Source organism: Saccostrea cucullata, unplaced genomic scaffold (assembly GCF_032062105.1).
Source record: "Saccostrea cucullata isolate Sc308-1 unplaced genomic scaffold, CSIRO_AGI_Scuc_v1 ctg125, whole genome shotgun sequence".
In the NCBI taxonomy this organism is placed as follows: Eukaryota; Metazoa; Mollusca; class Bivalvia; order Ostreida; family Ostreidae; genus Saccostrea; species Saccostrea cuccullata.
The window spans coordinates 265,153-372,500 of record NW_026936290.1 but is presented as its reverse complement, the minus strand read 5'-3'; the positions used below and the strand labels follow the sequence as shown (position 1 = coordinate 372,500).

Genomic DNA, 107,348 nt, shown 5'->3' with positions numbered 1-107,348 from the left:
CATGAATTCGAAAAATCTGACAGTTATTCCTTATATTTACATGCTTTGATTCCGCCAATCCACGGGCTCCAAGCCTGCTTCTCTCTAGGTGTTGTCCCGCCCTGCACGTGGTTTTTTTTTTTTTTGGAACCGCGCCAAGACATTCATGAGGAAATAAATTACATTTACAATTGGTAATTTTATCTCGGACAAAGACATTGGAAATGTAAATATTGATGAATAAAATGAAAAATTAATGTCATCTTTTAAAAATCGTCTTCTCCAGAACCACTGGGCCAGGAAAGATGAAACTCAAAGCATCCTCAGGTAGTGTAGATTCATTAGTTTGTTCCAATCATGACTCCCAGGGGTAGGGCGGGGCCACAATCACCCCTACTAATGTGTTCGGAACCTTTTATTTTTCGGTGTTCTGCACATTATAAAACCCGATGAGTTCAGAGTAGCTCTGACAGTGCTCTGGCGAGAGCTAGCGAGACTTCAGCGAGATAGGGTAAATTATTCACGGAAATGTGGCTAGGAAGTGACTAGCACGTGGAGACATGGTAAACAGAAAAGTTAAGTTGCGTTTTAGTTTTCACGACCCTATAATGTAATTCTAAATGTACTTCAATTGATCTTTCTTGAATCTATTCAAGTTTAAATTATTTTTAAGTATTCTCTATGATACAGTTTTCTGCTGTCATGAATTAAAATTTCTTTTTGGACAAATATTTTGCATGGGAATCGGGACTATATTTTTTGGCGTCAGATTAGCAAATGAGGCACCAATGTGACTTTAACTGAAAAATCAGATGAATGAGAATTGCATGATGGGTTACTACACGAATACTATAGGAATTTTACGCTTGATAATTTCCTTTACTGTACTATCGGTGAATACAATTGCCAGGTGGATTCTCTGGCCAACACACGTGATCACGAGTATAGTCATGTTAAAAATGTTTTGTTCGTTTAAATGCATACGAAAAGCTGCTCATTTCCTTACCCTTGATTGAAGTGCTGGTGTTCTGAACTTGACACGAACTACGTATACATTTTATTGAACATATTTTTCTCTAGTTAACAACAAATTTAAAAAGCCCGTAATATTTTTCATAGTTTCTAATGTTTGCATTTTGTTCATAAGAACATTTTTTTTTATTTTGCACTCCATTGACATGATCATAGATTGACCTGAACCACGTGTTCGAAGTAACACGTAATAATGTATTTGGCGTAAACGTATTCAAACAACAATTAATTGGTCAGTTGATCGTGGTAATATCCTCTGTGCGCATTAATAGCAATAGCCATATAAGGCAAACGAAGGTTTGTCAGTGTAGATGATATTTATGTTCCCCAAACGGAGTTTGGGAACATATTGTTTTTACTCTGTTTCTTATTATTATGTTCCCCAAACGAAGTTGGGGAACATATTGTTTTTACTCTGTTTCTTATTATTATTATGTTCCCCAAACGAAGTTGGGGAACATATTGTTTTTACTCTGTTTCTTATTATTATTATTTTTCTTCTTCTTCTTCCTGGGTACTTTTTTGTCCGGGAATGATCTCGTAAACTATACATCCGACTAAGGTGAAATGTTTTTAGGGTCAGTAGACATGTTATGTAGATTTGCGGAACGAAGGTCATTTTGCGCGCACGTGCTTGCAAGAGCGTGCACGTGCAACATATGTGAAATGACCGATTTAATTGATATAGGCGTAACTTTTTAAATTTTTGATGAAATGCTTTGAAACTTAAAACATAAGGATATATTAGTAGCAAAGACAATATGACATGGTCAAAATAGCAAGATCTCACGCGCATGTACGTGCGCTTTGCTCTCATTGGCTGAAACTAAAGTCTCAATATCTTTCTTGTTTTTTGACGAAATCCTTTGAAATTTTGAAAATAGCCATGCATTAGAATATCCTACAACATGATATATAGCAATTATCATGAAAACACGTGCATGCACGTGCGCTGCAATCTGATTGGCTTAAACTTTAAATAGCTATAACTCCTTTGATTTTCAACCAAACAGGATAGGATTTGGAACATAGATAGATATACTGGTCTACTACAAGAAAATATGGTCACCATGCACGTGCATACACGTGCATGTACGTGCGCTGCAATCTGATTGGCTGAAACTTTAAACAGCTAAAACTCCCTTGCTTTTCAACCAAACGGGATGGGATTTAGAACATTGATAGATGTAACGAACATTTACAAGAAGGTATTTTCACCATGCTCATGTATGCACGTGCGTGCACGTGAAATGAGCAAAATCAAAAAAATACTTCAATGAGCGAATCTTTTTAATACTTTTGGATTAAATACTTTAATATTTAGTATATTAAAATATATAGATTGTGTAGACAAGATGATATGGTCATTACGCATATGCATTCACATGCGCACGCGTGCAATGCTAAAACTTGAATGAACTTTGTACACTTCTGGATAAACGTTGTTAAAGTCTCAAATTTATCGAGTTTGTCTTTAGTTATTTAATGAAGCTTCCAGGGAATATGGCACCGAAAGGGAGTCGGGGAGCGTTTGGGGAACATCTGTAACGGTCCCCGTTACAATTAGCACTAGTTATTATGTTCCCCAAACGAAGTTGGGGAACATATTGTTTTTACTCTGTTTCTTATTATTATTATTCTTATTATTATTATTATTTTTCTTCCTGGGAAAATTTTGTCCGCGAGTGATCTTGTAAACTACACATCCGACTTAGGTGAAACCTTTTTAGGGTAAGTAGGAATGTTATGTAGATTTGCGGAATCAAGGTCATTTTGCGCGCACGTGCTTGCAAGAGCGCGCACGTGCAAAACTTAAAATGACCAATATAAAATGGATATAACCGTAACTTTTCTATTTTGTGACGAAATGTTTTGAAACTTATAATGTAAGGATATATTAGTAGTAAGCACAAGATGACATGGTCAAAATAGCAAGATCGCACGCGCATGCACGTGCGCTTCGCTCTGATTGGCTGAAACTAAAGTCTCAATATCTTTTTTTGTTTTTTGATAAAATCATTTGAAATTTTGAACATAGTCATATATTAGGGAGATCTACAGCCTGTATTATAAGATTTATCATGAAAGCATGTGCATGCACATGTGCTTGCAAGAGCTCGCACGTGCAACACGAGAAATGTCAAATATCATTGATACATACGTAACTATTTAAATTACTGATGAAATGCTTTGAAACTCATATTAAAAGTATATATTAGAAGCATAGACAAAATGACATGGTCAAAAAAGTAAGATCTCACGCGCATGCACGTGCGCTTCGCTCTGATTGGCTGAAACTAAAGTCTCAATTTCTTTCTTGTTTCTTGTCATAATCCTTTGAAATTTTGAACATAGACCTACATTATGAAGATCTACAGCACGATGTATAAGAATTTTCATGAAAGCATGCGCATGCCCGTGTGCTGCAATCTGATTGGCTAAAACTTTAAATGGCTATATCTCCTTTGTTTTTTGACGAAATGCTTTGAAATTTAAAATATAGTCATGCATTAGGATATCCTACAATATGATATAGAAAAAAATCATGAAATCACGCGCATGCAGATGCGCTGCAATCTGGTTGGCTTAAACTTGAAATGGCTAAAACTCTCTTGTTTTTCAACCAAACAGGATGGGATTTAGAACATAAATAGATATAAGGGACTCCTACAAGAAGGTATGGTCATCATGCACGTGCATGCAGCTGCGTGCATTTGGAACGAGTGAAATAAAAATACATTTGAAAGAGTGATTTTTCATACTTTTGGATCGAATGCTTTAATATATTGTATATTTAAATATGTAGATAGTGTAGACAAGATGATATGATTATAACGCACATGCATTAACATGCTCACGGGTGCAATGCTAAAATTTGAATATAATTGGTATCCTTCTGAGAAAACGTTGTTAAAGTAAAAAATGCACAGAGTTTGTCTTATTTAATTAAGCTTACAGGGAATATGGCACAAAAAAGGAGTTGGGGAGCGTTTGGGGAACATCTGTAACGGTTCCCGTTACAATTAGCACTAGTTATGTTCCCCAAACGAAGTTGGGGAACATATTGTTTTTACTCTGTTTCTTATTATTATTATTTTTCTTCTCGGGAAAATTTTGTCCGCGAATGATCTTGTAAACTACACATCCGACTAAGGTGAAATGTTTTTAGGGTCAGTAGACATGTGATATAGATTTGCGGAACGAAGGTCATTTTGCGCGCACGTGCTTGCAAGAGCGCGCACGTGCAACACCAGAAATGATGAATATAATTGATATCAACTTAACTTTTTCAATTTTTAATGAAATGCTTTGAAACTCATAATATAAGGATATATTAGTAGCATAGACAATATGACATGGTCAAATTAGCAAGATCTCACGCGCATGCACGTGCGCTTTGCTCTGATTGGCTGAAACTAAAGTCTCAATATCTTTCTTGTTTTTTGATGAAATCCTTTGAAATTTTGAAGATAGCCAGGCATTAGGATATCTTACAACTTGATGTATAACAATTTTCATGAAAACACGTGCATGCACGTACGCTGCAATCTGATTGGCTGAAACTTTAAACAGCTATAACTCACTTGGTTTTCAACCAAACAGGATGGGATTTGGAATATAGATAGATATAATAAACTTCTACAAGAAGGTATGGTCATCATGCACATCCATACATGTGCGTGTACGTGCGGTGCAATCTGATTGGCTGAAACTTTAAATAGCTATATCTCCCTTAGTTTTCAACCGAATAGGATGGGATTTGGAACATAGATAGATGTAATGGACTTTTAGGAGAAGGTATGGTCGCCATGCACATCCATACACGTGCGTGTACGTGGGCTGCAATCTGATTGGCTGAAACAGCATTACCTCCCTTGGTTTTCAACCAAACGGAGTGGGATTTAGAACATAGATAGATGTAATGGACTTCTACAAGAAGGTATGGTCACCATGCTCATGTATGCACGTGCGTGCGCGTGAAATGAGTGCAATCAAAAATACAATTGAATGAGCGTATTTTTTAATACTTTTGGATTAAATACTTTAATATTTAGTATATTAAAATATATAGATTGTGTAGACATGATGATATGGTCATTACGCACATGCATTCACATGCACACGCGTGCAATGCTAAAATTTGAATGAACTTGGTACCCTTCTGGGTAAACGTTGTTAAAGTCTCAAATGCATAAAGTTTGTCTTATTTAATGAAGCTTACAGGGAATATGGCACCAAAAGGGAGTTGGGGAGCGTTTGGGGAACATCTGTAACGGTCCCCGTTACAATTAGCACTAGTTATTATTATTATTATTATTCTTTCTTCTTATTTCTTCTCCGGTACTTTTTTGTCCAGAAGTGTTCTCAGAAACTGTTCACCAAACTAAGTTAAAACCTTTTTAGGGTTAGTAGGCATGTTGTGTAGATGTGCCGAACGAAGGTCATTTTGCGCGCATACGCATGCACGTGCGGGCGCGTGAAATGAGTAAAATGACTCATATATTTAATATGGTTGTAACTTTTATATTTTTTGATAAAATGTTTTGAAACTCATTATATAAAGATATATAAGTTGTGTAGATAAGATGACATGGTCAAATTTGCATGAACTCACGCGCATGCACGTGCGCTTTTCTCTGATTGGCTGAAACAGAAATCTCAATATCGTTTTTGTTTTATGATGAAATGCTTTGACATTTATAACATGGACATGCATTAGGATGTACTACAATGTGATATATAAAAATTTTCATGAAATCACGCGCTTGCGCGTGCGCTGCAATCTGATTGGCTGAAACTTTAAATGAGTATAACTCCCTTGGTTTTCAACCAAACAGCATGGGATTTACAACATAGATAGACATAAAGGACTCCTACAGGATGGTATGGTCACTATTCACATGCATGCACGTGCGTGCACGTGCGCTTTGCTCTGATTGGCTGAAACAAAAATCTCAATATCTTTTCCGTTTTTTTTACAAAATGCTTTGAAATTTAAAATATAAGGATACTGTAAGATGTCCTACAATATGATATATAATAATTGTCATAAAAAAACGCGCATGCACGTGCGCTGCAATCTGATTGGCTTAAACTTAAAATGGCTATAACTCCCTTGTTTTTCAACCAAACAGGATGGGATTAAGTACATAGACAGACATGATGGACTCCTACAAGAAGGTATGGTCATCATGCACGTGCGTGCACGTGCAAATGAGTAAAATAGTGTAGACAAGATATCGTCATTACGCTTATGCAATCACATGCGCACGCCTGCATTGCTTAAATTTGAAATACTTGGTATACTTTTGCATAGATTTTGCCTTCTTTAATGAAACTTACAGGGAATATGGCACGAGAAGGGAGTTGGGGAGTGTTTGGGGAACATCTGTAACGGTTCCCGTTACAATTAGCACTAGTTATGTTCCCCAAACGAAGTTGGGGAACATATTGTTTTTACTCTGTTTCTTATTATTATTATTATTATTTTTCTTCTTCCTGGGAAAATTTTGTCCACGAGTGATCTTGTAAACTACACATCCGACTAAGGTAAAATGTTTTTAGGGTCAGTAGACATGTTATGTAGACTTGCCAAACGAAGGTCATTTTGCGCGCACGTGCTTGCAAGAGCGCGCACGTGCAACACGAAAAATGACCAATATAATGGATATTGCTGTAACTTTTCTTTTTCTTGATGAATTTTTTTGAAACTCATAATGTAAGGATACATTAGTAGTATAGACAAGATGGCATGGTCAAAATAGCAAGATCTCACGCGCATGCACGTGTGCTTCGCTCTGATTGGCTGAAACTAAAGTCTCAATATCTTTCTTGTTTCTTGTCATAATCTTTTGAAATTTTCAACATAGTCCTACATTATGAAGATCTACAGCATGATATATACAAATTTTCATGAAAGCATGCGCATGCGCGCGTGCTGCAATCTGATTGGCTGAAACTTTATATGGCTATATCTCCTTTGTTTTTTGACGAAATGTTTCAAATTTTAAAATATAGTCATTCATGCAGATATCCTTCAATACGATTAAGATAAAAATTTATAAAATCACACGCATGCATGTGTGCTGTAATCTGATTGGCTGAAACTTCAAATGGCTATAACTCCCTTGTTTTTCAACCAAACAGGATTGGATTTAGAACATAGATAAATATAAGGGACTCCTTCAAGAAGGTGTAGTCATTATGCATGTGCTTGCGCGTGCGTGCACGTGAAATGAGTAAAATTAAAAATACACTCGAATGAGTGTATTTTTTAATACTTTTGGATTAAATGCTTTGATATTAAGGTAAGTCACTCCTCAAATTTCTTATATCAAGGATTTTTTGAGAAGTATATTTTTGATAAGTACACATAAAGTGTGACTCAAAATGGCAGAGAAAATAGGTGGTCAGTGTGCATCGCACTGATGTATGGTACATTTAAGTTGACCTATTTGCACTTAAATTTTAACCCCTTAGTTTATTACTTTTATACAATTATCTCTTATTATATTTTTTCAGCTGTAACCATGGCAACAAATTTATTCTTAATTTACGTAAAATAGTTTGAATAATATTTATCATTGATCAAATCTTTCAAATTAATGCGCGTAAATAATTATGTGACCTTTTTGCACTAAAATATAACATATTTTGGGTATTAGAAAAATAAATAGGCAATACAATATTTTCTTATATCAAGCTTTGTATGACTTAAGTGCTGATCAGTCATAAGTATCGAGAAGTTTGAAATAATGAAAGAAAAAGTTGGGGTCAGTGATGTTAATTTTGAAATATTGGACAAAATATGTGATTTTCAGGCAAAAAATAGTGTAAAATTTATCTTGACTTCTTTGATATATCTCCAGTTTTTGGCAAAGTTTGTTGAAGGAAGATCTAAAACTTATTCTAAAAATTTAAATTAAGACCTATATTAAATATTCCTATCAATAGCATAACCGAAAATATTCTCCGAGTAAAAGTATGTGAGGCTAAAGTTTCAAGACGTTAAATTTAATAAATGTGCAGATTTGCAGAAATTTCTGCTAAATATCCTTCCACCACGAAAAATAGTCCCTAATAAATCTTGCTTCTTTGAAGATTTTTGAGCAGTTTTTTCTTTGATTGTTAAAAAATATACATTGTTGAATATAACTATTTTATAAAAATTGAATTTTAATAAATATTTTTGAAGTTAGAGGTTCTGCGTGAACTTTTCTAAAAAGCTGACGAGTGACTTACCTTAAGTATATTAAAATTTTAGATAGTGTAGACAAGATAATATGGTCGTTATGCACATGAACATGCGTGCAATGCCTATTTTAAAATATATTTTGTATTTTTCTGGGAAGACATTGATTAAGTCTAAATTCCATAAAGTATTTCTTATCTAATAGAGATTACAGGGAATATGGCATCAAAAGGGAGTTGGGGAGCGTTTGGGGAACATCTGTAACGGTCCCCGTTACAATTAGCACTAGTTATTATGTTCCCCAAACGGAGTTTGGGAACATATTGTTTTTACTCGGTTTCTTATTAAGGTCTTCCGTCTTCACGGAAGACCTTATAGTGATTCTATTGTTTCTTATTATTATTATTATTATTATTATTATTCTTTTTTTTTTAGACAAAATTTTGTGCAGGCGATTTCTCGTAAACTGTTCGGTGGAATTCAATGAAAATTTCAGGAATAATAGGTCACTATATGAATTTTATATAAAATCCCGTTTGTTGGAAAATTGGCTACCAGTGCCAAGTTATGGGCAATTTCCTGATTTTAAAATGCAATTTTGTCTTCGAATGTTCTCGAAAACGGCTCAAGATATTAACTGGAGACTTATTAGAGATGATAGACCATGACTTATAGATGTGCAATTTTGCCTTCGTTTGCGTCGTTAGTACTTCCGGTCGCTACAGGAAGTGAATTCAAAATGTGCACTTTTTCAACTATTTTTGTTTTTCAATATTTTTCTTTGATATAATTAACGGTAATTAAGACCCTACTAGAAAGGACTAATATATAATTTATTTTAGAATTGATCAATCCACACACTAGATATTCGCATTTAAAAATCTGAAGCGTGTCCAAGATGGCGGGGCGTCTCCGTGAACTCCGCCATTAAGCAAGTCGGGTTCTAGAAGGTCAGCTGAGCGTTTAGATGAACGAAACTTCTACCAAAAAGATTTATGAAATATAAAGGATTCTTTAAATTGCTACATCGCAATTACGTTGCATTGAGTATTGTTTTAATATGAGTTTTCTTCAAACGTCTATTGAAATTGCTTTTGTCTGCATCTCAAAGTAGAATACAACATGACTTCAAGTGGAAATACGATGGCAACAATCTTTTGTTTTGCACCAGGGAAAACTTATCTTAAACCATGGTTATAAGTAATAGCTTTTCAAGAAACTTGCCTGACTTAATATTCACTATGTTTCTGAAGTATTACTTGACTTCTGTTTATTTTTCCACGCAGGCTTGTGACATATTAAATGAACAGAAAAGACAAAAATAAGAAAAACATTTTTTTTAAAAATTGTTTATTAAAAGTTATATAAATATTCTTGTAATAAATGCAAGTTATTGAACATAAATAGTATCACATTCCTTGACCGTCGGATCGAGGGCGAGTGATTTTTTTTTTTTTCATAGAAACATTCCAGTCTTTTCATGAACGTTTAAATCATCTCCACTTTGGGGGAAAACAGGATACAAATTTCGTGGAAAACACTTAAGTGTTACCTGGCCGTTACTATATTATATTTGTATAATGTGATAAATATACTTTCTAACGCTCGAAATTCCGGTTACAAGAACATACATTTCTAATTTTCATTGAAGCTATCAAATCCATCAAATAGATCAAATATTTCGAAGGAATAGCGTTAAGAACTACTTGTGACGTTTGGCACGAAATAATGTATCGTGACCCGACTTAAGTAGTAGACAAATGGTGACAAAAGTGCAGAAATATATAACATTGGCAAGCCTGTTTATGGAGTTGCATGGAATAAAAAGTTGAATACATATCGAAAAAAGGAAAGAAAAACAGTATCATCTTTTCATCACTAATAGAATACCTATCCTAAAAATTACTGTTAAAACTCAAGTAACAATTTCCTATGTGTTCATCTTGAGCAAACTTTAGCAAGCTGGCTGTCATTTTACAATTCCAAACTGAATTTTAAAAAAAATGTAATGTATGTTGGAATCAAAATAAGCAATCTCGCGATATTCGAATGTTAAGTTTGAAGCGGGTTCCCAAAATGTAATGGGTACAGCAATGGATTTTCACGTTGGCGACCCGGGTTCGATCCCCCGTGTGTCCGATTTTCAAATCACTTTTTCAGTTTGATTTTACGTTTTTTTTTCTGAATCGGACGGAAGACCTCTCGTTGCTCGCAACGAGTTTCGTTTCTAGTTAGGGTCTTCCGCTTCCTTCGGAAGACCCTACTGTTATTCTACTGTTTCTTATTATTATTTTATTTTTTTTTTCCCGCTCGATTTTTGACAGGCGATTTCTCAAAGACCTTTGGACTGATTTTTATGAAACTTTCAGGTTAGATACCTTGTAATTAAACCTATTTACACCTGTTTTCAATTTTTTGATGCATGCCTTTAATTGTGAGTTATTGCCCTTTAATTGATAATTTTGATGTCTCGTTTCCACTAAAAATCTCAAGAACCACGTAAGATATTTACACGAAAGTTGGAGAACTTGTAGCCAATACATTGTAGATGTGCAGAACGATAAAATTATAAGCTGATTTCCTAAAGTTTGGAAGCTATAAAACGGCAAATTTTAGTAATTTTTTTTCTTGAATTTTTGCTACTTTTTGTGTAATAACTTTTGAACCGAGAATAATTTGGTAAGAAATATATAACAAAAGTTGTGTGTAATTACGAGAGCTTTCATATTAGATTAATGAAAAGGGGCTGGCCCCTATAATTAGGGGTTAATAGGTCATACACGTTTTTTCTGATAGCTAAAAATATTGGTATATTATGAAAAAGTTTGACTGAAATAATTTCGAACTTATAAAATCTTGTCATTTGATATAAAAAGAAATAAACTTCCAGCTATATTTAATTGTTTTTTATATAAAACAAGTACATGTATGTGAGAAACCTTTCAGGAACAAGTTGTCTACTATAGCCAGCCAAGCCTTTACTGCATACATGTGCACATTTTTAGTTGATGCATCTAAAAGATATAGTTTTGATTCGGTGTTTCTTTGTTTTCTTTTTATTCAAATAATTTTAAAATGTGATGATGTACACAACAATAAATAGTACCTAGTTTAGAGGATTTTTTCGCGCTTGTTTGTAAACAACGCGCGGCATTGTGGGAAATAGGAAGGTACTAAAGACGCGATGTGCTAAACACTTATTTGACCTGATTCAAATTTGTCTGTAAATGTTCCAAACAATTGAATTTTTGTATAGCATATGCCTCGAAGTCATAAAGTCTGTACATAAGTAATTTAAAATACTCAATATTACCATTTAATTAAAAATTAAAACGTCAGGTAAATATCAGGTCTCTAGTATATCCCGTTTTTAGTGTGCCCCTTCGAGTCGACGTCGGACACATGTTTGTCATGGTTTACAAACTGAAAATAGAATGATTTGTGAAGTTGAACATTTTCTCACAAAGAATCCGTTTGTAGACATGCACACTCATTTAATCTGGAGCTACGAAGTACTTTGTCACTTCTCTGGAACATTATTCTAAGCAGAATTATCCCGATTCATATATTCTAAGAATCTTGTGTGAATTGTTTACGAGGAAATTCTGACTGTCACATTAACAAGGATGAACACTCTTGACTCTGCTCCGGATTCCCCAGTGATAATTTCTACACACAAATACACAAAATTCCAAGTAACACGTGCTCAAAACACGTGTGGACCTTTCGGAAAAATGTGAAAGTGTTGTGAAAAAATAAATAAAACAATGTAATGATGTTTCATTTATTTATTTATCAAAAACCTTTACACAGTATCGAGTGATGAAAGAGCTGACGGCGACATTTTAATGTATGATTGGCTTGGACCATTGGAATGAAGGTTAGAATATTTTTATTACTTAAAATTTACACTACTGATTACATGACAGTGACGTACATTGATGTTATTAGAAATACACAGACACACCGATATATTATCTGTTTTACAGTTCAGACGCTCTCTGTTTGCCTTGTAAATCCCCACAGCTTTATATTTTATTTTTTTTTAATTTGAGGATGTAATTTCAACAGTCCTACTATCTATCATAGTGATCATACTCTATAATTCAAACTGCACTTAATGTTACAGAATATATTCAACTAATTATATATTGACAGTGTGACTGTAAGGGTGAGGGCAGATACTTATTTAGTTTTAATTTAGATTGTGCTTGTCAAGCCGCATTTGACATTTGGTGCATCCATGCTCAATGTTCACACTGAGAGTTTATTCAAATGTTTAATTCGAATGAATTCACTGCTCGTTAAATTACTTCCCATTAGCTCCATGTGAACATGAGTAAGGATAGCTAATTCAAATTGAATAGAAATGAATTTTGAATGTAGCTTAAACATGTTAAAGAAGCTAAGCACTGTGTGTCCAAAGTATACTGCGGAAAAATTGTGTGGAGCAATGTGCAAGTCACAATCTTCTTTTGCCAAGGTGTTATCATAAGAGCTCGCATTATGGGCAGGGATTTGTGCTGCTGTCTGGACTCGCTATAAATAGATGTTCTCAAAAAGTCTTAATTATTTAATATCATACTTTACTGATAAAAAAGGACAAATGTTGCTCAGTTAAATTGCAAAAGAAATTTGTTTAAAAAAATTGAAATAATAGAAAGTTTGCATTTTTGTTTGATAAGACTGCTGTAATGGTTTAATGTTTGTTTATTTGCCTTAATCATACATTTTTCAGTCATTTCATGGTGCCACCACTTGGGATGGTATTAGCTGCAAATATAGACTTGTACTCAGCACTTATTGCCTTTAAGAAGTATGAGATCCATTTTGTGCTAACACCTACCGTGACACAGAATCTTGGTTTATGCAGTCTCATAGGAGTAACCTGTCTAAAGCATTTAGCAATGGGATTGGAACCTGCGACGTATGGTTCAGCTTCTTATTGATACTTTGATTTATAATATTTATTTGAGAATTTCACTCATTCACATACTTAGAGATATTGATATATATTGTTGAATAGCATCAATTTAGACCTTTAATTAGCTAAGTAAACATGTACTGTGAGGTTTTTAAGGTCTCATTCATTTTATATGCCAGATGCATGTTAAGGAACATTACTGCATAAATGTTTTTGTCTTAAATTTGAAGCTTTTTACTAATATAGAGATATGTTAGTTTTAAACCTCTTCAAATTAGGGTAGACCTTTACTTTAAACTCAGCAATGTGAGTGTGTTGTGTGAACTTGTGTTAGCGAGACAGTGTGTTGTATGAATTTGTGTTAGCAAGGCAGTGTGTTTTGTGAACTTAATTGTGTTAGCCTGACAGTGGGTTGTGTGAATTCTTGTTAGCTTGACAATGTGTTGCGTAAACTCATGTTAGCAGGACAGCGTGTTGTGTAAAATCGTGTATAAAGTGTAAGCGTGACAGTGTGTTGTGTAAACTCTTGTTAGCTAGACAGAGTGTTGATTGAAATCGTATTAGCGAGACTTCGTGTTGTGTAAACTGGTGTTAGTGAGACTGCGTGTTGTGTAAACTCGTGTTAGCGAGACTGCGTGTTGTGTAAACTCATGTTAGCGAGACAGCGTGTTGTGTGTATTCTTATTAACGAGACAGCATGTTGTGTGAATTCGTGTTAGCGTGACAGTGTGTTGTGTGAACTTGTTATCCTGAAAATTTGTCGTGTGAACTGGTGTTAGAGAGATAGTGTGTTGTGTGAACTCGTGTTAGCAAGATTGCATATTGTGTGAACTCGTGTTAGCCAGACTGCGTGTTATGTGAACTCATGTTAGCGATATTGCATGTTTTTTGAATTTGTGTTAGCGTGACAGTGTGTTGTGTGAACTCGTGTTAGCCTGACAGTGTTTTGTGTGAAATGGTATTAGGATGACAGTGTGTTGTGTGAAATGGTATTAGGATGACAGTGTGTTATCGCAACAGCGTTTGGTGCGAACTTGTGTTAGTGAATAGTGAGACAGCCTGTTTTGAGAATTCGTGTTAGCGTGACAGTGTGTTGTGTGAACTCGTGTTAGCCTGACAGTGTGTTGTGTGAAATGGTATTAGAATGACAGTGTGTTGTGTGAAATGGTATTAGGATGACAGTGTGTTATCGCAACAGCATTTGGTGCGAACTTGTGTTAGTGAATAGTGAGACAGCCTGTTTTGTGACTTTGTGTTAGCGTGACAGTGTATTGTGTAAACTCGTGTTAGCGTGACAGTGTATTGTGTAAACGCGTGTTAGTGAGACTGCGTGTTGTGTAAACTCATGTTAGCGTGACAGTGTGTTGTGTGAATTCATCTAAGCGTGACAGTGTGTTGCGTGTACTTGTGTTAGCTAGACAGTGTGTTGTATGAACTCGTATTAGCGAGACTGCGTGTTGTGTAAAACTTGTGTTAGCGAGACAGCGTGTTGTGTGAACTTGTGTTAGCGAGACAGCGTGTTTGTGAATTCGTGTTAGCATGATAGTGTGTTGTGTGAACTTGTGTTAGCCTGATATTTTGTTGTGTGAAATTGTATTAGCGTGACAGTGTGTTGTGTGTTAGTGTGACAGCGTGTGATGCGAACTTGTGTTAGTGGGAAAGTGTTTTTCAGTGTTGTGATGGCGAGCTGTGTGATAGCCTAATGGCGTCTTTTGTGTCGGTAAGATGGCACGCTTTTATGAAAGTGCTATTGAGCTTTAGCAAGTGGCCCTATCTGGACACGCCTTATTATAATTGATCAGTTCTCAGATATACAGTGAATTACCGGTATTATTGTCACCATGAAATCAGCATTTACAGTTGCAATTACCTAGTTAGTAATCATAAGATATTGGTTTGTCAGTTTTAAAATTATGGTGTTCCAATGATGTGAAGTTGCAGTGTGTTAGCATGTTAATTTCAACAGACTGCCACTCCAATGCAGCTTTAAACAACACGCTGCTGTGTTAACACAAAACAAAATATCATGCAAACACAACTTTAAACAATCTGTTGAGTGTTAGCTTCACTGCATGTTGGATTCAGTGTGCTGGCATATTATCACTGACGTACATGCTAGCACATTGTCACCTCGTGCTAGTATGTTGTCATAAATACTCTAGCACATTATCCTAAACCCACTAGTGCATGATTACTTTGCACTTGTATGTTGTCTTATTAGGGAATAGCATAAATGACTGCCTTAATTGGTGTAAACTTCTTTTAATTGATGAAAGAGTACATTAAAATTTACAAATTATACACAGAAAATGTGACAATATCTTATCTCTCAATTTGATAATCTAATTTATAATCTCATGAATTGCACTTTTTATTAGTAAAAGAATTATAGATTAAAAAATTTCAATTTCTTTTGGATAGGTGTGACTCATCTGAAGACTGAATTTTGATACCAAGCATGACCATGATTTGCCAGAAGATCATCTGTTTGGATGTGACATGGAATAAACAGCATAGTGAAAATAAGTCAAGTTTTGGTTTGTGAAGACAATTTTTAAACACACTGTGTATCATTTTTAAATTTTGATTTGACAACATAAATCCACAAATATGAACATATCAATTGCTCTCAGTTTTTCAAGTGAAATAGTTTTTGTAACAGAAATACATGTACCAGTAATTACATTGGAATAAATGTTATTTTTAAATATAATAATATTTTGTTTGTGTAGCATGTTGACCTCTTTATTAAGGTCTTCCCTTTCAAAGTTTAGACTTACTTATTCTAATGATTAAGATAGATCCTCTGTCTTCAGCAGGAATAGAAGATCTTGTAATACATGTATGTGTATTTTTTACAGTATAATGTAAAAAAAATTGTTATTTTGGCACATACAACTAATTAAAGGCATAAACATGTGTATGATTCCAAGGAATTCAGTACATAGGGCATGTACATGTAGTTTTCTAAAACAAGATTGAAGAGATGTCCAGTCGCATTTCAATGTCAACTGCAAAACTGTGCCTGTTGCATATTTATTAGCCCATCTGAGCTAAAGGAACCAGTAAATTTTTTAAAAACATAATTTTATCCATTATCATCATTGTCTAAAATTTCACAATATCATTTTCCAGAACCAAAGTGAAACTTGGCACAGAGCATCCTTAGTGTAGGGGATTCAAATTGTTCTTATGCAGGGCAATACCTTCAAAGAGATTTGTTTCTTTAATGCTGTAAATGTATTATATTTAGCTTGTACAATATTTGGTGGAAATTGACTTTTGAATAAGTTAGCGTAGATATTCTTATTTATGTTTATGTACAAGACTTTTAGCTTTGTACTTGATTTAGTGATTGCTGCATTCCGCCAAAGCCGCTAAAAAATAATACACAGCCATATGTAATATGTTTACAATATACCTTTCAGAGAATTTTACACTCCTATTGAGGTACCACCAGTTGCTAGTGGAAAGCTGCAAATTCGAAACATACACAACACATTTCTGTGCGTTTATTATAAAAGTATTGTTCTACTTACTGATTGCAACTAATGAAGATTGTTCATCATTATTGTAAATACATTTGGATTTTTTGAATTATTATATAATTTGTTTATTTTATTTACCTAGTTATATTGTATATTAAATGATTTTAAAGCCATTTTTAAGATGGTAATGTAGCAAAACAATTATGTTTCTGTAGTATGACACGTTTCACAAACATGATATATCCGATATCAAAAGTCATAATATTGGAAGTTAAACTGTTGTGGATACGATTTCAAGAATGCTGTTAGAGAGAGTACCCTTTAGACCTCATGCTCACACCAAATTAAAGAATTCAAGTAAGGGTTTCTGAGACAAATCGAAAAAGAGAATGTTAGCAAAGTTGACAATCTAGACAGAAACATTTAATCTTTTGCTTATCGCTAGGAAGGAAGACCCACTCGTTGCTTTGCAACGAGCTTTGCTCTAGTTATTATTATTTTTCTTCTCGGGAAAATTTTGTCCGCGAATGATCTTGTAAAGTACACATCCGATTAAGGGGAAACCTTTTTAGGGTAAGTAGGCATGTTACGTAGATTTGCGGAACGAAGGTCATTTTGCGCGCACGTGCTTGCAAGAGCGCGCACGTGCAACACGTGAAATGACCAATATACTTGAAATTGCCGTAACTTTTACATTTTTCGATGTAATGCTTTGTTATTTAGAATATGTAGACATATTATAAATGTAGATAAGATGACATTGTCAACATGCCATTTTGTGTGCACGTGCTTGCAAGAGCGCGCACGAGAAACACGTGAAATGACCGATTTAATTGATATAGACGTAAATCTTCACTGTTTTGATGAAATGCTTTGAAACTCATAATATAAGGATATAGTAGTAGCATAGACAATATGACATGGGCAAAATAGCAAGATCTCACGCGCATGCACGTGCGCTTCGCTCTGATTGGCTGAAACTAAAGTCTCAATATCTTTCTTGGTTTTTGATGAAATCCTTTGAAATTTTGAACATAGCCATGCATTAGGATATCCTACAACATGATATATAGCAATTATCAAGAAAACACGTGCATGCACGTGTGCTGCAATCTGATTGGCTGAAACTTTAAATAGCTGTAACTCCCTTGGTTTTCAACCAAACAGGATGGGATTTGGAACATAGATAGATATAATAGACTTCTACAAGAAGGTATGGTCAACATGCACATCCATACACGTGCGTGTACGTGCGCTGCAATCTGATTGGCTGAAACTTTAAATAGCTATAACTCCTTTAATTTTCAAACAAACAGGATGAGATTTGGAACATTGATAGATATAATGGACTTCTACAAGAAGGTATGATCACCATGCACATCAAAACACGTGCGTGAACGTACGCTGCAATCTGATTGGCTGAAACTTTAATCAACTAGAACTCCCTTGGTTTTCAACAAAACGGGGTGGGATTTAGAACATAGATAGATGTAATTGACTTCTACAAGAGTATATTACCATGCTCATGTATGCACGTGCGTGCACGTGAAATGAGTAAAACCAAAAATACACTTGAATGAGCCTATTTTTTAATACTTTTGAATTAAATACTTTAATATTTAGTATATTAAAGTATATAGATAGTGTAGACAAGATGATATGGTCATTACGCACGTACATTCATATGCGCACGCGTGCAATGCTAAAATTTGAATGAACTTGGTACCCTTCTGGGTAAACCTTGTTAAAGTCTCAAATGCATAAAGTTTGTCTTATTAAATGAAGCTAACAGGGAATATGGCACCAAAAGGGAGATGGGGAGCGTTTGGGGAACATCTGTAACGGTCCCCGTTACAATTAGCACTAGTTATGTTCCCCAAACGAAGTTGGGGAACATATTGTTTTTACTCTGTTTCTTATTATTATTATTTTTCTTCTTCCTGGGCACTTTTTTGTCCGCGAATGATCTCGTAAACTACACATCCAACTAAGGTGAAATGTTTTTAGGGTCAGTAGACATGTTATGTAGATTTGCGGAACAAAGGTCATTTTGCGCGCACGTGCTTGCAAGAGCGCGCACGTGCAACACGTGAATAACCAATATAATGTATAGTGCCGTAACTTTTCTATTTTTTGACGAAATGTTTTGAAATTCATAATGTAAGGATGTATTAGTAGTATAAACAAGATGACGTGGTCAATATGGGAAGATCTCACGCGCATGCACGTGCGCTACGCTCTGATTGGCTGAAACTTAAGTCTCAATATCTTTCTTGTTTTTTGACGAAATCCTTTGAAATTTTGAACATAGCCATGCATTAGGATATCCTACAAAACGATATATAGGAATTATCATGAAATCACGTGCATGCACGTGCGCTGCAATCTGATTGGCTGAAATTTTAAATAGCTATAACTCCCTTGGTTTTCAACCAAACAGGATGGGATTTGGAACATAGATATATATAATGGACTTCTACAAGAAGATATGGTCACCATGCACATGCATACACGTGCGTGTACAAATGCTGCAATCTGATTGGCTGAAATTTTAAATAGCTATAACTCCCTTGGTTTTCAACCAAACAGGAAGGGATTTGGAACATAGATATATATAATGGACTTCTACAAGAAGATATGGTCACCATGCACATGCATACACGTGCGTGTACAAACGCTGCAATATGATTGGCTGAAACTTTAAACAGCTATAACTCCCTTGGTTTTCAACCAAACAGGTTGTAATTTGAATAAGATATATATATGTAATGGACTTCTATAAGAAGGTATGGTCACCATGCACATACATACACGTGCGTGTAGGTGCGCTGCAATCTGATTGGCTGAAACTTTAAACAGCTATAACTCCCTTGGTTTTCAACCAAACAGGGTGGATTTAGAACATAGATAGATGTAATGGACTTCTACAAGAAGGTATGGTCACCATGCTCATGTATGCACGTGCGTGCACGTGAAATGGGTAAAATCAAAAATACACTTGAATGAGCGTTTTTTTTTTATACTTTTGGATTTAGTACTTTAATATTTAGCATATTAAAATATATAGATTGTGTAGAGAATATGATATGGTCATTACGCACATGCATTAACATGCGCAAGTGTGTAATGATGAAATTTGAATGAACATGGTACACTTCTGGGTAAACGTTGTTAAAGTCTCAAATGCATAAAGTTTGTCTTACTTAATTACGCTTACAGGGAATATGACTATAAAAGGGAGTTGGGGAGCGTTTGGGGAACATCTGTAACGGTCCCCGTTACAATTAGCACTAGTTAAGGTCTTCCGTCTTCACGGAAGACCTTATAGTGATTGTATTGTTTCTTATTATTATTATTATTATTATTCTTTTTTTGACAAAATTTTGTGCACGCGATTTCTCGAAAACTATTCAGCGGTTTTCAACGAAACTTTCACAAAAAATGCGTCATTACATGAACTTGTGCAGTCTATAATTTTTTTTGGAAAATTCGCTTCCGGTGCCAAGTTATGGACAATTTTCTGATTTTAAAATGCGATTTTGTCGCGCACTTTTATCAAAAATGGCTAAAAATATGAACTGGAGACTTATTGGAGACAATAGCTCGTGACTTTTTGGTTTGCAGAATCACCTTTTTGTGCGTCGTTAATACTTCCGGTCGTTACGAGATGCAAACTTAAAAAATCGTATTTTTCTAACTTTTTTGTTTTTCAATATTTTTCATTGATATTTAGTATGTTAATAGATATCTTTCTTATAATGCTCACTATATAATTTGTTTGAATATTGATAAATCGAAACTCTAGATATTAGCATTTGAAAATCTGAAGCGGGTCCAAGATGGCGGCTGTCTCTGTCAACTCCGACATTTCGCAATAGGGGTTTACGGAGTCAGCCGAGCGTTTGCTTGAATGAAGGTAAGACAAGGAAAAATAAAATGTAAAGGAATACTTGGATTCACGTCGTAGTTACGTTGCAATTCTGTGTCGAACTATGTTCTTCGTAAATGTCATCTATAATTGGTTTTGGCTGGTTCTCAAAGTAGAAAAAGAAAAGACTAAATGTGAAAATGAAATTCGATACCTAATACCGGTACCTTCTGATTTGCAACACGTGAAAACAGATCTTAAATCATAGTTACAAGTAATAGTTTTTCTAGAAACAATATCAATGAATATAGTATGTATAAAAATTACAATCTGTTTTTCCCATGCACACTTGTGTCATATGAAAATTATAGAAAAGACAAAATAAGATTACAGTTTTTTAAAAGATCGCTAAATGAAGTTTATATGAACATTCTTGTCTCAAAGATCTTATTCAAGTTATTTAGCATGAATGGTATGCGATTCATTGACTGTCTTCGGGCGATACATGTTTTTCGGCAAAACATAACAACCTTTTCATGAAAGCTTAGCTAGTCGGGATAGTTCACTTAGGTGAAAAACAGGAAATTTTAAAAAGTTAAAAATGCATAACTGTTTCACTGCTTTAGTGTTACTTGCTTATATATGAAATTTGTAAAATGTGTTAATTATACTGTCTTCACCTTGATATTTTAGCTATAAGAACGTTCTTTTTTTCTTTCCATTGAAGCTATCACACCTATTAAATGGAACATTCCAAAGCAAAGGTGCAAAGATTTACTCGTTACGTTTGACGCAAAATTAAGAATAGTGATTCGCCTTTCATTATTCTAAGACAGATGTACTGTTGCAGAAGTATACGTATACAAATACATTTAGAGCTGTAGTCCCAATAGCGTAATAGTAAGCGCATTGCATTTTCACACTGGCAATTCGGGTTTAATCCCATTTGTCTCCATAAGAAGTTTGATCACTTTTTTTTCAGCTCGATTTTGCGGAGGTTTTTTTTCAGAATCAGACGGAAGACCTCTCGTTGCTCGCAACGAGTTTCTTTTCTAGTTATTATTATTATTATTTTTTTTTCTTATTTCTTCTCCTGTACTTTTTTTGTCCGCGAGTGTTCTCAGAAACTGTTCACCCAACTGAGCTAAAACCTTTTTAGGGTTAATAGGTGTGTAGTGTAGGTGTGCGGAACGAAGGTCATTTTGCGCGCATACGCATGCACGTGCGTGCGCGTGAAATGAGTGAATTGACTGATATATTTAATATGGATGTAACTTCTATATTTTTTGATGAAATGTTTTGAAACTCATTATATAAGGATATATAAGATGTATAGATATGATTACGTGGTCAAATTTGCATGAACTCACGCGCATGCACGTGCGCTTTGCTCTGATTGGCTGAAACAAAATCCTCAATATCTTTTTTGTTTTTCGATGAAATGCTTTGAAATTTATAACATAGTCATACATTAGGATTCCCTACAATATGATATATAAAAATTTTCGTGAAATCACGTGCATGCACGTGTGCTGCAATCTGATTGGCTGAAACTTTAAATGACTATAACTCCCTTGGTTTCCAACCAAACATGATGGGATTTAGAACATAGATAGACATAAAGGACTCCTACAATATGGTATGGTCAGCATTTACATGCATGCACGTGCGTGCACGTGCACTTTGCTCTGATTGGCTGAAACAAAAATCTCAATATCTTTTCTGTTTTCTGACAAAATGCTTTGAAATTTAAAACATAGGCATACTTTAAGATGTCCTACAATATGATATATAATAATTGTCATGAAAACACGCGCATGTACGTGCGCTGCAATCTGATTGGCTTAAACTTTAAAATGGCTATAAATCCCTTGTTTTTCAACCAAACAAGATGGGATTAAGAACATAGACAGGCATAATGGACTCCTACAAGAAGGTATGGTCATCATGCACGTGCGTGCACGTGCAATGAGTAAAATAGTGTAGACAAGATGATATAGTCATTACGCTCATGCAATGTTGTTTAAGTCTTAAATGCATAGATTCTGCCTATTTTAATGAAACTTACAGGAATATGGCACTAAAAGGGAGTTGGGGAGCGTTTGGGGAACATCTGTAACGGTTCCCGTTACAATTAGCACTAGTACACATTTTTTTTACCAGCGTATCGGTCGCTAGTGAGCTGTAATTTTTTGCAGTTAACTATAAGATGTATTAATTGTTATTTACCCCCCTTAAGCCACCCATTTCTGTTGAAAATCATGAAAGTCTTTCAGAAAGGTGTGGAAACACACATTTTTCACAGGACATGTTTTCAGAAGAAACAGACTATAGCAATTTCCTGTTTACTGCTAATTTTATTTAATAAACCGGATCTACCCTATAACCTTTGAATAGGTAAACCTAAACCACGTGTCTTGAATTTAAATCACAATAACATTAGTAGGGGTGACAATGGCCAACCAAAGTTTTACATAGAAATTTCTAGGAAAATTCTTTTAAAATCTTCTTCTCAAGAATAACAAAGCCATGGTTGGTCATATTTATATGGAAGCATCCTCAGGTAGTGTAGATTCAAGTTTGTTCAAATCATGATGTTGGGCGGGGCCACAATGGCCGACCAAAGTTTTACATAGAAATATATAGGAAAATTCTTTAAAAATCTTCTCAAGAATATCAAAGCCATGATTGGTCATATTTATATGGAAGCATCCTCAGGTAGTGTAGATTCAAGTTTGTTCAAATCATGGTGTTGGGCGGGGCCACAATGGCCGACCAAAGTTTTACATAGAAATATATCGGAAAATTCTTTAAAAATCTTCTCAAGAATAACAAAGCCATGATTGGTCATATTTATATGGAAGCATCCTCAGGTAGTGTAGATTCAAGTTTGTTCAAATCATGGTGTTGGGCGGGGCCACAATGGCCGACCAAAGTTTTACATAGAAATATATAGGAAAATTCTTTAAAAATCTTCTTCTCAAGAATAGCAAAGTCATGACTGGTCATACTCATACATGTATTTATATGGAAGTACATGTATTCTCAGATAGCGTAGATTCAAGTTTGTGCAAATCATACCCTGTCCCCTTTAAGGAATGGTTGGGACTACTGGGTATTGGGTAATTATAGACCGGTTAGTATTCTTAGTGTTGTTTCAAAAATTTTAGAGAGATCTGTTCATATGCAACTTTCAAAATTCTTAGATCGTAATAATATCTTATATGAGTTTCAATCTGGTTTTAGAAGTAAGTACTCCACTGAATCTTGTTTGATACATTTATTTGATTTTATAAGAGATAATACTGCAAAGGGATTATATACTGGAATGGTTATGCTTGATCTGCAAAAGGCATTTGACACTGTTGACCATGACATACTTTGTAAAAAACTAAAAGCAATTGGTGTTCAATCTGTTGATTGGTTTTTATCTTATTTGTCTGAAAGAAAACAGTTTGTTCACAGTAATGGAATTTCTTCAGATGCTGGTATTATCACTTGTGGTGTACCACAGGGCAGTATTCTAGGCCCTTTATTATTTTTAATTTACGTTAATGATATGGTTACTAGTGTTGACGCAGATTGTAAACTTATTTTATACGCTGATGACAGTGCCATTATATTTGCACATAAAGATCCTGATTTTATATCAGAAAAGCTTGGTAAAGTTTTAGAACAGACTTCGCACTGGCTTGTTGATAATAAATTATCGTTACATTTAGGTAAAACTGAATGCATTTTATTTGGTTCCAAAAGAAAGCTTCAAAATGTTGAAAAGTTCCAGGTTGTATGTAATGACCATAACATTGATTGTAAAGAAAAAGTTAAATATCTTGGAGTTTTGATCGACAGATGTTTAAGTGGTGAATACATTGTTGAATCGATTGTCCAGAAAGTAAATAATAGATTGCGATTTCTGTACCGACAAGCCCGGTTTTTAGATACTTTTTGTAAAATGACTCTGTGTTCAGCATTAATACAATGCCATATTGATTACGCCTGTAGTGCTTGGTATGCAGGACTATCCAAAACTTTAAAGAAAAGGTTACAAATTTGTCAAAACAAGATGGTTCGTTTTATTTTGAATTTAGGTCCTCAGGCAACTGTTAATTACGAAATACTTAGTCAATTAAATTTATTAAATATTCAAGATAGAGTTTCTCAGCTTAGACTCAACCATGTTTTTAATATTTTTCAAGGAAAAGCCCCTTCTTATCTTAATGAACATTTTATACTTCGGTCAAATTTTAGTAGCTATCATACTAGATCAGTCTCAAATGCAGATTTTGTCGTTCCAATAACTAAGCAAAAACAATCTGAATCATTTTATTTTAATGGAATCAAAGACTGGAACATGTTACCAGCACAAATTAAACCTGTTTTAAACACTGGAAATAATTTTGCTTTTAAAAGAAATGTCAAGAAATTTTTATTAGAAAGGGGAATTGCCCAGTGTAAAAGTCAAGTTGTGTTTTATTAGTTTTCATTATTAGTATAAGTTGTTCCAATTACAATCATGTGAATATTTGGTATACATTCACAATACACTTCATTTTTAAGGATCTTTGTGTTGTCAACTTGATCCCATATCTTAGCTATAGTATTTTAATTTTATATTTATCTGCTTATATTATTTAACATCCAATTAATATACATGTTTGAGTATAAGGACCCCATTGGAAATAAGCCATTGGCTTTCATGGGTTATCCTTGGTATACAAATATAATCTTATGTGAATCATATTTATAAATTCATGTCTTTTAAAAATGATAGATTCCGATATTTTATATCAATTATATTGTTTAATGCCATCTTTTATATATATATATCTTAAATTATATTGTGAATATTGCAACGTATGTGTAGTATACCAAATAAATATCTATCTATCTACTTTTGGGTTTAAACTTTTCAATAATAAACTAATTTTTGCTTTTATGCTAGCCACAATGCTCAGGTGACAGGGAATATACACGAGTGATATATGAAAAGCTCTAACGAATCAAATCTAATCAGACTAATGTATGGAACGCCGGGACTGTCTTATATGAGGATTAAATATTATATGCAGTGCTTCCTTCATTATATGCGGTACTATTTTTATTATATGAAGTAGTTTTTACATTATATCGTGTACAACCTCCATTATATGCAGTACTTCTCTCATTATATGATGTAGATATGTCATTATATTATGTACATCTATCATTATATGAAGTGCTTTTAACATTATATGCGGTAGTTCTATCATTATATGCGGTAGTTCTAACATTATATGCGGTAGTTCTAACATTATATGCAGTAAACACAACAATATATTATGTACTTCTCACATTATATACAGTACATTCATCATTATGCATAGTATTTCTGTTATTATGATGATGCTGATCATTAAATATTATGTCCGGTCCAGTTAGCATTCCGTGCGGTAGATTTTGCATTTCGTTATGATGTAGACACAGTATTATATGCGGTGCTTTCTTCTTTATGATGATGATCTTTCGGAAGCTACCCTTCGGAACCCTCTCTGTTATATTTAGAAAGTTTAACTTTTTGCGTTCTTAGATATGGACATTCTTCATGGTTTTAGGTTATATTTTTTAAATTTATTTAGTTTGACAAAAACCACATGTGGCGCAAGTAAACAAAAATAATAATTAATATAGTCACATGGATTTTCTTATATTAATTAAATGCAACACGCATGAAGTTACAAATATTTCTTGTATATTTAACATCTGCTGAATTAAGAATTTCATAAGTTATACATGTATTTTTGAAAAGTGTACAAAATTCACTTTTGAGTTCAGGCGCGGATCCAGAATTTTTTTTTTTTGGGGGGGGGGGGGGGGGTCACCCCAGTCCAAAAAAATAAAATCCACCCCCCCCCCCCGAAAAAAACGTACAATCGCCTAAATTTCAAATACCTATTACATGGGGGGGGGTCAATGACCTCTAGTTTTTCAAACCTCTGACTTTTCATACCAATTTAACACAAATTCGCGGTTACCAGGGGGCGGGGGTCTGCGATTTCCGAGGGTGGTCCAAGGTTACCTTTTTCTTGCCCCCACCCCCTTTAGATCCGCGCGTGATTAGTTGTTTATAAGGAGGGCACAAACAAATAAAAAATTATGTTCATCTTCAACAACAGTTGATACAATATCTTTCATCTCTTGGGTAACATAATCTGCCAACCTCTATCTTTATTTTGTGGACACTTATTTTCAATCCAGTTAAAAAAGAACTAAGATTTTTGGAAATTAAGTATGGTTGAATTTCAAGCTTGTTAAGATTTCGTTGACTTATTAACTAGATTTATCCCTACATTAATTAAAGGAATTTCGAAGTCATGTCAATACTTCAGTAGTTTAATTACAATGAGAGAGAGAGAGAGAGATGCGCTTATCATTGAAATATTTTTACCATTCCATTGTATTAATTGTTAAACTATGGCATATAAAAAATGTATGATATTCACTGTCTTTAACTGTACTATATAAATGATATATATCAGGAAAAGACATGCGATTTTCAGAGCAGACATTACACGCGCGTAGTAACACCCTCCCCCTTTTCCTAAACATAACTTTTACTATTGAAAATTCTCAATGTTTTTTGACTTGTCCACTTTCTTCAGGTAACTTGGGTTATTTTTTTTCTCCGGCTGAACCCCCCCTCCCCCTTCCCCCACTTTCAAAAACAACGTCTACGTCACTGTATTGAGTCGTCGTGGATTGTACTTCAAGAATTTACTTTTGTAAAGGGTAATTTTACATTATGAAAAATTAGCACACCCCACCCCTAAATACAAGTACAATAAATAATGTAATGTTTTCTATAACGCGCTGTTAAAGACCTGCGTACTCGAAGACATCAGTTAATTTTTTTTCATTACCCATTTTAAAATTGATTGTCCTACATATGAAATGAAGCTTTTTGAATGCCATATTGTTCACAAGAAAGAAAAAAAATCTCTCATTTTTTTTCCACTCCCCTTCTCTCTCTCTCTCTGTTTACTTCATACTATAAAATAGATGGCATTTTTTTACTCAATTACCCTACTTCTTATCCTTTAAAAACAATTTAATTAGTTCATGTAGCATTTATTATTCACCGCTTTAATCAGAGACATAAATAATACGCGCATGTATTTTTATTGTACTGAATTCAACAGTTGATAGAAAGAAGAACCTTGAACAGAGAGTTCCGAAGGGTAGCTTCCGAAAGATCATCATCATAAAGAAGAAAGCACCGCATATAATACTGTGTCTACATCATAAAGGAATGCAAAATCTACCGCACGGAATGCTAACTGGACCGGACATAATATTTAATGATCAGCATCATCATAATAACAGAAATACTACACGTAATGATGAATGTACTGTATATAATGTGAGAAGTACATAATATATTGTTGTGTTTACTGCATATAATGTTAGAACTACCGCATATAATGTTAGAACTACCGCATATAATGTTAAAAGCACTTCATATAATGATAGATGTACATAATATAATGACATATCTACATCATATAATGATATAAGTACTGCATATAATGGAGGTTGTACACGATATAATGTAAAAACTACTTCATATAATAAAAATAGTACCGCATATAATAAAGGAAGCACTGCATATAATATTTAATCCTCATATAAGACAGTCCCGGCGTTCCATACTAATGGGCAAGTTTAAAGTTTTGATAAATATTCACAAACACTCAATGGATCATTGGATGAACAGGACAAAAAATATATTCCCGAACGGGGGACAAACAAAAATGGATAGCAACTTTTGGGAAACTCTGTACCTTTTTTGTTGTTCAAATTTTCGCGGTATTTATGTTTTTACTCTTCAATAAAGAAGGTAAGAAGTGTATCACAGTCAAAACATGCAACTTTTAGCTTGGAGGTAAAACAAAACGTGGGTAGTCCCTTCATATACTGCCTGTTTAATTGTTTTGAGAATAACGACATTATGACAGAAAAATATGCAATGATTACAGAATTTTAGATTGTCTAAAAATGGATTTAGGTCATGTGAATGTACGAGGACAGAATGTTGATCTTCTTCATCAAGGTAAGTTGACACTATATCCACAATATAGCTCATGTACAGGTAATGTTATACAGTGAAGTGGCAGAGTGTCAGTTTGTATTTTATTGTTTATATTGATTTTTACTGGGGGTTTTTTTCTTCCACGTGATAACAGATAGTGAACGAAATATAAATCTATACCCCGTAAATAAATAATCAGTGGTATGTTGTATAAAAACTAAGATAACATTGGTTAATACTTGTTCTTTATGGGCCCCCTCTCAGATCTTACCAATGCTTAATTTCCATCTGTATATATATATATATATATATATATATATATATATATATATATATATATATATATATATATATATATTTTTTTTTTTTTTTTGCTTCACCATGCAGGGCCCTATATAATGTTGGTATATAATAAATTATACTGTTAGTATATAGGTAATTGGCTTTACAAGGATTTTTTAATGCCACCTTTTAAATAAATATATTGAGATTTGCTTCCTATATGCTTGATACATTATATATGTACATGTATATAAAACATATTATTAATTCATTCTTAATTTAGAGTAGCAAGCTGTGTAATCTCATCCTATAAGTATGCTATCCATTATTTTTACACACAATCACCTGATTGACTACATGTGTAACCGTTAGTTGATTATGGAAATTACTGAAGAACTAAAACTGTCAACATCTGACTTTGCTACTGTGGAATCTCAGGCATGCCAATTAAGTGAGCTTAGATTGACAATCAGGGCTGGAACCTTGTAGTCAGATAATAATCGGTCACTTCCAAGTCTCTCTGATCCCTTCTATTCTATGCTCTTTTTTTTTACCTGTGTGTGTCCAGGTATTACATAGAGAAGAGATTGAAAGTAAATTTCTATAAAAAAAAATCCCATTCTAATGTCATATTTAATTGACCAGGTTCAGTTAAGTATCTTTTACATCTGTGACACATACGACTGAAGTCCCAAAATTGATATTGTAACCCGGTGAACATTAAAATTATACCAGCAATGAATATTTATAAATCATTACATTTTATCAAATGAATCAGGCAAATACATAGATAAAGCTAAATTATAAACAAGCTATTATGAGGTTGATTTAATGGTAAATTAGCATAAATTTTGCTTTTCACTCTGTGATTCACAGAAGAAGTATTTTATCTTTGTACATCAAGTTCATACCTCAGAATCAACTTTAATATACATATAAAAAATGAAATGATAAATTACTTTTTTTAGAAATATGTAATTTTAAAGCAGAATTTTTTTGTGTGGATGTTTATAGTTTTATTTTTCAGCAATTCATCCTGACCATGGAGTTGTGTGGACTGATGGTAAAACAATCTACCTGGCCCCTGTCCAGCTGTCCCACGGTCAAGTAGTCAATCAAAGGGCCGTAAAACTGGGCAAGTTTGAGTGAGTAAAACAAAAGATGAATGGCATACTGAGATTTAAGAGAATTACAGCTTCTTCCAAGTACATATACTGTCATACATGTACCAGTGCAACCTCAATATTCAAGAGGGGTAACATTTATGCGAGAACTCAACAAAGTATTTTACCCTAGATTTGATTGTTTAATTTTTTTCTGCAAGATTTATTGCAGAAATAAATCTGTATTGATACTTTACAATTTTGAATAACAAGATGGACAACTTTATTTGTACATAGAGGGATATGTTATTCCAGGGGCTGCATTGTCTTGTTAGTTGTACTGAAAACAAATGACACAAAGAATATGATAAAAAGGTAGAAATGAACCCATTCGCAACAGATGTCCCACCTCAGACAAAACCGTCCTATAAAACTGATATTGAACTGTGGATATTTAGCTATAAACTGTAACTTTAGCTAAAGTTAACACGAAACTTGGCATTGTTTGAGTAGCGTTCTGACACGGTAGCTGTTACAAACAAAAATCAATGAAATAGGTTTAGAACAGGGTAGAATGAAGACAGAAATGTTCCACTGATCAAGTACCTGGCATGATTTATATAGAGGACTTTAAATAATTTAGTGATATTGTACATGGAACTTATGGAAATACCAAACAGTATTCAAGATCAAAAGTCCATAAAACAATTAATACAAAATAGGAGCAAAGCAAACACAGACCTCAAAAACATCAGAGGTGGGATCAGGTGCCATGAAGGAGTGAGCATCCCCTGCTGACCTACTGAAAAAATGACATTAAACGAGACTGCTGATATTCTTGTTTCATCAACTTGTTTGTCAATAATATACCTCTTTTTAGATATTGTTCATACGTAGTACGTATGCATGTGGTAAGCATGGATGTATATAACATAAAAACCTCGCGTCTTGAAAATAGATCTGCAGAATGAAATGAACTGTTTTCAATTTTTTAAAGGAAAAAGGTATAATATGCATAATAAAAAATGATCTATCCATGGAGGCAACATTGATACAGTGTGATGCACAATCAATTTGCTTTATTTTGCAGCCACGAGGTTCCTAGTTATTTCTCCTTCAGGCAACCCTGTATACACACAGAGTAAGGCCTATCTTCTCTTAGCACTATGGGGTACACACAAAGCTTCTTACAGAGACATAAGCACATTATAGAACGTTATAGTTTTGTAGATTTTTAAGCTTTTTTTTTAGTCATTAGGTACAGGGAAATAAGGATTTAGTTGGACACCAGGTGGTTTTTAATAGGTTCTCATTTTAATTTCTGTATTAATTTTTTTTTCTTATTTTAAAGTACTTGTTTTATTTTGTTAATACTGTCTATATAACTTTAAGAAATATGCTTTCATATGTTACTTTTTTAGAATTACAGGAATTTGAGGTCAGGAAATTATTTAAATACATGCACAAAATTGTATTAAAATTTAATTTTTAAAAATTATAATTCTAGAAAAATGAGAGAAAGAGAAACATGAATCAATGAATTATGATTTTTTTTTTTTTTTTTTTTTTTTTGAAAGTACCAATTCTAAAATTCAATAATTTCAAATAAAATTTTGAGGACTTTTATCATTGCTAAAAAAAATCTATGGACTTTGGAATTACAGGAAGTTTAAAGAATGGCAAAAATTAAAATGGAAAAAATTATGAATATATAGCCAAAAATTATATTTCTAACTTCACACATTTTTCCATAATAGACTTTTTTATTTGGACATAATGGACTTATTCTGTATGCAGTTTTCACAAGAAATAGGTTGCATTGTCTTTATTTGAAGATGTACATCTTTGACTGACTAATTAGTTTTCTTTTGATATATTCAAATAATAAAATGGATTTGTACGGCCATGAGGTACCATTTTCAGTCACACATCCTTTTAACTCGCAAGGGTACAGTGTAGAAGATAGGACTTTCACTTTTAGGGGAACAATGTTATTGTAGGAATGAAGAGCCGTTATATCACAATTAATCTCTTGTTTTTCAAACTGGACCGGTCCTGGGAAGATTAATTTACAAGTCAGATTAGGGTCGTTAATCATTCCCTGGACAACAAGATCACCCCTAATCACCCCTGTACAAGGCCACAAGTAGCTATGATCTCTCTGTTGTCATTGTCTTGTCTCCAGCCAGAGCTCCAACAATGGAATCTGAGCAATCCTCCCTAATTCTATTTTTACCTTGATTTTTACCTGTTGGCCAGGTGTGACAAATATTTTAGGTATTTCATAAATACCTGTGCAGTGTAATGTTCAGAATAGATTAGCATCTTTCATTTTACTCTGAGTGTAATGTTCTGGTATGTTAATGACATTCAGATCTGTCCTACAGCCCAGTTGGATTGTCTAGTAACCTTGTGTCACTCTTACACCTGTAGTCAGAACTTCCGTGTGAATTTTATTTCCCTGTGTATAATTATACCTGCTTCTTTAAAAGATGAAGTGTGAAATTGAAGTTAAAGTACAAATTTTATGATGAAGAAAGTTCCATTGATTTAATACATGCACTTCAAGCCATTGCCTAGATACGGAGCTGAAACTGTCTGAGAAATGAATTTCAAATAGACATGTGCATACGTAAGAGAGCTATATATCTATCCACTTAAAAAAAATCTTTGATTTACAATGAAACTTATGTCACAAGCTTCTGAATCAATATTATATCTTTCAAAATACTTGTAATAATTTCCCACCTAAAGCATGGTAGCAATTAATTTAAACATATGCGTTACGTCTATTTTTGGTACTTCATTTTCGATCTTTTAAGTGGATCCTATTAGCTGCAATAATGTTGCCCTCTCCCCCCCCCAAAAAAAAAAATCGGAGAGGGCTACATTATTGCAGCTAATCCTATTGACCTTCTGTAGTCTGTAGATTTTACGATTTCTACTACTGCATTTACAAAAAAGGGGCATAAATCAAACTCTTGTCATTTCCCATGTTTAATTTTGCAACAATCACCACTTCATTAAAATATTTGAAAATGTTGCTGAAATATCACCAGTACAACATAAAGCTTGGAATCAAATGAACAGTTTTTTCCCCCTTTTAAATTACGGACAGTATATGATAAATGTACTTGTCCTCTTTTTGCAGGCAGTCTGTGAAGAGTGTACACTGGAGCTGTAACATAGGACCACAATCCTGTTACATGTGTGTAGTCCACGCTCAGCACTTATCTCTCTGGAAGGTCGATGGAACTGTCCCTAAACTCAGCTTCAAGCAAGTCCGAAAACTAAACGTCCAACCCATCTCTAAAGGTAACTAAGGAAATAACCACCAATAGTGTTTTTAGCCAAAATGGTGATGAAATCCTGGCTTAAGCAACACATATTCTGTCTTATTTTTGTTGTAAACTTCCTATGGAATCAGAAAAGAGACAATTATTCCTATATTGTAGGTGGCCTGTTGAATCATAGAAGAATGATTATCTACATGTACTGACTCTCCACTGCTTTTCCCCCACAGGTTGCCTATGGAATCCCTGTAGGGACATTTTGTGTATCCTCAGTAAGCAGCAGTGTAGCTTTTTCTTCAGCCATGCCAAGAACCGAGGGAGCTATGCCTTCCCTGCACTGGAAAGGTAAGTAGAGGGGAGATAATCCAGATGGAAAATAATGCCTTTTCTCCCCTGGAAAGGTAGATAAAGGGGAGATGATCTTGATAGAAATGATGCCCTCCCTTCTATGGAAAGGAAGATAAAGGGGAGATTATTCAGATAGAAAAAAATGCCCCTTCTCCCTTGGAAAGGTAGATAAAGGGGAGATTACCAGATAGAAAAAATGCCCCCTCTCCCTTGGAAAGGTAGGTATAGAGGAGATACTGTATACCAGGAAATTTTTGCCTCCGTTTTATTTTCACCCCTTTCACCCTAGCCACAGGTTGGCGAATTTAAAACGGGCCAAATTAAAAATACACAGCATGATTTCTTAAACAGAATTGTAACTGGGCGAATTTAAAACGGGCCAAAGTTAATTGTGGTGCACATATATATACTAGTATAGAAATGTAAGTATTATATGCAGTGCAGCAGTATAGAACTTTAAAGATTTCTTGTTTTGTAGTGGAAAAATCAGTTGTGGAAGCTGGTCACAGGATGGAACCAGGCTGATTTTATGTGTGGGAGCTGTTATACTGGTAAATATCTTCATAAGTAAGATAAAAATAGATAATGTTAACAAATCCAATTTTAAATGTAGAATTATTTTAATTCCTGGGGGTCAATTTCATAGGCAATCCAATTTTTAAGAGTTTATTAATGGGGACATGATTACATGGAATTTAACTCATATATCTGTATACAGAAAATTTGATGAACCCAAATGTTAAAGTTGTGAATAATGGGATGTGGATTGATAGGTAAGGATGACCAGCAAAATCCACAAAAATTGGTTCCCCACAAACAATGATGATTTTACAGTGTCGTATATAATTATCTGGAGCTTGAACATCTACCTTTCTTCATGTTCCACTGCTTTTGAGCTACGTGTATTTTATAAAGATATATGATTACCTTGTTTTCTCAATAATTTTAAGGTATACACTTGGGATGATATAGACCTCTCCATTAACAGTTTCACACCAGCAGCCTGGAAAATCCCTGGGTAAGAAGGATTTTTTTCCTAACCTACAAGATTCTTAAGGGAAAAATGAACCTTTTCCAGGAGTATAGTAAATTTCCTCCTTTATTTGAATTTCCTTCTTTCCCTCTACATAAAGTTTAATTTTTTTCAAAAATTGTTACCAGTACTTTATTTTTTCTTACCCTCCAAAAGCCTTCTGTCCAGGTATTTATTACTTTTTTCTCATTTTTAACAGATCACAATGTAAGTATTGACTTCAGTACCTGTAAGGTCAATCTCCCGTAGCAATTATAGTTGTTTTTAACAATATACAATTATAGCCTTTTGATGAGGTCAATCCCAAGATATACAGCAAAACTCGTTTAGTACGAACACGGATATAGCGAATTCACGTTTATAACGAAGTTTTTTTTTGGATCCCCAGCTATATAAATTTACGTATTTCTTATATGAATATAACGAATTACGGATATAGCGAAGTAAATTCATAGGTCCCCATGACTTCTTTATAACCGAGTTTTACTGTATATAACTTAAGGAAAACATGTTGACCGAGCACGAAGTGCGAGGTCGGTTTACTCTCTCTAAGGTCTATATATCTAGGGATTGTACCAAATCAAAGGGTACAATTGTTTTATTATTTTTTTATCAGCTAATAAGAAATATCTTAAAATTCATGTTTCTAATATGCAGTACCTTCCCATATAATGCATTATTGCAGTGAGATACTTTTAATTAAGTTAAAACCCCTCAGCCTAGCATCCTCCTGAAACAAATACACCCCCCCCAAAAAAAAAAGCACTATCTTAAGATGCAATGTAAAAGTTCTTTGGTTGCCCTCTCCAGACTGACTGGCTAAAATGGTCCAACTCCAAAACTTACTTTTGAATTTCCAGGAAGCAATTATTTCTATTATGCATAGATTTTGAAAATACTGCATTGATGTTGAAATTTTCTGGGAAAATATTTTGACTTGTACCTTATAACCGAATTGTTCATCCTGAGATGAGAGAGGGCAAACATTGTTATGAAGTGGGTCCTATCTGATTTTTTTTTCTGTTTATCTGTAAACATATTGGATGGTAACATCAGAAGTGTGACTCTGTTGTCTAAGTCCCTATTAGTGTGTGCTACAGAACTTTTTATTTGTTTATCTGTACAGGTTGGAGGGCAGCATCAGAAGTGTGTGTCTGTTGTCTAAGTCCCTATTAGTGTGTGCTACAGAACTTTTTATTTGTTTATCCCTCTGGAATCTCTCTGTAAAAACCAGGACATGTTTGAGGCCCCCAGTAAGTATAACCAGTATTATCATAGTAAAAATCAAAGGCCTGAAAGTGAATGAGATTAATTGTTTTATCATTTCGGCCTAGATTTACAGTTCATATTTTTGTTGCGCTTTATTTACAGTTCATGTTTTTATGTTAGTTTTTGATAAAATTTCACATTATTAGCTTAACGGGTATATAAAAGTTTGTTATTAAGGCAAAGTCAGTCATTGTTTTTATATGAGAAAAAAGTTTGTGTACTATTACTTGTACAAAGCAATAAGAAATAGGGTTGGTAGGTGAGGTGAAATTCTTTTCTTTAATATGTGCATACTATTTAATTATAATTTGTTGTACAGTGGTGTTGAATGGAGACAGTCTTCACCAGAGCAACGATTCTGACATCATCGTACCAAGGAAACAGAACTCTTCTCAATCACTGACAGGTGTGCTGCTAAACCTTCCCAAAAATCCGCAGGTAAAACGTATTCCGGTATGCTAAAAAAATGCATAATGAATTGTTTAAATACATTTTTAAACTTAAGGCATGTAATAAGTTAGCATCATTTAAAAACCATTTGTATGCTATTTGTATATTGGCATCATTTAATAGCAAAACCCTTTCCTTACTCTGTCAAAGCATAAGATTAAAGTAGAGGCAAACTTCATATTTAGTCTACTGTTCATCCATATCAATACAATTTTGCTGATATAAAAATGTGCAGACATAATCTTATGCTTTTTTATAATTTTGAAAAAAAAATAGCAGCCATAAAAAAATGCAATTAAAGGACTTCAAAAAAGGAACTTGACTTATATGTTGATAGTAAAAGAAAGATTTGACATGTTTTACTGGTAAATTCATTCCTGTGTTAATTGTCTGCAGCTTTCATAATGTCTCTTTTTCATTATTGTGTGTTTGACAAAGTGTTAATGTCTCTTGTTCATTTTTATCTGTTTGACAGAGTGTTGTGCAGGAGACGGCTCAGCTAGTGACGGTCTATTTACGGGAGAACAGGGACCCCCAGAGGAAGAGCTGTGTGGGGGTCAGGGGGCTCCTGTCTCCAGAGGTTCTGATGTATGAGGTAATTAGTCTCCAGCAGACCTAATGGGGTCACACAGGGCATAGTTAAAACTGAGGGAGAGTCAAGGCTGGTAGAGATTGATAGCCATTTGAGTTACTTCCCTTTCCAAAGTCTCTTATAAGTCGAATTTTTCAAAGTTTCTTTCTCTGCTTTAAATATAATGTTCATTTTATCCTGCACAACTATGATTATCCCTCTATCATGTTTTTAATATGTTTTTACACAATGAAGATACTTTAATTTCTATAGACTGAATGTTTCAACAAGGGTTAAGTACTACAAAAATGGCTTACTCTCTTTTGGTAAAATGGTTGGCCTTTCTTTCAATTTTGATATAAGAATACATTATTACTGCTACTTCTTGTTATTAAACCTTTTTGACTGATTTTAAGATCTTTTGTATACTAGCCCAGCCTGAGGTCTATCGTTGTCGGCAGTAACACTCAGAAAGTATTACAGGTGTTTACATTCACCAAGGAGGGGCCATCAGGGGATCTGGTCAAGTCAGCAGAAATTGTAAGTACTCATGTACTCTAGGCAGACCAAAACAATCTGATTCAACTAGTCTCTTCTCAAGAGCATGGCATAGAATTGTCACACTTGTATACATGTATCTTAATAATAAAAGTGTAGATTCAATTTCAAACTGTGCTCCCATGAACTGAAAATTTAAAACAATAAAAAAGAGAACTTCGTGTATACTGAAATCTTAAAAAAAAAATCTTAGCTCAACACAATATAGGGTGGTTCTATGATAAAATAAAAATTCAAATAATGTGGCTCAGAATAAACGCGGGTGAAGAGGAGGACCTGTGGCCTCTTGTCCTGCATAATTTATCCACAGTACTTTTTGTTCATAAAGGTCAGAAATGTTTTTAACTTGAGTGATATTGGTTGTCAATTCTTGATTTTCCTTTTTGAACAGCAAATGGACAAATTGGAAAGACCTAAAGGAATTGGTTTAATTCCTAAAGACTCACCCATGGGTTACAAAGGAATACTTATTGCAGCTGGAACTAAGAAAAACAGTGACTCAACCTTTCTACCATCAACATCAGGGTCCAACATGGATGTCAAACTAAAGTTCTTCTCCATAGATGTTGGTAAGGTCCAGCAATTTGTTGGTATTGTTAAAAAGTTTGTCACTCTAACAGAGTTAATTTCATTTATGGCCAAACAATAATACTTTATCTAAGAGGTACATACTAGTATAACAGTCACAGAAAATGTTGTATTGTATGTGATATGCTTTTAAAATACCAGTACTTTTTTTAAAAGTTATGATTGAAATTTAGATACAGGCATTAAAAAAAAAAGGAACTTTGACTTTTAGATGGAGTATATATTTATACTTGATGTTATTATTTCTGGATATCCAAGTAGATGCATGAGATTGACTTTAAATGGGCAAGAAGGGGGGGTCTCTCTACTACATAGTAAAGAAATGTTGTTTGCTATGACTGACCTCAATACATCAATACCTCATTTACTTAAACTTAACAATATCAAAACCTATTCTTGCCACCACCACCCTTTTCCTGTTCATCCTTTAAAAAAATTGGCAATATTTTATCTCAGTTAAAAAAATCATAAATAACAAAATCTAAAAGCCTTGGCAATGCATTCATGTATGTCTACTATATGATTCTTATGCCCCCTTCGAAGACTGTCACAATTTTAAGCCTTGCTTTGCTGCTGTCTGTCAGTCAGTCTGTCTGTCGGTCCACCAAGTTTCAATTTTTCTTCACAACTGTTGCACCTACTGAAATGAAATTTGGTATACAGTTTTATAAGAATATCTAAATCAAGTCCTGTTTTGGGTACGATGGAGCCATTTTTGACAGAGTTATGCCCCTTGGACTCAGAAAAATTCCAATTATTTGCAGTTTGTGTTCATTTTGTTTGCAGAGGTTGCAGAAATGATATCATAGGAATATCTAGGTCAAGTTCTGTTTTGGATAAGATCCAGCAGTTTGGGACAGAGTTATGCCCCTTAGACTTAGAAAAATTCCAGTTATTTGGGAAAGGGAGGCATAAGTGTTTTACAAACATCTCTTGTTTTTCCAGAAAATTTTATACAATCAGAATTTCTCAAATATTAAATGTTTTAAGAGTGTGTTTGTGAGATAAGGACTCTTAGTTTATTTTTGGTATATTTTTTGATATCCTTAATTTTATATAGATCTGTAATTACATGTAGAAGAACATTAGAGTATTAGAGTATTGTTTGGTTTAAGCAACAAGTACCAGCATTGTGACCATGATAAAACATTGGATTTTAGAATTATTGCTAATTATTACTCAGTTAGATATCCTCCATTGAATTCATTTTTTTTCCCAATCAAGGTAGACTTCCTTTCAGCTGTGTTTTGAATGAGGGTTGAAAAGACAGAATTCCCTTTATTTGTACATACAGCACATGATGCATCCATCCTTAACCACAAATAAATAGGATTATTTCTTACGTCCTGGTGTATCTGTTATTCACTGAGTTCGGCTCATAATTCTGCAGGATTATACGCGTACCAGCCTGAGAGTGGTACTCATCCTTCAAGTCGCTCTACTTGAGAACTTATCTGTTTTTAAAAGTAAAATGATAAAAATTGACAGTTTTCCGAGAGTTCTAATGGGCTGCTTCTCCTGATACTTGACCTATAGTACAGGTACTTGCAGTCAAGATTGAAATTTGGACTGCGGAAGAAATTAAAATTATTAATTAAATTTTGTAATTTGAAAATTTTTGTATCAGGTTCTATATAAAATATTGTATGGATATGTGTTAAATGACTTCTAGATATTTCATTATTTTTATTGTTTTTTTTTTTAAAAATGCTATTCATGAATGTTATTTTTTTATGGATGAAAATCTCTTTTAAATATGAACAAGCATCCCTGTAGTTTGCATCTAATACTTTAATAAATTGTACTACTTTCATTTTCAATGTTTGAAGATAAAACATCTTAAATTATACAATCCTTATTCATACACAGTAAAAAAAAATGTGGAAACTTGATGAAATGACTTGTATTTCGAATGGGAAATTGAGTCGTGTGTGTGAAAGGTTTTGTCAGGAAATACGTGTGCACTTCTAATCTTCCTGTTCGGTATAGGGAAAGTAAAATTAACCTTAGTCACCCACAAATCTCTGTCAGGTTCAGTGTTATAATGGTGAGTATCTGCAAGATGGAAAAATTTGCATTTGAAACAAAATTGTTCTGATAATCTTTGTATTGTAGAAAACTTGATTATCTAGCATGTCTTATGTCACTGAAATATTACAAAATTGGAAGTAAAAAAAATATCATATATTGCTTTTCAGATACATGTACTACTTTATTGTTCTGAAGGTTTTTTTTTCTTTTAAATATTCTAGCAGGTAGTTTATGTGACAAATTGATTGGAAAGTAATTTTAAAAGATTTCTAACTATTATTTTTCTTTGCAGATCCATCCCGCTTCCCGTTGGACAAATATTTAAATGAATCTGCTGACTCATCAGAATCTGTGTGCAGTAGTCTCTCCTCCATAGAATCACCAAGGCAACAAATCAAAGTCAACATGGAGCTTGAACAAACAGAATCTTTAAACAATCAAAATGAAAATACTGTTCCTAGACTTGATCCAGAGGAAAGCACAACAGGTGCAGATTTGTACCTCCCCAAACAGAAAACTCGTACAGAACTGTGTGATCCATCGGATACAGATTCAGAAGCATCACCAAGGGAAGTAACTCCAGGTTTAGTTCAAACTGACAATTCAAACAATGATATTCCAAAACAAAGTGACACAGACTCCAAACCATCTTCAGACAGCCAAGAAACACGAAAGGAATCAGTACCAAAGCTGGCTCTCACTGATGTTATCGTCGCAGATACCGATGTTCCTCCAAGGGAGATAACCCTGCTCTCTGCACCAGACAACTCGGCTAGATCTAAAATTGTGGAACTGAATCAATCCATCAGTGTTGAGAGTGATCTTGAGACAGAAAAAGTAGATTTTTCTGAGCAAGAAGCCAGATTTTCCTCAGGTGTAAGTGTAGAGGACATTGAGGATGGAATAGATGAAGTCACAGAAAGCTTGAATTCCAGACTGACTAAAGAAAGTGAGGAACAAGAAGGCAGTGGTATTCCTGATCCAGATGTGATGCGGGTAGATTCCATGGGTGACAGAGCTACACAGCAGCCATTAGAGGGAGTGCCTGTCAGTAATTCAGATGAGGGACAGATCTGTGTCCAGAATAAAGATAGAATGGATGTAGTCACAGAAACTGTTAATTCTGGACAGACTAACATAGAAAATGGGGATAAAGAGAGTAGTGTTATTCCAGATGTGATGCGGGTAGATTCTATGGGAGACAAAGTAACACAGCAGCCATTAGAGGGGGCACCTGTCAGTGAGTCTGAGGGGGGACAGGTCTACTTCCATGATGATGACGAGATTCTAAAAATAGAACAGATGGAGCAGGAACTTCTTGAACAGGTATAACTCTTCACAACTGACTGAATTGTTTTGCAGCATACTTTTAATGTTCACATCATAGAAATATACATTACCTTTTTCCCTGCAAGCACTTTATAGCATGGTACAAGTTTCTCTTAAAGTTTAGAGTAAATAATAATATGACAGAATATTTAATAAGAAAAAAACTTTTATTTTATGAGATTTCAGCATGTATGAAATAGAAGGAATTTGGCAATAAATTGAAGATTAAATAAACATTTTAAAGTGCATGAAAATGCGTAATTGCGTGGAAATGGTATATGTGTGATTTTGCGTTAGAAATAGGAAATGCTGTATGCGTTAAAATGTGTGACTGCTGGGATTAGGGGGTTGAACATTGAACATATCCACACTGCATTGAATATGGTTCCAAGACCATAAACTGAGAACAAACTTAAGTCAATATTTTAATTTTCAACATCTTTAGTTTTATTTAATATATTAGCTTAAAAATTTCCTTACTGTGCATAGCAGTTCAATTCAAACATATGATGAATATTTTATTTTATTTACAAACTTATTTTGAGAGTTATATAGATTTTAAATTTTGACGTAAGTCTGGTGTCAGTTGAGTTTATGGTCTTGAGACCTGGATTATTAAAAGAGAGGTCTTTGTATAAGCATGCTGTGTCTGGTCATATCATCCACTTCATTTTCAAGTAGATTTCACATCTTGGGAATAAAGTTAGTTACATTTAGTGCAAATATTGATTTTAATATTTTTATAACAGAACTGTTGGCCGAGCAAATGTGTAATTTGAAGTTTGAGTTTCTCTTTTGTTCATGCAAGTTGATGATACATTAAAATTTGGGGGTAATTGCGGTGCATTTGGTCTTCTTAGAATTACATAATATTTGTTACTTTGAATTCACTGATTGATTGATTGTATTTTGTTTACATCCCATTCAAGAATTTTTTGTCAAATAGATTTAGACTTTTACTTGGCACTCATGGCCGTTGAGCTTTAAGGGTTCTTTATTGTGCTAACCAGGGCATCGGTTTTTATGATTTCATCTAATGGAACTTTCACTTCAGAGAACTAGCGACCTTCCGATCTTGGAGCAAGCACTCTACCCACTAACCTACTGTGAAGTTGAATTGAATTTATAATTATTGAATTAATTTCATATAAACAATGAATTATTTGTTATTAATTACTTACCCTATGATAAAGATCCCATCCCTAGGTGCTTAAACTTCACTTGTTAGGATTATTTGCCACTTGTCTTGCTAAAAAATGCATTTTCAACACAGCAAAGTTACAGAGCTGTTTCTTGTGGATAAAAATCAAATCTTTAAATTCAGCAGTTGTATATATTCAAATCTTTCAGTTGTCCGTTCTTCATGGAATTATAATCAATTCACCCAATGGCTTGTTTTCTTCCTCTGTTTTGACAGGAGACAAAAATTATTTGTGCAGTCATGCCATCAGTTTAATACCTTGACATCAAAACCAAAATCTTTAGTCTGTTTAAATGGTGTATTTTTGTTTCTAAACTAAAATTATTGTGCCATTTAGCAAAAGGGTAGCAAATAATAATGTCCAATAGTACATGTATTCTGATTTATATAGGTAGCATCCTCAAGATTATCCACAAAAGGGTTTTGGCTGTACATAGATAGGTACCATGCAGGCATACACATGGTTTGAAAAAGACTTCATTCCCTCGTTATTTTTCTTTGCCTTGGTGAATGTTAGGAAAGTTTAGATAGTTTATTTTGTTGTTCTTTTTTTATTTTTTTTTTCTTGCAGTGTAAGCAAATTCAAGAGCTGAGTGAAAAAGTAGCCAAGATTGCACAGTAAGTCATTAGTCCACATTATATAGATAGGTGTAAGAGAGTTTTAGAGGTTACCTCCCTTTTTATGTGTAATGAGTATATACTTAGTATATGTAGTTTACAATGTCTATACTGAAGTTATTTCCCTTTGAAATAATGATTAATTCAAATTTGTTAAAAATTAATGGCATTTTTAAAAAATCTTCTTCTAAAATTTTAAAATATTAACAAGTAATATTATAAGCATTATTAGCACATATTTTAATTGATAAAATTTGCACAAGTTTTACATAGGAATATATAGGAAGAATCTTTAAAAATCTTCTTTACAACCACTGGGCCAGGAAAGATAAAGCTAAAATGGAATCATCCTAAGGTAGTGTATATAAGTTTGTAGAACCGAGTCCCCCCGGGGCAAGGGTGGGGCCAAAATAGCCGACCCAAGTTTTACATAGGAATATATAGGAAATTCTTACTAAAAATCCTTCTCCAGAACCACTGGGCCAGGAAAGATGAAACTCATGTGGAATAATCCTCTGGTAGTGTAGATTCAAGTTTGTTCAAATCATGACCCCTGGGGCTAGGGTGGGGCCAAAATGGCAATTTAAAAGTTTTACATAAAGGATATATAGGGAAACCTTTTAAAATCTTCTTTTCAAGTACTTCAAAGCTATGATTAGTGATATTTATATGGAATCATTTTCAGGTAGCGTAGATTCTAGTTTGTTTAAAACCAAGGGGGGGGGGGATATAACCAAATGTGCTCCATTTGTGGCCCCTTTTTTTATCATATTTCTGATTGTTTTTGAACCCATTTTTGGGTATGACCCTTAAATAGTGAAAATGACAGATCTTCAATGATTTCCCGGCGTGTTTCATTGCCCTCTGAAAGGTGTTTTTTTCAAGTTTGGAAATCATAACAAGTTAAAAGGTCAAAGATCTGGCGAACGTTGTTAATGTGAAAAAACATTAACTTTCTGCTTACCACGCCAAAAAATTTACTCTTCAGGGCATGCGGGTTTGGACGCGCGCAGAAATTCGCCAGTGAGAGGAACACATTCCTCTTATAAACCTTTTGATTTTTTTGCAAAAAAATTGTTTTCCAAATTGCGGAAATTGCTTTCTTTCATTTTTAATTTGAACAACAATACCACTAATTTTTAGTCTACGTATAAATCTGTCTTTGTGCTCTTGCATACCTGTGCTCTTGTCAGACATTCGCCGTTTTAATCAAGTACATCTCATGGTAAATTTTGTTTTTAGGGTTTAAAGCAATAGATTCATGTTCCAATATCTGTTTGAAAATAAAACAAACGTGGATAACTACAATTACTGATATTACAAAATAATTTTTAAGAATTTCGTATACGCTGTCGTTTTCACTCATTTTTCAAAATATAGGGTGACCTTTGAGTACAAGCTTTTTTACCGTCAAACGTTTCTTAAAAACAATCTAAAGTTCCGTATGATGCTATCAAATTTGCTATGTGTCTTAAATTCATATCATCTTTCAAATATTATTTGTTGAAATTTGGCGAACAATATAAGTTGTTATAATTTTTGTTGGCATCAAATTTTGCCCATATATAATTTTTTATCATTGACACACTGCTCTTTTGTCTATAAAACAGGCATTGGTTGCTGTAAATGTCACATATTTCAGTGAATATTTTTTTGACGTTTATAATTTTTACGGTTTTAATGAAGCTTTTATTTTCACTCTACTTTATTTCTTTACCATTCATTTATAATGCAGTGTCTTGAAAAGCCCTTGTTTCCAATTTCTCACGATGAAACTATGTGATGAAAAGTGGTCACATAAACTATAAATTCAATTATTAATGCTAGAAAGCGTTTAATGTCATATGGTATCTGTAACTATGTCATATAGTTCAAGAAATCTTTATTGATATAGCCCTCGTACACATGGTTTGATAAAGACTTCATTCCCTCGTTATTTTTCTTTGCCTTGGTGAATGTATCAATGGTTTGTAAATTTTGTTGTTCTTTTATTTTTTTTTTCTTGCATTTTAAGCAAATTCAAAGGGATTTAGCCAAGAGAAATTTTCAAAAATTTTATTGCCTTATATAGCAGAAATTAAGAGATTGAAGATTGCATTTTTTATGTGTATGAGTATATACATATACTTTTTTTAATGTAAAAAAATAAATACTTTGAATATTATTTCAAAAAATTTGTGGTGGAAAGATGTAATTTGATGTTTTAAAATTTTGAAAAACAATTAGAAAAACATTTTTACCAGACAAATTTTTTTAAAATCAATTTTATTGATAACTTGTCGAGGGCAGGAAAAGGTCATAAATTAGGACATGTCCCACTCTTACATTCTGATACTAAAAGTTGAAAAACAGTTCAACTGCACTGATTATTCAGCCCATACATATCTATTATGCATTCAATTCCACTGAATCTGGGGCTAATATGGATCGGATACCTTAAATGTATTGAAGCATGTGATTGTGTGAAATGATAGCCTAACATTAATTTTAAGCAGCATTAAAATGTTGAACTCCATGGTTTTTCTTTGCTACAGTAATGTAGTCCTCTGTCTTTTTTTTTTTTTTGGGGGGGGGGGGGAGTATCAGATAAAAACAGAGAGGACTACATTATTGCAGCTAAGTTTTACTATGCAAATTACAAATTTATGAACTTTTATCTTGCAGGAGAGTTGAAGATTCCTCATTAGTCTTCCCAACTAGGTATCAAACTGTAGAAAATCCAGGTTGGTCTATATTTCTATTTATATATCTAAAGGTTTCCATTAATTTTAAGAAGTGAACTAAAGTAACAGTAACTGTAAAACATTATCACCAAAAGTAATAACTCTTCAATGAGCCAAATTTAGAGATTAATTGATACTGTGGTTTCATTAATTTTCATTAGCATCAATTTTTGTTGGCAACAATTTTGGTGTATTCTGTAAAACAAATAGTTTTACGGATTCGTCATTTTGTGGATAAAAGCATTGCCTATAATACATATGAATAACACATTTCTCAAGTCAATGACAATTGAATTTTGTGGATTTTCTCAACAATGATATCCACGAAAATTGGTGTCCAATGAATATTGATGAAAACACAGTAAATGGTATACCCATAACTCTATACGACTATAGACATTAAAGAGTTTTGACTGAAAGATTACAAAATCGAAAATTTTCTTCTTAATTTGGATTACGAATGATATTAACAAACTTCCAAATGAATATTGCAGAGACTGTGTTAATAGTCTGTAGATGTCCAAACAAGAAGACAGCCAGGAAGACATTTTTACTGGACAATGGGCGGCTAGCCCTGGACGCTGTTAAGACAAGCTTTAACCTGGACACAGTGGAGATATTTATAGGTACATTTAAACTTGGTTATAATGAAGTCACTGGGACTTGTAAAATTACTTTGCTATATCTGTAATTCGTTATATCTGTATACGGAATTCGTTGCATCCATAAAGCTGGGGATCCAAGATAACTTCTTCACAATATCCTTGTTCATACCAAACAAGTTTTGCTGTATAACACTCCCTAGCAACGAAGTTTAAAAGAGGAAAGAAACTTGCATTCTGATATATTTGTGCACATATACCTCAAATTTCTAGCATTTTCCTTTTCAACTGACCCGGACACAGTTGCATTGCTGTTTTTGTTAACATTTTAAAATTCTATTTATATTTAACAAATAACCTGACTTTTATGAATTAATTGACTTACACAGTATACTGTAAAATCACATATTTACGTGGGGTCATATTTTTGTGGTTTGAGGAAAAAAAATTTTGTTTGTGGGGATTTGACTAAATTGTGGAGGAGTTAAACTGTTATGCATATGAAATTTTACATTTCGTGGTGTATATTAGTTTGTGGGTCTCTTCATACTTCGAAAACAAGGAAAGTTGGACCCAACGAAAATTTTTCCACAGTATATAGTCATGTCAATCACCTGTATTTTTTTTATTTGTATTTCTCAAATTAAAAGCTTGGTTTATTCTGCATTATCAGATGGTGACCCCTGCACCGTGTCCAGTAACATAGACGGCTACATTCCCCTCAGGTTCCAGCCCTCCTCCACTCTTATCATCCAGGGAAAACCCTTGGGAATCCCCCATCACATAGACACCGAGGAACAGAATTATCACAACACGGAGGCGACAAATGGCACCGTGTGTTAGTCTAACTGGGCGAAGAAATATTGCAGTTAACAATCATAAAAAAATTGACCATTTTAACATTTATTTTAAAGTGCTGTTAAGAGTAATACAAATTGCTGAATCTGCTTTGCTAGTCTATGTCATTTTATCAATAAATATTCTACATTTCTATTAAATAGTTTAGTATCGAAATATTTGGAAAGCTTGAAGATATGAATAGATAGCCAAGTATTTTTTTTACATCTGAACGACAAATAGAGAATATGCAATATTAATACTAGTATTAATTTTATTTTGCTCATTTTAGTCAGTTTGCATTTTATGACAAATATTGTTACAAGTATCTATTCGCTGAACTTTTTGAAAGAATACCTTTATTTATACTCATTATTTTGTTGTATCCATTGTAGATCTGAATTGTTAAAAACCCCTCATGTGTTCTTATATTTTTTAAAAAATCCTTTTTTAAAGCATTTTTAAACAAGAAACAAAGCATAACACTGAATTGTACAAGTTTTAATTTTGAAAGGCTTGTTCTTGTATTTAATCAAAATGACATATATTTGTTCATAGAATTCATTTTATTTCACATGATTGTTTTTTAATCGCAATTAATTGACAACATTTAATAAATACAACTTATCTTGTCTAAATGTTATTTTTCAGGGTTTTTGTATGACCCTGCTATAAAATGTCAAGGGGGGGGTTATATTACCTAGGGATGTGCGATTTTATCGGTATTCCGGTATATCACGATTTTTTGTTACGTGATACGTATCGTGATATGGAGACCTAAATATCATTTAGGTACATATTATGAAGTCCAGAAATTATTCATTTATTTGTTCAATCTTTCAAATTACAATTGCAGAAAGTCTAAAAAAATGTTGTTAAAGGTGAAAAGAACTGCTTCTTACCATCCAAACATGATTAATTTTATTAACATAAAAAATTTAAAGAAGTGAAATTTTGTTTTTCTAGCATATTTTTGAGAAAAATTATGACTATTCATTTAAAATCATTGTAAAAATTGCTTGTAAAAAGATTGTGATATTATCGTGATATTTTGGTTAAAAAATCGTGATGTATCGCGATACAAATTTTTCAGCGATACCCATCCCTAATATTACCCCTGTTTTGTTTGTAATTGTCATCCTTTACTTACCAAGATTGCACAGTAAGTTATCAGTCCATACAAAAGATAGATGTAAGAGAGTTATACCCCTTTGTAGCACTTCTTTATTCAAATCAGTGATCATAATGCCTAGGCGTTAATTAATGAATTAGAATCTTAACAATATTGACAAGAAAAATCATTAGCGTATTTGACATGTATTTTATTGTTAAAATTTGCACAAATTAAGAAAATCATTTTTGAAACTTCAATTTTTTGCGTTTTAAATTCAAAATAATCAGATATAAAAGTTAAGTATATTCAAAACTTATATAAATGTATTGATTCTAAATTTAACTATCTGCAAACATATCCACGTGTTTGTCACTTTGTTTATAAACCAAATTTTGCAGCCCTACTGCAAGTAGGGAAGTGAAACTTGCGAGGAAGAGAAGAGCAGGTTTTTGGCTAGACTGTGCGCATTGATTGTGAACAATTACTAAATCCATCTAAAAAGGAAACATTTTATTAAAAAGGCAAACAGTTTCTTAGAAAGCACATTCATAACTATCCATGAAAAATCTCTGTAACTAAATACCATGTATCTAACCAGTGTAATGTACCACTCAAACTTGTTTTTTTTTTTTATTCTACAAAGTACCATGTTTCATTTTCCTATGAAACATATAAAACGCACTATACACTTTTTACTGAATTACTAAATACAATTCATCAAATCAACCTACCAAATACTTGACCGTAAACTCAAATTTAGAGAAAAAATTCTGCAGTTTTACCATCTCAATATTTGTCAGCCATATTGAATTTCCGGTGCAGTTACAGGTCTACGCATACCCTGCACAATGTACAATGTACATGGTGTACACCATAAAGTGCACACTTTTTCACTTGATCAAATCAAGCGCAATGACCTGCATGTATATATGTCACTACAGGTTTACGCTTTTTATGGCGCAAAAACAGAATAAAATTAGGCCAGATATTTTTATGCGCCCGCATCGCTAGATCCGGGGCGTATATTGTTTTTGCCCTGTCTGTCTGTTTGTTTGTCTGCAACTTCATATTTGAGACGCGTACTCCACTTCCGAATGACACCAAGGCCAATGACCTTGTGACCTTGACTGTGACCTATATGCTAAATATAGCTTTTTGAACCTTCACCATCACTTTTGAACTATGAGAGATATAGACTTAATATTTGATATACATACACCACTGTTAAAGTTCTTACAAATGACTCCAAGGGCAATGACATTGTGACATTGACTGTGGCCAATATGCTAAAAATAGCTTCTTTCGAACTTTGTTGCCGCTCAAACACATCTTGTTTAGAGAGTTTTGATAATAGCACATTTCTCATGTGATGAATATAGTAATTTTGTTCTTTGTTCAATTTGCTTGGAATCCTGGTCTCCTTTAATTCAACCAAGCAGACATGGACTTGAATATTTAAATTGTCATTTTATGCCCTTGATATAGTTGAACACCATTCATTGTAAATTGGATTTTACCGTGAAATTAATCTTAATTTGTTATGTATAATATGTGATCAAATTAAATGTAAAACGTAAAATTCTTTAAAAGAAAAAAAGCAATGAAAAGTTGACCATTGAACATCGTAAAAGAAGGAATATAAAGAAGCCTCAAAACTTACCACCAACTCCTTCGACAAAATTACACAATTCAGTGTGTACCCATTGTATTTAGATAATTGATGCCATTACTTTCAATATCCTGATAGCCCCCCTTCCCGTGTAAATTCTTCCTTTAGATTTTATATTTTTTTGGTGACTATCTTTCTGACTGACGTTTTTAGCTCACCTGAGCCGAAGGCTCAAGTGAGCTTTTCTTATCACATTTTGTCCGGCGTCCGTCCGTCCGTCTGTCTGTAAACTTTTCACATTTTCGACTTCTTCTCAAGAACCGCTGGGCCAATTTCAACCAAACTTGCCACAAAGTATCCTTGGGTGAAGGGGATTCAAGTTTGTTCAAATGAAGGGCCACGCCCTCATTCAAGGGGAGATAATTGGGAATTAATGAAAATTTAGTGGCATATTTTAAAAATCTTCTTCTCAAGAACCACTGTGCCAGGAAAGATGAAACTTATGGGGAAACATCCTCAGGTAGTGTAGATTCAAGTTTGTTCAAATCATGACCCCGGGGGTAGGGCGGGGCCAAAATGGCCGACCAAAGTTTTACATAGAAATATATAGGAAAATTCTTTAAACATCTTCTTCTCAAGAATGACAAAGCCATAATTCATCATATTTATATGGGAGCATGCTCAGGTAGTGTAGATTCAAGTTTGTTCAAATCATGACCCCCCGGGGTAGGGCGGGGCCAAAATGGCCGACCAAAGTTTTACATAGAAATATATAGGAAAATTCTTTAAAAATCTTCTTCCAAAGAATGACAAAGCCATAATTCATCATATTTATATGGAAGCATGCTCAGGTATTGTAGATTCAAGTTTGTTCAAATCATGACCCCCGGGGGTAGGGCGGGGCCAAAATGGCCTACCAAAGTTTTACATAGAAATATAAAGGAAAATTCTTTAAAAATCTTCTCAAGAATGACAAAGCCATGATTCATCATATATATATATATATAGAAGCATGCTAAGGTGGTGTAGTTTCAAGTTTGTTCAAATCATGACCCCCCGGGGTAGGGCGGGGCCAAAATGGCCGACCAAAGTTTTACATAGAAATATATAGGAAAATTCTTTAAAAATCTTTCTCAAGAATGACAAAGCCATAATTCATCATATTTATATGGAAGCATGCTCAGGTAGTGTAGATTCAAGTTTGTTCAAATCATGACCCCTGGGGGTAGGGCGGGGCCAAAATGGCCGACCAAAGTTTTTAAAGATATATATAGGAAAATTCTTTAAAAATCATTTTCTAAAAAATAGCAAATCTATGATTGGTCATGGGACTACTTTTGGATTTAAACTTTACAATAAAAAGCCATTTTCTACCCTTTCCTACCCTTAGTGCTCAGGTGAGCGATGTGGCCCATGGGCCTCTTGTTCATGCATACCAATTGTTAGTCCATTATTTACACACGGAATTGAAGACGGATTTTTAGGTTATTTCCTGATCATGACAAGGAGCACATGGCGGGTGTGACCAGTGAGAAAAAGGATGCTCACTCCACCATGGCACCTGATCCAACCTCTGATGTTTCGGATGTCCGTGTTTGCCCTGCTCCTGTTTTGTATTGTTTTATGGACTTTGAGATTGAATATTGTTTGCAAACTCCATATATCCCTCTTCTTTGACCCCAGGTCGCCCGCGTGGCGCAGTGGTTAGAGCGTCTGCTCTAGAGTCGCGAAGTAATGAGTCAATCCTTACTTCGCGAGTTCGAATCCCACTGTGGGACGTGGAGACCGGTCCTTCGGATGAGACCGTATAAACCGAGGTCCCGTGTCGCAGTAGATGCTGGCACGAAAAAGATCCCTCCCTGCTCAATGGCCCTGAGTGCCGAGTATAGGACAAAATTTGCAGCTCTCCACCGGCAAGTGGTGGCGTCTCCATATGAATGAAAAATTCTCGAGAGGGACGTTAAACAATATACAATCAATCAATCTTTGACCCCAGCAATTTTAACCTCCTATTACCTGACTTTGACCAATACTTTACTAATTTTACCTCCAAGGTCTATCTACCATTTTATTATTATTGAATGATTTAACCATACTGGTGTAGGCTTTTAAAAATAACTATATCGACTCATTTAAATTCCTCTGCACGGATATCTTTACTAAAAAACGAAAGAATTATTCGTGGATTAAACAGAAACCAGAGTATTCATTACACTGGAACATCCAACATTTTATATCTTTCTCAGATATATTTCAGCTTGTTTTTAAGATTAAAAAAATAAGGCATTCCAAGCCGGTACAATGATTTTTAAAGGTAAAACTCTTCTCTTTAAACTGGCACTACTTGCGTGGTCAATGAAATATGGTTGACAATGGTAAAATCAGTATTCTCTTTTCTCATGCACACGATTCTCAGCAATTGCTCATGCAACGTTCAATTGTCACAACAAATACAGATGGTCTTTTGAGAGACTTGATCTTTCTTGCGACCTTGAACTCGATCGATTTATCTTTTTCATGCCCTGTATATACTTTCAATATCCTGATAGCCCCTCTCTAAACACTTTGTTTTTGGTGACTGTCTTTCTTTGACTCCAGCAATTTTAACCTCTATCAATCTGACCTTGACCTATACTTTTCTTATTTTGCCTTCAAGGTCAATCTACCATTTATTATTGAATGATATGACCCTACTGGTGTAGGGTTTTAAAAATAAGTCTATAGACTCATTTATGTTCCTCTCCACGGAAATCTTTAGTAAAAGGCGAAAGATTTAATCGTGGATTGAAGAGAAACCAGAGTAATCGCAGCAGTAGAACTTCCAAAATTTTATGCCATTCTCAGATATATTTCAGCTTGTTTGTAAGCATTACCATATCATAGATTTAAAACGACAATTTTGAATAGCAGGTTACAATTGCTTGTCTTTTTTCATAAGCAGTATATGCTATCTATAGAAATGACAATTCTTGTTCACTTTATTTCATGGTCAGTTTGAACACTGTCCAAATATCTCCATTGTACAATTTATAATACCGGTGTCTTTGTCTTCTCAAAGGGAAACAACTTCACAATGATAACCATTTGAACCAAGACATTTCACTCGATTTAGGAAATTGCGCACGTGAAATTTCTTCTGGTGACTCAAGTGTAGGACAAAGTCATTGTGCAGCCCATCCAATTATTAAACAAGATGTATAAGTGAACCTGTTTAAGTAAATAAGAAAAGCACCTTTTTCCCAAATTACCACTTTTCTTCTGCGTGCGCACTACGCATTAAAGGCAAAAATTTCTATGTATTATTTTTTTTAACAACATATATGATTTTTGTTAAAATCCTTTCAATTCCATCTATGCTAGAAAAAATAAGGCATTCCAAACCGGTACAACGAAGGATTTTTTGAAGGTAAAACGCTTTAGCTGGCTCTACTTGCGTGGTCAATAAAATATGGTTGAATGGTTCTTTTCTCATGCATACGGTTTTTAGCAATTGCTCATGCAACGTTCAACACTGTCACAACAAATACAGATGGTCTTTTGAGAGACTTGATCTTTCTTGCGACCTTGAACTCGATCGATTTATCTTTTTCATGCCCTGTATATACTTTCAATATCCTGATAGCCCCCCCCCCTCTAAACGCTTTGTTTTTAGTGACTGTCTTTCTTTGACTCTAGCAATTTTAACCTCTTTCAATCTGACCTTGACCTATACTTTTCTTATTTTGCCTTCAAGGTCAATCTACCATTTATTATTGAATGATATGACCCTACTGGTGTAGGGTTTTAAAAATAAGTCTATAGACTCATTTATGTTCCTCTCCACGGAAATCTTTAGTAAAAGGCGAAAGATTTAATCGTGGATTGAAGAGAAACCAGAGTAATCGAAGCAGTAGAACTTTCAACATTTTATGCCATTCTCAGATATATTTCAGCTTGTTTTTAAGCATTACCATATCCTAGATTTAAAACGACAATTTTGAATAGCAGGTTACAATTGCTTGTCTTTTTTCATAAGTCAGTATATGCAAGATGTATAAGTAAATGACAAGGAAGTAAAGCATCTTTTTCCCAAATTACCACTTTTCTATGCGCACTACGCATTAAAATGAAAATTTCTATGTTATTTTTTTCAACATATATGAATACTGTCCAAATATTTCAATTGTACAATTTCTACTGCCGGTACAAGGATTTTTTAAAGGTAAAACTCTTCTTTTAAACTGGCACTCTTCTCAAAGGGAAACAAATTCACAATGATATGCCATTTCACAACAAATACAAGACACATTTCAGTTTTAACCTCGAATCTGACCTTGAAATTGCGCCACGAGAAATTTCTTCTGGTGACTCAAGTGTAAAAGGACAAAGATCATTGTGCAGCCCATCCAATTTTTAAACAAGATATATTTGAACTTGTTTGTAAGCATACAATATCAAAGATTTAAAACGACAATTTTTTTCTTCTGCGTGGTTACAATTAAAGGCTTTTTCATAAAGTATATGCTATCTATAGAAATGACAATTCTTGTTCACTTTAAGTTTGAATACTGTCCATATATGATTTTTGTCTTCTCAAAGGGAAACAACTTCACAATTCCCCATGCTAGAAACAAGACATTTCAATACGGTACAATTTCTTTTTTGACTTGTAAAACAAAGTCATTGTGCAGCCCATCTTTAAACAAGATGCAAGTGAACCTGTTTAAGTCAATGAAAAGCACTTTTTTCCCAAATTACCTCTTTTCTGCGTGCACTGGTTAAAGGCAAAAATTTCTATGTATTTATTTTAACAACATATATGATTTTTGTCCAAATCATTTCAATTCCATCTATGCTAGAAAAAAGTAGGCATTCCAAACCGGTACAACGAAGGATTTTTTGAAGGTAAAACTTTCTCTTTAAACTGCACCGTGGTCAATGAAATATGGTTGACAATGGTTCTTTTCTCATGCATCTTTTTCATGCAACAGTCAATATATACTTTCAATTGCTCCTGATAGCCCCCCTTTTTCATGCCCATATACTTTCCCTCTAAACGCTTTGTTTTAGTGACTGTCTTTCTTTGACTCCAGCAATTTTAACCTCTATCAATCTGACCTTGACCTATACTTTTCTTATTTTGCCTTCAAGGTCAATCTACCATTTATTATTGAATGATATGACCCTACTGGTGTAGGGTTTTAAAAATAAGTCTATAGACTCATTTATGTTCCTCTCCACGGAAATCTTTAGTAAAAGGCGAAAGATTTAATCGTGGATTGAAGAGAAACCAGAGTAATCACAGCAGTAGAACTTCCAAAATTTTATGTCATTCCCAGATATATTTCAGCTTGTTTGTAAGCATTACCATATCATAGATTTAAAACGACAGTTTTGAATAGCAGGTTATAATTGCTTGTCTTTTTTCATAAGCAGTATATGCTATCTATAGAAATGACAATTCTTGTTCACTTTATTTCATGGTCAGTTTGAACACTGTCCAAATATCTCCATTGTACAATTTCTACTACCGGTGTCTTCTCAAAGGGAAACAACTTCACAATGATAACCATTTGAACCAAGACATTTCAGTCGATAGAGGAAATTGCGCACGAGAAATTTCTTCTGGTGACTCAAGTGTAGGACAAAGTCATTGTGCAGCCCATCCAATTATTAAACAAGATGTATAAGTGAACCTGTTTAAGTAAGTAAGTAAAGCACTTTTTTCCCAAATTACCTCTTTTCTTCTGCGTGCGCACTACGCATTAAAGGCAAAAATTTCTATGTATTATTTTTTTTAACAACATATATGATTTTTGTCCAAATCCTTTCAATTCCATCTATGCTAGAAACAATAAGGCATTCCAAACCGGTACAAAGAATTTTTGAAGGTAAAACGCTTCTCTTTAAACTGGCACTACTTGCGTGGTCAATGAAATATGGTTGACAATGGTTCTTTTCTCATGCATACGGTTTTTCGCAATTGCTCATGCAACAGGCAACACTGTCACAACAAATACAGATGGTCTTTTGAGAGACTTGATCTTTCTTGCGACCTTGAACTCGATCGATTTATCTTTTTCATGCCCTGTATATACTTTCAGTATCATGATAGCCCCCCCTCCCCACCCCTCTAAACGTTTTGTTTTTGGTGACTGTCTTTCTTTGACTCTAGCAATTTTAACCTCTTTCAATCTGACCTTGTCCTATACTTTTTTTATTTTGCCTTCAAGGTCAATCTTCCATTTATTATTGAATGATATGACCCTACTGGTGTAGGGTTTTAAAAATAAGTCTATAGACTCATTTATGTTCCTCTCCACGGAAATCTTTAGTAAAAGGCGAAAGATTTAATCGTGGATTGAAGAGAAACCAGAGTAATCGCAGCAGTGGAACATCCAAAATTTTATGCCTTTCTCAGATATATTTCAGCTTGTTTTTAAGCATTATCATATCATAGATTTAAAACGACAGTTTTGAATAGCATTTTACAATTGCTTGTCTTTTTTCATAAGCAGTATATGCTATCTATAGAAATGACAATTCTTGTTCACTTTATTTCATGGTCAGTTTGAACACTTTCCAAATATCTCCATTGTACAATTTCTACTACAGATGTCTTCTCAAAGGGAAACAACTTCACAATGATAACCATTTGAACCAAATTTCAGTCGATAGAGAAAATTGCGCTCGTGAAATTTCTTCTGGTGACTCAAGTGTAGGGCAAAGTCATTGTGCAGCCGACCCAATTATTAAACAAGATGTATAAGTAAACCTGTTTAAGTAAGGAAGTAAAGCATCTTTTTCCCAAATTACCACTTTTCTTCTGCATGCGCACTACGCATTAAAGACAAAAATTTCTATTATTATTTTTTTTAACAACATATATGATTTTTGTCCAAATCCTTTCAATTCCATCTATGCTAGAAAAAATAAGGCATTCCAAACAGGTACAAGGATTTTTTAAAGGTAAAACTCTTCTCTTTAAAGTGGCACTACTTGCGTGGTCAATGAAATATGGTTGACGATAGTAAAATCAGTAACCTTTTTTCTCATGCATACGGTTCTTAGCAATTGCTCATGCAACGTTCAATTGTCACAACAAATACAGATGGTCTTCTGAGAGACGACTTGATCTTCATGGTTACTGTCTTTCTTTGACTCCAACAATTTTAACCTCTTTCAATCTGACCTTGACCTATCCTTTTCTTATTTTGCTTTGGAGGTCAATCTACCATTTATTATTGAATGATATGACCCTACTGGTGTAGGGTTTTAAAAATAAGTCTATAGACTCATTTATGTTCCTCTCCACGGAAATCTTTAGTAAAAGGCGAAAGATTTAATCGTGGATTGAAGAGAAACCAGAGTAATCGCAGCAGTGGAACATCCAAAATTTTATGCCATTCTCAGATATATTTCAGCTTGTTTGTAAGCATTACATATCATAGATTTAAAACGACAATTTTGAATAGCAGGTTACAATTGCTTGTCTTTTTTCATAAGCAGTATATGCTATCTATAGAAATGACAATTCTTGTTCACTTTATTTCATGGTCAGTTTGAACACTGTCCAAATATCTCCATTGTACAATTTATAATACCGGTTTCTTTGTCTTCTCAAAGGGAAACAACTTCACAATGATAACCATTTGAACCAAGACATTTCACTCGATTTAGGAAATTGCGCACGTGAAATTTCTTCTGGTGACTCAAGTGTAGGACAAAGTCATTGTGCAGCCCATCCAATTATTAAACAAGATGTATAAGTGAACCTGTTTAAGTAAATAAGAAAAGCACCTTTTCCCCAAATTACCACTTTTCTTATGCGTGCGCACTGCGCATTAAAAGCTAAAATTTCTATGTATTATTTTTTTAACAACTTATATGATTTTTGTCCAAATCCTTTCAATTCCATCTATGCTAGAAAAAATAAGGCATTCCAAACAGGTACAAGGATTTTTTAAAGGTAAAACTCTTCTCTTTAAACTGGCACTACTTGCGTGGTCAATGAAATATGGTTGACGATAGTAAAATCAGTAACCTTTTTTCTCATGCATACGGTTCTTAGCAATTGCTCATGCAACGTTCAATTGTCACAACAAATACAGATGGTCTTCTGAGAGACGACTTGATCTTCATGGTGACTGTCTTTCTTTGACTCCAGCAATTTTAACCTCTATCAATCTGACCTTGACCTATACTTTTCTTATTTTGCTTTGGAGGTCAATCTACCATTTATTATTGAATGATATGACCCTACTGGTGTAGGGTTTTAAAAATAAGTCTATAGACTCATTTATGTTCCTCTCCACGGAAATCTTTAGTAAAAGGCGAAAGATTTAATCGTGGATTGAAGAGAAACCAGAGTAATCGCAGCAGTGGAACATCCAAAATTTTATGCCATTCTCAGATATATTTCAGCTTGTTTGTAAGCATTACAATATCATAGATTTAAAACGACAATTTTGAATAGCAGGTTACAATTGCTTGTCTTTTTTCATAAGCAGTATATGCTATCTATAGAAATGACAATTCTTGTTCACTTTATTTCATGGTCAGTTTGAATACTGTCCAAATATCTCCATTGTACAATTTATAATACCGGTTTTTTTGTCTTCTCAAAGGGAAACAACTTCACAATGATGACCATTTGAACCAAGACATTTCACTCGGTTTAGGAAATAGCGCACGTGAAATTTCTTCTGGTGATTCAAGTGTAGGACAAAGTCATTGTGCAGCCCATCCAAGTATTAAACAAGATGTATAAGTGAATCTGTTTAAGTAAATAAGAAAAGCACCTTTTTCCCAAATTACCAATTTTCTTCTGCATGCGCACTACGCATTAAAGACAAAAATTTCTATTATTATTTTTTTTAACAACATATATGATTTTTGTCCAAATCCTTTCAATTCCATCTATGCTAGAAAAAATAAGGCATTCCAAACAGGTACAAGGATTTTTTAAAGGTAAAACTCTTCTCTTTAAACTGGCACTACTTGCGTGGTCAATGAAATATGGTTGACGATAGTAAAATCAGTAACCTTTTTTCTCATGCATACGGTTCTTAGCAATTGCTCATGCAACGTTCAATTGTCACAACAAATACAGATGGTCTTCTGAGAGACGACTTGATCTTCATGGTTACTGTCTTTCTTTGACTCCAACAATTTTAACCTCTTTCAATCTGACCTTGACCTATCCTTTTCTTATTTTGCTTTGGAGGTCAATCTACCATTTATTATTGAATGATATGACCCTACTGATGTAGGGTTTTAAAAATAAGTCTATAGACTCATTTATGTTCCTCTCCACGGAAATCTTTAGTAAAAGGCGAAAGATTTAATCGTGGATTGAAGAGAAACCAGAGTAATCGCAGCAGTGGAACATCCAAAATTTTATGCCATTCTCAGATATATTTCAGCTTGTTTGTAAGCATTACAATATCATAGATTTAAAACGACAATTTTGAATAGCAGGTTACAATTGCTTGTCTTTTTTCATAAGCAGTATATGCTATCTATAGAAATGACAATTCTTGTTCAATTTATTTCATGGTCAGTTTGAATACTGTCCAAATATCTCCATTGTACAATTTATAATACCGGTTTTTTTGTCTTCTCAAAGGGAAACAACTTCACAATGATGACCATTTGAACCAAGACATTTCACTCGGTTTAGGAAATAGCGCACGTGAAAGAAAGTGGGCGCACTAGATGGGCAATCGGCAGGAATCACTGGCACGAAACAATTCAGATTTAAATGTCCAAGCACCATGTAGTAATACATATCTTATACAATGAACCTAGAAACTTCACGAGAATGGATTTCTGCCTTATGTTTATTGATTTGTAGATAATTTGTTTTTCTATTAAAAGGTGTCATGAAAAATGAATTATCTATGCTGCAGACATTCAGAAGAATGTGAACGCAAACTTATTTTTGTGCTCAGTTTTTAAATGCACTGAAAATATTGAATGTAACAGTACGATCGAAGTTTCTAGTTTTTTTAAAATACATTCAATATTTTTTCATCAGGTGTAACTTTGTATTTGCAAGTTCATGTATGTTTATCTCTGTTTGGGAACGTTAGCACTATAATGAACAAAATGTGAACGCATTGAAAAATAAAACAATTAATGTAAAATAATTTATGAAACATAATTAGTAACTATATTCAAAGAGTATATTTCTTTCAGTACCAAATTCAAACATTATAAGCAAAAAGATTAAAAAAATATATAATATAAAAATCACTGTATTCGAACCTAAAATTCTGCTTCGATACAGCTTGAATCCAGCAACAAACCAATGCAGCTACCGCGGGACACTATACGTAGCTAGCATTTAAATCATTATTTAAAGCCAGAGCCTTATATAATTGGACTTTGTCAATTTTCTACCAGAAAATAAATGGAAAAAGTTTAGATTTTGTTATTTCTGGATCGTCTCTCCATTTTTTAAACAACTGGAACAAATTTTACGGTTAAAAATACACCGATAACACAATTAAAATTCATGGAGAGAAAACCCAGAAACAACGAAATTAATGAAAAACGGTTATAAAAGAGTCGATTTTTGCATCATTTGACTCCTACGGCTATATTCAGGTGCATATTCAAATAAAATCAAACATATTTAACTGAATATTTGCCCATTTTACATTCACCTACAACACGTTCATTGGCTATGTTTTGAAAAAAATGTATAAATCAATGATATTTTTTTATTCTTTTTATGAGCCACTTTTCCTGCCGAATTGCCATCTTAAGCGCCCACTTTCTTTCTTCTGGTGATTCAAGTGTAGGACAAAGTTATTGTGCAGCCCATCCAAGTATTAAACAAGATGTATAAGTGAATCTGTTTAAGTAAATAAGAAAAGCACCTTTTTCCCAAATTACCAATTTTCTTCTGCGTGCGCACTGCACATTAAAAGCTAAAATTTCTATGTATTTTTTTTAAACAACATATCTGATTTTTGTCCAAATCCTTTCAATTCCATCTATGCTAGAAAAAATAAGGCATTCCAAACAGGTACAAGGATTTTTTAAAGGTAAAACTCTTCTCTTTAAACTGGCACTACTTGCGTGGTCAATGAAATATGGTTGACGATAGTAAAATCAGTAACCTTTCTTCTCATGCATACGGTTCTTAGCAATTGCTCATGCAACGTTCAATTGTCACAACAAATACAGATGGTCTTCTGAGAGACGACTTGATCTTCATGGTGACTGTCTTTCTTTGACTCCAGCAATTTTAACCTCTATCAATCTGACCTTAACCTATCCTTTTCTTATTTTGCTTTGGAGGTCAATCTACCATTTATTATTGAATGATATGACCCTACTGGTGTAGGGTTTTAAAAATAAGTCTATAGACTCATTTGTGTTCCTCTCCACGGAAATCTTTAGTAAAAGGCGAAAGATTTAATCGTGGATTGAAGAGAAACCAGAGTAATCGCAGTTGTATAACTTCCAAAATTTTATGTCATTCTCAGATATATTTCAGCTTGTTTTTAAGCATTACCATATCATAGATATAAAACGACAGTTTTGAATAGCAGGTTATAATTGCTTGTCTTTTTTCATAAGCAGTATATGCTATCTATAGAAATGACAATTCTTGTTCTCTTTATTTCATGGTCAGTTTGAACACTGTCCAAATATCTCCATTGTACAATTTATAATACCGGTGTCTTTGTCTTCTCAAAGGGAAACAACTTCACAATGATAACCATTTGAACCAAGACATTTCACTCGATTTAGGAAATTGCGCACGTGAAATTTCTTCTGGTGACTCAAGTGTAGGGCAAATTATTTTCTCCCTCGTTTCACTCCTCCGCAAATAAATATTTTCTTGACTAATTTATTGAAAAACAAAGAAAAAAGAATATACTGTAGGATTGTTGCGTTCGTTACCAATCGCATTTTTATTCAAAACATACAAATCAAACTACATGTAATAAATTTTACACGATAAACAATGCAAGGGCTGGGAGGGCAGGGAAAACCAAAGACACAAAACAACCTGCGATTCTTTGTAACGAACGTCGCATTAATCGAACATTCCCTGGTAAAAGTATTTATAGTGAGCGCTAAATCGCTCGTGCATGAAAAACCAGTTTCTTAAGATACGAAGTTTCACGGAGAATACCGAAGTTAAAACGTAAAGAAATAAATTTATTTTCTCCCTCGTTTCACTCCTCCGCAAATAAATATTTTCTTGACTAATTTATTGAAAAACAAAGAAAAAAGAATATACTGTAGGATTGTTGCGTTCGTTACCAATCGCATTTTTATTCAAAACATACAAATCAAACTACATGTAATAAATTTTACACGATAAACAATGCAAGTTCAAACCAAAGACACAAAACAACCTGCGATTCTTTGTAACGAACGTCGCATTAATCGAACATTAATGGTAAAAGTATTTATAGTGAGCGCTAAATCGCTCGTGCATGAAAAACCAGTTTCTTAAGATACGAAGTTTCACGGAGAATACCGAAGTTAAAACGTAAAGAAATAAATTTATTTTCTCCCTCGTTTCACTCCTCCGCAAATAAATATTTTCTTGACTAATTTATTGAAAAACAAAGAAAAAAGAATATACTGTAGGATTGTTGCGTTCGTTACAAATCGCATTAAACAAAGGACAGTAAGTGCAATAAATTAAAATAATTTTTTAATCCGAGATTCATTGAAACCAGAATTTTATGTTCAAGATTGGCTTTTATATAACCGTCTTTGGCTTTATCCGTGACCCACCGACCATGTATTTTAAGCAATCGACACATTATCATTAGCAGCGGCTGTAACTCCGCCGCTACGTAAACTGTGTAAAGCATATTTAAAACTGTCAAGACCAATTTCTTTAAAGAAGACAACAATATTTTCCTAGCTCTTGTATATGGCAGAGGTTTGAGTTTACTTGAAACTTTGCATTTATTGAGGGATTTTACAAAATTTACATCTGTAAACATGTAATCATTGGAAGACTTATCCATCTCAGACATATCGATGTTTAACCAAAACACAGGGCACAAATCGTTTCCAGTTTTTGCGTATATCACCGAATTTCCTCTCCTGTAGATATCCGTTTTGCTTCTGGTAATATCAATTTCGATGTGAGCACTTTCCCAATTGATATCACATAATCGAATATTTTATACCAGAAAAACACAATAAACACATCACAAAGGAACTTTTCCTCGCATGGATTCAAGCTTTGAAGAAAATTCATGAGTCCGACTTATACTGAAGAAATACGCTTCCAGAACCGACGTTGTCGGTTGATACCCTCTGTTGCACCAAACCTCCCACAAAAATAGCGACAGTAGACACTGATGCAGGAAGATGCGTAGATGAATGCTTCGAACACCAGTCTCTGAATTTAGAGAAATATATGTCGTAGATCTTGTTCGTTGACTGAGATTTTGTATTTCTCACGATATGCGGCAAAGACTCCACTATGTAGCTAAAAGTAAAATCGACTTTAAACTTGTCAATATTTATCCATTGGCCTTGATAATTCTTCAATGTCTGAAATATATATTAACATGAAAGCACATTAAAATTCAAACCAAATTTGTACAGTAATCAATAATAGCCACGATATTATATCACACATGTTTACAAGCAACTTTATCATCAAAATCATAAATTGGAGAGCAGTCCTCCATGATTAAAAATCAGTCATCAAAATACTAGTATATGATTTTCAGAACCAGCATGTTAGATTATAATCTTATATTAGTATTGCAATCATTCAAATCTAGGAGAGCAGTCCTCCTTATTGGATAACAGTCATCCAATCATTTCATTTCAGTATGCATGCACATTGTACACTGGTTAACAGTCAACCTTTGTGTACTACTAGTATTCTGTTCATATTTTCACGATCAAAGCATGCAAATGAACATATAAATATAGTGTTCAACATCATAAATAGGAGAGCAGTCCTCCATGATTAAAAATCAGTCATCAAAATACTAGTATATGATTTTCAGAACCAGCATGTTAGATTATAATCTTATATTAGTATTGCAATCATTCAAATCTAGGAGAGCAGTCCTCCTTATTGGATAGCAGTCATCCAATCATTTCATTTAAGTATGCATGCACATTGTACACTGGTTAACAGTCAACCTTTGTGTACTATTTTGTCCATATTTCACGATCAAAGCATGCAAATGAACATATAAATATAGTGTTAAAGTGACTTAATTACGAAGCATCCAATCCCAGTGCTATAGCATTACTGATTAATTTGTACATATCTTACTCCTTATTGGATAGCAGTCATCCAATCATTTCATTTCAGTATGCATGCACATTGTACACTGGTTAGCAGTCAACCTTTGTGTACTATTATGTCCATATTTCACTATCAAAACATGCAAATGAACATATAAATACATCTGTATGGTGTTACAATGACTTAATTACGAAGCATCCAATTGCGGTGCTATAAAATTACTAACTTTTTTTTTAGCAGCAAATACGTTATTTTTATCAGAACAAGAACTTGTCTTTTTTTTTTTTTTTTTTTTTTTTTTTACTCATATCTTTCACAAAACACAAGGACTTTCATTTTTTGTCGATCAAAGAAGACCAAAAAGCGCTAAATTCCATTTCGGAACAATTAAGGCACCATATACACCGTAGAACCGTAATTTAATACATGTAAATGTGACCTCCCTATCAAATTAATAAATGGGAGGAACAATCCAAATCCTGTGACCAGTCGAAAGAAAATGCGTCGAATGCGCTTGTTCCATGGATCCTAAACAAAGAAAAAATTATTTATTTATTTATTTAATTTTTTTTTTTTTTTTTTTTTTTTGACATTTTTTCAATTCGCAAAGATATCGCAAATATAACGTCCCCAAACCTTATTGAAAAATGCAATAATATAATTGCTTATGCCCCAAGCGATAAAGTTTGCTTCCACTTTTTGCTCTCGTGAAACCCAACCTACAGAAAAAGTGAAAATAGTGAAAGCAAGAGATAATAAATCCGAATTCATTGTGCCGATCTGCGAAATTCTGCATGTAACATCTTTTTGATTGTGTATATGTAGTTTTACAAGTTTTTATTTTCTAAAAAAAAAAAAAAAAAATTTTCACAAACATTTCAACTGTTTTAAGTTCTCTAAAAGTTGAACTTCGAACTCTCTCTGGTTCGGCCCACATAACATGCAAAACTTTCTTAGTCGAATCTAACATCACTCCACCCCCTTCAAAATCACTAGCATCAGTAGAAACAATGCGTTCCGTATGCGATACCGTGGGGTAATAACCCTGGCGGGAATATATATAGACTTTTTTTTTTTTAGTTTTTTTGTTTTTTTGTTGTTTTTTTTGTTACTCTAGCTCACACCTTACAAGCAGTGGAATTTTAATATTTTCATCCCAACATGATGCATTAGCAATAAGCATTGACAGTTTGTTTGTTTGTTTGTTTGTTTTTTTTTTTTTTTTTTTTTTTTTTTTGATTATTATTATCTTGCTATACAAAACTTTCTTATTTATGTCGAGGGATACCAATAAAACCGACTTCTTAATTCCACTCAAAACCGAGCCATTTTAACTTTGCATAGGACTCTTACTTGTAGCATCAATAATAAGAAAACCGGCATGCAACAGATCTTTTTAAATATTCTGTAAAAATAAAATACAGTTTTGTTTGGAATCGCAATCCCAGCCATCGTCTAAATACATTAAAACTCCATATGCTTTAGCTCTCCAATACAATGCTAGTGGTCTAAATACTTTAGTAAAATATAACCAGCACTATTGAGACCGAAGGGTAGGACTGTGAATACGAAATAACGCTTTGAGCCATTGAAGTTCCAGGTTAAATTTACATGATGTTAAACACTTGTTAAATAATATTTGATCATGAATAAACCTTTTTGGCAAAATTGAGACCCTCTGAAGACCCCTTGAATTTGAAAATTTCTCTTTAAAACGCATGCATTCACTTGTCAACAATCAACAATGAACCTTTGCTTTTTATTCAATGGCGCCGAAACGGTCAGTGGATTAACAAAATTGGCGGTTCAATTCATTCGATGGCTAACTCTTCTCATCAATTCTAAAATGTACGTTTCAATAACGGGGGAGGGGACGCTCTGCAATATTGATTTGTTGTTAGACAAATATACAACTTTAGAATATGATATAAATTCTATACTCTAACCAAATTTGATAACATTTAAAATATTATTGTTTTGGTTTATAGCATTCTTATAATTCAAGAGATTTTTTTTTTTTTAAACGATCTTAAACTGAAACAATTGAATTTTCAGCAAACACTGTCAAAATCAGATTTATAGTCTAATAAATGACTATTATACTCAACTTCATTCTGAACCTCGCAATCTCTCCTCGTTGAGCTGAAACTGCTGTTTAATAAACTGACAGCGTCAATGACATCAAAATCCGTCCAAAATAGAAGCTTGTCTCTGTACGTTGTTTTTAAGGAACATCTCTTTTTTAGAAGTTGAACTTGAAAATAAAACTCTGTAATCTAAATATACCAAAGACACAAAACAACCTGCGATTCTTTGTAACGAACTTCGCATTAATCGAACATTCCCTGGTAAAAGTATTTATAGTGAGCGCTAAATCGCTCGTGCATGAAAAACCAGTTTCTTAAGATACGAAGTTTCACGGAGAATACCGAAGTTAAAACGTAAAGAAATAAATGTCATTGTGCAGCCCATCCAATTATTAAACAAGATGTATAAGTGAACCTGTTTAAGTTAGTAAGTAAAGCATCTTTTTCCCAAATTACCTCTTTTCTTCTGCATGCGCACTACGCATTAAAGACAAAAAATTCTATTATTATTTTTTTTAACAACATATATGATTTTTGTCCAAATCCTTTCAATTCCATCTATGCTGGAAAAAATAAGGCATTCCAAACCGGAACAAGGATGTTTTGAAGGTAAAACTCTTCTCTTTAAACTGGCACTACTTGCGTGGTCAATGAAATATGGTTGACGATGGTAAAATCAGTAACCTTTTTTCTCATGCATACGGTTTTTAGTAATTGCTCATGCAACGTTCAATTGTCACAACAAATACAGATGGTCTTCTGAGAGACGACTTGATCTTCATGGTTACTGTCTTTCTTTGACTCCAACAATTTTAACCTCTTTCAATCTGACCTTGACCTATCCTTTTCTTATTTTGCTTTGGAGGTCAATCTACCATTTATTATTGAATGATATGACCCTACTGGTGTAGGGTTTTAAAAATAAGTCTATAGACTCATTTATGTTCCTCTCCACGGAAATCTTTAGTAAAAGGCGAAAGATTTAATCGTGGATTGAAGAGAAACCAGAGTAATCGCAGCAGTGGAACATCCAAAATTTTATGCCATTCTCAGATATATTTCAGCTTGTTTGTAAGCATTACAATATCATAGATTTAAAACGACAATTTTGAATAGCAGGTTACAATTGCTTGTCTTTTTTCATAAGCAGTATATGCTATCTGTAGAAATGACAATTCTTGTTCACTTTATTTCATGGTCAGTTTGAATACTGTCCAAATATCTCCATTGTACAATTTATAATACCGGTTTTTTTGTCTTCTCAAAGGGAAACAACTTCACAATGATGACCATTTGAACCAAGACATTTCACTCGGTTTAGGAATTGGGCACGTGAAATTTCTTCTGGTGATTCAAGTGTAGGACAAAGTCATTGTGCAGCCCATCCAAGTATTAAACAAGATGTATAAGTGAATCTGTTTAAGTAAATAAGAAAAGCACCTTTTTCCCAAATTACCAATTTTCTTCTGCGTGCGCACTGCACATTAAAAGCTAAAATTTCTATGTATTTTTTTTAAACAACATATCTGATTTTTGTCCAAATCCTTTCAATTCCATCTATGCTAGAAAAAATAAGGCATTCCAAACAGGTACAAGGATTTTTTAAAGGTAAAACTCTTCTCTTTAAACTGGCACTACTTGCGTGGTCAATGAAATATGGTTGACGATAGTAAAATCAGTAACCTTTCTTCTCATGCATACGGTTCTTAGCAATTGCTCATGCAACGTTCAATTGTCACAACAAATACAGATGGTCTTCTGAGAGACGACTTGATCTTCATGGTGACTGTTTTTCTTTGACTCCAGCAATTTTAACCTCTATCAATCTGACCTTAACCTATCCTTTTCTTATTTTGCTTTGGAGGTCAATCTACCATTTATTATTGAATGATATGACCCTACTGGTGTAGGGTTTTAAAAATAAGTCTATAGACTCATTTATGTTCCTCTCCACGGAAATCTTTAGTAAAAGGCGAAAGATTAAATCGTGGATTGAAGAGAAACCAGAGTAATCGCAGCAGTGGAACATCCAAAATTTTATGCCATTCTCAGATATATTTCAGCTTGTTTGTAAGCATTACAATATCATAGATTTAAAACGACAATTTTGAATAGCAGCTTACAATTGCTTGTCTTTTATCATAAGCAGTATATGCTATCTATAGAAATGACAATTCTTGTTCACTTTATTTCATGGTCAGTTTGAATACTGTCCAAATATCTCCATTGTACAATTTCTACTGCCGGTGTCTTCTCAAACGGAAACAAATTCACAATGATAACCATACCAAGACATTTCAGTCGATAGAGGAAATTGCGCACGAGAAATTTCTTCTAGTGACTCAAGTGTATGACAAATCATTGTGCAGCCCATCCAATTATTAAACAAGATGTATAAGTGAACCTGTTTAAGTAAGTAAGTAAAGCACTTTTTTCCCAAATTACCTCTTTTCTTCTGCGTGCGCACTACGCATTAAAGGCAAAAATTTCTATGTATTATTTTTTTTAACAACATATATGATTTTTGTCCAAATCCTTTCAATTCCATCTATGCTAGAAACGATAAGGCATTCCAAACCGGTACAAGGATTTTTTGAAGGTAAAACGCTTCTCTTTAAACTTGCAGTATTTGCGTGGTCAATGAAATATGGTTGACAATGGTTCTTTTCTCATGCACACGGTTTTTCGCAATTGCTCATGCAACAGGCAATACTGTCACAACAAATACAGATGGTCTTTTGAGAGACTTGATCTTTCTTGCGACCTTGAACTCGATCGATTTATCTTTTTCATGCCCTGTATATACTTTCAATATCCTGATAGCCCCCCCCTCCCCACCCCTCTAAACGTTTTGTTTTGGGTGACTGTCTTTCTTTGACTCCAGCAATTTTAACCTCTTTCAATCTGACCTTGACCTATCCTATTCTTATTTTGCCTTCAAGGTCAATCTACCATTTATTTTTGAATGATATGACCCTACTGGTGTAGAGTTTTAAAAATAAGTCTATAGACTCATTTATGTTCCTCTCCACGGAAATCTTTAGTAAAAGGCGAAAGATTTAATCGTGGATTGAAGAGAAACCAGAGTAATCGCAGCAGTAGAACTTCCAACATTTTATGCCATTCTCAGATATATTTCAGCTTGTTTTTAAGTATTACCATATCATAGATTTAAAACGACAGTTTTGAATAGCAGGTTGTAATTTAAAAAAAAGGATTTTTGTTATTTTTCTCATTATTTTAAATATCGAATATATTATATATATTCATTATTATTGATAACATAGATAGTTCCTTTTCGAATTTTTCTCATAGTTGGATATACGGAAAAAAGTTGTTTGGTCTGTAATTGTTTTCCTAATAATATATTTATCATTTTAATTATATATATTTAGAATAAACAATTTCTAAAAGAGGCAACTTTTTCAAAAACAACTCGAAGGAAGAATATCAGCAGTCTCGCTTTATGTCATCATTTCGTAACTTATATTATTATATGGTTAATACAATATGACCTTGTCAGCAAATACAATTTATCATTAAGTCAAATGCTGACTGACTTTTTTCATACCGATTGTAAGCTAGGCCATTGTTTACACGGAGTGTCCACGAATCCCCCCCTTCCCGAACATGACAAGGAGCACACGGCGTGTGACCGGTCGACAGGGGATGCTCACTCCTTCATGGCAACTGAATGATCTGATCCCATGCACCTCTGATGTTTTGGAGGTCGGTGTTTACTCTGCTATTTTGTATTGTTAATGGACTTTTGAGCTCGAATATTGTTCGGTATCTCCACAAAACTGTCGACATTGCCTGGCGCCGCTCTCATTTGCATTATACTGTTTAAGATTAGCGTACTCTTCACCAAACAAAATTCCATATTTTTGTATAAATATGGTAATTATTTAGGCAATTGTTCCTGGATTAGGAACCCCCCCCCCCCTAATTATTCATGAACCCATCGACGGTCTTGCTTCAGTTAATCTGCATGGGCAACTTTAAGGCATAGATTAAGTATGTGTGCAATGAAAATTAAAGAGGAAAAAAAAGATTAAGTCCACCTGCACAAATTGATTTGACACATTAAAATAGTTTGAACACGGGGGTGCAAATACTGTATACAGGGAAATTTTCGCCCTTTCGCCCTACCTCTTTTTGGGCGAATTTAGAACGGGCCAAATTCAAAAAATACAATCAAGTTTCTTAAACAAAACTATGAATGGGCGAATTTAAAACGGGCCGGGATAAATCGTCTACCGTTTGAAAGGTCGAAAAAACACGTGGCGAAAATAACCCTGTATACAGTAGATAGGACCTCCAATATCCAATCATTATTTATTAACAGTTGACAAAAGGCGATATCCTCTACTTTGAGACAAACACGGATTTTTCAGGTAATCAATTCTTAATCGCATCTTTTTAGTACGAAGATTATGACTAGCTATAGATTCATTTTATATTTTCCACAGTATTGAAAAGCAAATATCAAGGATTCCTTTCTTTAATTTCGTGCGAAATGATTTAGAACTTAACTTTCCAGATGACAATGAAAAGTCCAAATACATCCAAAAAACACACAATTTGTCTTATCACATGTTATCTACATAAAATACACAACAGAATATATAAATGTCAAAAAGTTCACGGTACAAACCGTTAACATCCGTCACCAGCTACTTCCGGTCCAGGTTTCCAGTCGATTTTGTCCTCCTTCCTCTTCTATAGAATTACGTTACCTGATTAGTTCTGATTTAACACACAACAGACATTTTTAGTCCATCATTTATAAAATATTGATAAATCTGGATCCAATTGATGTAACATTCATGCTCTCAGAAGTTGAAAATTCTTCTCATTCATTTTTTTCCCTTTAGCATTATTTTTTGCATGTTTATATTCCATCATTTGTTTTAATATTCTTGAACTAAAGTTTTGAAGATACTGCAATTGGTAATTGGTAATTGGGAAAAAGCAAAACTTAACAAAATTCTACAAAGCCATGGATAGATATTTGTTGTTTTTTTATTTTTCGTGGTTTGTAAATAACCACCATGTTAAGCACACATCATTTAAACACTTCCTTACAAAAACATGCTATATCTTCCTCTCCCACTTTCATAAAAACATTCAACATGGTAAAAAAATTCTCCACATCATATAAAAATTTTGTGAACAAGATAAAAATGAGGATATTTACATGTGGAAAACTCAACAATAGATTGTGGAATAATTCAATACAAACACTGTATATTTTGGTACTCTTCTCAGAAATTAATGTCATCTTAAATTAATACATTAGGAACTTAAAGAATATACTAAACATATATTCAGAATACAAAAAAGTGGACAAAATACTTTCCTCCACAATAAATTTATAACATGTTCTTAAATGGTTGTACATTCAATAGAGCATCTTCATTTTTATTGATCTGCATATTTTAATTTTCTATTTTAAGTCAGTTATAGATCAAACCATAATTTTTACATAAACTATAGGACTTCACAGAATTACTGTATGTGTTAATGAACTGCAAATGAACACTAGTATTCAGAATTCACACAATCACAAAGGAGATCAGATGTAACTTGTCTCACACTTGCTGCATAATGGACCAAACAAAACTCGGAGACCTAATTAACACTGACATCACTCAATCTCCCCCTCTTCTAAATCTCCTGCAACTTTTTCCTTTTTTTCTGTCACTGTGTCAGATTCAGGGGCTGAGGACGATTCCTCACCATTTGGAACACTTTTACTTGTCACTTCTGGTCCATTAACACTTACACTCTTAGAGACAGGTTCCACAGGTGCAATGGGTTCAACAGGTGCTACAGGTTCAACAGATGTTATGGTTTCAACAGGAGCTGCAGGTTCTGGTTCATTGCTTGGCCCTGCACCACCTGCACCTTCCTCAGGAGGAGGAATGCCAGCAGGTGATGGACCCGGCTCCTCTACTGGACCTTTGTCTGTATTTTCACTCTTGCCTCCGGGTGGGGGGATCACCACATTCTTCATCATCTCCTCCAGAGCACTCCCCCACCCAAGAGCTTCCTTTCTACTGTTGGATCTCTCCTCCTCCGTCCTTTGGTGCCATTCTCCTCTATCTTCTCTGTCCCTGTCCCTGTCCCGGTCTCTATCTCTGCCGCGATCCCGGTCCCTGAATCCATCATCTCTATTTCTATAACCGTCGTCTCTATCTCTGTAGCTGTCACCTCTATCTCTATTCCTTCTATCTCGGTCTCTATCATAGTCTCTATCTCTACCACCTCTATCATCACGATTTCTGTCTCGACGATCAAAGTCTCGCCGTCCTCCCCGACCACCAAAATCTCGTCCCCTGCCGCGCCCTCTCCCTCCCCTCCAGTCGTCTCGTCTGTAGTCCCTATAGTCACCGCTATCCCGATCATCGTCTCTGTCATCTCTCCAACGATCTCCTGAATTCCTGCGTTTATGATCACTTTCTTGGTCTTCTATAGGTTTGTCCATTTCATTTCCTTCCTCAACTCCAGGACCTTCAAATGGGGGCCTCATCATATCCCCTGGAGGTCCCCTAAATCCAGGCCTCATGAATTGCCCGGGGAATCGCTGAAATGGTCTGTTACCTCTGAATCCTGGTGGGCCACCTGGACCTCCAAATCCACCTCTCTGGGGGCCTCCCATCATGTTGGGGGAATTAAATCTATTTTGTCCCTCCGGAGGGCCTCGAGGCCCCATGTTTGGCCCTCCTGCATCCATAAGTGGTCGGGGTCCCCTCATTCCACCAGGGGGACCCATTCCTCCACTCATTAGTGGTCTCATCTGCCCCATCATTCCCATTCCTGGGCCCCCTGGGGGACCACCCTGACTGCTAAAAGGATCAGGGGGAGTAGCATCACTAAACCTCGATTTCTTTCCAGGTTTTGACTCGGGCTCCTCTAAGTCCATACTTTCACCAGCATCAAAGTCAGGTTTCTGCTGCCACTCTTGTCCAAGCATGGGGGGTTTATCTTTGGGTTCCTGACCTCCATCAAATGGAAGTCGGTTTGACCCTGGCATTGCAGGCTTCATAGGATCAAAGTTTGGCTGAGGAGGTCTCAGAAATCCCTGAGGGGGCATGGGAAACCTTTGAAATGTAGCTGTTGGAGGTAAACCTGGACGCTGAACAGCTAGCATTGGCTGGGTTCCCATGGTAGGCATATTCTGTGTAAATTGTATTCCAGTGGTAACTACTGAAGCAGGCTGCCGCACCTACAATGTTATAAATACAGATGTTCAAGTACTGCTCAGAGAAAATATACATGTACATGAAAATTTGATGTCTACAATTTCGTTTTCTTTTTAAAAAATATTTTCAAAAGCAGTTCATTCTCATTTTACGCATGTTTGAAAGCTTATGCAATTAAAAGTTGTTTTTATTTGTAATGTCTGTACAATAACTATTATGTTTGTTCAGTGTTATACTAACAACTTGAGGCATTCCTCCAGGTGGCATTCCAGCAGGAAGAGGGATCATCCCAGCTTGACCTGGGAGTGGGGGAATTCCTGTGCTAACTGACATGGGGGCTGATGGGACAGCAGGGGGCATTCCCGAGATCTGGGGTGGAGGCATACCTCCCTGCATGACCATCTGAGGCATCATGTTCATCCTTGGCAACATTCCCTGTGGCATAACTCCTACAAGATCAGATGAAGTTTTAATTTCAGTGCCGTTACAAGCTGCATGCAATAAAAGAATAAAGCTACTTACGATCCAAAAGTTTTTTTTTTCTAAAGTTGAATAGTGATACAATTTGCATATACACGACTAAATGTGGAGTGATACGGGAGTTATTGATAGCCAGTTTATCATAAAATTAATCTATGTATAATGAAAGTTTGTCAAGTTTACTCTCTTTTTAACAAAAACATATACAGTAAAACGTCTCTAAACCAGCCAGCTGCCGGACTGAATAAAATGGCCGGACTAGAGGGGTGGATGGTTTCCCGAGAATCTAACATACTGAAGAAATGCAGAACTTTGTGACAGATGCTAGGAAAAATATATAATTAGTGTTTGTTATAATTATTTGTCAACATGTTATTAATTATTGGAAGACACGTAATGTATTCTTAAGGTCCAAAAAAAAAGAAATTATTATTAGTGAGGATAAATTCGACATACTTGTTGATTTTAAAAAAAGAAATTAAAAAATAAGAACAGAAAAAACATGGAAAGTTACTTTAATAACCATATGCGAAGAAATAAACCAGACCCTTTACCTTAACTGAACTCTATACAGAATACTGCATGTGTATCTGTGTATCGCTTACGTCATTAAAAAAATTGTTTGTACTTCAGTTAAAAGTAAATAATAAAAACATTTCTGAGCAAAACTTCTGTTATTTCAATTATGAAATGTATATTTTGGTAAACATTTTATTTAAATTTTTTCTTAGCATTTTTTAACAGTGCCCAATTTTAAGGCCGCTTATGCGTATTTAAAAAGATGATGCAATATGGCTTGCGATAATTTGTTAATTCATTCTGTGATACAAATTTATTAGTTGCTTGATATTTTATTAATTCAAGTTAAATCGATGTTAATCATATGTACACAGCTTAGACCGGCCATTTACGTAGTCTGGCAAGATGACTACACCTACAAGACGGCTAAACAATAGAAAACCCTGGGAGTGGGAGGCCATATTCAGTTTTTCACACCTCTAACTTCTCGAGGGTAGGCTATTTTTCACACCTCCGGTCGGTCATTATTACCCCTCTGGCAAATGACAATTAAATTTCTTGCAATCAAAAAGTGGCCGGTATGATGAGGGGGAATTTCCTATGTTTCTTGACTTTTGTTCTTGGAAAAGTGGCCGGTGTCCGGTTTTCAGGGGTGGCCGGTTTTATGAGAGTTTATGTGTAAAGAAATGTTAAGAATTTTGCCAGGACTTATAAATTTGGCCGATGTTCAGGGAGAACCAGTTTCCAGGGGGGCCGGTTTGGAGAAGTTTTACTGTATTGCGAATTTTTTTAATCATGAAAACAATGTGGAGAATCATTTTTGTCCTTACCTGCAGAAGGCATAGGGGGTGGCATTGTTCCTGGTGGGGGTCCCCCAGGGGGCATGTTGACAGGCTGCAAGGGCGGGGCCTGGGTAGGGGGCATCTGGCTGTTCATTAAGGGCTGGGGAAGTGGGGGCTCCTCTAATGCATCAGGCTTCTCCCTCCCCAGGGTCAATCCTGTAATTACATTGAAAGTCACTTGCAAAATACCGTGAAATCACAAATTTTCACGGGGTTTAATTAACACCCTTCCCCGCAGTCACGCATTTTAAAGCATATACCATTTCCTATTTCTAACGCAAAATCACGCATTTACCGTTTCCCCGCAATCACGCATTTTCACGCACTTCAAGAAGTTCATTTAATCTTCAATTTATTGCCAAATTCCAACTATTTTATACTTGCTTGAATCCCATAAAATAAGAAAAGTTATTTTCTAATTAAAATATTATTTCAGAATATCATTTACGCTAACTTTAGAGAAATTTGTACCCCGCTATCAAGTGCTTGCGGGGAAATGGTAAAGTAATATTTCTATGACGCGAGGATTCAATATATGTTGCATAGCAATTCTGTAAGTTGTAAAGAGTTAAGAAATGAATTTCATTTTTGAAGATTCACAAGGATATGAACTATGACGCTTCTCCCAGGCATATTTCAACGCGCTTCATGATAAATATGCTGGTGTGAGGCCATTCAAATGTCATTTTTAAAGCAAAACAGTTTTGACGTCAAGTACTGTATTATGACGTAACAATGGAAATATTCATGTTCATCCATGGTAGTTCATGAGAAAATGAACAAAATTCTAATTTGTAAGGAATGTTAAAGACAAATAAGTGGAAATGTAAGTATTGTTCATTGTTTTTGAGGTAAGAAGAGACCCACAAATTCATGTCCACTGCTAAATGCAAAATGTTACATACATAATTACTCAATAATTCTTCATCCAGGAAATCAAATCCCCAAGATCCAAGATTTGTTCCTCAAACCATGAAAATTTGACCCCAAGAAAATGTGTGATTTTACAGTATAGCCTTGTAAACAAAAACAAAATTGTATGGCCGAATTTGAAAGTACAGTCAAATCTTGTTATCTCAAAACCAAGGGGAGCAAGAAAACACTTCTGAGATATTTGAGACATCCAAGGTAAAATACTTAAAGAATGAGGAGTTGAGACTTTCAAATCATTTTAACATATCCATGGTATTTGGGATTTCAGTATTTCAGAGACTGAAGTTCAACTGTTTCCAGCCTACCCTTCAGATTTTCTGGCAGGGAATCCTCATCAATGATTCCTCCGTCAATCAGACCGGACAGATCCTCCGGGAGGTCACTCCAGGGAATGTAGGTCGCCCCCATATCCACGTCCCACTTGTCCTTGAACATCGACTCTTTCACTCCTATACCTGGGGCCCAGGCAACCTAACAACGATACAAACATTTATCAAACCAAAATAAATTTTCCGTCAAGAAGCATTATTCTTATTCCAATTAAAACTGTAGCTCTGACTCGGCATAACACAAGTAAATTATTAATCAATCTTTGTCTCCTACCCTTAGTTCACTCCCATTCAATAGCAGGCCTTTCATTCTGTCCACAGCTTTGGAGGCTTCCTTGCGGCGAGTCATGCAAACAAATGCACACCCTCGAGGTGGAATCATCTAGATGAGGAAGAATTGATATAAATAAGATATACACACTATACTTTTGTGCAAGTTTGGTAAAGATTTCAGGGTACACTGCATAATATCCACAATTTTGCCGATGCTAGTTTTTTCCAAGACAATTTTTTGTACATATCTAATCCAATACACTTGCAATAAATATTTAATTGGATTAATCTAGGTTTTTGGGGAAACTACCCTTTCTGGAGAAATTGGGAAAATCAGTCGGGGTCTGGGATCCATTCAAGTGAGTGCAGGGCCTGCACTGCTTGGAAGCCAATTGAATTTCAGCACTTTTATGACCATTTAAAGTGCATAAAGTAGCACATTGAAATTATATTTCTTATATACTGAAAAATTTTATTCTAAATTTTCATTCTTTTTAAAGGAAAAAAAAATTGAGGTTTTTATTTTTGTAAGGGGAATATTTTACTCATCAAAAGGGGAAAATAAGACCTTCAGGGGAAATTTTCTCTGGGGGAAAAACACTGAATATCAGTAGTAAATAAGCCCTAGATTTATCATTTAAAAACATCTAATCAGATACCTACATTTATAGAATCCACACTTCCAAATTTCTCCAGTTCTGTCCGTAGTTCATCCTCTGAAGTGGTCTTGGAAATCTTCCCAATGAACAAAGTCGTTGAGCAAACTGAAAAATCAATTAAAGGTTTTATCATTTGTTGTACCTTTTATCAGTCATTGTTAATTACAATATTAATTAACAAAGATGAGTCTAACATACTTGACAAACACTGGTCCTTCATTTGTGGCAGGCCTTTTTTCCTCCTCTCCCTTTCCTTTTCCCGTTGTCTGTCCCTATCTCGATCTCTGGATCTATTTAGAAAAGTTCATTTTTTATTATTCACTTTCAAATTCAAAAATTCTTTGAAATTTTACTAAAACTAAAACTTGTAAAATTACTTGTACATTTACTTACCTGGACCTCCTATGTCTGTCTCTTGACCTTGACCTCCTTCTTCGATCTCTTGACCTTGACCTGGATCTTCTTCTTTTCTTTGGTGTCCTACAGTAAAACAATTACATTGAACAAGGTTAACTGGATGCAAAAAAAATTAGTTTGAACACGATTTTCTGGATTTTCAGTATTGACCTTGACCTCGATCGTTCAAGCCTTGACCTCCTGTGTCTCCTGTCCTCCCTGTCTCTGTCCCCCCGGCGGTCCCTCTGATCCTCCTCCTCCTCTGGCGGGGGTCCGGGGGGGAGGTGGGGCCTCTCATCGATGTCCTGTGGGGGAAAGATCTGCTGGGGCTGCTCCGGAGGAACAACATGACCATATGCTGAGGGCATCTGATGTCCCATCTGGTGATGAAGAGGGTCATGCTGCATGTGCATTTGGGGAGGCATACCTCCCATCTACAACAGACAATGTGGAGTTCAATATTCCAGTGAAAAAGGAGAGCACCTGTAGAATTCTAACCACCATGAATTGTAAAACAAATACACTGTATGTTTGTTAAGTTCAATGGTTATTGAACTGAATCAGTATCAAAATGGTCCTTAATACACAAATACAAAGATGACAGAATTATTATCCACAGCAACTTTTATAATGTAATCAAGAGTTATCATTGTTAGAGAATTCCTGCTTACATGCCCGATCTGCTGATCAAACTCCGCTTGTTGCTGCTGCAGTATTTTCTGTCTGTTCAGTTCCTCGTTTTTCTGGATTGTCTGGGATAGTTGTTGGATTTGCTGCATCATGTGTGTCTCATTCAGCATATTGTGTGACGGTTGGCTAAAAGCAGTGATAATTTATATGCATTTTGCACAAGGTGAAAACTTTTTGAGCTAGTTTTGATTTGTAAAAACAAATCATTCAAAATAAAAATCTCGCAAAAGTTGAACTACTCTTAACCTGTTCTTCTTTTTTAAACAAGTGAAACCTTTAAAGCATGGACCTACCTATGCTGACCTGAATCTTCCTCATCACTCTCTCCATAATCAAAGTCCAACAGTTTCTACAGAGAAGGAAAGCTGGCTTAATTTACAAAGTTTCTAATTTTACAATGTATATGAATCTGTGAATCTCTCTGTAAATTTTCTAGAATAGGAAAAACAACACATGAAAAGTCCCAAGGACCAACCTAGGGGGCGACTGAGGCGAAATAGTCGCTTTTGGGCTCCAAACTTCGCCGTACTTTATCTTGAAAGCGAAGTTTAAGTCGCCTTAACATTTGCAACCCCTTTATTAAAAATCTTTAAAAATCTATTAAGAAGCATGGTAGAATCGTCAGTAGTTGATAAATCTTGTTTTATTACTGCTGAAATAAACCAAACAGCAGGACACTTGCACCTGTTTCGCTGCTAATGACCAATGCATCGAATACTCTGTCGGAACTCCTCTAGATTTTACACTTCCGGGTATGAAAAAGTCCAATTGTTACAAGTTATGCACAACCAGACGCAAAACAGCTGGTCAGCTATCGATGTCATGCCAAAGATGTTGAAGATGGTTTCAGATCTTTTTATTGCCAAATAATTAATTCATGCTGTGAATACAGACATATTTTACTGTTACTTTGTGGAGTTATTCACTGTTTAAGAAATTACACGTCTGATATACCGAGTTCAATCAGCATGCAGTACGTAGTACATCAAAACTTTTTTTTTTAATCAATATTTTATTATGTTAGTGAAATTACATAATTGGACTGGACATCAGGCATGGCCTATATAAGTCCTCTCCAAAAATTTGGAAAAACTTTTTCAGAAAAAAAAAATGAAAACAAATTTGGAACAGAAAATAACAAAATTATGACTATGCAATGAGCATAAAAATTTAAAATGAAAAGATAGAATTTAAAGTTAACTGTGCATATTATGCAAGAAATGAATTTTTTTTTTTTTTTTTTGTTTTTTTTTTTTTTTTTTTTTGTTTTTGCTAGATGTACCTTGTACTTGAAAAAAAAGCAGATCTTTTTCTCTTTTTTTATATTATTTTTACTAGGATGTCAATATAGAAAAAAAGTATTGAAATGTATTTTAAGTTTTTAACAATGAAATATTTCCATTTCTAAAATTTTGAAATTGTAAAGATTTATAATGATCAGTGAGCACCGCGCGCGCAAAGAAGTCTCCCTAAATTTCAAAACTTCTCCCTAAATTTCTCTGAGGGAGAAGTGAAGTCTCCCTAAATTTTGGCTCTAGGTTGGTCCCTGAAGTCCATAATCAAGATACCAATGTCTTTGACAACTTGACAAGAACTAGGTGTACATTAATCTAGGGGGTGCATTAAACTATAACATCTATATTGTTTACCCTGTTGAACCCTGGTTCTGGGGGTTTATCCCCCGACTTGAGGAGCTGATTGGTGAGGGTCTGGATGTGAGACAGTAGGTTGCTATCTATAACAGGAGTCCCCTGAGTGGGCTGCTGCATCAGCTGCGTGTGTTGTATCAACTGTTGCTGTAAAAGTTGCAGCTGCTGTAACTGTTGTTGCTGGGCAGACAGACTTGTTGAACCCTGAGAGAGAAAATAATGCATATAATTCTGTGAAGAAAACAACATAAGGATTGCTTAAAATTACATTTACTGAAGAGTTCTTGTAACTTTTTAACCAAACCAGGGTCTGAATGACTTAACTGGGCAACAATGTTTGACACCCCTGTCTGAGCTGTGAATGCCTTACCTGTGATGTCTGTTGTAGTAGCTGGGTAACTGTGTTTAACATCTCTGTCTGAGCTGCCAGTGAATTCTCAGGATTCTCCTCTCCCTCCTCAGGAGGAAGTGAAGTATTCATTGATGTGTCCTGCCCTCCCTCGGCATGATGAGGCTTAGCTCCTGTAGCCATCACATTGTCTACTGCTCTCTGAGCTACAATACAAATTAATTATCAATTAATTGTCTACTGCTCTCTGAGCTACAGTACAAATTAATTATCAATTGATTGTCTACTGCTCTCTGGGCTAAAAAACAAATTAATTATCAACCACAGTTCATCAACAAATCTATGTTTTTTTCCAATTTCAAAGCTTGAAAGAACTTTATTCGGTAATAACCAATATTTGCCCCGCAAATCAAACTTTGATGGAGATATATTTAATTAAGTTCTTAAACAGGGGAGTATATGCTGACTTCAAAGTACTGAATATTTTCATAAGTAATGACTCTCACAACTTTACTCTGTGTTAAAGAGAATCACAAAATAACATAAATTTCAGAGTTTTTTTGAATTTTACATAAAAAGGTACATATCTTCGTCGATTTTTTGGAATATCAGAGAAAAAGTGTGTTCATTTAACAATACTTTGATATAATGTGTATACATGTATCTTTATAAATGAAATCATTTGATATAATTACCCGTTCCTCAAACTTGGACATTTAAACAGATTCTGAAAAGTTGCCAAAATTGTTGAAATTTAGTCCATTTTGTCCTCTTTCTGGGAGGATATAAAATCAAATACATCTTGTGAATACACTGCTTTGACACAAATATTTTCTGTTAATTTATATTTCTCATACAATTTATTGACTGCACATTTCAGGAACAAAATTTGAATCAATTACATACAGCCCTGTGAATATAGTGTACTTTTTACACTGAAATGAACACATAAAAATATCAATATTCTTTCTTCTGTACGCTATTGCTATTTTCTTTGCATAGGCGTCGGAAGCAGATAAAGGCTGGATGACTTCACTCATTGGGGACTAAACCATTCTTTTGCCCCAATTTTCAATGCCTTTACTATGTCTATCTTTGCAAAAAAGTGAGGAGGGGCTAAGCCCCCCCCCCCATACATGTCCAAGAACGAATTTGATGTCCATATCTACAATATTATGTATTATATTATATTATACAATATTATGACTTCTTAAAAGAAAGTATTCAATGTAATAAAGACACAAAGATGGAGAAATATTAAAGTACACTATAAAAAAGTAATGTGTCGATATCGTAATTAATCGTGTCTTGGACATAACATACATGACCAAGAACGAATTCGATGTCGATATCGACAATATTATGTCGATATCGTATCGATATCGCTCATGATGAGCACTATTAATTTGAAATACTTGGTACCAGAAATGAGACTTTGTGCTATGTCGATGTCGTCGATATCGACAATACCGTGACGATATGACGATATTGTATCGATCCTATTTGTAGAATTTATTTTCACAATGAGGTATAACATAATTTTACAAGGTCACAAGTGATGTCAAATTCATTCATTATTAGCATGAATATGAAATTAAATTATGATAAGGAAAGGGTTAGTGGTTGTTATTGTTTTGGATTAGGTTTAGAGTATGATGTTGGGTGAGGGTGAAAGTTGTTAAATATGTTTTAACAATCATGATTCGATATCGACGGTAGGGTAAATTAATTAATCAGAAAGTAAATATGCACAAGCGTTGCATGAAGAAACAGAACTTATTGTCATGGGATATGTCAGTCTTCACAACAATTCTTTTTCAGCACATGCCCTTCAGGCATGTACACCAATCATTTCAACCTAGCCCATTGAAATTTGTACATGCCCAACTCTCAGATTCATTCATATAGCAGATATGAATTATTGTGCAACAAAAAATAAGGTTTTTATATTAACTATGAGGACAGTGTTTCTGTTTTTAAATATTCTCTCGATCTTAAGTATAGAGTTTTAAATCAACCATGGCCTACCTGTCTGCCATTTTCGTATGGGTTTTTGTTCACAACTTTTGACTCGCATGTTAATCGTTTGGCCGGTATAGCTGAACTGAATTTCAGAAATAGGATCGTCAGTGATCACAGCAGTCCACTGCACGTGGCGTCAATAAACATATCATAATTTAGCGAGAAATTTCGAGAAAACAAATAAGGTTAAATTAAACACTTTAATGATTACGATTGACAATCATTTGACAGGTCGTACTGAGAATGTAACGTAAGACGAATGAAGACTGGCAATATTCATCTTAAGACATTACATCTAAACAAGTTTAAACGAATAACTAAGGGTACAACCGAAGAAATTGCACATCGTGAATCGAAAGAAAATTCGCACATGCCCAGAAGGGCATATAATTTGAGAATTTTCACATGCCTGTTGGCAAATTTACCAGGTCCCAGGCATAGGGCACCCAGGTTATTTCGAAGACTGATATGTTAAAAATAAATATTGTTGTCAGTCTATGCGAAAGTTTAAAATTTTTACAGGACAAAATGTCTGGTAAAAATAAAATTTTTACCAGACCATGCAATTTCTTACCAGACCGATTTTTTCCCCCTATAAATCCATATTTTATGATACTGAGATTGAGAGGGTGGGTGGGATGGGGTTAATTCTCACTGTGAAATTTAACCTTCAATAAATTCAGACTGAAATGGACAAGTTAACTATTTATAATTTTCCTTTGTAAAAGATATCTACTTGTACAATTGCATGCTTTATTCTTCATATTTGACTTATACAACATACAATGTATAAAATATTTTCTGAAATTTAATATGCATTTCAATGCATATTTATTTTTCCTACAACAACTCACTGTGGTTACTCAAGTTTAATGATCGTTGAAAAATAATTTCCCAACCAAATCTACGTATGAGCTTTCTAAATATTTTCCCAATCAAATCTACGTATGAGCTATTGGATTTAATCCTTATATTCAAAACGATCACCAGGGTTGTAATACATAAAAATTAATCAGGTATTACTGCTAAATTGGTCAAATAAAGGACATTTGTGGGGAATTGGACCATGTGTACCTTTTTATTTAGTTGTATTTGGCCTTATTTTTTATCGGACATTTGGTCCTGTATACTTAAATTTTTTACCGACCCGACCTAAATTTTACTGGTAAAAACCGACGGTCGGGTGACTTTCGCATAGACTGTGTTGTATTAGGGTGAAGGTTGGTGAAGTAATATATTTTAACAATTGTAATGTGTCGATATCATAACTATATCGTGTCTTGGACATAACCCCCCTCCCCCTTAGCATCCCGGTTCAGATGCCTATGCTTTGCACTTTCCTTCGCAATTGATAAATACATTCAGACCAAATTAAATTGCATACTGAATACCTTAAGTATAAATTTTTCGACACTTTGTACCACATGCTTGTAGAATTTGATGGCTTTAATCGCACATTTGGTAACGTTGGCCATCTTTGCTCGAGATATTGGTGGTCTAGTCTCGTACAATGAGGACAACTGCAAAATATAAATGACAGCATTAAACATAAACATTACGACAACATCAGAGTTTCAAAAGATAAGTATTTTATTGTTTTCAAATTTCCAGTTGCTTTTTATTAAGTGGTAAAACTATAGTACAATTTTCATCGATAAGACTATGTAATTAGATTGACTGCATAAACTGTAGATTTAACTTGCAAAAAGCATGTTTTTCCTCTGATGCATATACAGTCAGAGAATGGGTTTGTGGAGAAAGAATAAAAGGTGTTATTATAACTAAACAGTCAAGGGTCATATACCGGCGTGCTTCACTGAAGAACGGTAACTCAATAGAAAAGTAAATAGGCAACTGGAAACTCTACATGGAAACAAACCTCATTGTTGAACGCTCTTACAGCCTCCATTACTGTTGGATATTGTTTCTGCCTTGGTTATAGATCTAAAAACATTTTTGCAATGAACTATCGAAGGTGTTTTGTCACACCAAAGTGTGGCGTGCTATTTCCAAGATGGCGGTAAATCGCTGATGATTTCAAGGAATGAATATCACGCGATGTTTGATTGGCTGTTGTCATACACATCATCCAATGAAGACATTCGTACTTCGGGATTCGGTTTAGACTTTCACACCATGTTAACTTCCGGTTGGTAGTAACAATTTTCTGTTAATTAAAAAAAATGAATTAATGTTTTTGTAGAACAGAAACATCACGTTATCTGCACAAAATACACAAACTGCAAACAAGCACGTTATTTTGACTCAGATTTATGTTCAATAAGCAAAAAAGGGAAGAAATCCCCTCTGTAAATGCTCTGGGCCATGTTATGTTTCATGTATCTGTGCTTTGTACCCAATACACACTGCAACATTTTAAACGATAATTTTCCCTGGACTACAATTTTTTTCCAGAAAATAACAGGCATTAAACTGAAGAATTAAATTTACGTTCTTCTAACCCGTCCATTAGTTATTCAATTTTTCACAATATACACACTGCAACAATTAAATCCACAGGTGTGCAAAAGTCAATGTATCAGGTCTCAATAGCTCACTAGGTCTACAATTTTTTTTCCCTGAGAAACTAAATTGAAATCCGGCATTAAACTGAAGAATTCAATTTACGAATTTTACAGTAAAATGATGTTACTTATAACCCGTTTTGGTTAAAGCGCCCCTTATAAGTTATTCAGTTTTTCACAAGAAAATCAAGGTCATCAGGACACCAAAGATTAAGATACTTAGGTAGAAAAAATTAAAGTATGTGTGTCATGGGGTCCACAGGTGTGCAAAAGTCAATGTATCAGATCTCAATAGCTCAGAGGTTAGAGTGCTGGCACGTTACATCAGAGGCCCTGGATTAATAGAATCCCTGAGTTAAGACTATATTTTAATTTTAGCCAACTTTGACTCAATGTTGGCCGGTGCCAAATGTCACAGGCAGTGAAAATCAGGTATCACAGTCAAGGACCACTGGCATACTGTGCCAGCCTCTAACCACTGAGATAAATTTTGATTGACATAAACTTGGACTTTCACTTGCATGTATATTAGTGACCTGTGATTCCATTGTGACATTTGGAAATATAGCAGTCTAATATGCAAAAATTATTTGATCACACTGCTATATAGACTTTTACAATCTAGAGGAAGACATAGTCTGTTAACCAAATTAGTTTTAATGCCATTTTAGAACACATGCATAACTTAATTTTATGCCATGCCATCACATCAATTAAATTCTATACAATTGCATGTACTACAATTCTGTGGTGACAGATATATGTAGCTGAGAGAGTCCCAGAAAGCAACAGAAGAACAATAGTTGAAAAGTTATCATTTACTCAAATACTGTAGGGTCAGCACTTGCTGTAGCTTCAACATTAAATTGTGTTCTCATTAAGCGACGAAAGGAAGCCTTTTATTGTTTAAATTACATATTATATTGAGTTAATGACATTTCCAGTGCTTAACATTAGCTACCTTTAGAGAGAGCAAGGAGACCCGTAAACACTACATGGCAATGCATATGTATAATACATGAAGATGTAAATTGATTAATTTTAGCCAAAGTAATGAATTGTTCACTGAATAAATTTTTGAATATTCTATATGACATAATTTTTTTTTTCAATTCTTTAAGGTGTAGGATAGGTTGCATCCATCAACATTTGTTAGATCTTGAGCTTCCACACTAGCTGTGATTTTTTGACACCCTGGACCATCACAGGTACAGCTGCACCCGATACACCTGTTTCATCCAATAATAATCAGTCATTCTAACAAAAGAGTATTGTAAGATTTTATGATTGATTTCAGTGTTCTTCTCTTTTAATACACTAGTTAAGCCATATTGTTTTAGTTTTATTTTTTAATCTATTTCATTGAAACTTTTTAAATCTATAAGTAACATACATTGTATAACTATAAGTATAATTTTAAAATTTCTATTTTAATATGAATTAATGATACATGTCATTGTCTAAATAGTAATTAATCGTTTATTAAATTCCTAAAATATTTAGCATTATTGTTCACATGTAATTTCATACTTGCAGACAAAAGATTTAAAAGCATACAAATTAAATGATATAAATAGAGTGTACCAACTAAAATGGCAGTCAACAAATATCTTTTTTTTTCTTTTTAGGTTTTAAAGGAAAGGCAACATTTTCAAATCATGGTGGACTAGCGAGAGATATGAAAGTTTTGGGTCAAAGGTTATCAATCTTCAAATTTTCCTTGCTTGTCTTCGCTCTCTTCATTGTTACATCATTTCTATTTATATACTACCTGGATTCGCATTGGAGACAGCCTAAAATTAATTTCAAAGACAATGCAGAGAGTTCCAATCCAGAAAAAAATCAGCAGGAGAAGAGGCAGATTATTGTAAATCAGATTCCCCCATTTATAAAGGCCAAACAACAGCTATTTGAAATGGCACTAGACCATGCTCAACGAGAGGAGGAAGCCTTGAATAATATAAAGCCCCAGACGACCTCTAAACCTCGGCCTTATATCAACTACAACGTACACATCTTCTATTACCCGTGGTACGGAAATCCTGAACATGATGGAAAGTATTATCATTGGAACCACCCTTATCTCCCCCACTGGGAGAAAGTAGAGGCGGCTAAATGGCCCTCAGGGACACATGTGCCCCCCGATGACATTGGAGCTAACTACTACCCTGAGCTGGGCCCCTACAGCTCTAGTGATCCAGTGGTGGTAGAAGACCACATAAAGCAGATTCAGCTGTCAGGAGCAGGTCAGGTTAACACAGCAGTTTACTCTTAGTCAATTTGAAAATTTTATAATTTGTTTCCTTATACATGTTTTCTAATAAAATGTACAATATCCATAAAAGGAAATGAAATTGCATTTGTTTATACCATATTTATTAAGCAAAGGTTGTGAATATTGTAATAAATTGCTAATTATTATGATCAATATAAGATTTCAATTTTGTAAATTAAGATGTTTGCGCAGGCACTGGACTTTTTGTTAACACTGGAATAAAAAATAAATTCATAAGCAAAACTCCTTAACCATGCCATGATGGATTGTGAAATTTAAAGAATGTGATGCTTGCCTGTAGGAGTTTTGGTTGTATCCTGGTATCCACCAAATGATGCCGACAACGAAGGAAAACAGCCAGACAAACTGATGCCTCTTATCCTTGATATGGCGGACAAGTATCAGTTAAAGGTAGGTTACTCTTTTGGAGAACCATAAAAAAAGGAAACAGCCAGACAAACTGACACCTATTATCCTGGACATGGCGGACAAATATCAGTTAAAGGTAGGTAACTCTTTTGGAGAACAAAACAATCAGACAAACTGACACCTCTTATCCTAGATATGGTGGACAAATATCAGTTAAAGGTAGGTAACTCTTTTGTAGAACAAAACAACCAGACAAACTGACACCTCTTATCCTGGATATGGTGGACAAATATTAACTCTTATAAAGAACAAGTTAAAAAGTAAAAATCATGTCATCTTGAGTTGGCTGACAAAAATGAATAAATTTTCTCGAAGTGTCTATCTTTGTTATGGTTAAAAAAGATCATGAACTGCATCAGCTTTTTTAAGTTACTTAATCCTGATTTAGCTAACAAGTAACAAACTCTCTTTCCATTAACATTGCAAGTTTAATGAAGTAGAATAAAGTCAAGTTGAGTCTGTTCATGTATTCCATCAGTGGTTAGCATGATTTTTTGAAACTCCTTCTCTTTGAATAGGTAGCATTCCACATAGAGCCCTTTAAAGGCAGAGACCACAAAACCCTGAAAAATAACATCAAATACATTGTGGACACCTATGGAAAACACCCAGCCTTCTACAGATACTACGACAGACAGAAAAAGAAACTGTTACCTGTGTACTATATTTACGATTCTTACCTTGTCAAGTCCTCGGACTGGGCAGAGCTCTTCACTTCTAGTGGATCTATATCCATCAGAAACACGGAGTATGATGGGGTGTTCCTAGGCCTCCTCGTGGAGAGACAGCACAAGGAGAGCGTGGCTAATGCCGGGTTTGACGGTTACTACACTTACTTTGCTACGGACGGATTTACTTATGGCAGTTCCTGGAAACACTGGAGGGAGATCAGGAAGTATGCGAGGGGGAGGAAAATGCTGTTTGTCCCGAGTGTAGGGCCGGGGTACATAGACACTAGGGTACGTCCGTGGAATGGAAAGAATACACGATCTCGTCAGGATGGACAGTATTATAGACTCGCTCTACAGAGTGCGTTAGACATTAACCCTTCCCTGGTATCCATTACGTCTTTCAATGAGTGGCATGAGGGGACACAAATAGAAACGGCTGTCCCTAAAGCCACTAAAAACTTCACTTACTTAGATTATGGATCTGAGGGACCTCAGTTTTATCTCAACCTTACAAGACAATATTTATCGAAATTTAAAACAGAAGATTTAACCTAAGTATATTTGTCATTCAATAGCATTTTTAGGTACTTTCTTCGTATATAATTTATTTAATTTGTTGTTAAATTGTGTATTTTTCAGTAATTTAATTCAAATAGATATATTTTTTATAGTTATGATAAAGTGCCAAGTAATTTATTCTCTACATTGTGTTTGACAAAACCAACAATCATCAGCTTTGTTCATTAATTGATATAGGTTTCTGGTTTACATGGTCAATAAAAACTAAGTCAACTCAGCTTTTTGGTATATTAACTTTACAAGTCAGTTAATTGACCGAATGTTCAGTACATTTAAGGAATGACTCTAATTCTTGGCCAAATTATTCGATGATAACCTGGTTTGGGTCAGTTTACGCTTTTTTATAATCCGCGAATTAGAGTCATTCCCTATAATTTAATTTTAAAATAATTAAACAACTGTGGGTGTAAAATTGTGTTGCTTTTTATGAGTTCAAATTTGCCGCTCAATAATACATCCCTAGTAACGGAAGTGATATGAAACAAGGGGAGGTAATAACTGATATACAGATCTAGCAGCCATGATGTTTGTGTACACGAGGTAAGATCGAGCTACTGTTTGAAGTTAAAGGTACATTTATTAAATCTGGAATTTCCCATGAATTCCAAGGACTGGAAATGAGGGGATTGTATGGATACAGCTGATCCAGCTGGTTGTCAAGGGGGTGTGTCCCTATATCAAACCAGGTTATTATGAAATAATTAGCATTCCTTTTTGGTAATCAACCATTGAGAGACTAGAATACAAACAAAATTAAATTATAATGTTTTCACCAAATTACATGTAAACCCCCTCCCTTTCAATTACCACTTATTTACAGTAATTATTTGTTCTCATTGAATGCATTTAAGTGTGTGCTTTTTATGCCCCCGTATTTGAAGAATCTGGGGTGTAACTGAATAGTTTTTATGTCTGTCTGTTTGTCTGCAAAAACTTTAATTAACCTTGCCCATAACATTTGAGGAGAGAAGCTATAAATATATGGCTTGATTATTTTACAGGTGTATACCTCATGACAACACCTTTCTTTCAGTAACAACAAATTTGACCTTCTGACCTTGACCTTGGAGATTGACCCACAAACAGTTGGTGCTAGGGCTTTCATACTTCACATGTACAGTATATTTAACTGGAGAGGAGAAAAATGCAGCAAGCCAGATACATGTAGGGATTCGAACCCAGGCCCTGTGAATCTCAGGTCAGGTGCTCTACCGATTAAGCTATCTGGCCACCAGTATAATCAAATCTGGCTGACTGCCACATTCCTTCCTTCTTAAAGATCTTTGACCCGTCAAAGACCCTAACCCAGGCTCATCCCTGGCAGGTCTCTCACCTGTACATTCCAGGGCTGCGCATGACACGGCACCAAATGTAACAGGAGAGGAGAAATATTTAGTGGATCAGATCAGGATTCGAACCATGCATGGCCCTCTGAATCTCCAGTCAGGTGTTCTACCGAGATATCCCGCCATCGTCAATCGAATCCGGCTGACTGCCACATGTATATACATCGTTCATTTTGACAGGATCTTTCAATGGGTAAAAATATTTTTTATCTTATGACCTTGATCTTAGAGTGTGACCTACTTTTTAAAAATCTTTAGTCTCGCACATAACATTTGAACAATTAATTTTAGGATCGACTTTCAGATCTCACAGGTATATTCCTTGTGACTAGACCTTCCTCATTCTCCTACTTTGGATACCATAAATTTTGACCTTGACCTTGTTTAGAGTTTGACTTGCATTTGATAAACTTCAACCATCGTTATAAGCTGTAATACAGGGGCATCAGTGTTTTATAAACACTTTTTTTTCTAGATTTGTTGGGAAAAAAAGACCTTCCAATCCCTCACCCATTTCGAATCTCGCTTGTGTCTTGTGAAATTTACATCACAATTACAGGTAGGCTCTATAACATATAATATTCAACAGGAGTGATTGAGACATACTGTTTCTTTGGGTTTTTTTGCTGGCAGTGTAGAAGGTGTAAATGGGAGCGAGATGGGAGTGAAGAAGGTGTGAATGGCAGCGAAGAAATGACGTACAACCTACTAAAAAATATAATCGATTAGAATTATTTGAAGTACAAGTTAATCGATCAAAAGTTTTGGTCATTTGTGAGTTTGTAATTAAGAAAATGATATAGGACATCATAAGAGACGTATTGACATTGATGACTAAATTTTTAGAAACAATGAATGCAAGGGAGACAGAATTAATTAACAGACTTGAACATGTCAAAGACATTAGGTGAGCATGACATTTAAAAGTTTTAGGAAATATTCTTGTAGCATGCATGTGTACCATTTAAGCTACCTGTTTTAATCGTTGAAGCGTAAATAAAACAGGTTTAGACTTGGAGTGTTTTGTTTTGTTCAAATTGTTGATACAAATAGCTAAAGACTACATTTCTCTTTGCACTTATCTGTTCTTTTAGTAATTGTTCATTAAAAGATTTATGTAGATGAAAAGTTTAACATGGTTAAGTTCAACACACGTACCAGACAAAGTTAATATGTTGAGCACAAACATATTAATTTGTTTTGTAGACAGGGCACACCAAACTTTTTTTCTTTCCACAAGCAGCTAACAATGCAAGGTGACTTTAACTCAATTTTAGACCCCACCCCCCAGTTCAAGATAGCATTTTAACTACTCCAGCATGCTAGAGGTTCACGGCGAGATACTTTTGACTTGGCGCCGCGTAACCTCTAGCATCCATTGTAAAAATTCTCGCCGCTGAAACCCCAAGTGGAAAAAAATGTTTTATTAAGAAATAAGTCTTTGTATATTTACGAATGGTACGAAATAATAAAATACTCAATATTTACGATAAAACTTACGCATAAAACACTGTTAACCTCTCGTATTAGCAATAAATCCATTATTTTTCAAATCGAAGCAGAAATTGAAACGAGTCGTCTGTTCAAAATTCGGAAATGGAATACAGAAAATCTGACGAAACGAAACTAGTGTAATGCAACGAAAATTTCGTTTTCTGACGAGCAATCCTCAAAATTAATGTGAATTAAGTCAAATCGAAAGTACTTCTGGTGACAAATTGGAATATTGACAATTTCCATTAATTAACAATAATGCACAATGAATAAAATGGATTTTATTATTTCTTGCGACTTTCATACCCCATGCTAACACGTAGGTACCTGAAAATTACTTGTTAACAGTTTATTTCACGCATAATACGTTCCGCCCAAAATCTCAGGCGGAACGAGCTCGTCCTTCGGATGTAAGAGTCCGAGGTATATAAGGAGCGTAGGGACGTTAACCGAGGCTCTTACTTGTAGGAGTAGCATTTTAACATGTTGACAGTATGGCCGTTATTGCATGTGCAGATACTTATTCAGTTTAAATTTAGATCACGCTCGTCAAATTGCACTCACATGACATTTGGTGCATCTAGAATCTGATGTCACTTGAAGTCAATGATGTGTATGTTGTATTCTAAGCAGTGCAAATTGAAAATTAAAAACATTTAATCTACTATTTATCTGCTATATACCCATTGAAATCAAGGCAAGTTTACTTTTTCTTGTAACGGCTTGCTACCGTGACTAGTTTGCGACTACATGCATTCCCTAAGGATTATGGAACCACAGGTAAATGCAGAAAAAAATTGTTTGGATCAATGTGCAGAAAACAAATGTTCTCTCTGCCCATGTGTCAATGTTAGCTCACCTGAGCCGAAGGCTTAAGTGAGCTTTTCTGATCACATTTTGTCTGTCATCCGTCCGTCTGTCAGTCAGTCTGTAAACTTTTCACATTTTTGTCTTCTTCTCAAGAATTACAGGGCCGATTTTGACCAATCTTGGTACAAAGTATCCTTGGGTGGAGGGGAATTTAAATTATAAAAATGAAGGGCCAAGTCCCCTCACAAGGGGATATAATCAAGAAAATACAAAAATAGGGTGGGGTCATTAGAAAATCTTCTTCTCAAGATCCACTGGGCCAGAAAAGCTGAAACTTAATGTGGAAGCATCCTGGGGTAGTGTAGATTTTAAAATATTCAAATTATGACCCCTGGGGATAGGGTGGGCCACAATAGGGAATCAAAGTTTTACATAGGAATATATAGGAAAAATCTTCTTCTAAAGAACCTCTGGGCCAGAAAAGATGAAACTTATGTGGAAGCATCCTGAGGTAGTATAGATTCTAAATTGTCCAAATTATGACCCATGGGGTAGGGTTGGGTCACAATAGGTATTACAAGGGGCAAATCTGGTAAAGAACAGCATGGTCAAAGCTTCTCAGGTGAGCAATGTTGTCTATGGTCCTCTTGTTTTAAGAGCTGCGCTGCTATTAGATAAAGTATAGTAATCCAGATTTTCTCAGCACCCAAACATTGACCTGAGTCCTTGCAGTGCTCGTCTCACTTACTTTTAGAACATTAAGAATAATTCATTGGGCTCTCTTTCTTTGAAAAAAGAGAGGGAGATTTTTGAGTTATATCATTGTTTCTCCTAGACATGCTAGAGTGTTACATGTACATGTACTGTATGTGTGCTAATGCTGTCATATACCAAATTAAGTGATGGATTCTAAAATACACTTTCCATTGTAGAGGTTAAGAGACATTGTCAGGTCCAGCCCACAGAATAATTTTACCTTATTCTAGCAGTTTAGAATTTACTTACTTGCTTTGTTGAACACATTAATTTTGTTTCATTAGACAATTTACATGCACATTTATCAATTCAGATCAAAGACATTGCACTTGGAAAAAGTTCGAGGCAAGCTTCGCCAAGAATTTGAAAACACAGAGAATGAAGAAAAAAGACTAGAAGAATACAAACAAGAAATGGAGTTGCTTCTTCAAGAAAAAATGGCGCATGTTGAGGAGCTACGACTCATTCATGCTGATATTAATTTGGTTAGTATACCTGATTCCTCAACGTCAAACTGGACTCTACTGGTATATGGTGTATATACTTGTACATTGTATATACAGATGGTCTTTAACCCCTTCCATGGCAAAGATTTTAAGCATTTTTAGACTTTATATTAAGATTTCAATGCATTTTTGGGGGTATTTCTGGTAATTTTTGTATATACCAATGTATATATATTCTGAAACCAGGTATTGTGTTGTTTCTGAAAATCATTATAAAAATTTCATTTCTGTTGCCATGGCAACGAAATACACCATAATCATGCTAGAATTTCCATTTATTAAACAATGATTTTCATTCTTGTTTTTTGCATAGTTAAATATATAAAAAAAAATATTGTATTGTTGTGGACATTGAAAATTATGAACATGTTGTACATTTTTTACAAACCAATTTTAAGTATTTTTTTTTTGGGGGGGGGGGGATGGGTAGGATTGGGATGTAAACATGTACCAGAATTTAGCATTTTTACATATAATGTGTTACCCCCACATTGATTTCGAGAATGGCAAAAATGCTCAAATAGTGATCAAAGTTTTACTCAAACTGGCAAAAAACTGGTACAGCCAATTAAGATATTTTCTGTATATTATTTTTGCGTATTTATTTTCTCTTTCCAACGGTGCAAGATTTACTCTGATATGTCTATTATTAACAACGTTATGAATGTTTTTTCACACTTTACTTGTTCTTCAAGTCAGAGGCGTAGAAATGCGTATATGCCATGTAAGGGGTTAATATTGACCTCCAAGTTAATAGATGGTTATTTTAATTACCAGGGATATGTCCTTGTGAGTTTTGAACTATATTATGAAAACAAGTAATTAATACAAGCTTGAATCTCTTTGGATATTTCTTAAGATTTTTCTAATCCTTTTCAGTTTGTTTTGATTTGAACATATTTGATTATTATGTAATAAATACATAAATGGATTGGGCAGCAGGTATAGCCTACATAAGCCCTCTTCAGTTTGTGAATACAGTTCTGGAAGAAAAAATAAAGATTTTGCAAGCATACAAATTTTATTTTACCATTATGAAAGCAAACAAATATTTAATTCAGTATATTTTGTGTTATTTTATAGATGGAAACTACAATCAAGCAGGCAGAGGAGGAAAGAAACAGATCGCTGGAGTCAGCCAAAAAGTTATATGAAGAGTTCCGTCCCCTGAAAGACGAGGTGGATCAGCTGAGGGGCGTCATAGGGCTGGAGAAACTCCCCGATCTCCAGGAGGAGGAGGAAAAACTCACCCCCGAGTAAGAATAAAACTCGACCCTGAGTAAGAATAAAATTCACCCTGAGAAAGAATAGAACTCACCCCCAAGTAAGAATAAAACTCACCCCACAGTAATAATAGAACTCAAACCTGAGTAAGAATAAAACTCGACCCCGAGTAAGAAAAAAGAAACTCACTCCCGAGTAAGAATAAAACTCACATCTGAGTAAGAATACAACTCATCCCACAGTAAGAATAGAACTCAACCCCCCTTCCCCCCGATTTAGAATAGATCCCCCAACCCCACCCCCCAAGTAAGAAAAGAACTCACTCCCAAGTAAGAATAGAACTCATCCCCCAGGTAAGAATAAAACTCCCTCCTAAGTAAGAAAAAAAATCACTCCCAAGTAAGAATAAAACTTACTCTGGAGTAAGAAAAAATTCAACCACAAGAAAGAATAGAACTCACCCTTGAGTAAAAATAAAACTCACTCCTGAGTAAGAATAGAACTCACCTCTAGCAAGACACTGTTGTAGACATAGGACGTACACCAATGATACACCCCCACCCCTCCTATTAAAAAATTGTCAGAGACATCGGAAGTACACTAATCCATTAAACTCACCTTAGAGTAAGAGACTGTCAATATCTTACATGTTTTATTTTCAGTTTCTTTGAGAAGCAAAACACAGAGTGGACAAGTGAGCCCCCTCCTGAGCCCCCCGTCCCCCAGACCATGTCTGTTCCAGCAGCCACGCCCACTCAGATTCAGGTCCCCAGGACCCAGAAACCCCCAGAGCCTAGGCAGCAAACATTCCGTCAACAGCCACCCCCAATGAAGGTAAGTCATTCTAGAATTAATGTAAGTAAATCATTCTTAAGTCAAAGAAGGTAACTCATTCTTAAGTCAATGAAGGTAACTCATTCTTAGACATTGAAGGTAACTAATTTAAGTCAATGAAGGTAACTCATTCTTAATGAAGGTAACTCATTCTGAAGTCAATTAAGGTAACTCATAAGTCAAAGATGGTAACTCATTCTGAAGTCATTGAGGGTAACTCATTCTCAACGCAATGAAGGTAAATCATTCTTAATGAAGGTAACTCATTCTTAAGTCAATGAAGGTAACTCATTCTGAAGTCACTGAGGGTAGCTCATTCTTAAGATGAAAGTAACTCATTCTTAAGTCAATGAAGGTTAGGGTAACTCATTCTGAAGTCATTGAGGGTAACTCATTCTGAAGTCATTAAGAGTAACTCATTCAAGTAAATTGAAGTTAATCACTCCTAAGGGAATGGAGATAACCCACTTTCAAATACAGATGGATTCTGTTTCACTGAAGAAAAGAAAAAGTTTTCATTGACAGACATGAAAACATGATCTTTATTTTAATTTATCAGGAAATCTAAATACAAGTATTGTGCAGCTTAGTTTCTGTTAATAATACATGTGTTTCAACCTAATTAAATAACTTAAATTTTCAATTTGCAGTAAAGGAAGACATAAAACACTGTTTTTCTATTAACATTTAATTTGAATCCTGATTATTTTACAGGCCTGCCTTTCTTGTCACCAACAAATTCACAGAAACGCGCCAATATGTCCACTGTGTAAGGCAAAGAGTCGTTCCCGAAACCCTAAAAAACCAAAGAGGAAACTGGACGAGTAAGGAATGCAATGCAATAAGAAGCAATATACCTGAACATGACCAGAGTTCTGTGAAGGATTTATAAACATCACAAACTCTGCTGATTTCCATGCCATAGCGGACTACCGATAGTTTATGTCATTATGTGGGTAGATGAGGCATTAGGCTTCACATAGAAAGTTGAAATAGTCCATGCCTATATATTCAACATTTAAATAAGCAGAATACAGATTTGTCCAAGAAAGTCCAAGAAATCAATGTTTAATGTGTTCAATTGTCATGTAGATGGGCTCATATTAAGTTTTAGATTTTGCAAGCTTTCACACTGTTGTTAGTACATGATATATGAATAAATGTACATTGTACATGTATGTAAGGTTGTGAATTACAAAACTGTTACCAAACAATTCAGCATTATCATTTCAAAAAAGCAATATTCTATTTTTAGAATGTTTTAAAGTATCATGTTCTCAAAAGCTTATGCAGGCATCATAGATATATTTTATTTGTTATAATTTTTCTTTGTTAGTTATCATGCAGTATTTGTCTTGTAGATGTACTTTTTTAAGATAAATCCTTTTTCTACAAATATGTAAAACTGTCCCTCATATTTGTATAAATTCATATCAATGAGACAAAATCAAATTGATTGAAAGTTGCTTTATGTCCCACTCAGGAATTTTTCACTCATATAGAGTACATGTACCAGTGAGGGGTTCAAATTTAGACCTTCATACAGCACTCAGGGAGGGATCTTTAACATGGCAACACCTGTTGTGACACGTGGAATTAGTTTTTAACATCTCATGCAAAAAGCTAAGAACTTTCACCTCTCTGTGCCAAGTGCTTGGCGAATGAATAGTTAATAATCTATTTTTGTTGACTTTGGTCAGTAGCGGCTGGGGTTTGAATCCGCGATCTACTGATCATAAAGCAAGTAATATTCAAATTAAAATATTTACATTTCACTTGTATTTTGCATGTAAAGTGTGTGGAAATCTATGGCATTCAAAACACAAAAACACAGATGGGGTCAAAAGGTTAGAGGATTCATTTTATTTTGACTTCGCAAACATTGAATTGCAATGTTATACTGGTATGTGAAAATCAAAATCTGGTTCACATTGAACACTGGACAGAAGCAGATTGCATTTAATTTAGCTCTTTCATTAACTGCATGTAATCTATCCAAAGGATAATGCAGGGATTTTGAAATATAGATAGCATTTGCAGTCATTGCAAGGAGTGAAAAATGTAAATATAATCAATGAATCATTAATTATTTTAAAGATATAATGTCAAAACTACAATGCACATTGCCCACTGCAGTTATGAGATTTCTTTTAAAAAATAATAATTCATTGCCTAAGCACAGCACTCTGTTCAACAGAGCGAGTGTTTGCCAACACATACCTAAATTCCTTATACCTCCAGCAGAAATGTTCGTGAGCACTCACTTTGTTGAACAATGAACAGGCCTCAGATCTTACTAGTGCTCGTAAGCTGTGCATTATATTGCAAATGGGCAATATTTATGATTGGGTTTTCAAGTTTCTTATGTCTTTCAACTGAAAATGACTGATCCTGTGGCTATAACGATGGATAATACTTTCAGCATGCAGATAGATCAGTCATGTACAATACAAGCATTACAGTTAAAAGCCAGTCCAGAATTGTTAATCACTTCAATATCCTGTGACCTTGTACAAATGACTATGACATCGCAATTTCAATTATTGCAATTTCTACATTTGTATGCTGTCCCTTTTGCCATCATTGCAAAAGGGTAAAATTAAAAATAGGGCAAACTGAGAGACCACACTGTTATCTCTTTTACACAACAGTGTCCGGGCCAATTGTTTTCTTTTAAAATCCCTTCAAGAATTTTTTGTTCAAACTGAGATGTCAACACCTGTCAGTGGAGGGCTGAAAATTTAGACGTGTACTTGGCATTTACGGCACAGCGAGGGATCTTTTTTTGTGTAAGCTTTACCTACTGCAACACGAAAACCTTGTATTTATAGGACCTTATCCAAAGATGCCGTTACCATGACCAGCAGTGGACTTAGAGCCTGCAACATAAGGATCAACTCCTTCCTCTGCATCATGCATCAAGGGATTGATGAATTGTTTCTGCCAACTGCGATCTTATCAGTTTTACTATCAAATAAAAATTGACTGCAACATCTAAAAAAATTTTTTGAAGCAGTACATGAAATTGTGCACAATGCTTATTAAGGGGAAAATTATAAAAAACAAATAAATCCACACATCAGAGAATGATTTTTATTCCATTTTAATCAGTAATCATTTAAAGAATTAGAAGTATGGATGAATAAAGTTTCCCAATATAGAATATTACATACAGATATCTCTTATTTCACTTTGAACAAATATGTGTATCGAAGATAATTTTTTATCTGTAAAATACTGATTTGAAAATCCTCTATTACATGTATAATTCAATGAATCATTTATTACATATTTATTGCAGATACTGCTGTCAGAAAGGAAAAGATACATTTTAGCTTTATGGATTAAATTGATATATAGACAGAACAAAACTAATGTTTACAAAAAAATTACTATGCGACTCCCTGATACCCCCACCCTCTTTTCCAGCAGAGAAATTATAATGTTTAAATATATCTATACACCCAGATATTTCAAAACACTTAAAGAAAAAAAATTAAACATACAGACAGCTCGTAATCTCAAACTAGCTGATTTTCATTCTATATTTGAATGCCAAAAATTACATATTACAAATTTTTAAATATTAAATTATTAAACAATAACAACCTATTCAGTTATTTTAGTAGAAAATTCAAATTGGAGAAATCCATAGTTGAATATAGTTGAAGAAAATATATAGTAAATGTAAATTTTATGCACAAAGCCATTATTTTTAAACATATTGACATACAACACAATGTGACAATAGGCAAACATGTAAGGGTGAGAATGTATCCTAGATGAAGTAAAAATTTTCTTACACAAGTAAATGTAAATGTTGGTAACCTGTAACATACTGATGATTTTTTCCATTGTTCAACATTACAATATACACAGTCAAAGTATCATACATGTACATATCCTGCAAACAACTGAATGTCAAAGAATATATACAGGCTCATACTACAAACTCTTCTCAGTATCTACAGGGTAGTGTTTACTTCAAAACGTCAAGTTTTGAGTCCATTTAAGAATTTAATAATTTACAAGCACTTCAATGTCCAAACATTTGAAAACAACAGACAAATTTGATGAAGTAGAACAGCTTGCTAGGTCAGGAAGTCCCCGACACAGTTCAGGTGTCCCAATGTTCCGTATTAAACTAAAAAGCTTCCAAAAAATCTTCTTTATAACTGTAAAGTAAAATAAAAATATTGAAAGAAATATACATGACGCTGATTTTCTTATATTGGAAATCAACTTTCAAGGGAGTGAACAGATCAAGAATTTTTTTTTCAATATTTTGTGAAAATCGTCCATAAAACATTTCCTTTTTTATTTTGAAAAGAATTACCAACAATTAAAAACCAAATCACCTCTATAAAATCTGTGTTAAGCCCTACATTATACTTACATCATCAATCTCATCATCGTCTCCATCAAAATCTCCAAACTCGATGTTGTCCTCGGCTTCTTCATCATTAACATTCTCATTAATACGGGCTGTAAACACAGGACAACATATTAATTAACAAAGGATCAATGTCATTTCCTCTGTAAACACAGACATATTATCAAAGGATCATGTCATTTCTTCTAGACATTTAACTTATTTAGAGTTTCATGGTTTTTCTTACAATTTGATTGATTGTATATTTTTTTAATGTCCAATTCAAGAATTTTTCACTCATATAAAATGATGTGTGCAATTTTTTGATTTTTATTAAATGGTACATGGTCAAATTGAAAAAGAACTTAAAGAAGTTTTAAGAACAGGATTGTTTATGGTTTTTTTAACTGGTATCTAAAAAAAAAACTCTGACTTGGAATTAAAATGCCTGCTCAGACCAAAATTGTAAAGATTGAAGTGTATAATATTAGACAAACTTGATTCCGGCAGTTCTCCGTAGGCTTTCAGATTCCTGGCTTCGTCTGCGGTATATTTCAGAATAACATCAGCCTTTGTGTCCTGAAATTCTCGGAGACCCAGTAGAATAATGTCACCACCATTTATCCAAACCTATGTAATAATATATTTATATAATTAATGCTGTTCTAGTTATATATGTGAAAAAGAGAGCATACTTAATAGTCAGTTAACAAACTGAACCCAAGTATTCCCAGTTTACATTCTTAGCATTACATCCATTGATTATTTTCTAAGCATGAAGATTTACTGTTGTGAAACCTTTGTGATTTGTTACAATTTAATACCTATCACTGCTTTTCATCTTTAGCATGTTTAGAGTACACCAAATTTAATTTTTTTTTCTGGAGTCTCCAAAATTTTTTTTATCCCAAATTAAATTGTCATCAGATAATAATTTTTAAAGCGATGTCTACTGTACAATTTTCAAGAGAGTTGTGTTTAAATCAAAACCCTCAAAAATCTCAAAATAAACTGGAAATTACAAAAAATCACATGCTACTATACCCCAATGTACAGACAACAAATCAATTCACCTTTTTCCGTAACTTCCCTCTTATGTGACACAACCTCTTTACACCGTCAAAACACTGGGCTTCCAGTCGACCATTGCCCAACATTTTTGTCACTTGTGCATATTCTAAAAGAAAAATAAATAATCAGAACAATCCATTATGAAAAAAATAGCCAAATTCTTCAATCCTGTTTGAAATAATTTCCAACTTTAATACTGGTTGAATTGTTCAAAAAACATAAATTGCAATATCAGGAATCTCAGGAGTTTTAATCACAAAATCTTTAGTATTAATATGATTTTTAAATGAAAAGCTAATTACTTCTAGTTCAATGTAGTTGGTGTCAAACACATGACTTTGCTCCCAATGTTTGACAGATCTACATCTTTTAATTATCTAACCGGTCAGATAACTTACCCAGTGCTCCAAGTCACACTTGCTCTTAGGTCGCAAAATGGCGACCTAAATTTTTTTTTGGTCGTCATATCAGAATTTCTGGTCGCCATAATCAAATATTTCACTCGCCATAAAAAAAACATTTTGTGAATAAAACTTGATAATTTAAATAAGGATATGTTATGTCTTTATTATATCAAAGATTACTTATTACTGTAACTATAAAAATTTGCTAGGTTGAATGAAATATTTTTATTGAATACATGTACCCTTATGGTTGTACAGAAGAACACAAGTAATCTGAGTACAGAAATGAAATTTTATCAAATGAAAATACAAGCTTGATAGCTGTGGAGACAGGACTTTACCTGCTGTTTGTCATGTTAACTTACTACTACGTACCTAACCCATTACACAGTCATTATAAATACTGCCAAAACACTCTTTATTAGCATGATTCATTGTGATATGCAAGCAATTGACCAAATGCTTCAATAACAAGGTCGGATCTTAGAAAGTTTACGAAGTTTGGATGCCACTCTATCAGGAACATTATTTATACACGTCTCTGGTTCTGTCAAACTTTGTATAGCATGCTGCCATAACATTACGTGATCTAAGTCCATGTGACGCTTTGTAAAGTGCATTTAAGTATATGTCTTCAAACATTTTCTTGATAGAGAATCTTTACAAATAAAATCTCGATCCCGATCTTTAAAAAAAATGGACGTTTTCACCCAAATTTTCTACCAAGTTTGCGAAAATGCGAGTGTGTTTTCATTTTAAGTCGCAAAATCAATTTTTGGGTCGCAAATGCGACCATTTTAGTCGCAACTTGGAGCACTGTTACCCTTCCCATTCTGATTTATTTGAGCTAAAAATCACATGCTACTATACCCCAATGTACAGACAACAAATCAATTCACCTTTTTCCGTATATCTTATGTATCACAACCTCTTTGAGTCAAAACACGATTCCACGATATGCATTTTTGTCACGATATGTTTAATTGAAAAATAAAATCCTCTTTTGCATTGAAAAAAACAAATTATTTCTTTGCAAATGAAATAATTTATTCAAAATAGTTTTTTTTTGTCTCATAAAACAAAAATTTTTTATCATTTGGTGTTAATTATTATTTATTTTATATCTATATTTATATTTAACTTATTTATTTTATATATTAAAAGCCAAATGTTAAATAAACAAAGTGTCAAACACAGAAGTCCCAATTTTTTTGGCGATATTTCGATATTTTTTCACATGTATCGATATGTGTATCGTCCTCACATATATCACGATATATCAATATCTCGATATATCGTCCCAGCCCTACTAATTAACTAAGAAGTTTGTCAGATAATTCACCCTGCCCATTCCAATTTACTAAGAGGTGTGTTAGATAATTCACCCTGCCCATTCTAATTAACTCCACTTGAAGCTGCTTGGGTATCTAGTACCTTGCACACTAACCTCAGATGTCATAGATGTTCTACATCTTGCTGATTCAGTCATGAGATCTACCGGTAATTTGAATGTCTTTCAAATGCTATACAATTCAAATGTGACTTACTTTTTGGCATGGCCATCACTTGTTTTTGCTTTAAAAGCCTACTAACATAAAGTTGTAATCAAAACTTATTTACAATGAAGAACTAGACAAATTAAGAAACCTTTTTGAAGAACTTTATGCAGAGTAAAATATAAAATGAGTGACAAGGCAGTTTCCAGCTGAGAAATGTATTGACTTGATGCATATTCCTCCACCTATCACATCCAAGGTGTGATTGGAGCATAGCATAGTCAACAGATAATTGATGATTGAATTTAATCCCAAGTAAGATACCCCCTCCCTTCGGCCAATTCTAATTTACTCCTCAATTTGTCAGATAATACTCCCTGCCCATTCTACCTTGCCCTGTATAAGTCAATCAAGGTCAGATAACTCACCCTGTCCGTCCTCTTTGAAGACCAGTTCTCTCTTTTCGTTTTCGTTCTCATTCTTCCCTCTCCTCCTGTTTTTACCTCCCTTTCCTGTAATATTTCTTTAATTATTATCAATTACCACTAATATGCTATACTAACAATTTTTGAAATCAGTTTTGGTCCTTCAACCCTGTGAAAGGACTCACAAAAAGTAAGATTTAACAGGTCCTTCTCATAATTTAGGGAAGAGGATTTGCTGAGAAACAAGGGGGAAAACCACAGAATCTCTTTGATTTTAGGGATTTTATGGTTATGGAGCAAGAATGGGGTTACTCATCTTAAATTTGGAAATTTTAATGGAAGCAGATGTCCCCACCCCCTCCTCTAGATTAGACGTATTAATTTCCGTTGGTACTGAAATTTTCTTAAAATTCTCAACAACTTTCAACAACAATGAAAATGTAGAAGATGTGGATCTGCATGGGAAATATTTCAGTAGTTCAGTTGTTATAAGGTCAAAATAATTCAAACCCTAGTCTTGAGTTTTTGCGATGTGATGAATCATAATGACTTTGAAAAATTGTGTCGCATTCCTGTGGCTTCAAATCAAAGCTGAAGACTAGGATTCTGCTTCAATAATTCGACTTTTTACATATTTACTGACGAATCACTTTCCTTTCTTCAACCCAAGGCTAGGATTTTACTTTTGACTTTTTGTTGACTCTTTTGAAAAATATTAAGAACACAACTCGGATTACCTGAAATAACTGCTCCGATTAACGAAAAATAATAGAATATTAAAACAACAAAATGTCCACCATTGTCGGTACGCATTTACGCATATGCCATGTCTAATACATGTACATGTTAACATTAATCATACATTCTACTTCGATATATTCTGTTCTCAGATAAATATTTACCTTTATTCTTCGGCATATTTGTTGTTTTCAAAAGATTCGATAGTTTTGACTAAATCAATCTGCTCTGGAAACGTTTTTCAGAGATAAAAGCTGTTTCTCAACCACGAGAGGAAACAAGTGCAATAACACCGGAAGTAATGAGTGGATCCGATTCATCAAGACGCTTACATTTTGTAAATTGATTAAGCGTTTTTATGATCTCTCTCTCTCTCTCTCTCTCTCTCTCTCTCTCTCTCTCTGTGTGTGTGTGTGGAGTATCTTGCGTTTCGTAATTGTCACGGGTGGGACAGGATTTTTTTTTTTAAATTTCATTGTGCAAAAATATTTATCAGCACTTCAAACATCAAGAAACCTGTACCTGTGACGTCACACGACGTCATCGAAAAAAATTCCATATATCAATTTTGGTCGAAAAACATTGCAGAGTTATTTTTTGTTTATTTGAAAAATATCTACAAACTGAGAGCCTTTCATGCTTTACGTTATTATTATTTACTTTATTTATTTATTTATTTATTCGCGCAAAGGACATTGGGTAGTGCAGGAATTCGGAATGTTGCACAGGACGTATGTACATATATAATTTCTTACACGTTAGACTATATACCCTCCCTCGCTTTTCAAGCGGGGGTATATAAAGATTCTGTGAAAGTCTCATTAAATTTCATTCAGTGGTATGAGAGGAGTTGCGATAAAAGAAGGATACCCCAAAGCGTAACAGACGGACGTGCGGACGTACAGACGGACATCCCGATTACTATATATACCCTCCCACTTTTCAAGTGGGGGTGTAATTAAAAAAAAACCCTCTGAATTGATAGAATAGATTATATCGCAAATGTGTCACCTATATATACATGGAATTTATGTGAAAAAAGGCCTGGGGTCTATATCGAAGGGGGGGGGGGGTCCTGTATTCTTTTATATATAAGCTCCTGTGATCAAAACGTTGCCTCTCAAAATTCAAGAGACATAAACTACTAGTTATTGAATATAAAAGCCCAACGAAGATCATGTAAATAAGTCAATCTGATTAAAATCAGATCCTAGATCCGCTCCTTTGTTTGTTTTTTTTTTTTTGTTGTTTTTTTTTTTTTTTTTGTCGCTACCTCGTGTTGCGACAATAAAAAAAAAACAAAGGAGCGGATCGAGGATCTGATTTTAATCAGAATGATAAATACATGTAAGTTAAGATCAAGTGGTTTATTACACTGGTATTCGTATTTTTCTTGTTTTACTGAGGGGTGCTTACTCCACTGTGGCACCTCATCTAACCTATGGTGGTTTTAAGGACAGATGATACAAACAAAAAATGGATGCCTGGATTGGTATATATTTTTTGGCCTAATTTCATTGCAAATGATGCAAATAATAAATTTCTAGAATATAAAGAAATTGTAAACCTTCTGTGATGTTCGAAAGTCTGTTCTTCTGAAACAGATCCTTAATTATTTATCCTTATTTATCTATACAATTTTTTTTCACCTTAAATTGAATTTTTGTCCAAATTTGAATATATAAAAATCAAAAACTAAGCGGTGAAAGCTATTCATTTTATTCATTTAAACATGACCCAAGTTGTTATTCTCAATTTTTTTGACAAAAGTTTGTTTGTATATCATCTGTCCTTTTAAGAGGTATACCGGTTATTCCCCATTTTCAAAAGGTGAGTTATTTCCCCTGAATGGAACTCTTTTACTGTGTTTAATACGCATGCGCTATAAATAAAGTCACTTCCGCGGACGTTATTGATTTAAACATGTTTATGGTGTAATGCATCTGTCATATGGAAAAATGTTATTGTGCTTGTGAATAAAAAGAAATCTTAATTGATTCGTATTTTTTTTAAAATTGCCCACTCATAGTCTCTTTCTGGATTTGTATTAATATGTGTAGTACTATAATAAGGTGCTGTGTGCCCCCCCCCCCCCCCCCCCCCCCTTACAAAAAAAAGAAAGAAACAAATTACTTAAAATGCTGAATTTCGAATAGGCCTATTAAAAAAAACTAATAAGCTAATTTTCGGTAGTGGATATTCTGCAGACGGATCATCATTAGGCCAGCATTTTTTTATTTTTAGGTTTACAAACCCGCCGCTCGAGTTTTTGAATTTTCAGAAAAAAAATAAAATTGAGAAAAACAGAATTTTTTCTTTTATGTCAAATTTGAGTCTCGTTATTTTCAAATTTTAACTCGTACTTCCGGTTTCAAAATGCATGATGGCGGGTAACGAAGGTAGATTTGTCAAATCCATAGCAGCACTAAACCTTGGTTTATTGTAAATATTTATCGATAGGAGTGCCATTCAAAACGTCTCACTCCTTCAGGGAACAAATAAAGTGCTCACGACTTTGTTGCACAATGACATGTTGGTGAGATAATGTATCCGTAATCAAAAATATCTGTCATCTGTCTGTAAATTAATTTTCTCCCACAAGTTTAAAACT

The 107,348-nt window shown here is 34.3% G+C and overlaps 5 protein-coding genes, 1 long non-coding RNA gene and 12 other non-coding genes across 19 annotated transcripts; 4 read left to right on the top strand and 14 right to left on the bottom strand.

Moving 5' to 3' along the window:
* The first annotated feature begins 12,015 nt into the window (after nucleotides 1-12,015).
* LOC134245302 (uncharacterized) lies at nucleotides 12,016-17,105 on the top strand. The gene is made up of 3 exons (XR_009987378.1): nucleotides 12,016-12,083; nucleotides 12,942-13,130; nucleotides 15,549-17,105. It is a non-coding gene; the product is annotated as an uncharacterized LOC134245302 (long non-coding RNA).
* An 11,269-nt stretch (nucleotides 17,106-28,374) lies between these two features.
* On the top strand, nucleotides 28,375-47,854 carry LOC134245304 (WD repeat and coiled-coil-containing protein-like). The gene is given in 17 exon segments (XM_062727614.1): nucleotides 28,375-28,572; nucleotides 29,861-29,978; nucleotides 33,088-33,251; nucleotides 33,460-33,574; nucleotides 34,056-34,128; nucleotides 34,528-34,595; nucleotides 35,737-35,815; nucleotides 35,818-35,863; nucleotides 36,199-36,317; nucleotides 36,805-36,924; nucleotides 37,333-37,440; nucleotides 37,850-38,027; nucleotides 40,370-41,403; nucleotides 43,179-43,225; nucleotides 45,890-45,948; nucleotides 46,443-46,574; nucleotides 47,224-47,854. Coding segments are annotated over 17 exon segments (2,685 nt in total). The 5' UTR covers nucleotides 28,375-28,517; the 3' UTR covers nucleotides 47,394-47,854.
* A 4,344-nt stretch (nucleotides 47,855-52,198) lies between these two features.
* LOC134245321 (U5 spliceosomal RNA) lies at nucleotides 52,199-52,316 on the bottom strand. Its single transcript, XR_009987387.1, has one exon. It is a non-coding gene; the product is annotated as a U5 spliceosomal RNA (small nuclear RNA).
* A 481-nt stretch (nucleotides 52,317-52,797) lies between these two features.
* Nucleotides 52,798-52,914, bottom strand: LOC134245316 (U5 spliceosomal RNA). The gene has a single exon (XR_009987383.1). It is a non-coding gene; the product is annotated as a U5 spliceosomal RNA (small nuclear RNA).
* Nucleotides 52,915-53,874: 960 nt separating this feature from the next.
* LOC134245315 (U5 spliceosomal RNA) lies at nucleotides 53,875-53,991 on the bottom strand. Its single transcript, XR_009987382.1, has one exon. It is a non-coding gene; the product is annotated as a U5 spliceosomal RNA (small nuclear RNA).
* A 1,280-nt stretch (nucleotides 53,992-55,271) lies between these two features.
* LOC134245314 (U5 spliceosomal RNA) lies at nucleotides 55,272-55,388 on the bottom strand. Its single transcript, XR_009987381.1, has one exon. It is a non-coding gene; the product is annotated as a U5 spliceosomal RNA (small nuclear RNA).
* Nucleotides 55,389-56,353: 965 nt separating this feature from the next.
* Nucleotides 56,354-56,470, bottom strand: LOC134245325 (U5 spliceosomal RNA). Its single transcript, XR_009987391.1, has one exon. It is a non-coding gene; the product is annotated as a U5 spliceosomal RNA (small nuclear RNA).
* An 875-nt stretch (nucleotides 56,471-57,345) lies between these two features.
* LOC134245324 (U5 spliceosomal RNA) lies at nucleotides 57,346-57,462 on the bottom strand. The gene has a single exon (XR_009987390.1). It is a non-coding gene; the product is annotated as a U5 spliceosomal RNA (small nuclear RNA).
* An 883-nt stretch (nucleotides 57,463-58,345) lies between these two features.
* Nucleotides 58,346-58,462, bottom strand: LOC134245323 (U5 spliceosomal RNA). The gene has a single exon (XR_009987389.1). It is a non-coding gene; the product is annotated as a U5 spliceosomal RNA (small nuclear RNA).
* Nucleotides 58,463-59,346: 884 nt separating this feature from the next.
* Nucleotides 59,347-59,463, bottom strand: LOC134245313 (U5 spliceosomal RNA). The gene has a single exon (XR_009987380.1). It is a non-coding gene; the product is annotated as a U5 spliceosomal RNA (small nuclear RNA).
* Nucleotides 59,464-61,430: 1,967 nt separating this feature from the next.
* Nucleotides 61,431-61,547, bottom strand: LOC134245318 (U5 spliceosomal RNA). Its single transcript, XR_009987384.1, has one exon. It is a non-coding gene; the product is annotated as a U5 spliceosomal RNA (small nuclear RNA).
* Nucleotides 61,548-67,329: 5,782 nt separating this feature from the next.
* LOC134245322 (U5 spliceosomal RNA) lies at nucleotides 67,330-67,446 on the bottom strand. The gene has a single exon (XR_009987388.1). It is a non-coding gene; the product is annotated as a U5 spliceosomal RNA (small nuclear RNA).
* An 882-nt stretch (nucleotides 67,447-68,328) lies between these two features.
* Nucleotides 68,329-68,445, bottom strand: LOC134245320 (U5 spliceosomal RNA). The gene has a single exon (XR_009987386.1). It is a non-coding gene; the product is annotated as a U5 spliceosomal RNA (small nuclear RNA).
* A 961-nt stretch (nucleotides 68,446-69,406) lies between these two features.
* LOC134245319 (U5 spliceosomal RNA) lies at nucleotides 69,407-69,523 on the bottom strand. The gene has a single exon (XR_009987385.1). It is a non-coding gene; the product is annotated as a U5 spliceosomal RNA (small nuclear RNA).
* A 1,400-nt stretch (nucleotides 69,524-70,923) lies between these two features.
* Nucleotides 70,924-80,973, bottom strand: LOC134245281 (SR-related and CTD-associated factor 4-like; the record flags this gene model as incomplete). The annotated part of the gene is made up of 13 exons (XM_062727586.1): nucleotides 70,924-73,664; nucleotides 73,882-74,090; nucleotides 75,471-75,638; nucleotides 76,721-76,886; nucleotides 77,019-77,126; nucleotides 77,681-77,781; nucleotides 77,875-77,966; nucleotides 78,070-78,156; nucleotides 78,244-78,506; nucleotides 78,744-78,888; nucleotides 79,056-79,111; nucleotides 80,412-80,615; nucleotides 80,782-80,973. Coding segments are annotated over 13 exons (3,372 nt in total), but the record flags the coding sequence as incomplete, so codon positions are not given.
* Nucleotides 80,974-84,889: 3,916 nt separating this feature from the next.
* On the top strand, nucleotides 84,890-89,952 carry LOC134245301 (glycoprotein endo-alpha-1,2-mannosidase-like). Of its 2 annotated transcripts, none has more exons than XM_062727611.1 (5): nucleotides 84,890-84,931; nucleotides 86,429-86,515; nucleotides 86,936-87,553; nucleotides 87,884-87,997; nucleotides 88,534-89,952. In XM_062727611.1, the coding sequence occupies exons 3-5, from the start codon at nucleotides 86,986-86,988 to the stop codon at nucleotides 89,235-89,237; spliced, it is 1,386 nt and encodes a 461-aa protein (XP_062583595.1). In that variant the 5' UTR covers nucleotides 84,890-84,931; nucleotides 86,429-86,515; nucleotides 86,936-86,985; the 3' UTR covers nucleotides 89,238-89,952. The 2 variants fall into 2 exon arrangements, with proteins under 2 accessions (XP_062583595.1, XP_062583594.1); XM_062727610.1 differs by having other exon boundaries at nucleotides 86,429-86,575.
* Nucleotides 89,953-91,443: 1,491 nt separating this feature from the next.
* Nucleotides 91,444-97,611, top strand: LOC134245273 (zinc finger C4H2 domain-containing protein-like). Its single transcript, XM_062727576.1, has 5 exons — nucleotides 91,444-91,514; nucleotides 93,981-94,152; nucleotides 95,257-95,429; nucleotides 96,060-96,231; nucleotides 96,946-97,611. Exons 1-5 carry the CDS (start codon nucleotides 91,459-91,461, stop codon nucleotides 97,057-97,059), a joined length of 687 nt encoding a protein of 228 aa, XP_062583560.1. The 5' UTR covers nucleotides 91,444-91,458; the 3' UTR covers nucleotides 97,060-97,611.
* Nucleotides 97,612-100,010: 2,399 nt separating this feature from the next.
* LOC134245299 (eukaryotic translation initiation factor 1A, X-chromosomal-like) lies at nucleotides 100,011-105,040 on the bottom strand. The gene is made up of 6 exons (XM_062727609.1): nucleotides 104,902-105,040; nucleotides 104,003-104,086; nucleotides 101,677-101,780; nucleotides 101,101-101,233; nucleotides 100,628-100,716; nucleotides 100,011-100,406 (listed from the first exon to the last, which is right to left on the bottom strand). Exons 1-6 carry the CDS (start codon nucleotides 104,915-104,917, stop codon nucleotides 100,401-100,403), a joined length of 432 nt encoding a protein of 143 aa, XP_062583593.1. The 5' UTR covers nucleotides 104,918-105,040; the 3' UTR covers nucleotides 100,011-100,400.
* Between the last annotated feature and the right edge of the window lie 2,308 nt (nucleotides 105,041-107,348).

What these genes read in the sequence shown, in the direction of transcription:
- LOC134245273 (XM_062727576.1), top strand. Translation starts at nt 91,459, where the DNA reads ATGAATGCAAGGGAGACAGAATTAATTAACAGACTTGAACATGTCAAA. An exon ending in GAGGAAAAACTCACCCCCGA is followed by an intron (nt 95,430 to 96,059) that starts GTAAGAATAAAA and finishes TTTTATTTTCAG; the next exon opens with TTTCTTTGAGAAGCAAAACA. An exon ending in AACAGCCACCCCCAATGAAG is followed by an intron (nt 96,232 to 96,945) that starts GTAAGTCATTCT and finishes ATTATTTTACAG; the next exon opens with GCCTGCCTTTCTTGTCACCA.
- LOC134245299 (XM_062727609.1), bottom strand. An exon ending in CTTCAAAGAGGACGGACAGG is followed by an intron (nt 101,781 to 104,002) that starts GTGAGTTATCTG and finishes TTTTTCTTTTAG; the next exon opens with AATATGCACAAGTGACAAAA. An exon ending in GAGGGAAGTTACGGAAAAAG is followed by an intron (nt 101,234 to 101,676) that starts GTGAATTGATTT and finishes ATTATTACATAG; the next exon opens with GTTTGGATAAATGGTGGTGA.
- LOC134245301 (XM_062727611.1), top strand. Translation starts at nt 86,986, where the DNA reads ATGAAAGTTTTGGGTCAAAGGTTATCAATCTTCAAATTTTCCTTGCTT. An exon ending in GATTCAGCTGTCAGGAGCAG is followed by an intron (nt 87,554 to 87,883) that starts GTCAGGTTAACA and finishes GCTTGCCTGTAG; the next exon opens with GAGTTTTGGTTGTATCCTGG. An exon ending in CAAGTATCAGTTAAAGGTAG is followed by an intron (nt 87,998 to 88,533) that starts GTTACTCTTTTG and finishes TTGAATAGGTAG; the next exon opens with CATTCCACATAGAGCCCTTT.